Source organism: Cervus canadensis, chromosome 14, assembly GCF_019320065.1.
Source record: "Cervus canadensis isolate Bull #8, Minnesota chromosome 14, ASM1932006v1, whole genome shotgun sequence".
NCBI classification, from domain to species: domain Eukaryota; kingdom Metazoa; phylum Chordata; class Mammalia; order Artiodactyla; family Cervidae; genus Cervus; species Cervus canadensis.
In genome coordinates this window covers 8,687,017-8,831,195 of record NC_057399.1, presented here as the reverse complement: position 1 = coordinate 8,831,195, position 144,179 = coordinate 8,687,017, and the positions used below count along the sequence as shown (strand labels likewise).

The window sequence follows — 144,179 nt, the reverse complement described above, 5'->3', positions numbered from 1 at the left end:
CTTAACACAAAAAAATAGATAAATTGTGGGATAGTCATAAAATAGAATATTACCCAGGAATTTAAAGGAAACTTACTAATATAAACAATATGAGTGAATCTCAAAAATATTATGTTCAGCAAAACAATCTAGACCCAAAAGCTAATACTGGTTATTCCACTTATAAGAAGTTTAAGAAAGAGCAAAACCAAATCTAAACTAGCTCAAAATAGTAATTATCTGTGATGGGACATACAGATGGGGCTATGGACTGAAAAAGCACACGGGGAGTTCTCTGGGGTGTTAGAAACAGTCTTTATTTTGCTCACTGCTGTTACGGCATATAGGTAACTACTGATTTGGGTTTCATAGCAGTAAAATATACATACAATGAAATGCCTAACCTTAAGTGTACAACTTGATTAGTCTTGATAAATGTATATCCATGTAACTACACCAGTCAAGATACTGAGCATTTCTATCACTCCAGAAAGTTACCATATACCCTCCCAGGCAACTACTGTTCTTATTTCTATCACCGTAGATTTCCCCTCTATAACTTTATATAAAGAGAATAATTCAGTGTGTCATTTTGTGTCTGGCTCCTTTCACTCAGCATGGTCTCTGGGGGGACTTGCTCTTATTGCTGGATGTATCAGCAGTCCGTTCTTTTTACTCGCTGAGCAGTAATCTTTTACCTGAATTATACCATAATTTACCCTGGATGGATATTTGGGTTCTTTCCAGCTTGGGACTAGCATAAAGTTGTTGTGAACATCCTTTTGCATGCCCTTTTGTGGGCATACGTTTTCATTTCTTCTGGAGAAATACCTAGAAGTGGAATTTCTGGGCCACAGCACAGGTACATGGTTAATTTTTCAAGAAACTGCCAATTTTTTCCCAAAATGGTTGTGATTTTGTACTCTATCAGGAGTTTTCCTACATTCTCACCAACAGTTGCAGTTGTCTGTTTTAAAGTTAGCCATCATAATGAATATGAAACAGTATCTCACTGTAATTTTAATTAGCATTTTCTCAGATTAACGGTAATAAGCAATTTAATGTGCTTATTAGCTATTTGTACATATTCCTTTGTGAACTACCTACTCAAGTCCGTTGCCCATTTTATATCAGATCACTTGTCTATTGATTTGCAGGAAGTATGTTTAATATAAACATTTTCTCCTAGACTGTGTCCTCCCTCTTCATTTTTTATTGTGGTAACTTTTAATGAGCAAAAGTTTTGAGTTCCAATAGATCTATTTTTTTCCTTTCTGTTTAATGCTATTTATGCTCTCTCCAGGAAATCTTTGTCTAACCCAAGCATGTGTTTTCTTCTAGAAGCTTTATAGTTTTTGATTTTACATTTATGTTGATGATCTACTTAAGTATTTTGATTTTTGGTGTTATCTGATTAAGAATTTTATTCTTAATTGCACTTTCCAATTGCTTGCAACTGATCTATAAAAATATAATTGACTTTTTTCTGTGGTCTTTCTAAATTCATTTTTAAGTATCAGTAGTTGTTTTGCAGATCCCTTAAGATTTTCTATGTAGAATTACACCCTTTGCAGGCTTTATATCTTATACTTCTCTTTCTTGCCTCATTGCAATGGCTAGCAGCTCCAGTGAAGTATTATCAATAAAAAGAAGTGTAAAGAAGGACATCCATACTGTGTTCTCAATCATGGGGGAAGGCTTTCAATATTTCAGTGTTAAATGTGATGCTGCTACAGGAGTTTTATAGATGTTCTTTATCAAGTTAAAGAAATTTCCATTCCTGATTTGCTGAATTAAAAATTACTGAATCTTGTGAAATATCCTTTCTGTATTTATTGAAAGGGTTATATGGGTTTTCTTCCTTGTTATGTTAAAAGGTGATATACATTAATTTTGGGGTTAAGCAATTTTGTTTCCTGGGACTAAACCCCACTTGACCATGATACATTAACCTTTTTATCAGTCCTGGATTCAACCTGATGATATTCTTTTAAGGATTTTTATTTCTGTCTTAGTTCCAGCTGCTATAAAAGAATATCATATACTGGTGACTTTAAGCAACAAACATTTATTTTTCACAGTTCTGAAACCTGTGAAGTCCAAGATCAAGACACCGGCAGATTCAGTGTGTGCCCTCTTTCAGGTTGCAGACTACTGACCTCTCCATCATATTAAGGGTTAGGACTTCAACATATGAATTTTGGAGGGACGCAAACATTGCCTATTGCAGTGTCTATGATCTCAGGAATACTGATCAGCAATTTTCTTCTTTTGAAGTATTTTTCTCAGGTTTTGGTATCTGGGTAATGCTCGCCTCATAAAATGAGTTAGGAAATGTTCCCTCCTTCTCTATTCTCTGATTTGTTTAACATTCATATTACTGCTTACTGTTTGATAGTATTCAGCAGAGAGACCATCTGGAAAGCTATAGCTTTCTTCACGGGAAGGTTTTTTTATCACAAATTCAAAATTTTAAATATAGGGCTATTCAGATTTTCTATTCCATCCTGTATTAGCTTTAGTAAGTTGTGTTTTAAAGGAATTTGAAAACATCTCATTTCTTGAATTTATTGGCATAAAGCTTCCATAATATTTATTAATCTTTTAATGTCAGTATGATCTATTCCTCTTTCGTTCCTAATTGTGGTAATTTCTGTTTTCTCTCCTTATCAGTGATGGTAAGAGTTCCTCAATTTTATTTTACTTTCAAAGGACAATCTTTTGGCTTCATTAATTTTCTCTATTGTCTCTTTATTTTTCTATATCTGATTTCTGTTCTGTATTGACTTCTTTAGGGTTTAATTGGTCTTCTCTTTCTAATTTATTCTGGAGGTTTGGAAACAGAGCAGGCCGTGAACAAGATTTATGTATGAAGGTCACCAAATTCAAGCCTGGGTATCACTTTCTCTTGAAGTCTTGGAGATGACCTCCAGGTAGTAGACAGACACACACAACAGGTGGGCTCTAATAATGACATACGTTCTTCATCTTTGGACACAGGTTGGTGTTTCTGCATACTGCAGTACGTCATTTGTAATCAGGACTGATCAAAGTCCTGGAGGCCCAGGTTCACTGCTTTGAACATGTCCAGACAGTCTACTGGTACATCGTCACGGCCCTAAGATTAACATGAGTATGGACTTTCAGGCAAGCATAAAGTCCTAAACTTTAAGGTTCTTTTTCATGTTTCTAAAGGTTTTCCTAGGAACCCGGGGAAATGAGAGTTGCGTCAGCAACACAGTCTACATAAATTTTATTTCTTATAGGTACCAGAATTATGAAGGTTATCTATTCTGGACTGAGGCCCCAGATATCCATAGCTATAATTTTGCAGGTTTTGGCACCTTGATAAACAAGTGATGTCAACCAATTTGAACTAATTAAAAATTCTTAAAAGGTTGTCAGAGTTGGCGGGAGAAAAGTTATATGAGAGGGCTGAAGTTCAAAGAAAATAATGAGAGAAGATTACTACAATTTCAAATGTAACTGATTATTTATGCAAAAGGTTCAAAAACTGGAAACTATGAGAATTAGATCTGCTGCTCTCTGCGTTGGAAGTCTGTAGAAGCCAGTGAATTCCAAGGAGGCTTCAAACCTAAAAAATAAGTTAAAATAATGAACCTGGGCCTTCTGGATATCTTCTACTTTGCTCAGATTATTTGCTCCTAGCCCTTTCTAACAGTAAGTAATGTGTCTCCTATGATCTATTTATTTCCTTTATGAAACTTAAATCTGTGGAAACTTTTCCACTGTGAAGTCATGAAATTCCAAAGACCCTGGAAAAATAACCAATCCCATGAGATGGACCTGCCTTCAACCTGGAGATCTTCTCCCAAATTTGTGGGGCATCCTTTCAGCTCTTTTGCCACCACAGCTATATTCAGAATAACTGAATAAACCTGGAAGCTGTGGGAGCTCCAATGTGGCGGTGGAAGTGAAGATGGGGCCTGCTCGTGAAGAACAATCCACTCTCATAAAACAACTTAAAGCAAGGCAATATTTTTGCACATTCTTCTGTAATCGAGTATCATTAAGATACTGAAGATGCAATGCATCTTTCAAAACCTATTTACTGAATGCCTACTACACGCCAGACACTGTGCAAGAGACGGAGGGATACAACAGTGAGCAAAGACAGAGAAAAGAAAGCTCCCAGACAGTGGTGAGTGGAAAGAGCAGGAATGGAGAAGGCAGAGTGCTGGCGTGCCCCTTTATTACCACGGACCTTGTATATTCCTGGGTGCTTGAATCAGAGAAAAGTAGCTATGCTGGATCCCTCTCTCTTATGGGGGAGAGAGTTTATGTATGTGTGGTGGGTTTTGGAGAAAATGAGGAAGCATACGGAGAATACCTCAATTTCTGCCCAATGGAAGTGGGAGGATGGAATCACTGATGTTCCAGAAGCTAAGAAAGGAAAAATGTAAATTATTTTCTTTACGCATGTGGTTTGCACAACATCCTCCAACATAAGACTCCCACTTGGGTCCTAAAGTTGGAAAAATATAGGGAGCGTGGAGATTAACAGAGCAACAGGACTTGACACGGTATCCCAGGTGTCAGCACTAGTAGACCAACTCCTAGAGGGAGACATTTGTAAGATATTCTCCAGGTTCATTACTCATGTGCATTATAAATGTGGAATTCATGTCATTAACCTAAATCACAGAGATGCATTTCTCACGTTAAGTCCCTATATTCAGGCTAGGCAGCAAAGAAGAGTTCTTAAAGTGGGGGCAATGTGAAGAGCTCTTAAGAATTTCCTACCCTAAAAGGCATTTCCCGTGTTGACTGAAATTCTTCATTGGTTCCACTGCTTAGAACCTATCTTTAATCATCTCTCTGTAACCACAAAAGCAGTTACAATAAAGATTCTGAAATCAGATTGCCTTGTTTACCCTGGGCTTCACCACTAACTGCTCATGTGACTTTGGAGAATGCTTTTTCAGTTTATCTTATTTATTTGGCTGTGCCAGGTCTTAGTTATGGCATGTGGGATCTAATTCCCTGATTGGGGATTGAACCCAGGCCCCTACATTAGGAGCACAGAGTCTTAACTACTGGACCATCATGGAAGTCCCTGAGGTATGGTTTTTAATAACCAAGAATCACATTTATTGAGTACGCGGTCACTTAGCAACTACAGAGCTAAGCAATTTACATGTATTTGCATGCATGCATGCTTAGTCACCATGTCATGTAGCCCCAGGGACTGTAGCCCGCCAGGCTCCTCTGCCCATAGGACTTTCCAAGCAAGAATACTGGAGTGGATTGCCATTTCCTTCTCCTTCAACCCACGTCTCCTGCATTGCTGGCAGATTCTTTACCACTGAGCCCCAGGCGGTAGAGGTAAGTATCATTATTATCGTTATCAGATGAAGAAACTGAGGCAAATGTGTAACTTCCAGGTCCAAAAGTAGTAAACTGAAGAGATGAAATTCAAACCTAAACCATTTTAACTACTATTCTAGTCGCCTCACTTAAACACTCTAAGCCCCTATACCTACCTTGCTGCTAAGTCACTTCAGTCGTGTCCGACTCTGTGCGACCCCATAGACGGCAGCCCACCAGACTCCCCTGTACCTGGGATTCTCCAGGCAAGAATACTGGAGTGGGTTGCTTAGACAGTGTAAAGATTAGGTAAAGATAATGCATGCAGACTTGATGGAGTGCAAAAAGTGTTCAACTCTATTACTATTTCAGATAAATCAATCCTTTAAATAAAAATGGAGCAATGCCTAGCAAATCCCCACACAAAGCCCCATAACAGAGGCACAAAAGACCCATCAGGACTCTATTCCTTCTTGCCTCTCCAGTCTCATCTATCACTTTCCCCATCCACACTCCAGCCTAACCGAGTTACTTCTCATTCTTCAGAGGTGTAAGACATTTCGTTACCTCCATGACCTACAACGTGCTGTTCAACTCAAATCTGTCTGGAAGGAACCCCATCCCCTGCTAGGTTGGACGCTCCCTGTCTGGGCTCCCACAGAATCCTGCGCACACTGGCTGTTCTTCTTATGCTGAACTCAAAGACCTCTGTTTACCCGCCTCCTCCACTACGCGGTAAGCGTGAGGACAGTCTGCTGCAGCTCCCAGAACAACATACGCACAGCAGACACTCAATGAATGTATACAGAATGAACACATTAATGAATTCTAATTAGTGCTCTACTGGAGTTATAACAATTTACTGGTAGGATGAGTAAAGACTGACTTGGAGGGTCTGCAACAACTTCTCTGAAGAGGCAGCATCTGACTTGGCTCTTTATGGGAAGGTAATTCTGAAAGGGATAGGAATACCAGACCACCTGACCTGCCTCTTGAGAAACCTGTATGTAGGTCAGGAAGCAACAGTTAGAACTGGACATGGAACAACAGACTGGTTCCAAATAGGAAAAGGAGAACGTCAAGGCTGTATATTGTCACCCTGCTTATTTAACTTATATGCAGAGTACATCATGAGAAACGCTGGGCTGGAGGAAGCACAAGCTGGAATCAAGATTGCCGGGAGAAATATCAATAACTTCAGATATGCAGATGACACCACCCTTATGGCAAAAGGTGAAGAGGAACTAAAAAGCCTCTTGATGAAAGTGAAAGAGGAGAGTGAAAAAGTTGGCTTAAAGCTCAACATTCAGAAAACTAAGATCATGGCATCTGGTCCCATCACTTCATGGGAAACAGACGGGGAAACAGTGTCAGACTTTATTTTGGGGGGCTCTAAAATCACTGCAGATGGTGACTGCAGCCATGAAATTAAAAGACGCTTACTCCTTGGAAAGAAAGTTATGACCAACCTAGACAGCATATTAAAAAGCAGAGACATTACTTTGCTAACAAAGGTCCATCTAGTCAAGGCTATGGTTTTTCCTGTGGTCATGTATGGCTGTGAGAGTTGGACTGTGAAGAAAGCTGAGCGTGGAGGAATTGATGCTTTTGAACTGTGGTGTTGGAGAAGACTCTTGAGAGTCCCTTGGACTGCAAGGAGATCCAACCAGTTCATCCTAAAGGAGATCAGTCCTGGGTTTTCATCGGAAGGACTGATGCTGAAGCTGAAACTGCAATACTTTGGTTACCTCATGCAAAGAGTTGACTCATTGGAGAAGACCCGGATGCTGGGAGGGATTGGGGGCAGGAGGAGAAGGGGACGACAGAGGATGAGATGGCTGGATGGCATCACCGACTCAATGGACATGAGTTTGAGTAAACTCCAGGAGTTGGTGATGGACAGGGAAGCCTGGTGTGCTGCGATTCATGGGGTTGCGAAGAGTCAGACATGACTGAGCGACTGAACTGAACTGAATGTTTGGATCAGTGAATATACACAAGAGGACCTCCCAAGAAGAAAAGGTTTGAGGAAAGGCTCCAGAAGAAAACTCTGGAGTATAATAAGTAAACTTCTTTGACTAGAACATAGGAAACAGGGAGGATAATGTCACTGTGACAATAAAACTGGGAACTGCAAAAAATCAAGATCATCAAATCTATTTTCAAACAACTTTCCATTAAGAAAAAAAAAAAGGTCTGCTGCCCAAGTAATTATCTGCTCCCAATTCTTCTATTTGCATTTCTTTCCATTCACTCATAACCAACCCATGATGACCACATCAAATATACAGCAATGCGTACAAGGAGGGATTGTAGCAAAAGGATAGAAATGGGGAAAGTAAAAGAGTATGAAAAGTAGGATGAAACTGCTCTAAAATTAAAATACCAAGCAGATGGAAGAGTCTCACCTGTATCGTAGCAGGGCCCAGGCCATCAGCAGTTTGACTGCTCTCATATTTAACTTAGTCCTTTTTTAACTACATAAATTTCCATACCAAACTCACACTAATTTATGATGCAGAGACAGCGATCACTGAAGGCAATCACTATCATCTTAGAAAGGAAACCTTCTGACCTACATACTCTGCACTCCACCCAGTAAGCCACCGGCATTACTAAAGAGCCAGTGAATGATACAGTGTTAGATACAGGCTACAGCATGCAAGAACAAAATTTACAACCACTGTACTGATTGTGTCCCCTGCTTTACACGCCAACTCCATATTTAATGCACACCTGTTAGGGGAAAGACACTCTTCTTTGCATTGACAGGGATACTGGGATGAATTTGGTATGACCCAGACCCTTAAAGAATACATAGAAAAGATGAGCCAAACGTGTACATGATAGTGCAATTCACACACTGACAAATGTGTGAAAAATGTAGCATGAAAGCAAAAAAGAAGTACTCATTAATCTTAACAGGAAAAATGGAGGACGAGTTCATGGCAGGGTTAACTGGGACTCCTATAAGTTTTCATTGTGTTTATTTTAGTTTTACAAATTTTTTAAATTACAAAGGTAATACATGTTCACTATGAAAAAATACAGATAAGCAAAAAACTACAAATCACTACATTTTGGTATATGTCATTTAAATTTTATTTATTTATAAAAATAATAACATTTTACATTTTTTTCAATAAGCAGGCAACAATATATTACAACCATCTTTCCACATTATTTATTATACTTCTACAACTGACTTTTATATCTTAAAAGGAGCATATCACAAAGAGTACACAGCAAAAGCCTTCTTTCTCCCTTCTACCCCCCATTACCTTACACTTAAACAGAAGCGACCACTTTTACCAGCTTCTTGCAATCGTTCCACAAGCAGTCTATGACTACATGAGCACGTGTGCATATGTTTCTCTTTTTAAATCAATGGTAGGAGTGCACACAGTTTTGTGCCTTGCTTCTACCCCCCGGGCAGTGCACACATCATGGCCTTGCTCCTCTTTAGTGGCTGCAGAGTGTTCCACTGTCCTTACATACAATACCTTATTCACCCAGTACATTTTGATGGACATTCAGAATATTTCCAACCTCTTGCTAGTAGAGTAATACTAGATATGTCCTTAAAATGCAAATATGCACACATTCGCGACGATATCTGCAGAAGTGGAGTTTTAAGGTCAAAGGATATGTACATTTTTAGTTTCATAGACATTACCACAGTATTCTCCATTCAGATGGCACACACACACACACACACACACACACACCCCTTACACACACACGCAACCAGAAACATCCACACTGACTACTGCATGAGGGAGAAATAAATTTCTATTGTACTAAGCTGCTAAAATGTTAGTGTTTGCTATAGTAACTTGTAGGCTACCCAGTACACTAAGATACCCTTTTTTATATAAAACACTAGATCCATATTTCAGAGGGATACATTTGGGAAATGTTGCTTAAGTATTTAATGTTAAGTATGACAATGGTTATTGAGAAAGTATCCTTCATTTCCTGGATTACTTAGAGCTGTTTTTTGTTTCTCTTTTTAAAACCAAGAATGGGTACTGATTATCAAACACCTTTGCAATGTCTGTGGAAACGACCTTATGGTTTTCTCCTTTGATTTACCAATGTGATATATTACGTTACTATTTCCTCACACTGAAATAGCTTCACATTTCTAAAATAAATCAGGTTTGCGTGGTTACAGTTACTTTTATAAGATATTCAATGCAAAATATAAACAGAACAAAATACGATACTGGGAAATTCTTCAAACATGACTTAAATTTTAATTGAGGAAGTAAAAAGTAGAAGAGACATTTCTGAAGAACAAATCTGTTATCTGGAAAAGCAAGTGAAAGTTTAACACACTGTCCAGGGAAAAAATTAAAAGAAATGGAATTCCTGAATGAAAAAAATAAAGAACCAGAGGGCCGTTCTAGAAAGCCTAGTTGTAGATAAAAGAAGTTCCAGAGGCAGACCAAAGACCATACTGGAGAAAGCAATAACAAAAACACACTACAAGAAAACTGCCCTCAGGAGAAGACTAGAGCTGTCAGATCGGAAGCACTCATTGAGTGCCAAACGGAAAAGGTGCGCATTTAGACAAATCCTCAGGAAATGTCTGAAGTTTAAGAATAAGAAGGAAAAATATAAGCTCTCAGAAAGAACGAACAGGTTACTTACAAACCAATGAGCATGAGGCTGGCAGTGGGCACGGATAAGAACGTAGGCTCTGAAGCAAGACTACCTGGGCTCATATCTTGGTGTGACTTGGTCAAGTACTTAACTTCTTTGTGCTTCTGTAAAACAGGGATGACGATAGTTCTTAGCTTCTAAAAGGTTGGCCGGAAACGGTATTTTCGATAACACAAGGGAAGTCTGGCACATCATTTGAGTCACCCAACTTCTACCTGTTAACACTGAAAGCTATATCAGAGTCTGAACTCTGCACACTATTGGGAGGACAAAAGCCTGCCCTCTCCCCAGAGCTTTATGTGTGTAGCACCAATGACCTGAAGAGCTGGCTGGATTGGTCCACCAGAACGCCTCCAGGGGTACCTGAGCTCCATGCAAGTGAGACAGGAGCTGACAGGCGGAAGCAATCTCACTGATCATTCTTTAATGTGAACAAGGCACACTTCAGGCCCAGAGTAAAGATTAACAGAGAAGAGGAGGCCAAAGGCTCTGTCAAAAGTAAATGGACTCACAATGGGATCTCTTGCAGTCAGTGAAGACTCTCCTACAATCTTACTGTTATTCAGGGATCTCCACAAAGTGAAATGGTATGGGACTTGTGGCTGCCTGACTGGGTGTCATAAAAAGTTATTTCATTCATTTAGCAAATTCTGTGAGCACATTTATGTATCAGGAACAACAGTGGGGATCTAACTGTGAACAAGACACACCAAGTCCCTTTCCTTAAAGAATTTACATACATGAACCTTGATTTATACGACCCAAATGACCCATGTGATGTAAGAAATCTATCCCATTACCAAAGGAGATCTCTTTTATTCATTCACAGACACATATACACACATACCTTTTAGTCCAATTGAACATGAATCAAAAAGGCTGAATTTTAATATTGTTAATCATGAATAGTCAGATGTTACTTTAATTTAGTTCCTTTTTCATAGTTCTGCAAATGCAACCCTAGTGTAATGATCTGATAGAATTCTGGGGTTAATTAGTTCAATTCGAGTAACTAAGCATTTAGCACCAAACATATATATTTTAAATGTGCCTCTATACATGCTAGCTAAAAATTCCCTAGCCCATCTGCCTGCCTTCAGACAAGATTATTTCTTCAATCCAAAAGGAACACATAGAATTAAATGCCACACACTGATGCAGTGGGTTGAACTGGTGGCCCCTGAAAAAGGCAAACAAGTCCCACCCTTGTCATTTAGTCCCTATCTGCTCTTTAGTAAGTAGGTTCGCCTCTCTGAGCCTCCATGACCTTATCTGTAAAAATGGGATAATCAAATCTGTTCTACTATCCCCCAGTGTTCTGATAACAATCAGTGAGATCATACATGTGAAAATATTAAAATACTATAAAATCCTTTACAAATATGTATTATTCTTAAACTTTATCTGGAATTCCAAATGAGGTTTGAAGTTTGGGTTCTTTATTCAAGCCTACTTGCTGCAACCCTTTACACAAATCAGTACTGCCTAATTTTAGCAATGCCAACCTTGTATCAATTTTTAATATTAAACTTTATTTATAGAATTAAGCTATTACCAAAGTACAGAGAACTTCTTTAGTGCTAGGATTTAATGAAGAAGGTCTAATTACCACTAGCCTTATCAGCCATTTCTCTTCCCTCCAAATATCTTCTACTACTGTCATACTAATTTAGAAAAGAGACCATCTAATTGGTTTATTGCCCCATATACATTAACAAATCAGTTCTAACTGATTTGCCTTCAAAGATATCTGTGAACTCACTTAACATAATCATAATTCTTTCTCTAGCTGACCTTAATTATTCCATACTGAATTCTTCTGGCTAAGAATGAACCATTAATAACTTCTTCCTCCTATTTTCTGGTTTTCCCCAATAGGTGGATCCTGATCTACTGCCAGACCTAGTTCTTCTTTCCTGAAATCAAGTATATTTATGAAGTGTAACCATAAACTAAGAATATTAATTCTACCCATTGTGCACTAAAGTTTCATAACCCTATAATCTCACTTTATCTATGTGCGAGTTTATATTTTCTAGAGAATTCTTCCATTTTTATTTCACAAGAAATATCATCAAACATATTCTAAACTATTGAGAAGCTAGTTCTACTGCAAGCTTTAAATTTCTTTCCTTCAGAGCACAGTTTGACATTAAAAATAAAGAAATGGCACTCTGATGATGCAGTTTTTATTTTCTTGTGCCATAATCATTCTTTTCTATATCACAGTTGAATGATATTCAACTTTTCCTCAGATCTAACACAGAATACCATAAACATTTTATTCTCTGAAATTTTGCCTCTTCAGAGTAACTTAAAAGAATCCCTCCCACACAGAAGTTCAAAACAGTAAAAATTTGAATGGGCTCTTGAAATTTGTAGATGTAATAATAATCAATTGCAAGTATTATCATTAGTAACACATCCTTAAGGTGTCCTTACCAAGCCACTGAATTACAGGCAATAAGTTATCTTAATACATTCACTATCTTTCTATAAGCAAAAATCAAATCACTTCTGAGATATAAACACTTGGCTCTCCCAATGACCACTAAAAATTTCAAATCAAAAGTTACCCTTGGGAAATCCACAGTCATTATTTTGTATAAATACAGATGAATACTACTCTATGCCATTATCACAGGCTTTATCCGCCTACACATGGGTTTATAGAGGTACCTACTATATCATCTCAGATCAATAAGAAATGTAGTAACAGTTGTCTTCTAATTCTCTAAATGAACTACATAAAAGTACATAAAAACTGTGAATCTCCTCCAACAACAGGAGCCTCTGCATTTTTCAGACAATCGATCCCACGTGAGACTGCCAACATACTATTTATGTGTCAATCTACCTGATCAGTAAAACTGAAAGTTATGATCTTCATTAAGAATTTCAACTCTGGATCCCTTGAGGGTACTTCTTAAGAAACTAAAGATACCCTAAGAAGCTCCATTCCCCAATCCCCATCTTTGCAAACAAGTGTAGAACCTGGCTCCTCGCCACTAGAGGGGGGTGTTTCTTCTATTGGTTTCTCTTTCCCTTAATTTGGCTTACCAGAATTTCTGGTTGAACTAGAAATTAGCCTCAAGATCAACATCCTGACTTTCATTTCCCCTTCATACTGTGTGGCCATTTCTTTTTATTTCAGGCTGTAATCTACCACTAAAATATCAACTTCAACTCCTGATTACTTGTATAATTATGTCTCACGTCATACTTCATTGCTTTTTTATGAACAGACCAACAAGCTACACAGTTGATTCTAGAGACTTTGACATGAGCTCATCTGAAACAAACAAACAAAAAAAAAAAAACAGAAAATCCAACCAAGGCTGCATATTCTTTTTCAGGAAAAAATTCTTTTTTCATTTGCCATGTTCACATTATTTCATTTGAATCCCAATAAAACTACTGGGAAAAAACTGAATAAATAACAAATTCTAAAGAAGATACTCAGTCTCTGTAAGTGACTTGCCCAAGATTTCAGGTGGCAGATAATGAAGCCATAAGGAAGACTCACAAGCCCTGACCCCAGACCTTTCAGGGCTCACCTGTACTGTGCCATGAGTAAGAGGCACCAGATGAGAAAACGGACTGCGGACTGACCGAGCCTTACCATCGGCCACACTCGTCCAGAGCAAACAGCCAGGTGACCACTTCCGTCAGTTCAGTTCAGTCACTCAGTCGTGTCCCACTCTTTGCGGCCCCAGGGACTGCAGCACGCCAGGCCTCCCTGTCCATCACCAGCTCCTGGAGTTGACTCAAACTCGTGTCCATCGAGTCGGTGATGCCATCCAGCCATCTCATCCTCTGTCGTCCCCTTCTCCTCCTGCCCCCAATCCTTCCCAGCATCAGGGTCTTTTCCAATGACTCAACTTTTTGCATGAGGTGGCCAAAGTACTGGAGTTTTAGCTTCAGCATCAGTCCCTCCAATGAACACCCACGACTGATCTCCTTTAGGATGGACTGATTGGATCTCCTTGCAGTCCAAGGGACTCTCAAGAGTCTTCTCCAACACCACAGTTCAAAAGCATCAATTCTTCAGCGCTCAGCTTTCTTTATAGTCCAACTCTCGCATCCATACATAACTACTGGAAAAACCATAGCCTTGACTAGATGGACCTTTGTTGGCAAAGTAATGTCTCTGTTTTTTTACATGCTATCTAGGTTGGTCATAACTTTTCTTCCAAGAAGCGAGCATCTTTTAATTTCATGGCTGTAGTATCACTACCTGCAGTGATTTTGGAGCCCCTAAAAATAAAATCTCTCACTGTTTCCACTGTTTCCCCATCTATTTGCCATGAAGTGATGGGACCAGATGCAATGATCTTAAGTTAAGTGTGAGTACTTAATTCACTACTATTTCTGGCAAAGATTATATACATCTTAGACTAGCCCCTACCTTCCATGAAGTCACAAAATGAGACACGAATGGATGAGAGAGATAAAGGAAGAGAGGCTCAGGGGAGAAGGAAGAGAGGAAAATAAATCTATTAAACAATCTTGAGGTCAGGCATAACATGCAAAGTACTCAAGAACAGGGACTAAAACATATTGAGAAATCAGAATCAGGAAAAAGAACAAATGAATGACAAAAAAGCAGTCACATCACCGGACAGTCAAAGGATCCAAAAGGCTCCCAAAGAGATGACAGGTGTTGGCGGACTCCCTGACGCTTTCTGTGAAGAACCCTGGTCTAACACAGAGCCCCTTAGAGAAGAGTGAGGCAAGAACTGGCTGGTTAAAAGTTGCACCCACTTTCTGAAGCCATTAAGATGGGGAGGGCAGCACCCCAATAAGAGGAAATCTATCAAAATCAAATCAAAAAGAGCTGACGTGAATCTGCTTGGGACAAAGTGAGTATACCACTCAGAATGCTTTTGGCTGCAAGTGACAAAATCCCAGATCACGCTGGCTTACACAATAAGGAACTGTATTATCTCACAGAACTGGAAGTTCAGAGGTAAGGCAGACCAAGTACAATACAATCAGCAGTTCAGTAAGGTCATCAAGAGCTCAGGTTTCCTCTCTCTGCTCTGCCATCTTCTAGATCAGCTTCCTGCTAAGCTAGTTTCTTTCACTACCCTAAGATGTCTTGTGCAGTTCTAGCCATCATATTCAAACATAACAGCGTAAGAGGAAGAAAAGGCACTATCTCTTTATCTCTTTTTAGGGTCAAGAAACTACTTTCCAGATGCACCCTGACCCTCCTTCAGACTTCCTGTCACATCTCACTGAACAAAATAGGCTAGAGACCGACTCTAACTCTTCGTTAGCAGATGAAATGGGATTAACCATGACTGCTCAGACTAATCATCTAGAGTAGAATGAAAGCTGGGTAGCAAATCACCACGATCATAGTATGGGCAAGTTCTGATGATGAGTATTATCGTGACACCATTTTCACTCCATAACAAATCTATTCACTTATTGTGTTGCTTCCAAGATCTTAATGAGGCATGTGCTTTGCCCAAAATTCCAATAATTACTCTTTGATCACATTCCATACCTGCCATCATAAACTTTTTAAATCAGTTTTAAAACATTTTATTATGGTTTTCTTGGTCTATCTACTATTAAAAAAAAAAGAAAAAACTTCAGTCCCGAGCAATATCTGCAATCAAGGTGTCCTCCCGGAGAGGCAGCAGCCTGATAGCATGGCTCGAGCATTTCTGAACAGCAAGATCCAGCCTGGGAAGACGGTCATGTTCATCAAGCCCACCTGCGCCTACTGCAGAAGGACGCAGGAGTTCCTCAGCCAACTGCCCTTCAAACAAGGGCCAATGGGTAACATCAACAAAATTCAAGATTACTTGCAACAGCTCACAGGAGCCAGAACAGTACCTTGGGTCTTCACTGGTAAGGAGTACATAAGTGGATGCACTGATCTAGTAAATATGCATGAGACAGGGGAACTGTTGACAGACTAAAGCAAATTGGAGCTCTGCAATAATCACAGAGCAGACCCAGGCTGATAACCCCCTTGAGGGGTGGATGGCATTGCAGGTAACAGCAGTTCCTGGAGGATGGACCTGGGGTGACTTTAGCCAGCTACAGTGGACCTGGGGCAACTTTACCCAGCTACAGTGGACCTGGGCCGACTTTACCCAGCTACAGTGGACCTGGGGCGACTTTACCCAGCTACAGTGGACCTGGGCTGACTTTACCCAGCTACAGTGGACCTGGGCCGACTTTACCCAGCTACAGTGGACCTGGGGCGACTTTACCCAGCTACAGCAACGGTTTACTTAAAATTCTGAAATATGTTAACCTCAGTAAAGGGGGAAGGGCATTTTGGGAGGCAAAAAACAGCTTCTTTTGACTCAGTATTAAAAATGGACCAACTTGCCCAAAATAACAGCTCTGAGCAGTCTAATGGAGGTCTCGGGTTTCATGTCAGTTAGCCCTTTGGGTTCCAAAGGGACATGACAAGATACGCTTAGGATCCACTCACTGATCCAAATCTCTTTGGCACATGTTCTTAGCAAGTGTTCTCCTTGTACTGGGACGCCGCCGCCTCTAACTCGAGTGTTTCTCAACCAAATGTATCTCAGGTCCCTGAGGATGAAGCTAGACCTTGTTTTCCGCTACTGCCTAAAAATTATTTTGTTGAGTTTGACTTCCTAGAATTTGTATTACGAAATCAATAGGTATTTTGAATGTGCTTTTTCAAAAGGTGCCTCCCAGGCCACCGTCCCCACCCCACCCCACCTCACCCCCGCCCACTTTGACAGTCACTGCTGTGAACCACTGTCCTGAACCTTGACAACCCACAGATCCCATAGGAAATGTTCAACAGTTCTGCGAGGGGGCTGAGCACCCAGTCTGAGAGATGCCACGTGAAAAGTCTGACCCGCTGGTCCACACTCGGTGCTACAGGGATTAGAGATCTAAGTCTAGACGCAGTGATCATAGGGCAACACTGGTAGGTCAGACGGCGCTCAGAGAATCCTGAACAAGCATGCACTGTTTAGATTACAAACAAAAGAAAAACATAAAAATTTAAATGTTGCATGGAAAATCTGTACCCCCCTCCCCCAAAAATATGTCTGTGAAAATAGCCAAATTTGGAAAACACCGTTCTAAATGTTCTCTCTCTCCCCTTTCTCCCCCTCACTCTATGAGAACTTAAGAATTCCTTATTGTGAAGGATTCTAGAATTGCAAGATTAAGTAAATTTCCTTCTGTAGTCTCTCAAGTATGAATGGTTAATTGCTTCTCTATTAAAGAAGTACCCATGGATCACACAGTGATTTTTGCCAAATTCTTTTCTACATTCTCAAGACTTTAAGGAATGTCATCAATGCAAAATATACCAATTTCAAGCATTTTTTCACATTCATCCCTCTTTCCATTATAAATAAAGGCACATGCTATTGTCCTTCAAAAAAAAAACAAAAAACTTCAATGCAATATCTTATATCAAGAATGGTAAATAGGTCTGTCACAGGAACTCCAGTAGGTACATCTACCTAGAATCCCATTTCAAGAAAGATCCAAAGCTGAGTTTGGATCTAGTAAGTAACAGTACCATGACTGATCAGTGATGTCTACCATGTACGAGAGCTTGGGCACAACACACAACATGTATCTGCCAGCCTTGATTTAGAGAAAATCTATTTAAATAATTTCCCTTCAATGATAATGGATTTCTCTGCCTTATTTTTATTTTAGTCAGGACCCAATCTAATTCCTCTTCATAACTTCCATCTAATTTACATATATACACATAATATACATTAAGCATGAACACTGAAAATTATTTTGTAGATGATCAGAGTTCCACAGGGACCCTTTTGTAAATACACAGAAAGGATGGACAGAATCGCTTAATTTATAAACTGTGTCACTTAAAGAAAGCAGGGGGTCTTTGGGGCCCAGGCTAGTGATGGACCTCAGCAGGCTTCAGGGACTGAAGGAAAAAGAGAATGCCAGTCTATTTTCAATTAATGTGGACTGGCCCACAGTTGCAGGTCAAAAGGTAGAAAGGAACCAAAGTCTAAACCTGGACAAAGGTGATGAACCAATAGCTGCAGAATGCTTAAATAATGGCAGATTACAAGCAGCACTCAGAGTTTATGTGTATAAAACGCACATAAAAAGAGAGGAAAGGACAACAGCGGTTATTCTTCAGTAAATTATAATTTATGGCTTTTTTTTCCTTTTGTCCTTCTACTCCTTATCTACATTTTTCTCAGTGTCCTGTACTGCCTATGTACTGCCATTTTAATGAGGGGAAAAAAGCAATAAAGGAAACATGTTTTTATCTTATCGCTCAATGTTTTGGTTGTTCCAGTTAACCTCTTACTGACTTTTAGTTAAGATCAAGTTTGTCCAACTATGCTATTGTTGGGCAGCTAGGTTGTTTTAACCTTTTGGTATCACAAGCAATATAGTGCTCCTGTAGCTGAAAATTAATTTGAAATATAAAAGAAGAAAAATTAGAAAAATCTCTTGAAAAAGGACCAAAAGTGTTTAAACAACTCATAATATACTGAAGTGTCACTACTCAAAAATTTGTAACTTAGCATATTCACTTTCTACTAAATAATTGTTTTAACCAATTTTCCAGTTGACTAGTTTGCTTTCAACTAAGTTGTATTTGGAAAAAACTGATTTTGGCCAAAAAGATTTTAAGATAAATTGGTATTGGACAGAGTATACTACCAGCATTAGGGGGAAGTCTGAAGGCACAGATAAGAAACAGGCTCCCCAAAAGGTTCATCAATAAGAACAGGCAAGTCTGACACAAACATCACTAAGGGCAATGGTTCCAAGTAGGAGGAAATGTCTATCGAGGAGCTACAAAACGAGCCCAAATAACTTAGTGAGTGCTAGCATGCACATCAAGTACATTCAGTTTCAGCTGCCTGCTTGGACACTCTCCCCTAGGAACAATGCTGGATTTTCCCTAGGTTCCCTAGATGAAAAAAACTTTATAATCTGTTTGAGGTTCAAACTGAGGACAAATTATCCATCCACAGTCACCTTCCCAGTAAATGAGGTTCTGGAGCTGACTACTGCATGATGGGGAATCCAAACCACTTCCTGGGCATATCATTGTCCCCTCTCCCAAATTATAGACAGTAATATCCCAAATTGTCAGGGAAAGTAGAGGTGGCAAATGATGTGAATTTGCACAGAAAGAAGCAACCTGAACTGGAGTAAAATGCCTCAGGAGTAAAATACCCAAGTAGTGGGATTCAGCTTCTGGAACAGCTGATTAGCATGGCTAGAGCCCTCTCTGGTTTGAACAATCTTCAAAGGAACCTGATTATAGTTAAGATCTCTGTTTAGTCCATTACTGCTCAATGGAAAATCCTGGAGAGCTTTCTTAGAAGCCTGTATTCATTCAAGTATTAACTGGCTGCCAAGCTGCTGGTGTGGCTGAGCTAAGTGGAGAGGTAGCGGGGTGGAGGGCAGAGACATCTCTGCCATTAAAAGGAGGTGTTCTCCAGGAAGGAAAACCGAGAACTGCATTATATTCAGTCAGAGCAAGGCAGGTGTGAAAAAGCAAGGCATATGAATCAATCTGTTTCTAGTAAGAAGTAAAACTAACCCTAACCCAACGTAGAGCGGGACTAGTCACAAGTGGTATCCGGGCAAGTGAGTAGCCCCTTGGAAAAAAAATTAATTTGGACCTATGTTACACCATACACTAAGAAAAACACATCACAAAATGTATGTGTGGAGTAGAAGCCATAGCAGCAGCAGCAGAAGAAATCATAAAGAGACGCCGTTCCAACTGGGACAGAAAACCCAAGTCACAGAGGTGAGACCGGCAGAGTCAACTACGGCTTAGGAAAAACTCCACCCGGCAGACAGACACCACAAGCAAAGACAAAGGACCAGAGACAAACTGGGGGTAAACGGGGTACTGCAATTCACTTGGCAAACCTCCATATTATAAACAGCAACCACAAACTGATGTTCAAATGACTCCCCCCAAAAAAGGCAAAGAAGAAGAGATACTTCACAGAAAAGGAAATACAAATATATTTTAAACATATAAAAAAATATTCAAACTCACTCATAAAAAGAAATAAAAATTAAAAGTACACTAAGGTACTATGAGATTGGAAAAAAATCCGAAAGTTCAAGAACACATTTTGTTGGCAAGAAGACAGATAGCATGCTGCTCTTAGACTCAGGTGGGCATAGAAACTGCCTCTATGAAGGACAAATTGACAGTACCTATAAAACTACTATGAAATACAATCTTTGACCAGCAATTCCACTTTCAGTAATTTACCCTACAAAAATACTTGCACAAGTGTGAAATAATCTATGTAACACTGCAGCACCGTTTCTAATAGCAAAGACTGAAAATTTCCCAAATGCCCATCAACATGGTACTGATCTTATATCCACACAACAACATGCAAGAGATCTCTAAGACATATCGTTAAAGTGAAATATACCTCATATATTTCTCCACTGTTATGTAAAGAACACCAAAACACCCTGTTTTGTGAAAAGAGCAGAATAATATGCATAAGCTTCCACTGGTATAAAAAAAGGAAAGCGGAACAGAATTTATATTTGTATTGACTTGGATATAAATTTTAAAACTCTGAAAGGATAGGAATTGAGTAGATGGTGGACAGAAGTGGAAGAGAAACTTTTTATTTCTAAACATATTGTAGACTCATGTGAATGCATTTCCTTTGCAAAAGTTAAATCTTAAAATTTAATATAGTAAATGTTTAGCAAATACAGCTTGAGTTCCTAGACAATATTCTACATTTGCACCCCTCCGTTTACGGGTTACAGATGGTAGACAAGTGACTGAGGCCTTGAACTTCAAATTCAAAGCACAATGAATGTTACAGAAGGAAATCTGATATGGAGAAGAGAAGAACTTACCAACAAACAGGTTATATAAACCAAGGCAGAGACACTAAACAAAAGAGGGAAGGATACCATCGTGTGCAAGATCGGAGCAGGAGTGTCGCATCGAGATAAAGAGACGAGCCAGAGGTTGACTCCTGAGCCGGCTCAGGACCAACGGCGACACGGTTCCACAGGACACTGGAACCTGTGAGTTCGCAGGTGTCGCAGAGCGCTGAGACTCGGGGCGCTGCCCTCGGGAGGCGGCTGCAACGGAGGGCGGGGCATGCAGACGCAGCGCAGTGATGGACGGCAGGCCTTCTCTGCTGCTCACGTGCTGAACCCGAGTGAAACCCTCTGAGAAAAGTAAGCAAGGCCACAAGGCTGGTTTCAATAACGGAAACGGTATTTTGAACACAGTTTCTTGAAAACTGCTTTCATTCATTCATCAGATGTTTACAGAACACCTACTCTGTGCCAAGAACTTCTCCACGGGTTCAATAAATTCATCCCCCCAAATAAATATGTCCAAAATAATTTAAACAAAATGGCATTTTAAAAGATTTTTGAGATAAACAGAAGCTTAAAAGTTTAAATATGAAAAAGTCACTAAAAGTTAACTGACAACTATAAAGTGCTACGAAACTATGGTAAATAGATTTCAAAATGTACTCAGGTTATCCTACTGTTTTTTTAAAAAGTGAAATCAATGACAACATGTGAATTTAAATAAGACAATCACTTTCAGAAATTATAAATAATGAGGAATTTTACTAAACTTAAAATATGGCTTCATATTCTCATCACTACAATTGATAAAACAAGAAAACATAAAAAGGGAACTAATTCAGAACAGATGTGTCAGGGAAGAATTTTTCCAGTAGTGAACTATAAACATGAGGAGCAAATAATGAAATGTGTATTATGGTAAAAATTAGAATCAGTTACTAATTACATAATCCAAGCAGTAAATCAGATACCTAAATACATAGAAGAGGCATTTAAAATTAATGGACAAACCATGTTTTTACTATTCAAACCTAACTCAGATAATACATAAACCTGCAATGTGTTAAAATTTGGCTATTTCCCAATGCCTATAAAGTCAGCTCTTATTTATCCATAAGGGAGAAGGAAATGGCAACCCACTCCAGTATTCTTGCCTAGCGAATCCCACGGACAGAAGAGCCTGGTGGACTGCTGTCCATGGGGTCGCACAGAGTCGGACACGTGACTTAGCGTGCATGCGTGTATTTATCCATAAAAATGTATCCAACTGCAAATCTAACAAGCTTGCAAACAGAATTTATTGAATTCTTCCTGCCTGATTTGCTAACATTTTTCCAACTTGAAATTGATACGTGGTACTTTTGACCTGCTTTCTCAATATTTCACTTTATTTACACTCTAAAAGGAAATGTAAAGACTTACAAGCCCACCATCACCAGTCCTTCTCTAGGAAAAAGCAAAAAGGACAGTTTCACCTTAGCTGCTACATTTAAGAAGAAATGATTTATGCCTAGCATGCAGTAAGAATCGGAAAGGAACAGGAGGAGCAAACAACAGTGTCTATTCCAATGAAAGTTTATTAATTTGTATGAAGTCAGTTTGTGATTCATCCATATTCAAATGAATGAACAAAAACAAATTCCAAAGCTAAATATAGAATGACTTTGGGACTATCCAGGTGTCTGCTTGTTTTCACTTCAGAACAAAACGAGGCTATGAAGCTGGCAGTCCATTAGCTCCCAGGTCACTGAGATCTCACCCAGTGGCTACGGTTCTTTGCCACAGAGGCCAAAAACCTTAAGCATGATATTACTACTACCACTACTGCTGTTTGCATAGTATACAAGAGAGTTCTGAGCCGCCTGACTGCAGCGATCAGGTAGTGACAAGAGGCCAGGTCAGAGCTGACACAAGCATTCAACCTCAGAAACTGAAAGATCCTTAAAGGTCACATGGTAAGCCCAACATTATTATTTTACAGATGATGATACTTAGGTCCCCCAAAAGATGACTTAACTTACCCAAGGCTGGGCAGTTTCATGGCAGCAAAACCAATCCCAGGCCTCTGAGAAGCAATCTAGTGCTCTCTGTAAAATACAGCATCCCACTCTTGGAGAATATGCCAAAGGACTGACCTTGTACATGTGAGGCAATCTTTTTTTTTTTTCCCGGAGTTGGGGGATAGTAAAGGGCTATGTAGTTACATGTGGGGAGATACTTACTTCATCCATCAACCCAAGATAAAATGCAGATCTTATTTCAAAGCCCTAAATAATATCCTGAATTTATTTATCAGACATGAGTAGTAACTTTTCTTCCCCAAACTACTGTGGGCTTCCAGAGTTTACCAGCAACTGGTGAAAAACATGATTAAGAAATAAACTATCTTTTCAAACAGACTGCAAGCCTGTCCTAATATTTACTAATGGGGTTTCCTTGGTGGCTCAGATGGTAAAGAATCCACCAGCAAAGGGGGAGACCTGGGTTCAATCCCTGGGTTGGGAAGATCCTCTGGAGAAGGGAACGGCTACCCACTCCAGAATTCTCACCTGGAGAATTTCATGGACAGAGAAATGTGGCAGGCTACAGTTCATGGGATCACAAAGAGTCGGACATGACTGAGCAACTTATTTTCACTCACTGAGAAAAATATTATTTAATGAGATTAAAAAATAATATTGGCACTTATACTATTAAGTAATCATTCCATCTCTGGCTTTTACTCTTTTCTGAAATTTTCCGTAACAGGAAGTCTATGCTGATTTGCTATTTACCTTTTCCTTGTTAAATATTAATATTTGAATTCCCATGAGCCTCTTTCTAAAACTTCTAAGAAACCAAAATTCAAAAATCTCTTTGCCTAGCTTACTTCTACATATATGTAGTGTCATACAAATCTACTTACATGTATTTTAGAAACGATAAGAAATTCAAGAATTTTTATGTTTAACTGGCTATACATAGGTGCCACGGTTCTGTTTCCTGAACCTTTAAGAAATTTTTCCAAAAGAAGTTGATATTAACATTTCCTCGCCTAGAGCAGCCCTTTCCTCACTGAGAGGAAGCAGCACAAGAGGAAGTACAAATAGAGGGGAAAGGTAAAGGAGTCAAACCAAAAGTCTGTCAGGAAAAAAAATCATAGCAAACCTTCCTACACAGATATAACACATGTCAAGCTGCAATTTCCTTGTATCACCATGCAGCTGTCTGGCCTTGTGGTGGGCATCTTGACAACGTACATTCAATCAAAAGTGTTAAAAGTTAAGGTAAAGAAAAGAACTAATGTATGATATCATTTTGTCCATCCATTCCAAGAATATCCTAATCCATATAACTGGTTACTTATAGCTGTTCTCTATACATATTCAAATTTAGATGGGGGAATATTTTATGGGTATTTACTATCTCTTTCAGACTTAGGAGCCACAGGAATTTCAAAGATACATGAGGCATGCTTTTGAAGCTTACAGTTTGACAGGGGAATAAGCAATGTACACAAGAGTACAAAAAGAAATCAGTGAAATAAGAGCTTTATGAAAGACTAAAGCACTATCAGAATTCATTTCTTGAGCTAGTTTTAGAGGCAGGGTAAGATTTCAATAAGCAGAGAAGAGGAAGAAGAGAACTCCATAAAAAGGAAAACCATGAACAAACGCGGCAGGGTAAAAGGGTGTCTGAAGCACAGACAGGATGTCAGTTTGACCAGGACAGGAAAATTATCTGGAAATAAAGAAACCAAGATGTGCAGGCTTTGGGGCTTTATTTTGGAGACAAAACCCAGCTGCTGAAGACTTTTGAACCCAAGGGTGATATAACAAAGGCCTATATTTCATATGTTTGGAAGACAGTATTAAACCTATGGTGTTATTTAGCATAAGCTTAAAAAAAAAAAAGTGATGTAACAGAAGCCATACTCGAGGAAGAATAATTTGGCAATAATAGAAGTGACAGAGAAGGGACAGTATGCAGACAGGTCAGATAGAATATTACAACTGTCCCACATTCATAAGCCGAGTAATTTAAGTGGATAAGTCAATGTTATGCCAAGCTACCACATTTTGTATACATATCTTAAATGTAATATAGAACTTCTATAGTGATTCAGGAAAACATGGACTTACACACAAGTCTCCTAATTTTCCCTCCTATCTTCACCTAAATAACAATTTCTGGCTTGGAATTTTTATTTCACTTTACCTCACTCAAGTTTTGTATCAATAAGACTCCTTATCATCTTTACATATGAGCAAAATCAACAAGATGTACATATCAGTGCTTAATCAGGAGAACACTTAAAGCAATTTTTAAATCCTATTTTGTTAAAGAATTTGCTTTATATCATACACAATAAATTTCCCTCAAATTTCATATTTTATTTTCCAAGAGAAAGAGCACTTTCTTTCTTGAAGACTATAACCACATAATCAAAACAAACAAAACGTAATTACCCAGTGAATGTGTAATAGTTACTTCATAGAGTTTTTTTAACAGATTGGCTGCCACAGCATCATGAAAGCAGAAACTAACTGCTCTCTTTGCTTTGGGTGTAAACTGGGCCACACGTGAATGTCCCTCTTCTAGAAAAAGGACCAAACCAGGTTAAGTTTTCAACATTCCACAGATTAAGACAGTCCTATTCTATTGGGTTTCCCAAAAGAAGAGATTTAATTATAAAGTACCGTTTCATTTAATTTAAAAAAAGTCATCAAAAAGGTACACTGAAATGGTCAAGTTACATAAGCCTTACAGAAAATTATGCCTGATTTTTAGTAAATCAGACTTATGGAACAGATATTTGAAAAAGAAGACTGAAAAGATTCACTTGGTTTGAGGTCATCTGAAGAAGTGCATATGATTAGGGCCCTAGGTTTAAGCAGGGGGTGGTGTCCCAGTTTGTAAGAAAGCCTTGTCTCTGCTTCCATGACTTTCCATTTGAGTGCAAAAATGTTGCCACTTATCAGGGACCACTGGAACCTCTCCAACAGTCAGTTCAGCTTCCTACCCAGAGGAGCACTAAGACAGCTGATTGGTTCAGCGCAATCAGACAACAGCCCTCAGCCTCAAAGCAGTCAAGGAAAAAAGATTGGTGACCAGATACTCAGGGGAAAAAAGGATGTAACAGGCAGGAGGGGGAAGGAGAGAACATAATTAACCAACGTAAACGTCCAGAAAGTCACAGCCACTCAACATGTCAAAGAGAAAAATGCTTTACCTGGAGACATTCAGCTAGGGATGAATTTTTTTTTTTAATTTAAGATAAATAAGAATAATGAAACTGTCACGGAGGAAATCCAAGTCACATGAACAAACTTAACTAGCAACTTTTACATATTAACATTTAAGAAACGTAGTTTACTCACTCAACAAATTCACTGAAAGATGTCCTAGTTCCTAAAAACTGTACCTAATAGTTGTCCTTTTGAGTGATTCCAGTCCTGCACGCGATTTCAAATTGAAGGGCGATTGGGTGGGGTGAAGAATACATGAAGTTTTTACAGCATGGAAATAAAAGTATTTTTAAATCTTCCTGGGGTGAAAAGTCAGGCAAGAGGTAATACGTGGAAACCGTCAAGTGCCGCCCTACACACCCACCCACCAGATACCATCGCAGCCGGCTAGGGGAGTCTCCCTCTTTTTGCCTGACAGCTTCACTTTCTTTGAGGTCTGGAGCTGGTGATCACACTGGCCCGTCATGGTATTTTCAGCTAACAAAGCAGTTACTCAACAGGGGAAAAAGCCACAAAGGAGCCGAGCAGCTGCTGCTGCACCCGTGATGCAAGTGCAGGATGAGCCCCGGGCCGCCACCGCCGCCTCGGCTCCTCCGTGACGTCCGGGAGGGGTATCCCCGGCTCTCAGGAAGTGGTGGCCGCGGGCGGCTCCGCCCCCACGCGACTCGGGGCTGGCGCGGACGCCGGGCGGCGGGACGGCCCGGCCCGGGACGGCCGGGGATCACCGGCCGCCGGCCGAGCACGCGCCGCGGGCCGCGCGCCCTCCCGCGAGTCACCCCTCACGGCGGGCTCCGCGCCCTGACTCGCCCTCCGCTCCCGTCACAGCCCGCGCGCCCCGCTCTCTCCCACAGCTCACACCCACTCACCCCGACCCCCTGCGCCGAGCCTGGCCCAGCGTCGCCGGTCACCAGACGGGGTCGAGCCGAGTCCAAGATGGCGACTCCACCCCCGCCCCCTCCGCACTCCCCGCGGGGGTCAGGGCGCCCCCTCACGCGGCGCGCTCGCGCCCGAGGCCCGGCTAAAAATAGCCAGGCCCGACTATATTTGGTGCGGCCGGATCCCGGCGCGGCCGCGCGCACCCCGCCCCGCCCCGCCCCGCCCCGCGCGCACCCGGCCCCGCCCCGCCCCGCCCCTCCCCGCCCGGGCGCTGCGCTGAATGGAGAAGGGGCGGGGGTGACCGAGGGGAACCTACTCCGCTATCTGCGGCGCGCGCCGGCGGCGGGGCCGGGCCAACCGCCCAATTTAGTAACATCGCCTGCGTCAATCACGCGCCTCGCGTGCGTCAGTGCTGCGCGGCTCCAGGTCCTGCTCCCCCCCCCACCCGCCAGTCTTTGAATGGATGCAATGTAGCAGCGCCCTCCTTCCTTCCGAGGCTGGGTTGGAACCTGTGGCGGTGCAGAGACTCTGTTCCTGTCCTCCAGGTCAACTTTCGAGGCACCCTTCCAGGTCTTCTCCACACCACCCTGTCTGAAGTGGAAGTGGATCATACATATAACTTTAGTTTTGTTTTCAAGTTTCTTGTGCTAGCTCGAACCTTCGGTTCTGAATTGTGTGCTCCGCCCCACACCACCCCTCAACACACAAGCAAAGACTGTGACGGGTCAGAAACATAAATGTCATGTCTGATTCAAGCGGACCACATGGGGACCATGTCTGTCTGCATAATTTCACTCAAATATTTTCTCCTCCTCAAAAATTTCATTTATAAAAGTGGTTGCTTTTACCCAACTGCAACTTTTGGAGCTAGGAGACTTTAACTCTGATAAAATTTTGTTATTGTTTTCAGCAAGAAATTCACACTTAAAATTCATCACTTCCAGGAAGAAACTGCTCTCCGTAACAGAATCTCCCAGGCTTTCAGCTCACCATTTCATAACAAACACGTCTCAGGAGACTAGCACAAATCCCCTAACGAAGGACTGACTAATAAATCCTGTTGATTGATTTCGAAATGTTTAATTTGGGAGGTGGAGGGGAGGCCCATCTACAACCATCAAAAAGTGAAAGTGAGAGCTGAGAGTTCCATTTCTGACGGGAGGGGGTGATTTGCAACAGTCAGACTCGCTCAGCTGTTCAACACGTGTGTGTTTGTTTTACACACATTCAGTAGTTGCTACAGCGCGCGCGGATGGTGGATGTGCACTAAATTGGGTGATAAGGTCGTTAGAAAATTCACACCTTAAGTGTAAAGAAAGAAAACCTTATCTTCCCAGAGCCATCGATTCCCTGTGCAAAACACGCACCCAGCAAATGACCGGAGGCGGAGAGGGATTAAGCCTAGGCTCCGAGAGCCAGAGAGACGAGAGACGTAAACAGCTTTAGGCTGCTGCTTGGGGGAGGCGCAACTGCACCGCAGGGAGTCTTCGGACTGGTGCCTGACTCCTGCGCTGGCTGCCAGGTCGCTCAGAGAAGCTGTTTGGCGGAGCCTTCCCTTTCGGAAGAGCTGTCCTCTCTCTTACCCCCTCGCCCTGGCTCCCAGCCCCGGGGCAGCCTCGGAGGCGTGCCAGTAGCTCTCCTCCAACTCTACTCCACCCGAGCCTGACAGCTGGGCGGTCCCGCCTGACCTGCGGGCGGGCCGCTGCACCCTCTTACCGACTCGCGACCGGGCGAGCCGCGCGGTTGCAAAGGGGTTGGCAGCCCTAGTCCGAAAGGTCTCCGCGCCAGGACTGGCTGCGCCGCAGTTTCCATTGTCCTGCCCTGCGAATGGCCGGGGAACGCGCGCGCGTGCTCGCACATGCACACACACACACACACACACACACACACCCTCCCTCGCACACGCGGAACCGGCTGGGCCAGAGGAGGGAGGAGGAGGGTGACGTAGCGTCCCATGGCGTCACATTGACGTCTCGCATTCCAGGCACTCTATGGAGAGGGCGCTAGGGCTCCTGTGGCATAAATGACGTGCCGAGAGAGCGAGCGAACGCGCAGCCGGGAGAGCGGAGTCTCCTGCCTCCCGCCCCCCACCCCTCCAGCTCCTGCTCCTCCTCCGCTCCCCACACACAGACAAGCTCACACCCGCTCCCTCACTCGCACACACAGACACACGCGCGCACACACGCTCCTCACACACACTCTACTCTCTCCCGCGCGCTCACACCCCTCTCGCCCTGCGCCCTCGCGGGTGCAGCGCCGCGCCGCAGTCGGACTCCCCTCCTGGGCTCACTTTGCAACGCTGACGGCGCCGGCGGTGGCCGTGGAGGTGGGAACAGAAGCGGCATCCTATCCCCTGGTCGCGGCCGGAGACGGGACGCCAGCGGAACCCCTCGGCGGCGCTCTCCCATGAGTCGGGATCGCAGCATCCCCTGCCAGCAGCTCACTGCCTCTGGGAGCCGCTGGACTTGTACACCGCAGCCCTTCCGGGACAGCAACATTGACACCCCCTCCAGTGCAGATTTCGGGGCAGCTTTCTAGAAACTCGCACTAAAGACGGAACCGCCACAGCATTCAAGTACGTATGAGATTCGCTCAGTTAATAGGGGGACTTGTTAAAAGTTGGCGCGCTGGGAAGCTCAGCTTCTGAAATTGACAACTTTTTGAGTTGGGGTTTTCCCCTGCTAGCTCCTCGCTCCGGCTTTGCTCGCGGAGTCGCCGGTGGGTTCTGATCTGAAACTTTTCCCTCCCGGTAGCGGGCCTGCGGGGATCTCTGGAGCTTGTGGGATTCCTCTCCTTACCCGAAGAGGCGAAAAGCCTCTAACAAAGACGAGGACCGGGATTTGTGCAGTAGCAGCTCCAGCGATGTAATTCAGGGTATTTCGGCTCTAGTTGTCATGGTAATGATGCTCTAGGCGGCGGCGGCAGCGGCAGGGAGTTGCAGCTCCTGTGATGAACGGCAGTAATTTTCCTGCCTTTTAACTAGGATTGGAAATAGGGGCTCCGGTGGGTCCAAGTTAATCTACCTAATGGTGACTCCGAGATGGTTGACTGGGAGGAAGCTCGGGAAGGAAGGGGACCTGGCTGGAGTTTGCAGCCGGGTTCGGAGGACCTCAGGAAAGAGGGCGTAATTGTAGGAATGCGGCTTATTGTATTGAAATGAGCCTGGGGCTCCACCAGACACGTCTGCCTGGCGTCGCCGACTTGCCGGTGTACACTTTTACCTTCGTAGGTAATCGGGTGTAATTGCCGACCCCCGTGCCCCAACATGCGTGGGGACTGTGTCCCCCCTCCTCTGGGCCTTGACTCGGTCTGGGTAAGGCACGTTTCAACTGACAGAATTCGCGCTTTTGGAGAAGTTGCTCGGAGTGTCTTACTCTTGATAGAAATGAAAGTTCTCGGTGGTAAGAGGAGAACGGTCAAGCGAGTGCAGCCTGGGGAGACTGACTTCCAAGGGCACTTCTCAAACCCGTTGGAAGCTTGGGGCAATCGTGAGGGAGAAGGCATTTGTCCCTTGATTCTAAAGAACGTTCCTGGAGATTGTCATTTATCTGTTATGCCCACGGACTGTCTAAAGGGAAGAGCTGCAAGGAGTTTGGTTATCAGAAATCTCAGGCTATTATCCCAGAGCCCTAGAGTGCCGGGAGAGAGGTACAGAGCGCCGTTCAGTCATTTCATTGCGAACCCAATCCTGAATCTTCTTTTCCCACGACAGAGAGATGTTTTACAGAACTGAGTTGGGGAGAGGAAAAGCTGCCCGACGTGGCTTCTGAGCACAGTCAATGAAGTCTGAATTTATTAGAGTTCTCTTATCTTAACAAGATGCTCATAATGTGGACTGTCAAAAACCTCTTGGGCCGCAGCAGCCTTCACACCCGCTCCCCACCCCCGCACCCACCCCACCCTACCCCCTTCCCTCGGACCCTGCGCTCGCAGAAACTCTCCCCCGCGGTTTGCCTCCTCTCCCTCGGTCTTTCTGAGAATCTCAGTCTTTCCCTTTCTGTCGATCTCTCCTCCACTCCTCCTGCCCCCGCCCCACCTCCGCCCCCGCTCCCCAGGGTTGGAAACTCCGTGGAGGAGCCCGGGTCACAATGGTGCGTTTCACGGTTTCCTTCACACACTCCACCACGGGGAGGGGAACACGGGGGTGTTCCTTTCGCCTGCCCACGAGAAAGAAAGGGGCTTTGACAGAGGTAGTTATTTCTTCCTAATTTACAACCTCGAGGCTCCGTGTTCCCGGCCGCGGCGGCCGCGAGCGGGAGCGGAGCAACGTGTTTCCAGGCGCGGAGGCTTTGCCTAGGTAACCGGTCCTTTCGGGGCGGGGGGAGAGGGGGGCGCGGAGAGAGTCGAGGGGCACTACGCTCGGCTGTAGGAGGTGTGGTGTGGGTTGCCCACCCCACCCCAGCCCAGCCCACCCCCGCCAACGCTGGGCGCGCGAGGGAAGCCTCCGCTTCCTTGGGGAGACGCTTCCCTCACCCACCCTAGCCAGAGGTCGATCCTTGGAGAACGACTCCGCTTGAAAGACCCCAAAGAAGGGCGGGAACGTGGGCACCTGGAGGAGGTGGTGGGAGGTTGCCGGAGACTCCCATTGAAGATGCGGAGGGACGGGAAGCGCACGTTACAGCCGTGGGAAGATCCTGCGCTAGGGCGAGCGCAAGCTTTCTGTAGTATCAGCTGGGGCTGGCAGAGGAGGGGGGGGGGGCAAGGGAATCCCCTACTTCCTGGCCGTCAGGGGCTTCCCGGATCTGGGGGCTCCGATCCCCTCTCTCCTTTCAGGCAAGCCGCGGGTGCAGGGGCGGCGGGAGACGAAACTTACTCGACACCCGCGGTTCGGGCACGCCCGAGGTTTTTGGGATTTTGGCGGTTTTCTTTCGGGTGCCGGTTCCCATTCTAATAGCTGTGAGTGGGTCCGGGCAAAGGGGGCGCTGTAGGCCGGAGAGTCGGACACGACTGAGCGACTGAACTGAACTGAACTGGGGTCATGGGATCCTTTCCCGAGGCCCGCCGAAATGCGCTTCCAGGTACAAAGTTTCGCTAAGGCTTTGCGCAGAGACACTTGCCCCAGAGCCGCTCTCGGCGCCCTCCGGGTCGCCGTGTGGCCCGGAGCCTCGAAGTCGCCCACTCTCTGGGATACCGCCCGAGGGTGCAGGGGGGCCTCCCTCGGCTGGCACCAGCAGCGGCAAACGCCGACCGCCTTGTGCGGTGCTTCCAGCGCCGGCCTATTTCCACTGCGCTCTTTTGTTTGCTTGACCCCTGGACCCCGAAACTCGCCGCTAATAGAAGCGAAGCTCCATTAGCATTTAGAATGAAAAGCTCAGACTTTCTTAATTCCTCGGGGCATTCATGCATTCGTTCCGGACCCTGTGCATTTCCTACGCAACGTGTAAAATTTGTATTTGAGGGGTGGGGGCGGGTGAAATTGGAAAATATTTTCCGCTCCTGCACACTCACAGACTCCGATTCCGGCAGAACTCTTTCCTCAAGTGTTCCCATTCTTCGGTTTTCCTGACATCGCTAGCTTGGAACCAGTTGGGGGGTCAGGCAGATTAATTTCTGGGCAACAACTGGTTGCGCGTTTTCTAGCCTCGGTTCGGGAACCACACAACCGCCATGAGCGCGGACAACCTTTGCTCGGCTGCCCCACGGCGCTGTGATGCCTTTTGCCCAGGGACTCCGATCACCCTAAACACTGCTTTCTGAGCCTTTTAATTCTTTGTCATTTCTAGAGATCCCTACCACCCCCACCCCCGTATGCCCAGTCCAGGCCTCGGTGACCCAGCATAGTCTTACTGTGACCTTTATGCTTTCTCCTGGCGCCCGCCCCCCGTCCCCCCAGAGCCTACTGCGGAAGAGCGCAGCCCGGCAAGCCCCATCGCTGAGACTGGGCCCTCAGCGGAGCCGGGCGGCCCCGCAGCCACTTCACCCAGCCGGCCGTCCCCGCCTCCTCCACGCTCAGCCTCCGCTGGAGAGACCCCCAGCCCCACCATTCAGCGCGCAAGATATCCTCCAGGTAGGTCTGAAGGCACGACCCTTTATTCTTCCCGGGCTGGGAGGTGTGGGTGGGGAAGCCACACACCCACAAGCAGGCTGGTGGACTTGCCCGGCGCCAGGACAGTGCGTGACTGCCGGCCGCGAGGTTCACGGCGCAGGTGGCATCTTTGCACGAAGCTCCTCTGGATACCACACGCTGTTGCTACCTAGTGGAGCAGACAGATTAAATTAAGCGTTGCATTTCTCAAAGATATTTTTCCTAAGAAAAATGCAAATACACCAGTAGATTGGGATATTTTGATACCTTTTAATGTCTTCATTTTTGCTTTCCTTTTAATGCTAAGGCATTTAAGAGTTATGGGATCATTTCGAACAATACAAAGCATTTTTGTTTGTATAAAACCCAAATCATCTGAGTGCAGACATTTGGATTATTGCAGCTCAGAGGGAAAGAGGGAAAGCATGTGAGCTGAAAACCAAGGAGTAAATTTGAGTTGGGCAAAAGAAAGGATTGCAGGTTTAGCTTGTAGCACCTCTTTTTGCACTTGGTAAAGGACTCCCCTGGTGGTTCAGTGGTTAAGAAGCCACCTGCCAATGCAGTAGGCGTGGCTCCACCCCTGGATTGGGAGGACCCCTGGAAGAGGAAATGGCAACCCATTCCACTATTCTTGCCTGGGAAATGCCATGGACAGAGGTCACAAAAGCGTTGGACAGGACTTAGCGATTAAACAACCACCAAGGGATACCAGGTGCCTAGCCAAAGAGATGCAAATAAATAGAACTCAGTCCCAGTAAGCTCGTCTTCTATCTGGAAACCTCAGAAAATCACAAAGAACAACAATAGGTAGGGACTGGTGAAGGATGATAGAAAAGAGTCATAGAGAAATCCAAGGGAAGGGAACAAATGAAACATCAGGCAATGCTCTTTTTTTTTTTTTTTTTAATGACTAGCCTTTCATTTCACCCCAAAAGCTGGACAGCAGGGTAAGTGCTCCTTTAACTTGAAACTAATGATGATTTGTAGGGCCTTGCTTGGAAAACAGAGGCTTGAACTGGCCTCTCCTCATCACTGCTTCTTCCAACAGGCCCTCAACACCTTTTTTCAAGTCAAGATTTCATCCCATACATGTATGACTCAATCAGATTTGGAAATGTGGGTAAGAGAAAGATGTCAAAGGAAACGTGAAGTATTCGCTTTTCTATTAGTCACACCTTTTACACGATAGACTCCAAAGAGACGTTAAACACATGGTTTTCCTTTGGTTCAGAAAAACCAACCACCAGAAACTACCCAGTTTACTATTTATATTTAGCCATAAAGAAGAGGAAATAATTAGATACATTATCCACTGGATCAAATATGTCTCAGGGCTTTCTCATTAGTTCAACCTCTCTGAACAATAATAAGTACTCCAGATATCAGTGCTTTGGGGCTGAGGAAAACTAAATCTATTAAGAAAATGTTTTCTTTTCTAGAGGTGCTAACTTTTCTATCATAAGAAAATATGTAGATAACTCACTTATTATAACCAAACTGTAGTTATTAAGCAGCTATTGATATATTTATTACTTAGATGGGGGAATATATATATATTTACATATACATTTATACATATACATATGTACCGCTGGAGAAGGGAATGGCAACCCACTCCAGTATTCTTGCCTGGAAAACTCCATGGACAGAGGAGCCTGGAGGTCTATAGTCCCTGGGGTCACAAAGAGTCAGACACGACTGAGTGACTAACACTTGCTTACATACGTGTGCTAAGTCGCTTCAGTCATGTCTGACTGTGTGCAACCCTGTGGACTATAGCCTGCCAGGTTCCTCTGTCCATGGGAGTCTCTAGGCAAGGATACTGGAGTGGGTTGCCATGCCCTCCTTCAGGAGATCTTGCTGACCCAGGGATCGAACCCGCATCTCTTATGACTCCTGCACTGGCAGTTGAGTTCTTTACCGCTACCACTAGTGATTCCTGGGAACCTATATATGTATATGTGTATATATATATATAGGTGTATATGGCACAGAGCAGGTTTGGTGGGTGTTTTGTTGCAGCTGCCGATCCTTTTCTTTGCAGATGGCGCAAACTCCCTCAAGCCCATTTCCTGGGCCTGTGTTCCCACCTCACCACCTAGCTGGCTGAAATCATCAACAGGGGTCCAGTTTGAGCAGGCTGCCAGTCCTGTTTGGAGGAGTAGGGAGGGGGTGGGAGAAAGCAACCACAAAGTGTGTGGGTAGCCTCAGTTGGCACTCATAAAATGTTAGAATGTCACTGGGCCAGTAAGTCCCAAGTAGAACACCTTTTTTTCTTTCTTTTACTAATACTCAAGTTTACATATCAGAGAGTTGACTTGGGGAGTGGGGGAATAGTGGTCTCTTGCTCCCAAAATAAACCAACAGGGCATTCACTGGATTTCCTCTTGTCTTCCTAAATTGATAGCTGAGATCACTCCATTAAATTTCCAGGGCTCAAAATCACTTTTTAAAACACAATTGGACTTTTGAGGGAAGACATCAAACTTCCCAGATCTAATGGAGGACGGGGCAAGGGAAGGAAGGAGGACACAGAGGTCCCCAGGAGGCTAGGTTTTGACAGCCTGTGGCCCCATGGGCAGTTCCTGAGGGATTCGGCTTTCTGCCCATGGAGGAAGGGAGGAAAGTGGGGGAGACAGAGGGAGGGAGGGAAGAAGGAAGGAGAAAAGAAATAAAAAAGGAATGAAAGAAACAGAGAGCAAGCAGTGGAAGGGGGGAAGGAAGGAATCTATGCTGCTAGAAAGGTGGAAAGACCGTCACTTCCCAGTTCCCACATTAGAGAGCAACGAATCCATTGCCACCCATTAGCTAGGAAGACGCTTCTGAGTGGCCCTTTTTCCTCTCCGTGCAGATATGCCCTGCGTGCAAGCCCAGTATAGCCCTTCGCCGCCAGGTTCCAGCTATGCAGCACAAACATACGGCTCGGATTACACCACGGAGATCATGAACCCTGACTACGCCAAGCTGACCATGGACCTTGGCAGCACGGAGATCGCCGCCACAGCCACCACGTCCCTGCCCAGCTTCAGCACCTTCATGGAGGGCTACTCCAGCAGCTACGAACTCAAGCCCTCCTGCCTGTACCAGATGCAGCCGTCGGGGCCACGGCCGCTGATTAAGATGGAGCAGGGTCGCGCGCACGGTTACCACCATCATCACCATGAGCATCACCACCAGCAGCAGCAGCAGCAGCAGCAGCCCTCCATTCCGCCCCCCTCCGGGCCGGAGGACGAGGTGCTACCCAGCACCTCCATGTACTTTAAGCAGTCCCCGCCGTCCACCCCCACCACGCCGGGCTTCCCCTCGCAGGCGGGGGCGATGTGGGACGACGCAATGCCCTCGGCGCCCGGCTGCATCGCGCCCGGCCCGCTGCTCGACCCGCCGATGAAGGCGATGCCCACGGTGGCCGGCGCGCGCTTCCCACTCTTCCACTTCAAGCCCTCGCCGCCGCACCCGCCCGCGCCGGGCCCCGCCGGCGGCCACCACCTGGGCTACGACCCGACGGCCGCCGCCGCGCTCAGCCTTCCGCTGGGAGCCGCCGCCGCGGCAGCCGCCGCCGCCGCCGCCGCGGGCAGCCAGGCCGCCGCGCTCGAGGGCCACCCGTACGGGCTGCCGCTGGCCAAGAGGGCGTCCGCCCTGGCCTTCCCGCCGCTGGGCCTCACGGCCTCCCCCACCGCGTCCAGCCTCCTGGGCGAGAGCCCCAGTTTGCCGTCGCCGCCCAGCAGGAGCTCGGCCTCGGGCGAGGGCACGTGCGCCGTCTGCGGGGACAACGCCGCCTGCCAGCACTACGGCGTGCGCACCTGCGAGGGCTGCAAGGGCTTCTTCAAGGTGAGCCTCCTCTCGGGACCCTCCCCTCCGCGGCCGGCCTCCTCAGCCCCCGCTGAGAGCGGCTGAGCTGGTCCTTCAGCCCGAGCCACTAGAGGTGTGATGTTACACGTGCACTCCTGTAGCCTTTGCTAGCACCTTCACACCCACTTTCTCGGGGCCTTTTAACTTGATGTCCATCTCAGGAGGCTGCCTGCCCCAGGTGGGCTTGCGGAGACTGTGAACTTCCCGACGTGGCTTTACCGGCTGCAATTTTTTCTGGAGAGAGCTTTCGGAAGATTCGCAAAGGGATCTGTGACCTCAGAAATATACACACCTCTCTGTATTCCTCTTCTATCCATCCCAAATGTCTGAGGGAATAGAGTCTTGGCGTGCCAGGCCTTGGGTATTTGTATCTCATTTAATCCTCCTAGTGAGAGCTAGAACTCTAGATCAGACAGAACTGAGATTGAATTTTGGCCACCCACTAGCTAGCTTTATGAACAGCATCTTGAGGGTTTAAATTAGTTATCCTTGTTTTATAGAGGAGGAAATGGAGGCTCAAAGAAGTTATTCCACTGCCGCTGGACACACACTCAGAAAGTGAGATGGAGGCAGGATGCCAACTGGTGTTTGCATGACCCTAAAGTGCAGACTTTCTTCACAGCTCAGCAGCTGAAGAAGAGACAGGGGCATCTGGGGGATGCAGCTTAGGGCAGCTCCCCTTGCAGAAGAGAGAACTGGAGCCTCATCAATCTGCTCCACTTCTGTGCCACACACAAGGCCAGGTGTGGACACTCTTCATTAGCTCATAGACCCAAAGGAGAATTTTACAGCGGGAGGGGGTCTTCAGCCTCCCCCTTCTTTTACCCATGAGGGTATTGAAGGTTAGAGAGGTGATTTAGTGGCACATGGGGACAGTTACAGCTAGTTTCTGTTACTCTGGAGTTCAGTGCTCTCTGCGCCACTCAGAGAGAAGCGGCCTTGCTCTCTTGCTGCTCTGCTTTTGCTCTTGACCCCAGACACTTACTTCTGCGCCACCCTCCCTATTCTCAGTGCTTTGGTCATTGCATCAGGTGTTTGCAAACCCAAGAATGTTCTCCCACAATTCTCACTTCCTAACCTCCAGTGCTGGCCAGGGTGGAGAGAGAGGAGAAGCTGGATGCTGATTGGGTAATGAGGATTTGGGAGGCCAATAGGCTGGATCTTGGAACATGCTGGAATTAAGAGTCAGAACACCCAGAAAGGAATCCTTGATCTGTCACCTATCAATTTTATGATGTTGGGTAGGACACTTCCTTCCAGACCTCAGTTTCCCTATCAGGTGAATACAATTCAGAGAAGAAGTGTTAGTTTTAAATGAGATAAAACATTTATGAAAACACTTTATAATTTTTAAAGGGTCATAAAAGAATAGTACATTGTAAATGAAAACTACAAAGTATTTATGAAAAATGCACATGTGTACATTGGTATACATACCAACAAGCAACAGTTATTTTTGATCTGGAGATAGGAATCATGTGATTAATTAAATTCTGCAGACAAATGAGAAAATGTTTGTGGAAAGATTTTACAATATATTAAGCACCATACAAGAGGTATGCTAGATTATGATGTCTTAAATGTAGAACTGTCAGTTTAGCCGTTTTTTTTCTGTCAAGTAATTGCATTTCTTCAGCAGATTTGATTTTTACAGTGTTGCAGTGGAAATGCTGAAAGGCATTGAAACAGGCAGTCAGAAGGGGGAAAAGAAAGAAAAACAATTACGAGAACTATAAGTAATCCATAAATATAACCACCCCTGAATAATTGAGAGTTGACCTAAATGCAGGAGTGATAATACATTCCTGGTCTAGAAATGTCAATTGTGTTCCCCAACAAGCCTCCTTTTTCTACAGCAATACCTTGAAAACAAATCTATACTTGAAAGGGTGGGGGTAGGATCGGGGAGAACCACCCCACGGATCTGTTAATTAAGGGAGGACAGGAGCATGTTTTACCCAGTGGCTTTCTACCATTAAATTGAATTCTTTAAAAATGTGACATGAAGTGCAGTTAATGATGGGAATTCAGTGATTGAACCATAACGATCTCTGCAGGCACACAAATGTTAGGGAGGTTTCAGGTTATTGGGAAAGCATATACCTGACGCAAAATGCCACCAGCCCTCAAATTGGTATATCCTTGAGGATGATGACAAGAGATACAGTTTTCTAAAATTACTTTGAAAGAGAGCTTTTAATTACAATGAAAGAGAGCTTCATTCAGGAAACACAGGTTTCCTACCCTTACAGACTGCTGCAAATTTAAATGCTGGAAACATCAGAAGTATGTTGTATCTTGGAAATTTCTCATTTTGAACTAGAATCACCTGCTAAAGCAGGGAAAATGTATCTGACTTTAAATTTTAAGTAAGCAGTTTAGAAATGATCTCTTGAAATGAAATTAAAAGGTGATAGAGTAAAAACTGATACAAGAGGATTGAGAATTGCTGAAAATTAAAAAAGATAGAAAGTAAATCTAGAATTTTAGACACAAAATAGCTCCTATCCCAGATTACCTGGATTTTTTTTTTCATGTAGCCCAGGCTTACCAAATAAATTCACCTTTCTGCTCTATTTGGAGTTGAATAGATTCAGGTAATTTCTGAATGAATGGTGAATACACATCCATTTGCACAGATTATTTTTATTTTTTTAAATCAAGCATTCTCTTGTCTCTGGAGCATAAAATATCTTTTATTATTTCATGTTTCATTTTTAAATTGTATGTGATTCTGAAGAATACAACATTATTTTATATCCATACCCAAGTTTAATGTAGCATCTTTTACAGTATAGCTATTTTGTTCATGTCAATAGTCATTTATGACATAACCTATTAATGGGAATTTTCATTGAAAATATATGGCCCTCATATTCCTTCCTTTATCTCATTATTTTTTGTTTGTTTTTTCTTGGATGTGATAGTGGTTTTTAGTATCCAGTTTTAAATCTTTACTTTCAAAAGTCAGAAATCGACAGTTTACCATTCTTTTAAAAATAACATACACTGCAAAGGTTGATTAAGTGATTTGTTTTTGCATTAAAACTTTATTTCCTATGTTATAACTAGAGAAATCCTCATTTTTGCTATTTATGATTTCATCTCTATTGGCAGACAAAGCCAGTTTCTGTGATATTTGACTTACTATAGTGATAGGCAACAAAGTATATCCCAGATAATTTTGATTTTATTTTAATAAGGTCAGCAATAATCAGGGGAGTGGACCAAGTAGCAAATTGTTCCCAAGGGGATATTAAAAGTGAAGATAATCTAATCCTCCAAGGTATGATATGTTGACCTGGTAATTTCAGATATGATTTTATCATTCAGACTTGGATGTCTCCTGAGACTTGCTTCAGAACAATCCGAGATGATTTTCATTGTCAGCAGCTAACACTAATAAAATTGTTTTTCCTGCAGGCTAGCGTGTTAGGAAATTAAATTTATCTAATTATACGAATTGCACTGTCGCTTTTCACATTGTAATTAAAATACATCTTGTCAGGTCCTACCTCTTTCCAGAAACTATTAGTTGACTATCTGTGTATTGTATTTCCTCAGAGAACAGTGCAGAAAAATGCAAAATATGTTTGCCTGGCAAATAAAAACTGCCCCGTAGACAAGAGACGTCGAAACCGATGTCAGTACTGTCGATTTCAGAAGTGTCTCAGTGTCGGAATGGTTAAAGAAGGTATGAGTATAATGCTTTTTATCAAACTTGCTTATAAATATTCTCAGATATCCCTGGGAAAAGCTAATATTTGCATTAGGATGGTGAATTTTCCTAGTTTCCCTTTCCTTTCAGCATTTTATTTTTATGGTGTATTTACATTTAAAAATAGCAGAGGTCTGCTTATTCTAATTTCTCAAAATCAATAGAGAGCTTGTGTACATACATCTTCCTTCTATTTGAGAAGGAGACTTTTAGGGCTAATTCATTACCAAATGTACGTACGGGGTAGCTGTTATGCTGCCTGTTTCAACTCTCATTAAATCATTGTGGGGATATTACTCCAAACTTTTTCCACTTTTAAACTGTCGGTCTCATTTAACGATTTGCTCAGCTGTAAAGTGTTTTGTTTCCTTTCTGTGATTTATGGCTGTTTGTGGATATCTTTGGAGACATTTTTTCTTTTTTTCTCTTGGTGTCAGTTGTCCGTACAGACAGTCTGAAAGGGAGGAGAGGTCGGCTGCCTTCCAAACCAAAGAGCCCATTACAGCAGGAAGCCTCTCAGCCCTCTCCACCTTCTCCTCCGATCTGTATGATGAATGCCCTTGTCCGAGCTTTAACAGACTCAACGCCCAGAGATCTTGATTATTCCAGAGTAAGTTTTATGATATCCTGCTTTTGAGTGAATGATCAGTGTCTCTATTCATGATACTAGTAATAAGCCTGGATTGAATGACTTGTGTCTGGCACTGTGCTCAACCATTTTCATACCTTTTCTCTATTTCTTCACTTCACTTAGCAATTCCAGTGCATCCATTGCACCAAATAGTTTTTGCCTTCTTGAATCTCTCAATGCCTTAACGAATGACCCTGACAGTGCTGCACCTGTCATACCCATTGTTGCAGGATTCCCGATGGTTGTGCCGATGAAAATCTGCACAGGTGAATTACAATTTGTATATTGCTTTCATGCTTTAGACAACATGACTACTGTGTTTTTTCATATTGTGACCAAACCAGCTGGGTAAGCCTCAAGTTATCCTTAAACAGTTTACCCAGTTGCACTGGCATTGATTGACCTACTGCCTATGCAGAGGGATTAGACCACTGATGGAGAGGAGCAAGCTCTGGCCTTGACATCAGGAGGTGTCAGGAGAACTGGGATGGAGTGTCGCCTCTGATACTTCCTGCCTGGGTCACCTGGCTCCTGCTCTTGGCTTTCTCATCCTTACAGTGGAGATGATTACAAATTTAACCTCAGAGGGATGTTTTGAACATCAGTCACATGGGAACAATGGTTGAGAAAACATCTGAAACTGTAAATGACCACCAGTGTTGTCAGGTCAACCAAAATATATCAGCCCTTTTATTTCATATGCGACATAGAGAGTACCAGTTTGAAACCTGAAAATTCCCAGAAATTTGGATAACATGAAGAAGAACGATTTTCTGAACAAATGTATAAATATTACTGGAAGACAGTTTTAAAAGAGACTTAGAAAAGCAAACTTCTAGTAAGGCAGGGTCTCACCAGAGAAGAGAAGAAAGGAAAAGGTCATAATTATTGAGCCATTTCTACCTGCTAGACATTGTGGTACTTGGTCTCATCTAACAACCATTTAAAGAACCATAAACTGTAAGGATAGTTACTCCCACTCCAAGACAAGGAAACTTAGAAACACAGTTTGCACACAGAGAAGAGAGAAACCAGTCAAGGGATCCCCAGTTGGTTGATTTGGCTTGGCAGCAATTACCAGATTGCCTTCTCCAGGTCCAGTCAGTATCTTGAACTTCTGGTTGAAGGGTTGGCCAAGAGCGTGAGTGTGTCTGCTCTTGCCCTCTGTGTAGGTTGTAGTGTTGACAAAAATGAAAGGCTGATCTCGGTATACCTGCTGTGGTCTTCCTCCCTCCGTCCCCTCCCTCCTTCTAGGCTGTGAGTCCTCCATTGCTCTCTGGAGCACAAGACTTCCTATGAGAAGCATGGCAGGTCCTTGGCATCAAAGGTTGAGGACTCTTGTTCTGATTACAAGTAGCATCTCTTGACTGAAGTCAAGTCTCAAATAATAGTTTAACTGAATAATGCAATGGTTAAAGGGCTAAGGCTTTGGAACTGTGCAGGCCTCAAGTAAAATTCCAGTACCATCATGTATTGGAATGACCAATACATTCCAAGCTGGGTGACCTTGAGCAACTGATTAAATCTTTTAGCATCTCACCTTCCTCATCTGTGTTATGGAATAATAATAATAATATCTACTTCCCAGGATTGTTTTTATAAAATTTAAATAAGATACTTGTCAGAGCTTTAGCTCAGTACTCTGTATGTTATCTCCTTGGCCATACCTTCTTATTCTGTCATTTGTTGAATGCTTTAATGAGTATAAACACTACATATGGCAGGTGCTATGTAGAAAAACCACTAAGGTAAGTGTGATGATTGCTGTTTCATAGATGAGGAGATTAAAAGTGAGAAAGCCTAAAGAACTGACTTGCCCAAGGTCACATGAGTGAGTGAGTGAAGTTGCTCAGTCGTGTCCGACTCTTTGCAACCCCATGGACTGTAGCCTAGCAGGCTCCTCAGTCCATGGAATTTTGCAGGCAAGAGTACTGGAGTGGATTGCCATTTCCTTCTCCAAGGTCACATAGCTAATATGTATCTGAGATAGAATTAGAAGCCAATGGGTCCAATTTGCCCCGCAAAGTCTGTGCTCCTAAGGCCAAAATTCCCTGCCTCTCTGGTTTCAGTGAGAATGGGTGATGGAAAAGCATTTGGGAATACAGACTTTTTCATGAACCTTTCTGGCCTTCCCTCATGCAATCCATCTGAATTAGTGAAGCTTCTTGGCACTGCCTCCACCGAGGCCGCAGCACACAGTCTGACGTCGCTCTCGGGCCTTGGAAATGACTTTTTCTGGCCAGTCCAGAGAATTTTGTCCACAGAGTGATGATGATGGAGGGGGGGGTGCCAATCATCCAATTATTGGTCTACACGGCCTAATTAGTTATTCAGTGGTGAAGCTTGTCCTGGACTTTGCGTTGTCCCAGCTGGGAGCTGTCTCCACACGGAAACATCCGTCCGCTGTGTCTGCTTGCTTCTGCACCGTTCGGTGTGTTAGACTAGAGTCGTCCTCCTCATCAACAAACATTTATCCAATTTAATTGTTAGCTTTGTCCAAAATAGCAGATTGACCATGCCAGAGTCTGGGTCACGATGATACTACCTCTGGGGCCTGGCTCAATTTTGCAAAGCATATTTATTTTAATTGCATTGTTTTGGAATCAAATCGAACCTCATAGCTTGGATTCTCCTGCTTTTAGATAGCTTTACAAAATTATAAAAAATTGGACCCAAATCAATTAAATTAAAAGTCTTTTTTAAAAAATACAGTGAGTTTTCATCAAAAACTTGGATGAAGGCGTAGAAGGCATGCTGATCACATTTGCAGATGACAGAAAGCTGGGAGGGATCGCTAATATGATGGATGTCAGTATCAACATTCAGAGTGATTTCGACAGGTTGGAACAGGATGGATGAAACCATCATGGAGAAAGTTAACAAAAATAAATGTGAAGCTCAGCATTTAGAATTTTTTTAAATGGGAGAGACTTAGCTTGTCAGTGGTCCATGTTGAGAAGCTCTCAGGAGCTTATTCCCTGTGCTCAGTAAGAACCACCAATGTGTTTAGGTGGTGGCAAGAGGGATGCTCCTTTAGCTCCGGCCTCTGCAGAAGAAGGGTAGGACCAGGACCGACTTGGTGGCGCCCGTGGGCTCTGTGCTGTCGGCCCACACTTCAAGGATGGCGTTCAGTTCCAGGCTGGGATTTAAGAGGGCAATGGACACACTGTTTCTGAAAACTTGAAAGGGATAGTTGGAGGAAATGGAAGTATGTAGACAGAAAGGGAGTAGGTTTGGTGGGACTAGGCCACACTTCTGCCATGTGACCAAGAGGACTGTTCTCCCAAGGGCAGATCTAGAGGGTGAAGGAAGTGGCCTTTCCAGCCCATTCTGAGGACAAGAAAGAGTTCTACTGGCTCTAAGAACTGCTATGGAAGTGTGAAGAAACGTAAGGAGAGCTCTTTACAGGGTTCCTCACAAGGAGACAGGTTGTTTTGGCTGATATTAAGTTCCTTCCAGCTCTAAGATTTCATGATTCTAGGGTCTACCTTATTGTCCCTAAATGCAAGTGAATAGATATACATATACATATAAGAATGTGTGTTGTTAAGTAACTTGTTACTTCACAAGATTGAATTTGCTTCATTCTCTTTTAAAAAATTAACATAAAATGAATGAAGCAAAATGAATTTATTGAAAGTCCACTCTGAGCCAGGTACCATCACATATATTTAGTTTATGTGGTATAATTTATGATTTCAGTCATTTTAAAAATATCATTCATTGGAATTCAGTTTTCATATTACCTTCTCTTTAAAGTTTTTATTTAAGAATTCAGAGAACTGGATGTGATCTTGAGGTAATCTAATCCAACACTCATATTTTCAGAAGAGTAAATAAAAGTTTAAAAAGATTACGTGGCTTACCTAAAGTCAGTGGCAAAGGGTTAGACCCAAATCTCATCCCTCAAGAGAGTATGTTTCTCACCATATTGCCATTCCATTTAATGGAAATGTACTAGTTTGTTGTGTTTTTTTTTTCAAACAGAAGTCTTTATTAGATTTTTTAAATTACAATAAGAGTAACATATACTCGTGGTTTGAAAAAGGCAAACCATTTAGAAGTGAATCAAGTGAAAAATGAAAGTATCTTCTTCATTTATTCCTGCTTAAATCATACCATAGTGGTAGACATAATTTATTACATTTTAAATAAGAATATGCGCTGTCAGTTTCGAGTCAGACAGTTGAACATGACCAAAACAATTTATTAAAGATGCTACCTTCGCCCAATGAATCAGAGAAACGAGAAAACATTTTGCCAGACAGGTTCATTCTAATCTTCCTGTCCCCGTCTGTGTGCCTTTAAGGTAGTAAGGGAGTGTTTTCCTGGTCTGTGGGACAAGGCGGTGGAGGACTTGTTCCAAGTCACAGAGGGAAGGGTGTTTTCAAGGCCAGAAAGATTGCTCCTCACTCTGTGAAGCGTTCCTGGCGCTGAGACCTTCTCCTCTCCTTTGGGCCAAACTTCTCTCCTTCAAAAGTGAGCTCAGATCAGTATATATCAGTGCAGTCAAAACATGTCAGATTTGATTTGTTTCGCCTCAAAATGTTGCTGTTCTCTACCCCACAGTTGCTTTTAATTTAGCATCACAAGTATATATAGATACCGGACTTGACTTCAGAGCCTGTGTAATTACTAATGAGAAAGTGTACTTCACGTCCTCATTTGTTGGTCATTTTAAGTATTTGCCAGCAAACTAGGATGTTTTCTGGTGGGAGTATCACTTAGCACTGTAACAGACTCCAAAAACAAGACACAGTACAGATGCAACCAGGCACCAGCAAGTGGGGTTTAAATGTGTTAACAAGAGAGCCGGCACATGTTAGCCTACAAAGTGTGAACTGCATGAAGATTCCTCAGAGTCCTTCTTAAAGCTACTTCAAAGATCCTCTCAAATGGCCACTCACCCACTGGATGATTTCAGGCCAGTTCTGCCCCGCCGTGGGCCTCAGCTTTCTCATCTGAGTGATGAAGAGATTGGAATAAATGCAGAACCACAGTCCCTTCCAGCCTTCTCGTTCCCTGACCCTGTGACCATTGTACCTGCTGCAGTTCCCCTATCAGTACAAGTCTCCATTTCCCACAGTGTAGTACCCAGACTGCCTGTATCAGAAGGACCCATGGTGTTTGCTTAAAATGCAGATTCCGGGGGCCACACACAGGCCTGCTGACTCAGAATGGGGGACGGGGAACGCAGGCAGGAATCTATGTTTTTATAAAGGCCTCAGATGGTTCTTTGGCACACTAAGGTTTAAGAACCATCATTATAATTTATTAAGAACAATTTAGTTTTACCCCGAATCTCCTATTTCCCAACTTGCCTGGCGTTGAGAAGGAATGAGCAATAGACATGGATTTGACAGAAAGTAATTGACTCACTGAACCATTCTTCCAGAGCAGTGGACGCATTATTGAACAAGATGCAACTCTGTCTTCATGGAGCTTACAGGCCAGTGAGGGAGACAGAAAATAAACCCATATGTAACTGCAGTGATGCCATTTTGGGAAGAGAGGAGGGTTTGGGGGTTTTGTTTTTGTTTTTCAGAGAAGGGAGGCAATTGGATCAGAAAAGAAGAAATTTGGGGGAAATTATATTAATTGCCTGTTTTTAAAGTGTCAGCTTTTTAAAGTGTAAGATCCTAAGACTATGTATACATAGTTTGACTCATAGAATAGTAACATCTGAAATATAAGGACCCAGGGAAAAGTAACATTGTAAGGGAAAATAAAATGCTCTTAAGACATTTTACATATTTAGCCTCCACTGAGGACTGACGGTGAGATAGAGTGAGTATCGGATTCCAATCTGCTATGAAAACATCACATTGCTAAATTTTAGGGCTGGTGTTCACCAAAGGTCTTGCATAATTTATTTTAGGCCTAAGCTGTGTCTGAAATCTGACTTGTACATACATGGTATTACCGTTTGAAATGTGTCAACTCATTTAGTTTAAATAATATTTGTTGCTTGTGGTCCTAGATTCTCAGTCTAAGTCCTTCAGAGAAATCTGCATTAGACATTAGCTGTCAGTAAATGCAATCCTGTGTCTTTGACTAGTGGTAAAATCTGATTATTGATGGATCAGTTATCCATAAAGGCTGGAATACAACATTAGCATAAAGAGGAGAAAAGATTCACTTTTAAGGTCTTTCTCTGTTTGGCCTATATCTGATTAGAATGATCAATAAACAAATTATTCCAGATTTTCTTTGGTGAACCCCAAACGGCTTAGCCCAGAGACAGAGCAATATAGGAGAGTACAGAAGCAGGGCTTGGGGTCTGGTTCTTTCAACTCCATGCTCAGCATTTCACGGCGAGGTGTTTATAAACTGCTAGCCCAGGCAGAGAGAGACTCTAATATGTTTTGTTCTGTTTCTTTAAACCTTATATTCAATAGAGGGGACACTTGATTTCTTTCTCACCCCTAGAAGTTGATGCTGACCCTCCAGTCACCTCCTAGTTACTGGTGGCTCAGACTGAATCCAGTTTGGCTCCAGAATTCTGGAACGTGAACCGGAATCACTGCAGGTGAAGCCCAGAGAATCTGGCTGGAGCCTGGCACACGGGGCCTGCTGGCTCTCCTCCTTGCTGGACTCCATCAGAGAAAAGCTCATGCACAGGCAGCCGCTGCGTCTCCCTGTGTTTATGATGCATGAAATGTGAGCCCAGCAGGGGCAGGGGCCTGCAGAGGACCCTGGTGAAAGCTAAGTGCTCTGGAGGCTTCTGAGCAAATATTGGAAGCAGGGAGATTATTGAGTTGTGAGCCCTGCTTTCAGGGACAACAGTGTAGGAGGGAGCTGTTAGGTCCCATTCCTTGACGTTCTTTAGTCTTTTTCTCTCCATTTAACACCCTACTTTGAAACAATAAGGCTGAATTAGTATCAAATTCTAGGCAATACTGCCATCATACCTGATGTGATTAGCAATATTTTGAATCACTGAATGCAGAGCCATCATGTGGAACAGTCCACCAGGATAGATGCTGGTCGGGGCTGTAAAAGAATAGAAATCATACCGTGTCTGCCATCAAACCCACCCTGGAATTAAACTAGAAATCAATAACAGAAAGACAGCTGAATACAAGAGCCAAAGGAATCTTAGAGATTGGCCAGTCTCGTCACTTCCTACTTCAGAAGCAGAAACAGGCCCAGAGAAGTTCAGCGCCTCATCTAGGGCTTCATGGCAAGTCAGTGTCAAAGCCTGGGGGAGATGTGCTGTCTGATCCAACATTCTTTCCTCAACTCCCAGTTACCTGAGATTTCACATGTAGGGCTATCAGTTTTCTAAACGTGGTGCTGCCTTGAATTTCATGCTGCCTGTGGGGAACATTTGGAATTAGATTCACGTAAGAAGAGGAAGTTTAAAAATAAAACCTTCTTCTCCCCGCTCTCCTCCAGTTAATAGTACATGTGCTGAAAGGAGGCGGTGGGGAGTGTCTGTGACACCAGATCATGCAGCCATCCGTGAACATCCATGGAGAGGAGAGAGGACTGCTTCCTTCTACCATGCCTTCCTACCATTCCAACTCAGAACATCCAGGGCCTCATATTAATAGAATCCTGGCCCTGGGCAGATTACTGGGAACAGAGGAGCCAGGACTTTGAGCTGGACCTGATATTATGGGATCCTAGAAAGGCAGGCTGAAAATTAGGAACCTTCCAGTTCAACCTCATCCCTCATTTTATAATATGGGAGCTGAGGGACAGTGATAATTCTAAATATCAAAATCATTATCAGTGTCATTACTGTCTTCATGTGCTAAATATGTTTTATGTGCCAGGTTTTCCACATATGTATCACATTTAATCACTGCAACAAAATGTTGAGGAAGATAGTACCACCATTGTGCAGAAGAGAAAACTGAGGCTCAGAAAAGCTAAGCAATTTACCCTAGATAACTATAGCAGCAGAGCTACATTATGTCACAAACTAGGGGCCTAAACAAATCTAGGCTTGAAGCAACTGGGCTCCTTGTCTGATGTTTCTTTTGTTATTTCATGATGCCTCCTGGGAAAACACGGTGAGATGAGGGGAGACCCAATTCAGACAAGGGCCTTATTTCTTCAGATCTATGTAATGCTGCAGTGAGCACCTGTCTGCTCATTGGCTTTTTGTCCTCCATCCAGGTTAGAGCATTGTGGCAAACCCAGGTACTCCCGTGACTGTTCTTTCATTGAACAATATTCAACAACGGTTTGTTATTGTCATTGTTTAGTCACTGAGAGTCAGTTCTGTCCCAGTCACTGTGGTGACAGAATATGAGACCAAATGAATATATACATGGAGAGCAAAATACTTTTTTTTTGAAATGCCACCTGTATTACAGAGTAAATTCTCACATACACATATACTCTAGTCTCCCATTGATCAAAGCAAAATACTTTTAAAAGCTATCCTACAGGCCACCAGCACGTAATATCAGAACTGCTAATAGCCAGAAGGTGTAGGACTGGAAACCACAGAGGCGTGTTTAAGTCTTGGCTGTCCCACTGTTGCTTGTGGAACTTGGGAAAGTCTGTTAGCCTCTCTGAGCTTCTTTGAGTCTCAGTTTCCTCATCTGTAAAATAAGGATTAAAATCCGTGCCCCTGGAAGATAACTGAGAAAGGAGACACAGAAGCACCATCAGCGGTGTTTCTGTGAAGGCAGCGATGCACATTTACATGAAGGTTTTTGCATGTCTCTTCAGTCTCTGTTGTTGGTTGTCCCTGGATTATTACTTTTCTGTATCAGTCTTTCTGCCTGAAGCGGGAAAGATTTTCCTTCAATGATTCAAGCAAACTGCTGACGCCACCCGCATAGCTAAAAGCTGGTGGAGACTTTAACCCTGCCTGTACCTTCCTTCTCCTGGAGTCCTCTAGGTCAGTGCTGTCCAACAGAACATGCTCTACGCCACATGGTGGCTACCGAGCACTTGGAATATGGCTCGTGTGATTGAGGGTTTTCACTCGTTTAAGTAGCCACAAGTCCTGCGTCTGATGGCGCCGTCTGCCTGGGCCGTGCCAAGGACACATTCCTCCCCCACCCCCTCCTTTTTTGTCTTATCTCTCAGAAATCCATCAACAGTAAGCACTCATCTTCTCTTGGTTCATTCCAAGATTCTCAAACTTCACTGCACATGAGAATTCACCTGGAGATCTTGATAAAACAGTTTCTTGGGCTACTCCCCACAGAGATTCTGATTCTGTAGTCCTGGGGCAGAGCTGGAGATTTTTGCTTCTAACACATTCCCAGGTGTTGCTGATGCTGCTGGTCCAAGGACCACAGTTTGAGAACCAGGGGTTAATTAAACATCTTGTTTGGAGACAGCTTTGCCTTAGGGACTCTGTGGATCCTGGAGGCTCACAAAGACAACCCCCTAGGGTGATGACTCTCAACACCGGCAGCCCTTTGGAATCACCTGGGGAGCTTTTAAAAACTCCTGATGACCAGTCCCCATCCCAGACCAGTTAAATTAGAATCTCTGTGCCTATGACCCAGACATGAGTGTTTTTTAAAGCTCCCCAGATGATTGCAGTCAGGACTGAAAACCAGTGCACTCATGGGGCTTAAGCAAATTTCATTGCCTATTAAGTGGTAACAGAATCCACTCTGTTTATGTCACAGGGCTATCGTGAGAATCTGATGAGACTATGAGTGCAAAAAGGTTTTATAAACTGTAGGACGCAAGAGTAGCGATTTAGGCCTTGATGATCTTTTTTTTTTTTTTGAGTGCAAATTGTGTTCTTAGAAGGTGCTGGAAATTGGGGGGATGAGGACTAAAACTTGTAAGAGAAGCAAGCAATAAAATGTGCAGCATCACATAAAACACCGTGTGGGCGGCTGACACTTGGTCCCAAAGGAAGACTCTAGGAGACAGTGTAGAACCCGCAGTGAACTGTAGTTACCCCGCCCAGGGGGTACACAGCTTGGTTATTTATCCACCAACCCACTGACTGAGGTTCTCCAGGAAGGATGCTAATTTCTAGCACTTTCTGCTGTCTGTCACAGTGAGAGTGGGCTCTGGTGGCCAAAGAAAGCCCTCCTGAGAAGAGAAGGCATTGACAATCTTGCAAGAGCCGATGAGCAAATGCTGCTGTCAGGCCTGTTGGACTGAGATAACGCTGCTCTCTGGGGTTTGCCTTCCAGTACTGTCCCGCTGACCAGGCTGCCGCAGGCACGGACGCTGAGCATGTGCAGCAGTTCTACAACCTTCTAACAGCCTCCATTGATGTATCCAGAAGCTGGGCAGAGAAGATCCCCGGATTCACTGATCTCCCCAAAGAAGATCAGACATTACTTATAGAATCAGCCTTTTTGGAGCTGTTTGTTCTCAGACTTTCCATCAGGTAATTACTACTCTTTTATCTTCCTTTAGTCCACTCCTTCCTTTGAAGAAGTTTGAAACCTGCTGGATTTTTAACTAAGTCAGTGGGGAAAAGTTTGCTCAAGAAGGACATACGTAATATGACCAGGCGTTAAAAAACTGAGCAGTGGATCGAACGCTGGGCTGGTAGCCGGGTCTCCTGGATTCTAGTCTGTTTTAACAGACTTGTTGTAAGACCCTAAGCAGGTCACTTGCTTCATCAGAAATTTAGTTTCCTTCTTCATACAATGAGAAGGTTGGATTTGGCAACTGATGGGCTTCCCTGGTAGCTCAGCTGGTAAGGAATCCGCCTGCGCTGCAGGAGACCTGGGTTTGATCCCTGGGTTAGAAAGGTTTCCTCCAGGAGGGATAGCAACCCACTGCAATATTCTTGCCTTGAGAATCTGCATGGACAGAAGAGCTTGGCCGGCTAGCCTGTGGGGTCGCAAAGAGCCGGACACGACTGAGCGACCAAGCACCACACACAGCAAAGCCCCTTTTAGTGCCGTCATTCTGATTCCAGGAAGATTCTCGTGGTGCAGAAGGTATTTCCTGGGAGCCAGTGTTTTCAGCATTGCCTTTGCCTCCCAGGTTTCCATTTAGTGTTACTTTCTGATGCACCAGAGGGGGCGCTAAAGAGTTCCCACAGCTTTGCAGCCTCCAGTATTTACTCCAAGAGAAGAGCTCCTAGATCAATAGATTTGGTTCAGCTTACCGCACTCTGACATCAAAAACAAAGAGAAACTGATTTTTCAAAAAGCTAGAACCTGGAATCTAAGCTTCTGCCATAAAGTTCACATGTAGCATTTTAAATTCTACCTTCCTTGCTTCCTTTTAGTTATATGTTTATTCCTATAAATATACACCAACATTTTGCCAATATTATAGGAAAAACCGTCCCTTTTCCCCTCTTTCTCTTCCCTGCTACCCACGCCCCGGTTTCACACCATGTTACCAAAAACTCTCATTTACGATGCTAATTCCCATGCCTCATTCCCAGCTGTTTTGGTTTGGATCTACGTTGAAGCAAGTCTAGAAATCTGCATTTTTAAATGTACTTATTGATATTTTAAAATGAAAGATGAATATTTTTAATGATGAAATGTACAATTCACAAAGAAGATAGACATCATAAGCCATTAGACACCTAACAACAGAGAAACAAAGATACATAAAGCAAAAATCAGAAGAAATATGAGGGAAAAGAAAAAATATATATAATCATAGTGTGACATATTAACTTAGAAATCTGCATTTTTAAGTCATCTTCTAGCAATTCTGATGCCACTGGTCTGAGGTCGGGGTTTTAAACCCTGAGATTGAATCATTCTGTCCTGTGCATGCATGCCTCTGGGGAGGGATCTGTGGGAGAAACCCAAGTGGCGTTACAACCAGACTGCCAGTAATTAGCATAATTACAGCCAATCCTGCATGTGCAGGCGCTAAGCTGAATCAGCAATACGACTACGATCTATTAGGCGGGCAGCAAAGGATTAAGTCAGAGATCAGCTCCACGAGGGCGGACGCCATGTAGGCCCTATTCATCAGGTTTTCTCCAATGTCCAGCTAAGGAATGGCACTGGTTTTGTGCTCAAGAAGTACTTGCTGAGTGAATGAATGAATGAAGTTATTTCTCTAAAAAGCACAGCTAAAAAGACATTAACATGTTACTGCAGTGGGCCAAGAGAGAGAAAGATGTGGCAAGAGATTTGAAAATTAAAGGATAGTTAAGATTAAGTTAAGGTCCACCTAAAATTCAGAATTAGTTATACCTAACACTGGTTGGGCTCCTCTTGTATTCAGGCACTGTGCATAGACTTTCAAATTCTTTATTTTATTTAATTCCCACAACATTCTTTGGAGGTAGCAATTAGAATTCCTGTTTTATAGATAAGGATAAGGAAACGCAGAAAGATTAAACAAGTGCCCAAGGCTCCAGAGAGAAGTGGCGCTAACTAGAAGTGCCAGGGTGCCTTTCATGAGAAAAGAACGGGATCACTGCGGACGTCATATAAACTGTCAGGGTGGATTGAGAAATAGCCCTCGACAGCCCAGCTGCTAAAAGCAGAGAGTGTAGTACAAAACAAGGACTCTTTTTACTTTAGACCATTGTTCAGTTTATGATTGATTTCTGGCGCTTGAGAGGACTTGGTGTTTTTAGAGTCTGCACAATGGAATTGTAGTGTCTAACCTCAGGCCTTATCAGTTTTCGACATTTAAGAAAATGAAAGAGAAGGCCTGGCGGAGGAGCACTGAAGGGAACAGTCTGGTGTTCACGGCGCAGAGAGACAGGGCACTGGGCTTCACTTCCAGCATCCATGCCAGGGCAAGCCAGAAAGTGCATCTGCCCGTAAGGGAGCACACGCCCTACTCCGAGCACCTCCAGGGCTGAGGCTTAGCAGGGGAGTCAGCAGACCATTAGCAGTGGTTGTTTATCCCAGGGTTGTTCATGGAGGGCGTCTGGGTGGGTTTCACAGCACCATGCTGGGTTTTGAAGGCTGCCCAAACCTGTGTGTGTACCGGTGCCTTATGACGTTACCCCACTGGACAGATTGAAGGGGTCTATTTTTGTGTCGCTATCCTCACCCCCCGACGACTTTCTCTCGTAGGTCAAACACTGCTGAAGATAAGTTTGTGTTCTGCAACGGACTTGTCCTGCATCGACTTCAGTGCCTTCGTGGATTTGGGGAGTGGCTCGACTCCATTAAAGACTTTTCCTTAAGTTTGCAGAGCCTGAACCTTGATATCCAAGCCTTAGCCTGCCTGTCAGCACTGAGCATGGTCACAGGTAAGTGCCGCCCTGACGTGGCGTGGACGGACGGTGGCTCCCCGTCTCTCTTTTTCCGGCTTCTGTTTGGTTCTGGCTTTGGCTGTCACTCACACAGCCAAAATTAGGAAATTAGGAAAATGATTGCCCCACTTTGCTGAAATCCACTGAGTTTGTTGTTTGGACGCTAAGTCGTGTCTGACTCTTTGCAACTCCATGGACTGTAGCCCAGCGGGCTCCTCTGTTCATAGGCTTTCCCAGGCTGGAGTACTGGAGTGGATTGCCATCTCCCTCTCCAGGGCATCCTCCCAACCTAGGGATGGAACCCACGCCTCCTGTATTGGCAGTTGGATTCTTTACCACCGAACCACCAGGAAAGTCCCCCGCTAGGTTTATCCTAGTTTAAAACAGGAGACACACAGCTGCAACTTATTGTCATGAACTTCCAGGAAAGAGGATTCCCAGTGGGTTTGGTTATTGTCAGTAAACCCAGTTATATGAAAATCTAAATTTCCACAGGGTCACTGTGGGCAGTTGGACTCACTGCTTCAGGGTTATTTTTACAGGAGCTTTTGAAGGAAGATTACCTTAACCAGCCTAGTCTTGTGGGGCAGAGGGGTGGGTCTTCGCTTCTCCGCAGTCCTTGGCTAGTAACCCAAAGTAAAACCAAAGAACTACATACACATAAAACACACATTTATTTATTTACAGCTTTATTCAGCAGCTTTAATCGGCAGAGGACTGAGGAAAATGGGTATTCATATACAGCAAAAACGGTTCAACTCAACCACTTTAAGGGTTTAAACCAGAAGTCTGGAACATATTCAGCTTCTCTGCTATGCCTTTCTCCCCCTAGATGTCTCTTCCTGTCTATCTTTTGGGAGGTAAACGATTCCGAGGCAGAATGACAAAGAAGAACAAAACATAGTGGATAAGAAAGGGGCACCATCTCCCGGTAGCTGCTTGAGGCCCAGCTCCCCTCTGCTGCTTCACACTTTCAGAGTTTCCTGTTCGATCTCATCCTTCTTGTTCAAACTGGGGCTTGGTGAAGTCGTGACAGTAGATGGAGGCTCCAGAAGAGGCTAGCCAGAGAGGCTTTCACCTCCCATCCTTTTCATCAGACTCAAGTACAGGCTAGATCATTGGACTGAGGATTAAGTTTCAGATTCTTGACACGCTCCTGGCTGTGGAAAACATGTTTTTTAGGCTGGTGATGCGTTTCACAGAGGGCCAGAGGCATCCTGGGGCACATGGGCCCTTTTTTCTGATGCATCCGAAGTGTGCTTCGTTTACACACACCTCCTTGGGACATCGCCTGTTAGCTAAAGTGAGATGTGTCTGAGCACATTAAGAGACTAAGCTGGTTCATCATCTCATGGTTTTCATGAAGGCCAAGAAGAGGAAAGGTGTGTGCAATGGGAGGAATAGGACACCAGTGTGTTCCCTCAGGATTCCAAGTGGAAATAGGCTCCTCCTGGTCTTTGGTCCTGAATGAGAAGTCTCCCTGCCAGAGGCTTCCAAGGAAACCATTGACAAAACAAAAAGAAACAGTCTCCAAGAGTATGGATTTGATTAAGGGGTCTTTCAAAGGCACACAGAAGGGAACACCTGAAGAAAGTAAACACATTGAAAGCACAGATGTTTCACTCCAGCAGGACTGGAATGAACCGGGCTCAGAGGCTAGCTTTCAGCTGAGGCTCTCCAGCTCAGGTTTAAAATCATTCGGCTCTTCCTAGGACAGTTAAACCGTCAAAACTGGAAAGTATGAAATCTAGTTAATTTAGAAAAACAGACACAAAAACCAGAGCCAGCTAAACTTTGCTTTCAGTAAATAAAGCCAACACATTGCACATCGCTATGGAAATGGAATTTGAGTATAGTTCATTGACAAGTGCTCCCTGATCTAGGCACTCTGCTGCAGTTCGGTGGGTTTTCAGAGATGGTAACACGCACACCTGGAAGGGATAGAGCACGCAGAAGAGTCCATGTGATACCAGGCACTGAGTGCCACGGTGGGATGTGAGAGTGGGTCCCAGGCACTGAGTGCCCCGGTGGGGATGTGAGAGTGGGTCCCAGGCGCTGAGTGCCCCGGTGGGGATGTGAGAGTGGGTCCCAGGCGCTGAGTGCCCCGGTGGGGATGTGAGAGTGGGTCCCAGGCGCTGAGTGCCCCGGTGGGGATGTGAGAGTTGGGCCCAGGCGCTGAGTTGCCCAGTGGGGATGTGAGGTGCGGGTACCAGGCGCTGAGTGCCCCGGTGGGATGTGGTGTGAGGTACTAGGTCTGAGTTGGCCCCAGTGCCATGGGATGTCGAGAGTGGGTCCCAGGCGCTGAGTTGCCCTGGTGGGGATGTGAGAGTGGGTCCCGGCCTTGAGTTGCCCCGGTGGGGATGTGGAGTGGTCCAGGCGGTGGAGTGCCCCGGTGGGGATGTGAGAGTGGGTACTAGGTGCTGAGTGCCCCGGTGGGGATGTGAGAGTGGGTACCAGGCGCTGAGTGCCCCGGTGGGGATGTGAGTGTGGGTACTAGGTGCTGAGTGCCCCGGTGGGGATGTGAGAGTGGGTCCCAGGCGCTGAGTGCCCCGGTGGGGATGTGAGAGTGGGTCCCAGGCGGTGAGTGCCCCGGTGGGGATGTGAGAGTGGGTCCCAGGCGGTGAGTGCCCCGGTGGGGATGTGAGAGTGGGTCGCCAGGCGGTGAGTGCCACGGTGGGGATGTGAGAGTGGGTACTAGGTGCTGAGTGCCCCGGTGGGGATGTGAGTGTGGGTACTAGGTGCTGAGTGCCCCGGTGGGGATGTGAGAGTGGGTCCCAGGCACTGAGTGCCCCGGTGGGGATGTGAGAGTGGGTCCCAGGCACTGAGTGCCCCAGTGGGGGTGTGAGAGTGGGTCCCAGGCGGTGAGTGCCACGGTGGGGATGTGAGAGTGGTACCAGGCGCTGAGTGCCCCGGTGGGAATGTGAGCAGTGGGTCCAAGGCGCTGAGTGCCCCGGTGGCGATGTGAGAGTGGGTCCTCAGGCGGTGAGTGCCACGGTGGGGATGTGAGAGTGGGTACAGGCGCTGAGTGCCCCGGTGGGGGATGTGAGCGTGGTCCCAGGCGTGAGTGCCCCGGTGGGGATGGAGAGTGGGGTTACCCAGGGCGCTGAGCCCCGGTTGGGGGATGTGAGGTGGGTCCCAGGCGCTGAGTGCCCCGGTGGGGATGTGAGTGTGGGTACTAGGTGCTGAGTGCCCCGGTGGGGATGTGAGAGTGGGTCCCAGGCGCTGAGTGCCCCGGTGGGGATGTGAGAGTGGGTCCCAGGCACTGAGTGCCCCAGTGGGGGTGTGAGAGTGGGTCCCAGGCGGTGAGTGCCACGGTGGGGATGTGAGAGTGGGTACTAGGTGCTGAGTGCCCCGGTGGGGATGTGAGTGTGGGTACTAGGTGCTGAGTGCCCCAGTGGGGATGTGAGAGTGGGTCCCAGGCGGTGAGTGCCACGGTGGGGATGTGAGAGTGGGTACTAGGTGCTGAGTGCCCCGGTGGGGATGTGAGTGTGGGTACTAGGTGCTGAGTGCCACGGTGGGATGTGAGAGTGGGTACCAGGCGCTGAGTGCCCTGGTGGGGATGTGAGAGTGGATACAAGGTGATGAGAGACCCATGGTGGGAGATGGTCATCTCGGAAGAGGTAGTGTAAAAGAATCTAAAAAAGAATGAATACATGTATACGTATAACAGAGTCAACTTGCTGTGCACTTAAAACTAACATAACATTGTAAATCAATGATACTCCATTAAAAAAAATTTATTTTTAAGATGTAAATATATCCAAACCAGAAAAAAAAAAAAAAGAGGCAACATGAACTGGTCTTTGATAAAAACATAGGATTTTTCCAGGCTAAAATGGAAGGCGTGAGAATTCTAGGCATGAATATAAATTTGCTAAAGCCATTGAAAATGTGGCTGTCATACATTTCAGGTCTAAAAACCAGAGTGGTGGGAAGTGAGACAGGTGTGATAGGTTAGGGTGAGGCACGGCATGGAGAACCCTTCACACTTGGATGAGAAGGTTGGGGTTTATCTTGAGAGCAGTGGGGATCCGCAGAGAGGACCTTCATGGCCAGGCTTGCATTTTAGAGAGGTCTACCCTGACAGCTGGTTTTGAGCACAGATTTTAGCAGGAAAGAGACTAAGAGAGAAAAAGGCAGTCCAGGTATGAAAGTTTGGTTTAAGAAGAGGTCCTGAGGCTGACATCTTTTTTTGTTTTACTCTTTAAGTGAAAGTGAAGTCACTCAATCGTGTCTGACTCTTTGCGACTCTGTGGACTGTAGTCCACCAGATTCCTTGGTCCATGGATTTTCCAAGCATGAATACTGGAGTGGGTTGCCATTTCCTTCTCCAGCGGACCTTCCCAAGCCAGGGATCGAACCCAGGTCTCCCACATTGTAGGCAGACGCTTTACTGTCTGAGCCACCAGGGAAGCCCCGTTTTACCCTTTAAGCAGAAATTAATAGACAGCAATGAGGTCACGGCATGTGGATGCCCGCAGTCCCAGCCTGGAGAGACTGGCGGTTCAGTGCGGAGAATACGGCCTAGGAGTTAGGAGGAGGCGGCGCCGGTGGCGTCTCTGCCTGCAGCGTGCTGTGTGCGGCAGGCACACATGCTTCCCTGCTGCAGCTGTGTAGTCAGTAAGTCGTGTCCAACTCTTTGTGACCCCATGGACTGTAACCCGCCAGGCTTCTCTTTGCATGGGATTTCCCAGGCAAGAATACTGGAGTGGGTTGCAGTTTCCTTCTCCAGGGGATCTTCCCAACCCAGGGCTCGAACGTGCGTCTCCTGCGTTGCAGGCAGATCCTTTGCCGCTGAGCCACCTATAGCTGCTCAGCCTCTGCCCATTTATGTGGAGACTTGCTCAGCGAGGAACCAGGTTGCGTGGCAGAAATTGCAAGGATGTTGGAGACCACCACCCCAGGTTTGAATCTGGGATCACGTATTTAATAAGTGCATACTACTGAGAAATGCATTTCTCTGAACTCAGTTTCCCCATCTGTAAAATGGGGACAATAATATCTATTCCCTCTGGCAGCAGCAAGGATGACAGATAACTAGGTTTGTGATGTAGCCAAACTGGGTTCACAACAGGTGCTCGCTCCATTTATCTTCCGTCCTGGAGGGATGGTGACAGGGACTCTCTCAAATCAGGCACATGCCTGCCCTTTCCACAAACCCTAGCAGTCCAAAATCAAACTCGGCGGCATGAGGAAACAGGTGGTAGCCTTAGAAGGCAGTGTGTGTGGTGAATGTCTCCTAGGATGCTGGAGAGAGGCTTGAAGAAAGACAGTGATGCTAAAGAAATCCGGCTGCACTTACCAGGTGCTGACAGAGGGCCCAGTCCTTGAGGGGTGCCTCCAGATCCTGCTGCCAGTCCCACGGCCTCTGCAGAGCGGGTTGTTGTAGGTGCTCTAGTTAGAATACACAAGAAAAACAAGGCCTCTTCTCTCATTTCTGGATCTCGCAGAACTCTCTGTGATTTGCTGGTTGGGAGAGGGGTTGAGATGTGTGAAAACTTCAGGAAACGGCAGAAAAGGCAGTGCCTGAGCACCGGCCGCGCACGTTGTCCTGGATGTTAATTTTCATTCGAACGTGGGCTTCCCTGAAATCTTGACCTCTGAGAAACTCCATTGATCATAAAAGGTGATTGTGATCAGTTGGGCTATTGGCAGGAGAAAATTTGTCCCCAGATTGTCTGCTCCAAACCACACGGAACTCATCAAAAGGAAATGGGGTTTCAGACATTTAACCAGTCTTGCTTCCAGGAAAGTTATTAAGAATCTGTACCACATTGGTAGTCTGTACAAACATGACATTTTTTCCTAATTCTTTTTTTTTTCCTTCCTCTATTTCTGTCTCTCTGCCCTGATAAAAAAACTAGGTGGCAAGGTGGGGCAGGAAATGGTTTTTTTCAGATCACTCTCCTTTCGCGCAGTTAAAGGGAGTTCCCCACAGTTGTGGCTGTCGCATATTTTTAGGTCCTCACTTTATCTACCCTAGCCACTCCTATATTCCTGACATAGGAGTAATGGAAACACCTTACTTCTGATAGAATGCCAATGAGGTGATATCTAGTTGCAGTTAATTATGTGTAATAAATAAGAAGCACCCCCCCCAATCAAAAGTTAGTATGGAATTACTACATTTTGTAAGTATTGTTCACTAAATAACTATTGAGGCCCTACTTTATGTGGGGCACGGTGACAGTCTCCAGGGATGCCAAGATGAGCCATGTGTGAATTCTGCTGTCAGAATTCACAGCAGAAAAGTGTATGGTCTACTAGGAAGTCATATGTGTTGGTGTAGTGAACTCAGGGTATGGTAGTGAGTGCTCACGTCCTTAGAAGGGATGGATTCAGGGCAGGGGAAGTTCAGATTACTGCTAGAACTTTGGGGTTAAAGGAAAATGGAGGTACTGGTCATGCATGGCTTCCCAAGGAGATGGCGTGGAGAAATAAGGCCATTTAGAGGAAGGACATTCCGTTGTGCAGTAGAGGGAGCTGCTTAACGTAGGCGGCCGTGGAAGTCTTCACATTCTGGGGAGAAGCAAGGAGCTGGAGTTGCATCATGTATTTTTTTATTTTTCCCTTTTCTTGAAAGTGTTATGGGCGCATCGCTGATTTACAGGGTGTTAGTTTCAGGTGTAGAGCAAAGTGACTCAGCCGTGCATACGCATATATCCACTGTCTTTCAGATTCTCTTCCCATATAGGCCACTATGCTATACCGTAGGTCTGTTAAATCCTATGTGTAATCTCAGTAGAAAGAACAGAAAAACTAAGAGAGTACAGGCTACTACACTTGATGATGCTGTGTCTTAGAATGAGCGTGAGAAAGAAGCCATGAATCCACTGTGGGCCGAGGACTGCCTGCTTCTGATGGTGAGAGCTGAGAGCATGTCCTGTACTTTGGGAAAACTTAAAGAATTTTCAGGGAAAAACTTTGATTCTATGTAATATTTATCTTATGGCTTATGGTTATGACCTAACTGCAGAGTAAAATGCATTTCCCATAGAGTAAAAGGGGCTTCCCTGGTAGCTCAGCTGGTAAAGAATCCACCTGCAATGCAAGAGACCTGGGTTCAATTCCTGGATCAGGAAAATCCCCTGGAGAAGGAATAGGCTACCCACTCCAGGATTTGTGGGCTTTCCTGGTGGCTCAGATGGTAAAGAATCCACCTGCAATGCAAGAGACCTGGGTTCGATCCCTGGGTTGGGAAGATCCCCTGGAGGAGGGCATGGCAACCCACTCCAGTGTTCTTGCCTGGAGAGTCCCCATGGACAGAGGAGCTTGGAGGACTACAGTCCATGGGGTCGCAAAGAGTCGGACACGGCTGAGCGATTCAGCACAGCACATAGAGTAGAAAGGGAAGGAGATTGGAAAGGCAGCTTAGACCAGATAGTAGAGAGAATCTTGAGTGCCCAAGTGCCATTTTGCAAGACACTACATTAAATCAGTGTTCCCTGTGGCTTTCATTCCCTACTCGTGTCTTCCATCAGGCAGAAGACACTCTTTTCTTGTCTCTCTGTAGTCTTTCTCTTTTGCCTTGTGGGAATGTGAACTCTGAGACTGAGGAGGGGGCAGGAAGCAGTGAAAGTGACAGAACCCCGTAGGGGGCCGATCCCGCCACACCCTCCAGCAGCTGTTCTCGGAGCTCCCCTGTTCACTCAGAGTGGTTACCTGGTTACTCTGTTTTTCTGGCACATAGAGCCATCAGCTGCATTGCCAGGAAAACTAGATGTAAAACTTGCCAGGGCCATATTTTTTTTAAAAAACGGTAGTGGAGAAGGGATGTCATGGGAGTTGGAGACTGGAGGACTGGGTTCAAGTCTTCACCATGCTTACTTCCTAGCTGTGCAATTTTGGGCAAGTTCCTTACCCTCTCTGAATCTCAGTTTTCTCCTTTTTCATAGGGATAATGATGTCTACGTGTAGGTTTTCTGTAAAGATTGAATGACCTAATGTATACTTTACAGATATTGTTATTACCCTAAATGGCACAAGTTTTACTTCCAAGAAGAGCTGGCAGTTCTAAGAATCCATAAGTCACTTCAGTCGTGTTTGACTCTTTGTGACGCTGTGGCCTGTAGCCTGCCAGGCTCCTCTGTCCGTGGGTTTTTCCAGGCAAGAGTACTGGAGTGGGTTGCCATTTCCTACTCCAGGGGATCTTCCTGACCCAGCAATCGAACCCGCATCTCTCTTGTCTCCTGCGTTGGCAGGTGGATTCTTCACCACCGGCACCACCTTTGAAGCCCCCAAAATGTTGACGCTTCCCTACAGTTATTTGTGCACATAACATTAAGCAATTTCTTTGTGTCTTTCTTTTCCAGCTAGATTCACGATTTCTTAAGGGAAGGGAGAGGTTTATTCGCCTTTATAATTACTTTAGCATTGAGAAGTATCTGGCGTAAGGTAAATATTGCTTGAATGAGTGGGTTAATTGTGAATAGCAGAAAGTGTCCCAAATTAGGAAAACCTGTGTTATTTATTTTTAGCCCACCACTTTGCTATTAGAAGATAGTCAGAATTCCTGAGAACTACCTTATTTTAATTCAGAGTGACTCTATATTTATTGAACATCTGCTATGTGCCAGGCATAAAATCCCTTATCCTTGGAGAGTCTGGGGTCTCAATGGGGAGACAGACACCTGCTCTGATAAATCGGAGAGCCCGAGATGCACTGTTCAGCCCGAGCACAGGCTGCTGGCCGCCGTGTGGTCCCCTGGTCAGTGGGCTCAGCGCCGGTGGGGCTGCCCGTCAGGAAAGGACGCGATGACGTGAGCAGCAGCAGTGAGATGACTTCCCGGGGGAAGCAGCAGAGCTCCGAGCAGGAGGTCTTGTTTGTTAGTGTGTCTGAGTTACACACACGTCTCTCCCCGGGTGCGCTCTCCTCCTTCCCCTCTGGCTGGACCTGTGTTATTGTTGTTACTCAGTCGGCCTGTGCCAAGACCTGCTCAAGGTCAAAAGAAGTCCCTTCTCCTTCTGAGGCTGCTGATGGTACCATCACTCCTTCCTTGCCCCCGATCCTCGCCATGAGGAAGAGGATTTGGCATTTCTTGTGTGGGCCTAAGAGGCAGAACTGTAAACTGTAGGAAGGCAAAATTTAGCTCAGCATAAGGAAAGCTTCCTAAAAGACAGAACTATTTGAAATTGGAATAAGCAGCCATGGGGAGTGAGTTCCTGCCTTGAGGAGTGAGATTTACAGAGATCGAATGAACACTCGTTGCATACTGTATCAAACATCTTACAGGGCCCGGGATTGACCGTAGCAGCAGCTTCTCCAACTTTCACCTCCATGCAGATTATTGGACATCTTGTTAAACTGCAAATAAAAACCGTAGAATAGTGAGAAAGTGGGCAACAGTCCATGGAGTTTACATTCAATGGGAGAGGCGGGCACTGGTCACAAAAAATATCTGATTTCCACCTGTTATATCCTTCAAAGGGAAAAACATGGAGAAAATGCCATAGGAGAACAAGATCTAGGTTGGGAGTAAAAAGGGAGGCTTCCTTGAAGAAATACTTGGTCTGCAGTCTGCAGGGTGAATAGATGTTAACCTGGTGAGGAGCGGGGAGCAGGAGCACAGAGCTAAATAGCTTCATTTTTTCACTCAGTCAGGCTCTCCCCATCTCTCTCTGTTTCGTACCTTCTCCTTCCCTCCCTCGCGTCCCTTCTCCCCACTGCCTGCCTCCCTGCCTCCCTCTCTCTCCTAGCGGAGATGTCTGCTGCGTGGCTAGCTAGGATGCCCCGGAATCCAGCAGTGTCTGTGGACACTAACACGCGGCAGGTTAGGAGTGCGGGCTGTTGCTGCTCACTCTGCCCGCGGTTCTCACCCCCGCGCTCTGCTCACTCTTCTGACCCCGGTGCTCTGCTCACTGTTCTCACCCCGGTGCTCTGCTCACTGTTCTGACCCCAGTGCTGTGGTCACTGGTCACTGTTCTCACCCCTGTGCTCTGGTCACTGATCACTGTTCTGACCCCGGTGCTCTGCCCACTGTTCTGACCCCAGTGCTCTGGTCACTGTGCTCTGGTCACTGGTCACTGTTCTGACCCCAGTGCTGTGGTCACTGGTCACTGTTCTCACCCCAGTGGCTATAACACTGCTTGGCACGGAAAGTGAAAGTTGCTCAGTGGTGTCCAACTCTTTGTGACCCCATGGACTGTAGCCTGCCAGCCTCCTCTGTCTGTGAGGTTCTCCAGGCAAGAATACTGGAGTGGGTTGCCATTCCCTTCTCAAGGGGATTTTCCTGACTCGGGGATCAAACCCGGGTCTGCCGCATTGCAGGCAGATTCTTTACCGTCTGAGCCACCGGGGAAGCTGCTCTGCTTTGCACACCGTTCTAACCCCAGTGGCTATAACACTGCTTGGCACAGAACAGATACTCAAATATTTGTTGAAAGAAGCAATTAGTCAATTAGCTAATTAGATACACAGAAAGTAGGAGGGAGTTACAGGGAGGCTGAGTTCATCTCAGGAAGAAAAGGGACAGTCTAACAATGTTCAAGGCAACCAGGTATAATAGAAATATCTCTGGACTTGGCATGAAAGAAATTAGCCACTTGTTAATTTTGACAGTGGCAAATCGCTTAACTCTCTGTGCCTTAACCTTCTTATTCACTGAATAAAGATTATCTTTGTCCTGCCTAGTTCATAGAGTTATGGTGAGGGTGCAATAAAATAATCTAAGTTTTTAAAATGTAATGTAAAATACTACTAAATATATTTTTATTATCAGGGTGTAAAAGTGAACTCCCGGTCTGGCTGGTGTCTTTGTGGTATCTTGTAGTGGAGACTCTTGTCTTAGGAGAGAGTTTGAACTAAATGACTCAAATTCTTTCCAATTCATATATTCTATGGTTATGACACATAAATCCATATGTGTGGACATGCATGCTCATTCCTTTGCAACCCTAAGGACTGGAGCCTGCCACGCTCCTCTGTCCATGGAATTCTCCAGGCAAGAATACTGGAGGGGGTTGCCATTTCCTCCTCCAGGGGATCTTACCGACCTAGGGATCGAACCCACATCTCTGACATCTCCTGCTTTGGCAGGCAGATTCTTTACAGAATCTGTATTTTAAAGTTTTGAATACACGAAGCTGAGTTAAAATACATATTGGATGAAAATGATGTAGATCAAAATGCAAGAGATACTGAGAAGCTTGCTTTATTAAATGGTGGACAAAGATCTTAAACTGAAATCTGTATATACGAAAGGGGAAAATCCAAATGTCTGATCTGCCCTGGAATTTATGAACTCTGTGTACGTCAGCTCTGCAACCGTGCTTACCAAGCTGCAAGAAGAAACGGAGGTTCCCTGACGCTGAAATGTCGGCGACTGGGGTTTTCAGGAATTTCAGATTATTGGGAAGGTCTCAGACACTTAGTGACTCCCCAGTGATTTGAAAGTCTTGCTGACTGCTGGCAGTAGTTTGCCTGGAGACTGAATTTTATCTCAACCCTTTTGAAAGAGCAAAGAAGCCACAAATCCAGTAGCTGTTCAACACAACAAAGAAGGTGCCTTTGGCTTCTAACAGGAGTGTCTCTGAATTCCTCAAGGAATTCCAGGCCTAGGGTTGATCCAGCTGGCAGGAGGTATCGATCTCCACTTGAATTCACTGAATAAATAATGGTTGCCATAGTTATCGAGCAGTCACAACTGGTTGGAGAGCAGGGAAAACTCTGAGGCTCCTTCTGTGAGTTTGGCCACGAGAACGTCTGGTTACAGAGTTCCATAATCAACCCCCTCCTGAAATCCAGCCCACACATTGCTCAGTTTCTTTCTTCTGATAATGAATATAAGATCCTGAATATAGTGCAAGGCATGAGGCACGGAAGGGAAGGGAAAGCTTAAATCAATGGATTGGTATTTTATTCTGGGAAAAGCATCTCTCCCTGCATTATGAACCTAATTTGATATATCTCAGGATTTAATAGAATTTACTATCAGCAGGATGACCGTTTGATCATGTTACAGCAACGAAAAGGTTTCACAAGGAAGCAAATCCCAGTTTGTTCTATTTTAACATTGTTTCTTATACCAATACCATTAACCTGGATATTTTCAAAGAAAAGAGTGATCTGCCAGTCTCATGACTATTTTCATTTTTCTGTTTCCGTCCCCCTTCTCTGTGTGTGTTCACTTGCTCAGTCGTGTCTGACTCTTTGCAACCCCACGGACTGGAGCCCACCAGGCTCCTCTGTCCATGGAATTTTCCAGGCAAAAATACTGGAGTGGGTTGCCATTTCCTACTCCATTCGCCCTTCTCTAGATATCAGAATAGTTTTTGCATAGATATTAGCACAGCTTAGATACCATTTTGTATTCCATTCTTTATTTAATGTAACAGTATGTATTCTGCCATGTTGCTTCACAGCCTTCATGTCCTTTTTGATGTCTACAGAATCTTCCATTATGAGGACATACTATTTTTTACTCAACACTTTCCCTATTTTCCTTCACTTTATCCTTTTCTGTTTTTTTTTAATTGGAGTATAATGCTTTACAATGTTGTACTAGTTTCTGCCATACAAGAAAGTGAATCAGGCATATGAATATATAAATCCCTTCCGTCTTGGACCCCACTTCCCACCCCTCTACTTCATCACAGAGCTCTGGGCTGAACTCCCCACGCTCTGTAGGAGCTTCCTGCTAGCTATCCGTTTTATACATGGTAATGTATTTATGTCAAACCTAATCTCCCAGTGCATCCCACCCTCCCCTTCCCCACCCTGCCCGCCCACACGCCAGTTCTCTACATCTGCATGTCTACTCTTGCCCTGCATATAAGTTCATCTGTGCAATTTTTCTAGATTCTAGGTGATGCCACCCCAAGGGTCTTCATGCATACAGTCTTATTCTTTTGTTCAACGTTTTCTTCAGATAAATTCCCAAGAGTGGGATTGCTTGGTCAGAGACGATGAACATTTTATAGCTTTTGAAATCTGCTGCCAAGTTTGCAGCCAGAATCTTTGCTCTTGAGTAGACAGTAGGCAGCACTAGTGGTAAAGAATCTGCCCGCAATGCAGGAGACCTGGGTTTGATCCCTGGCTTAGGAAGATTCAGGAAGATCCTCTGGAAAATGGGATGGCTACCCACTTCAGTATTCTTGCCTGGAGAATTCCATGGACAGAGGGGCCTGGCGAACTACAGTCCATGGGGTCTCAAAGAGTCAGACCCGACTGAAGCGACTTAGCATGCAGATACTGAGAGATGAAAACTTTGACTGAGATAACAGGGGCCAATGTCTTCTTTCAGGAAAGAGGCTCTGAAATCTACACGCTGAGGGAGAGCAAACTGATTGGCCTGAGTGTCAGGCTCCTTTTTGTTCACAGGAGATGCAACATTGCTCTGGAGCCAGAGGACAGAGGCTGCCTCAGAAGACTGGGTTCAAATCCCAGTTCTTAGCAGTTGTGTGACTTTGGGAAAACCATTTAACCATCTATACAAAATAAGAGATCATACTATTTAACATAGGGATAATTTTATATATTATTTCATGAAATATAAGATTACTGGTGTTCATGTCTTGCCACATTACGAAATGATTGCATCACCTCCTCGGGTCCTCCTCTTCTTCTCTTTGACTTTTCCATCTCCACAGATGAGAAACATGTGCCAGGTATAGGTCAATAGGAGTATGGGAGTGGGGAGTGAGGGGATAAAGAAAAGAAAATCCAGATTCTTCTCAATGCATCAAAACACAAGAATGCACTTTGTATCGGGGCCGCTTTTGCATTTGCAAATGGAAAATTACAGCCCCCACTACCAAGTGAGTGTCAGGATGGCAACATTTTTTCATTTACCTGGATGTGTGTCTGCATCACTCTGAAAAGAGTTGCTTCTTCACGGGGCTTTTGTAAGACCTCAGTCAGATAATGTGTGCAAAATAGTAACCACCCTGTTATTCTTTCACTGTGGCTCTGTGCTGGGAACTGTGTGCTTCATCTGTGTTATTCACCCAAGCTGGTCCTCCTAGAAACTCTGAATTGGGTATGATTATTATCTTCATTGTGTAAGGAAATCGTGGCTCAGAAGTTAAGGGACTCTAGGGGACACTGGGTAAGTGACAGGACTGAGATTCAGTCCCTAGTGCTGTTTGCTACTGTGTGCGTGCGTGCTAAGTCACTTCAGTGGTGTCCGACTCTGCAACCCCATGGACTGTAACCCGCCAGGTTCTTCTGTCCATGGGGATTCTCTAGGCGAGAATACTGCAGTGGGTTGCCATGCCCTCCTCCAGAGCAACTTCCCAGCCCAGGGATCGAACCTGTGTCTCTCATGTCTCCTGCGTTGGCAGGCGGGTTCTCTACCACTCACACCACCTGGGAAGCTGCATTTGATACTGAAGGCCACGAACTCCCTCTAAGAGGGAGGGCACTGTGACGGTAAAATGCCATCCCAACTGGCAGAACAGGACACAGGCCTCCATGAGGCATTCGGGGTTTTTTACGATATAGCTGCCTCCTCAATTTTCCCATCCTTTTCTATCCCTCTGCAGAACGACATGGGTTAAAAGAACCAAAGAGAGTGGAGGAGCTCCGCAACAAGATCACAAGCAGCTTGAAGGAGCACCAGAGCAAGGGACAGGCTTTGGAGCCCGCGGAGCCCAAGGTCCTGCGTGCCCTGGTGGAGCTGCGGAAGATCTGCACCCTGGGCCTCCAGCGCATCTTCTACCTGAAGCTGGAAGACTTGGTGTCCCCACCTTCCATCATCGACAAGCTCTTCCTGGACACCCTGCCTTTCTGAGCGGGAGCAGCCAGAGCAGGGAGCTGCCTCGTCTGCCAGCAGCCGCTTGCTGAGTAGCAGAGGGAGGGGGTCTGGACACCTACCATTTTCTGTCCTTCCTTAAGAGAGAAAGCAAGCAAGCTCCTGTCGAAATGAAAGACTTTTTTTTTTTTTTTTTCTGGCACTTTTCCTTACATCTGAAAGCCAGAAAACTTGCAGAGTATTGTGTTGGGGTTGTGTTTTATATTTAGGTTTTGGGCTTGGGGTGGGAGGAGGGTATAGTTCATGAGGGTTTTCTAAGAAATTGCTAACAAAGCACTTTTGGACAATGCTATCCCAGCAGGAAAAAAAAAAAAAAGGATAATATAACTGTTTTAAAACTCTTTTGGGGGAATACAATTATAGTTGGTTTGTATTTAAAAACAAGAACAGCCGAGGGTTGTTCGCCAGGGTAGGAGGTGTCTTGAGACTGATCCCTTTAGAGTACACTTCTTGTATCAAGGGTACGTATGTGGTGCAAACAAGGCAGAAATTTTCTCCTCTTAGTTTCTTCTTCCTTTATTTTATTTTAAGAAATGGTGAAAGATGGAGGGTTACCTATACATCAGACATAGCAAACGATAATGGCTGTTCACTCCCATATGCAAGTGCAATTTTTAAAGTGCTGTCTTACTGAGTCTTGTTTATTAGCTCTCCTTTATTTTGTATAGAAATAAAAAGGAGGCGGTCATGTTAGCAAATGACACATGCTAATTTCCCCAGCAGAGGCTCTGTCCACCTGCCCTGTGGAACCCTTCTGAGGTATGGTCCATCCAAGATTTTAGGCCGTTCCTGATGGAGCCAGACCCCTGCCCTAACTGTCCGACTGTCCTAAAGAGGGCTCAGATTATGAGACGGATTGCCACACAGCTTCTTTTTTGTCATGTTTTGTAAATCCTGCCAGAGTTCCCTAAACTTGCTTCAACTGTAGAAACTGACTCGCATTCATTCAGAAGCCCCAGGAGCATTCAATAAGTTTCAAGTATTTGAACCCTAGATGAGAACATGCAAATAAGTAGAAATGGATCATACAGGGTAAGCACCAGGGATAATAAAGTTTTTTAAAGTATATATAATTTAATTTTTGTTATTGGTTAATGAGACAATTTTGGAGAACAGGCAAGTCTTATTATAAAAAAAATAGTGTGAATGTAAGTACTAGAAAGAATTAGCGGCTGCGTTTCAACATTCCGTGTTCCTACTCCCTTTTGTATGTTTATACTGTTAATGCCGTATTATTAAGAGATAATTTGTTGCATAGTGTCCTTATTTGTATAAACATTTGTATGCACGTTATATTGTAATAGCTTTGCCTGTATTTATTGCAAGACCACCAGCTCCTGGAAGCTGAATTACAGAGTACTTAAATGGGGTGTTCACAGTGAACTTGGATACACCACTTAGAAATTAAATAAGCAAATATATATATAAATATAGCAGGTTACATATATATTTATAATGTGTCTTTTTATTAACCATTTGTAAAATAAATGTTACTTTCCATGTGGTTATTTTATGGTTCATTTGCAGTGACTTTTAAGGCAGTACTGTTTAGCACTTTGATATTAAAATTTTGCTTATGTTTTGCTAAATTCAAATAATGTTTGAAGATTTTTAGGTCTAAAAGTAACTTTATATTATATATATACTCTGTATCAAGTCAAAATATCTTTGGCCATTTTGCTAAGAAACAAACTCTGAATGTCAAACTGATGTCATAGTAGTTTTTGTTAGCTTTAAACCATTTTTGCTTTAGTCTTTTTAAAGGAAACATGACAAAACTATGCTGTTTATATTGTCATTAAATTATACAATCAAACAAATGCCAAATGATTGCCTAATTGCTGCAAAGGAGAGCCCAGATGGCAAATCATATATGTTTTTTTCCAAGTGTCATTCTGATATTTGATCTTGTATTATGTTTGTGTGAGCTTTTGTGAGAGATTATTTTTCTATTAATATCGAGATGATAGGATCTGGAATGTTAGGATCTTGGAATGTTAGAAGGGGCCTGACTTGTCAACTAGTCCACCCCTCCCTGAAATTCATAGAGAAGAGAACTGGGGCCCAGCAAAAGGCAGAGCTACGCAAGATCAAACAGCTGGTAACAAAATCAAGACTAGGGCCTAATTCTTCTTTCCATGGTCTTCTTACTTAATTTACTGCATCTGCAGGAAAACAGGCTTTTAAAAATAACCACTAATACTTACATTTTACCATGAGTAAAGTCGTACTTTTGCAGTAATTGTTTGAGTTTATATGCAGACATAATAGACATTACTAAATATCAGGAAAGCTGACATTTCATACAAGGTAGCTTCAGACCAAATTCAAGTTGAATTTGAATAAATTAGAAATGCTGTGCATACATACAACCCTTTTGTGCACCGTTCGTCTTAGAATGTTAATCCTTGTTTTCTGTCATGTCTCTAAAGGAGAAACAAAACAGAAAACCAGAGCCCTGGAGAAATGCTGTCACTTGTTATTGTTACACCCATTAGATTTAAGGAAAAGACTTTTTAGTCGATACTGGTCGGTTGGAAGGAATGAAGAAGGTTTTTAGTTAGCATAGGTCCAGACACTAGTGCTGAAAATAAAGAGCATAGCCAGTGTTCCTCTGTCTTCCATAGTTACTACGACTATGAGAGCCCCCCAGACCCCCAGCAAGTCGTCTGTCAGTTCAGCGCTCTTTTTTTTTGGTCTCAGTGTTGACACACAAGTTTATACAGAGTGGATGACCGAACTAGCTCAGAAGAGGACAGCAAAGAAGTAAAGCAGGTGATCTTCCCTTGTGGGAGAGCTCTCTCAGTGCTAATATGCCTTCTGTGGGCAGAAATCAGGAATCCACCAGCTGTTAATGGAGAGTGCCTTGCTTCCATTTCAGACGGCAGAGTTTTCCAAAGTTTCTCTGCTCCTCTATCAGCATTGCTCTTTACTGGGTGTTAACCTTGTGTTTGAAAGAAATGCTCTTGTACATTAACAATGTAAATTTAAATAATTAAATTAAATTACATTTTATCAATGGCTACTGGTCTGTTGAATAAGCATGCTTCATTTAACGGTATTTTCTCAATCATTTATATAGTGGTATTTGCTGTGAACTCTTAAAGTGAAGAAAGTGAAAGTGTTAGTAACTCGGTCATGTCCGACTCTTTGCAACCCCGTGTGAACTCTTAAACATATCTCAAATGGATTGTTTTTAAAGGCTTACTAGTGCTGAAAAATTAATAGGCGTTCTGAAATAGAAATATATTAAACTTCACTGATTGGGAAGAGGTACATTCTAAATTCAATAACCATCTATTGATTACTTCCTGCAAGCAAAGCACAACTGGGTGCTTTGAGGAGATACAAACATGCAGTGCATGAAGCTTTTGCTTTCAACTGTATATAGTGGAGTTAACAATTTGTTGCCTAAAAGTATCATTTAGGCATGTAAAAGATTTCTTTCTGTTTCAGATTAATGGGATATCAGTCATTTGTGAACCAGAATTTATAAGAGTCGGGGTTAGAGTTCTCAGAGATTGATTGGTACTCTGCCTTTCTGCTGAAGCCATTACTACTACATTGCTTAGAAACGCCCCTGTGGGCAATGCAAATACAACTTTCATTCAACACTGGCCCAAACATATGGGCTTTCCCAGATGGCACTAGTGGTAAAGATCCCGACTGCCAATGCAGGAGACTTAAGAGACACGGGTTCGATCCCTGAGTGGGGAAGATCCCCTGGAGGAGGGCATGGCAACCCACTCCATATCCTTGCCTGGAGAATCTGATGGACAGAGGAGCCTGGCAGGCTACAGGGTTGCAAAGAGTCGGACATGACTGAAATGACTTGGCATATCCCAAATGTATATTCCAAGTGAGTACAAACATTTTTTTAATTGGCATATAATTGCTTTACAGTGTCGTGTTTCTGCTGTACAAAGACGTGAATCCGCCATATGTATTCGTGTATCCCGTCCCTCCCAGCTTCCCCTCCCCTCCCCACCCTACCCCCCGAGGTCATCCCAGAGCACCAAGCTGGGCTCCCTGTGTGCCCCTTGCAGGAGGTTCCCATTATAGTTTTCTATTTTACACACGGAAGTGTATTTATGTCAAACCTAATCTCACAGTTCCAAATGTGGGGTTTTTTCATGCACTGATAGCTCAAAAACAGAAATGTGGGCGTTCTCATGATTTTCTTTATTAGTTCATATGTAAAGTATTTTCTGTGACATCTAGGGGCTGTGTGTGGTCTAGGAGCCAAACACGTCTCTCTGCTTCTTGCCAGTACCTTCATTCCTCAACTATAAAATATTGTAAGAAGAGAATGAGAGATATGGTAAAGCACCATCTTGCATACAAAGTCAAACGTCAATGCCTGGACCAAAGGGATAAAAGAGAAGGGGAGTGGAGAAGCTCTTTCTCTGGGGACTCTAGGGCCAAAAGTCTGAGTTTGAGTGGGGAAGGAGGCAAGAAAGATCAGTTTTAGATAAGGGGCATATGCTTATGGATGAATTTCCATAGGTTAAATGCACAGAGATAACACAAGAATTGTTATTATTGTGCACAATTTTAATTGACGTTTTAAAAAATGTGGTAAAACACACATAAAAGGTACCATTTTAACCATTTTTAAATGTACAGTGATGTTAAGACCACATATTGTTGTTTAAACAATCTCTGGAACTCTTCTTACAGAACTGAAGCTCAGTTTCCATTAAACAATAACTCTCTATTCCTCCCTCCCACAGCCCTGGTAACCAATGTTCTTCTTCCTGTTTCTATGAATTTGACTACCGAGGGGCCTCATGTGAGTGGGCTTATTCGGTGTTTGTCCTCTTTCTGGCTTATTTCACCTAGCATGATGTTCTCAAGATTCGGCATGTTATAGCGTGTGTCAGAGTTTCCTTCCTTCTTAAGGCTAAATAATATTCCATAACAAATAATATATCACACCTTGTCAAGTGTCAGTGGACACTTGATTTGCTTCCTCCTTTTGACTATTGTGAGTAATACTGGTGTGAACGTGCATGCACAAATATTATCTTTTCAACACTTTGCTTTCAATTCTTTTGACTAAATGTTGACTTTTTGAGCTTATAAAAGGCATAATGCAAATTATTTTCAAAGATAATCTTGATTATATGTGATTTTTTTGCCTTAGGCACTGATTTCAGACTCTCCCCATTTTTTTTCTATCAGGTAGCTTCATGACCAAGCTACTTATAAACTTTTGCTCTAAGACTAGGAGAAAAATGGAAAAGAACACAATCAAAAAAGAGAGAACACTAAAATCTGAGAGTATTAAATAGTCCATCATCTTGTCCAAATATTTGAAAAAGCCTGTACTTTGCCCAATCAGTTGAAAATCTCATCATGCTTCGAAGAGGGTGGTTTTTGTACCATCTATTATCTGACACTCCTCACCATGAACAAAATTCTTCAAAAGATACGTCAGAAAATTCTTCAGTGTCATCCTGAACTGCATGTGACACTAACATAAACAATACTTTTGTGTGTTCTATTCAGTTAGTTTTGCAAGCACACTGTCATTTCTGTTTTGTTTTTTTAAATCTCAGCCCAATTCATGGCTCTAGTAGTGAACCCAGGGATCACTGGCCCCTTACCTGATCACCAGCCGTGATGCTGGTCATCCTCCAGGTTGGGGTTCTAAGGGTATTTGATTTGAGGAGGAGACTCAACACTTATTAGGCATCTATTATGTGTGCCAGCTATCCTGATAGAAATACTCACCCATGACATCACTTAATGCTCACTGCTTCGGAGAAGGTGTCATTATCCTCTGTCTGAAAATGGGGAAGGGAGCTAGGAGAGGCTGAGTACCTTGCCGGACATCCCGTGAGACCTCTGGCAGCCTACCTGGAGGTTAGTCTTTAGGCCCCTGCCTCCTCTTTGAGCACAGAGATCATTTACCCCGAGTTCCTCACTCATCAGCAAGTGGTAAGAAACTCTACCCAAGCACCAGAGCTACCAGCTTATACTCTGTCCCAACCTCATTTTCTCTTTCTGTCAAACTTACCACCTGTCCTGCTAATCCTTCAGCCTCCTTGACTCAAGGTATCCACCATCTGTCTCCAGGAACTTCGTCCCTCCTTAGCCTTAGACTGCAGAATCTCACAGTAAGGAAGCTCTGCTCCGCTGTCGGAGCGCCTTTCTTGTGCTTCCCCCTCTAAATACAAGTGTTCTCTGTCCTCAGAGTGGACTTCAATCACTCAGCGCCTCACAGCTCTTTCCTGCCCCCAGCCAACTTCCCAATTTCCAGTTGATTTAAAACTTACACTCAGGCTGTGTCGTCAACAGCCTCAGAGCTGTCCTCCTTCGGGTTCTAGGGTCAGCTCTCTGTCCCCTTCTGACCATGTTCCCTAAACGCACCAAGGGCAGCATCTTCACCCCAGAACCTACTCTCTTTGTCCCTGAAGAGGGGCGCTACAGCAAGCGGAGGGCCAGGCAGCCCTTGACAGGCTCCGAGCTGCTCTCTTCCCAGGCGCCAGGCCTTCACTGTGCACATCGAATGCACGTGTTCCTGACACTATTTCCACCTTTCGCTCCTAAAATCCTAATTTCTTCACCCTGATTATTCCACCCTTGCCCATTTTTTTCCTGCCAGTTTCTAATCAATTGTTCAGAATTATACAAAGGTGTTTTTAAGTATATATTAAAAAAGACATGTAAGTATACTATCCTAACACAACTGCTTTCATATGTTTCACTGTCCATATGTACATATTTAGGGTTTTTTTTCTTATTTAAAAAAATAAAGAGTACATCCCTATATATTTGCATTTTTGCTTCTTACATTGCCAAAAGAGCCTACATGAAACTGAAGTAATATAAAACTGGAAAAACAAAACTGATTAAAAAAGTAAAATATTTCATATATACAAAAAATAAGACTAATTTAAAAGAAAAAATAATTGTAAAATGAATTGTACATACAAAACAATAACATAACAAATATCTATTAACTTATCATCCAATTCTAGAACTGTTGGAATCTCTATGATTTTCTAATAATATTCCTCACTTCTCCCCAACAGCCTGAATTTTGGTTTATCATTGCATATATATATATTCCTAAACAACTTATTGTTTAGAGTTACACTTTCAAAATTATATATTTGTTGTATCATGATGTATATGTTCTTTTCCAACTTGTTTCCTCTTTGCTCAAATTGTATTTTTCCATCTGTCAACAGATGAATAGATGGAATATTATTCAGTCATAGAAAAGAAAGAAACAATGCCATTTGCAACAATATATATAGACTAAGAAATCGTCATACTGAGTAAAGGAAGTCAAATAGAGAAAGACAAATATCATATGATATAACTTATATGTGGATTCTAAAAAAATGATAAAAATGAACTTATTTACAAAACAAAAACAGACTCAGAGACATAGAAAAAAGGCTTCTGGTCACCAGAGGGGAAAGCACTGTCTTGCTGTACTGTTGGTATTGAAGAAGAACATGCATTGACCCTTCAGAAAGTATCGTGACTTGAATAGTTTAAATCTGAAGGAGCTGTAAATACAGCGGCCCTGTAACACCACGTTCAGTACGGCAGGAAGCCCGACCTGGCTCATGAAGCCATCGTGGAGGGTGGTTGTGGTGGAATATTCCTGAGTATCTAGCACGACGCCCGGCTCAGCACAAACCCTTAGAAATGCTTACTGAGTGAATTCAAGCTAGATATTCACTGATGGAGGTGGGAGATAGAAACCATATCAAATTCCCAAGAGATAGATTATGTCATGATTTTCAAAGTTGGTATCTACAGCGCAAGTGTCTAGTTTCATATTTTTCTGAATTTCAATGCCCGAGAGAGAGAGAAAGAAAAGCAAAAATTCAAACACAACCCTAAGGAAGGTTTGTTTTTTTTTCCCTTTCCCTGTAGAAAGCAGCTGTCAGTTTAACTTATCCCAAAATACTGTCAGTGATGAGCATGACTGAAAATGCGTTTTATCTGTAATTAGAGAGATTACATTAAACACTATTATTTGCAGACACACATTGAATTAACCCTAATCGAGGCTAGCAAATAGTAGAGCCTGCCTATTTTTCGTCTCCAAATTTTTAGAAAATTGTGACAGTTGACACACAAGGGACAATGCTGACAAGATTTCTTTCCATCAAATGCCAGGCAGTAATTGTAATTGCCTTTAAAAATGTTTAAAGCAGTTTCGTTAGTAAATCAGAAGTTGTCACAAATCATGCTGATAGTTTCTAAACATGGAGGTTGTTGACTGTGCATTCCAATGTGAGTTTAATGAATTGATTTTCTAAGGAATTTAACTTTGCATCTGTTTTCAGGTGTAATTAATTCACTCTGATTAATGTGATTAGCATAGATATCAGTGGATTACACATGATGCCCTCTATTTATTCACTTATTTTTAATCTGCCACACTGTCCATTGGGAAATTATATGTGTTTTTTTGGGGAAACATCTTGCTCGTGGCTCTGATCACATTGGATTTCTGCAAAGCAGAATCCTGGTAGGAATTCATTGATTATTCACAGGCTGTGCAGCGATGTACTTTTGTTTGAGGGGCCTATTAAAGTTTACACAGTCCCAGGCTTTAAAGAGCTTATAATCCAGAGGGGAAGATGAGACAAACATTCCAATGCAAGTCACTCACAAAGAAGAACGACTGCCCTCAGTCTTCCTTTTCTGAGCATCCCTTCCCTGTTCTCCTTAAGGAACACTAATTACTTGTGTGTGAGCTCGGTGCTCCGTTGCGTTCAGCTCTTCATGACCCCATGGACTGTAGCCCGCCAGGCTCCTCAGGCCCATGGGATTCTCCCAGCAAGAATACTGGAGCGGGTTGCCATTTCCTCCTCCAGGGGGTCTTCCTGACCCAGGGATCACACCAAGTCTCCTGAGTCTCCTGCACTGGTAAGCAGACTCTTAACCACTGACCCACCTGGGGAGCAATGCTACTACTTACGTCAGTGGTCCTTCTCTTCTCCAGGGCTGCCCACTCTCCTGGGCACTCTTATTTGTGGCTTCAACCACACCTCCCAAATCTATATCTCTACTCTGTCCTTGCAGATGCCTCCAGATATCTTCACCTGGATAACCCATGGGTAATCCAAATTTAACATACGAAACCCAAGTCTGCATCCAAATGTTTCCCTCCTGTCTTCCCAATTTCCGTAAATGGCTCCTCCATCCACCCAATCAGCCAAGCTATACTATTATTGCAAGTCTCTGGACAGAAAAAATTCATTTATTTCCCATCGTTCTCCAAATTTAACATTCATTGGAATCATCTGGAAAGCTAATTAAAGCACAGTTTCCTGAGACTCATGCCCAGAAATTCTAATTCAACGGTCTGGAATGGGATCTATGAATTTGCAATTCTAACAAGCTCACAGGTGACAGCAAGGCTGTTGGGCCAGGGGCCACAGTTTGGGAACCATTGCCCTAGATGATGAAAAAAGCATAGACACATTTCTGTGAGCCGTCAAATCCCTACTCGGCTAGCACTCGTTGCCAAAGAATGAAGGCCCAGGAAGTAAATCTCCTGTGGAGAAAGAATCTCTGCATCAACCAGAGACAGGATGAATTAATGAAATGGCATGGGATTTAATTGTTCCTTCATTCATCAACCTCGTTTGGAGTGCCTACTCTCTGCTCAGCACAGTACCAGGCACTGGGCCATACAATGCAGGATAAAAACCTGACACAATCCGAGTTTTAACAAGTGAACTCAGGCCCTCTATCGAGACTTAATCTGTAAAATGGGAATCATAATGCCATCGTGTAGGCTTTATGAGAGATATCAGATAGAGGACTTATAGTGAGTGCCTAGTTCAGTGCCTGGAGCATTGATTCTCAGTGAGGATAATGGATAACTGGTGACTAATTCTTTTATTGTAATGTGAAAATTAGCCACTCTAAAGTGCTATGCAAATACTAGTTGTAATTATTTTTAGCATTGTTTCATAGACTCTGCAATGAGTTTACCTAGGCAGCTGGCTAGATTTCAACAATATAAGAAAACATCCCAAACAACTGAAGACATGGTGGAACTTTGAGGGTTGTAGAGCCCAGCGTCTCTTCCATTCTTTAAGACTATTGAAATTTGGGTGTTAGTAATAGTTTCCAAACATCCCTCCAAAAAGACATTTTTTTACATCAGCATGCTGTTTGATTAACTGTAATTCTTCCAGGTAAATTGGAGTTGGTGTGGAAGCCAAGAGAAACAACAAAATCTGATAATTCTTAACAGGTTCTAGGATTTCAAGTGTCACATTGTCTGAAAGGAGGTGGATGTGGAGATAAAAAGAAAACACCTACTTCTCATCAAAGACTTGTTGTTAATGACTTATTCATCATTAAAGACTAAATGTGTGTTTGCATGCTCTGTCAGGTCCGGCTCTTTGCTGCCCCATGGACTGCAGCCCACCAGGCTCCTCTGTCCATGGGATTCTCCAGGCAAGAATACTGGAGTGGGTTCCATTTCCTCCTCCCAACCCAAGGATAGAACCCGCCTCTCTTATGTCTCCTGCATTGGCAGGCAGATTCTTTACTGTTAGCGCCTCCTGGGAAGCCCTGAAAGACTAAATGAGGTACAGCTAAATGCTATAAAGGCTTTGAAAATAGTATTGATTTTAATCTATTGATATGGACAATGGCAAAGATGGCTATATATGTATACATATATATGTATATATGCATAATTCTGATTATAAAAGAGTACTGGTGTATTAATTATGTGTATATACATAAATGGAGGAGGGCATGGCAACCCACTCCAGTATTCTTGCCTGGAGAATATCATGGACAGAGGAACGGGGCAGGCTACAGTCCATAAGGTCACAACTGAACCAACTGAGCAATCACACACACACACACATAAACAGAGACGTTCTGGGAAGATATATAACAAACTGTTAACAGTATTTATTTCTCTGTGGAATGATTATGATTACTCTCCAAAGATTAATCTGTATCTTCTAGATTTTTTTTTTTACTTCTTTTGCTTTTTCTTGCTTTTTTAAAACTGAAGTATAGTTGACTTACAATATCACATTAGTTTAGATGTACGACATAGTGATTCAATATTTTTATAGATTATACTCCACATAAAGTTATTATAAAACATTGGCTCTATTCTTTGTTCTGTGCCTTACGTCTGGTGCCTTATTTGTTTTTTACCTGGTAGTTTATACAGCTTAGTTCCCTTCCCTCCACACCTCTCACTGCTGGTAACCACCAGTTTGTTCTCTATGAGTTGTTATTCCTTCATTTGTTCTAATTTTTAGAGTCCACATACAAGTGAAAACATACAGTATTATTTGCTTCCTCTTTCTAATTTATTTCACTAAGCATAACACACTCAGGATCATCCATGTTTCTGTAAATGGCAAACTTTCTTTCCTTTTCACGGCTGATATTCCATTATATATACTGTGGTGGAGCTGGTGGTTTCGTTGCTAAGTCGTGTCTGACTCTTGTGAACCTCATGGACTGTAGCCCACCAGGCTCCTCTGTCCATGGGATTTCCCAGGCTAGAATACTGGAGAGGGTTGCCGTTCCCCTCACCAGGGACTCTCCCTGACCCAGGGATCAAAACCCATGTCTCCTGCACTGGCAGGCAGATTCTTTACCCTGCGCCACCTGGGAAGCCCTACACATACTGCACACATATTCCGTTATATATATATGTGTGTGTATCCATATATGTCATATCTTCTTTGTCTATTCATTGTTGATGAAAACTTAACTATTGGAAATAAAGCTGCAGGGTGTGTATATCATTTTGAATTTACACTTTTGTTTTCTTCAGATCCATACCCAGGAATGGAATTGCTGGGTCATATAATAGTTCTATTTTTAGTTTATTGAGGAACTTCTATACTGTTTTCCATAGTGGCTATGATGATTTATAGTCCCACCAACAGTGTACTAGGGTTCATTTTTCTCCACATTCTCACCAACACTTTTTATTTGTTTTATTTTTTATATTAGCCATTCTGACATGTGAGGTGGTAGCTTTGGTGATTTTGATTTGCATTCTGTGATGATTAGTGATGTTGAAAATATTTTCATGTACCTGTTAGCCATCTGTACATCTTCTTTGGAAAAATGCCTATTCAGGCCCTCTGCCCATTTTTTATCAGGTTTTTTTTTTTTTTTATATTGAACTGTACAAGCTTGTTATATATTTTAGATATTAACCCCTTATCAGACACATCATTTGAGAACATCTCCCATTCAGTATGTTGTTTTTTATTTTGCCAATGTTTTTCTTTGCTGTGAAACAGCTTTTAAGTTTAATTAAGTCCAATTTGTTTAATTTTGCTTTTTTTTCCCTTGCCTGAGGAGACAAATCCAAAAAGATATTGCTAAGACTGATGTCAGACTACAACCTATGTTTTCTTCTAAAGGTTTTATGGTTTCCAGTCTTACATTTGCGTCTTTAGTGCATTTTGAATTTATTTTTGTAGATAGTATGAGAAAATATTCTAACTTCATTCTTTCCCATGTAGTTGTCCAGTGTTCCCAATACCGCTTATTGAAGAGACTGTTTTCCCCTTTGCACAGCCTTGCCTCATTGTTGTGGATTAATTGACCATAGGTACATGGGTTTATTTCTAGGCTTTCTCTTCTGTTCCAAGGATCCTTGTCTCTGTTTTTGCGCCAGCACTATGCTGTTTTGAATGTTAATGTTAGTACACTTGATGTCCCAGAGGGACTCATTTTCTAAAATTTGTTTTCCTTTTCGCCGTTATGATTGGGCGATTTCCACTAGTCTATCCTCCAGATGAGGATTCCCAGGTGGCCCTAGTGGTGAAGAACTCGCCCGCCAACACAGGAGACATCAGAGATGTGGGTTTGATCCCTAGGTCAGGAAGATCCCCTGGAGGAGGACATGGCAACCCATTCCAGTGTTCTTGCCTGGAGAATCCCATGGACAGGGGAGCCTGGTGGGCAACAGTCCAAAGGGTCGCAAAGAGTCAGGCACAACTAAAGCAACTTAGCACGCAGGCATCCTCCAGGTACTTAGGCATTCTTTTGTATCACCTAATCTGCTTTTAATCCCTTCTAGTATGTTTTCTTTTCAGTTATTATATTCAGCCTCTGACTGGTTCTTGTTTATATTTTCTAGTACTTTGCTGAATTCCTCACTGTGTCCATCTACAATTTTCCTAAGTTCAGTTAGTATTCCTATTACTATTGCTTCTAAGTCTTTATCAGTATTTGTCTCTCTTCCGTTAGGGATTTTTTCAAGGACTTTATCTTGGTCTTTGTTTGAAACATACGCCTCTGTTTCCTCATTTTGCTTACCTTTCCTTGTCTCTATGAAATCAGGTGAAACAGGTACCGATCCTGGACCTGAAGGCACGACCTTTTGTGGGAGGTGTCCCCAGGTGATGTGCGGGTCCCCAGTGGCTTTAGCGGGAGAGCTGGATCTGCGGTGAGCGGGCGGCCGTGTCTCCCCGCAGGCTGCACCAGCGGTCACCACCTGGGTGGGAGGGGGTGGAGTCGGGGGGCCGCAGCCAGAGCCAGGCGTCAGGAGGAGCTCCTCCAGTCCCTGCCCGGGGGCCCTATTATGGACAGGGCCAAGGCCGAGGGGCGGGAGCGGCAGCCGGAAGCACATCTCCACCTTGGTTGGGAGCCTGGTCGGGGCCGAGGGCTTCGGGCGGCACTTCTGAGGCGGTGGCTCAGACGGTTAAGAATCTGCCTGCAGTGGGAGAAGCATGGGTTCGATCCCTGGGTTAGGAAGATCCCCTGGAGAAGGGAACGGCTACCCACTCCAGTATTCTTCCCTGGAGAATTCCATGGACAGAGGAGCCTGGCGGGCTACAGCCCGTGGAGTCACAAAGAGTCGGACGTGACTGAGTGACCAACAGTTCTGAGCTGGTTCCGCTTTGTCCCGTGTTTGGGCATGGTGAGAGGCTGGGCTGAGGTCGGAGGGTTTGGCGCCAACGTGCTGGGAGCCACGCCGCGGAGCTGGTTTTGCTCTCCGGTGTGAGCGCAGGCCAGCAGTGGCGGTCTCCAGCCCGGGCAGGGGCCGGGCCGGGCTGAGCTGGCTCATCTCCCTCCAAGTGCAGGCGCTCACCGGCTGCGGTGGCCTCGGCCTCAGCGGGGAGCTGCCGAGGAGCGGGAAATGCTGGAGCAGGAGCCTCGGGCGGGGTGAGCGGCAGGCCTGGGGGCCTTCGGCAGGCCCTCAGAGGGCCGGGCAGGCTTCAGCTTGCTGCCGCCACACTGGGCCGTTGCTCCCGGACTTGGGAGCAAGTCTGCGCACATGATCTCTGAGTGGCGTCCCGGTTTCTCACAGCCCTCAGGCAGCCCCACTGGTTTCCAAACCGGCTCATCCTCCCAGTGTTGAGCCCCAGGGTTGGGGTGCCTAACACGGGGCTCCAACCCCTCACGCCCCAGGGGGGATCCCCAAGCCCGTGATACCCCGTCCCGGTCTGCATCACCAGGTAGGGGTGTGAGTCCCAACTAGACCACGCCTCCTTCCCTCCCAGCAGACTCTGAGGCTCCTTCAGAGCCTTGGCCGCAGAAGCGTCATTCTGCCGGTTTTCCTGTCACTTTCCGTAATAGTTGCTCTACACGTAGCTGTAGTTTTCATGAGTTCATCAAGGAAAGGTGAGTCCACGGTCTTCCTACTCCTCCATCTTGATCCTATCCATTGTAGGTTCTAGATTTTATTCAACAGCCATAGAAGATTGGTGTAATATGCATTTAGAGAAGAGAGAGAGAGAATGCGGCCACAGGTCCTGCGAGGAACAGGTAAGCCCGTGAAGACTTATGGCAATGCCTCCAATCTTGGCTGCATATTAGCATCACCTAGGAATCTTTGAAACATCTCATGGCCTGACTGTCCACAAGACCAGTTAAATATAAATCTCTGGGGCTAGAACCTAGGCTTCAGTAATGTTTAAATATCCCCACGTGTGTTTAATGTATAGCCAAAACATAGAACCACTGCCTCAGGAGAACTCCTGTATTTTTTTGTTCTCAGTAGGTCCTGGGAGTCCTGGCTTATGAGGGGCTTCCTGGTCCTCACAACTGGTCTGCAGGAAAGACATCAGTGTTCATTGGCTCCCAGTATGAACACAGCTGTATTCAGATTTTAAAATACTTTTGAAATGGATCAGGACTAGAAATGAGTTTGGCCCCTGGATGAATACAGGGAGAAATAGTTGAAAGAAGACACGAGTTAGAATATCTGGGTTCTTGGTGAGGTCTGTCATCCAACAGCTGTGTGATCTTAGGTTACTCTTCTCTGAGCCTCAGGTTCCGCGTGGCTCTGCCCCTCTGTGATGCTCTTGGGATTAAATGAACTAAAATGGAAAGAGCTTTGTGAAATGTAAGGTACTATATAAATATCACCATTTTTTGTGACTAATAATATGAAGAATGTGCTCAGAGAAAGATGATATCTGAGGAAGACTTAAGAAAAGGTTGAGCTACCTTCTCATAGGAGACCCAGGCCTCTGGATGGACAGGGAGAACTAAATATTCAACACGGGGCAAATTCATGGACTGAAAGGAAAAGCAAGTTGACATGCTAAACATGAAACACTTCTTTCTCAGAAATCCAGAGAAGAGACTCTGAGGAAGATCTTCCATTTGCTTTTCTGACGGCTTCCAGGAATTTATCCTGAAGTGGTGATGTCCCAGAATAAATAGGTTTTCTTCTCATAATTATGCCAAAGGTTCTGAGAACGGGCTGAGTACAAGGCTGAATTCATTACTGAGATTGCTTGCAGTTTAACTTAGGTCCCAAGGAGGTGGTCTCTATGTTATCAAAAAAAGAATCCTTGCAGACAGCTTTTTGGGCTTCTCTGGTAGCTCAGCTGGTAAAGAATCCTCTTGCACTGCAGGAGACCTTGGTTCGATTCTGGGCCGGGAAGATCCCTGGAGAAGGGACGGGCTGCCCACTGCCGTGTTCTCAGACTCCCCTGGTGGGTCAGATGGTAAGGAATCCGCCCACAGTGCGGGAGACCTGGGCTCAGTCCCTGCGTTGGCAAGATCCCCTGGAGGAGGGCATGGCAACCCACTCCAGTATTCTTGCCTGGAGAATCCCCATGGACAGAGGAGCTTGGTGGGCTATAGTCCATGGGGTCGCAGAGAGTCAGACATGACTTAGCGACTAAGCACACACATATAGCTTTTTAAATCGCAGTGGTCTTCCAGAATCCTTGCATCTGGACAACAGCTTACTTATGTCTCTAGATTGACTTTATTTTCCTCTGAAATTAATTTATTCTTTGAAAATAATAGGCCCTGGAAGGAATTTTACTGCAGTACTGTCTGTGGGAGGAGCTCAGCATTAGATAGGGCCATCTGAGGTATCATTTGATGGAGAGAGGTCATGGATGGAGAGAGCTGAGAGCCCTTTAAGCATAGAGATGATGACTTTTTAATCTCTTTGTATGCCCTGCATATGCAGGACCCAGAAAAAGTACACAGTGACTCAATTCCCTGGAAGCATCTCTTATAAGCACAGTTCCTATTCATGGTAGGAAATTAATAAATATTTGTGGAAAGAATAAAATTGTCATCAGGTCTGACACCCTGACAATGTCCACTATTGTGCAAATGTGCTTCTCCTCTGTCCCTCTCAGCCCATCATCAGCTGCAACTTCTCCCATAACACGGAGATCTATTGCCCATATTCTCAGGGTTAATACAGATCTACATCAAAGATTAACCATAGACTTTTGTGGTATGTTATAGATGCACTATTGAGCTGGATCTTTGGAACTTTAGGAAGAATGAATGCTGTCATAATCCAGGCAAAAGACACAGGAAACCTGAGTAGCAGGTTTCTAGCTCGGTTTCTGAGTTGATGATGGTGCTATTCACTGATATATGAAGGAGATATAATTTTGAGGGGAAATAAAGCATATTGGGGCTTCCCAGATGGCGCTAGTGGTGAAGAACCCACCTGCCAAAGCAGGAAACATGAGACGACACAGGTTCGACCCCTGGGTCAGGAAGATCCTCTGGAGAAGGAATGGCTACCCACCCCACTGTTCTTTCCTGGACAATTCCATGAATAGAGGAGGCTGGTGGGCTGCAGTCCGCACGGTCACAAAGAGTCAGACACAAATGAACCAACTTAGCACACACACGCAAGACATACCTAGTTATGGACGTGGTGAGAAACAGTGAGAGACTTTATTTTCTGGGCTCCAAAATCACTGCAGAGGTGACTGCAGCCATGAAATTAAAAGATGCTTGCTCCTTTGAAGGAAGGTTATGACCGACCTAGAGAGCATATTAAGAAGCAGAGACATTACTTTACCAACAAAGGTCCATCTAGTCAAGGCTATGGTTTTTCCAGTGGTCATGTATGGATGTGAGAGCTGGACTATAAAGAAAGCTGAGCACCGAAGAATTGATGCTTTTGAACTGTGGTGTTGGAGGGGACTCTTGAGAGTCCCTTGGACTGCAAGGAGATCCAACCAGTCCATCCTAAAGGAGATCAGTCCTGAATATTCATTGGAAGGAGTGATGCTGAAGCTGAAACTCCAACACTTTGGCCACCTGATGTGAAGAATCAAGTCACTGGAAAAGACCCTGATGCTGGGAATGATTGAAGGCCGGAGGAGAAGGGGACGACAGAGGATGAGATGATTGGATGGCATCACCGACTCAATGAACAGGAGTTTGAGTAAGCCCCAGGAGTTGGTGGTGGACAGGGAGGCCTGGCCTGCTGCAGTTCATGGGGTCGCAAAGAGTAGGACACAACTGACCGGCTGAACAGAACTTAACTGAACTGAACGCTGAGTTGTAGCTGCCTTTCTATCATCCAGGTGGCGGTGTTGAGTAGATCATTGGATATGCAGGTATGAACCTCAGGAGACATCTGAATATATTCTTGAGCACTATCAGCATACAATAGTAATAGAAATCCAGGAGAGGGAAATGAGTTTAGGGAGAAGAACAATGGGAGAAGTTTTAAGGGGAAGAATGTGACAGGCCTGTGGCAGAGGATTGAGAAGAAAGATAAAAATGGACATGGCTTTAAAGAGGAGAGGATCATGTGGAAAGGGACTTGAGGTCAAGGGAGAGATTTTTAAAGATCAGAAAAACATGTTTAAATGCTAATGGAAAGGACAAGATGGGCCTGCCAGGCACCTCTGTATCTGTTCATCATCACATCTGATCAAAATAACCTCAGAAAGGGTTGACTTAAGCCTTTCAAATCTAGCACAAATTCCTCTCTTGGCCAACTCTAACTCATACAAAGAAAAAGGAATTCTAGGAAATGAAGTTCTCAGTTTATCCAAATTGACATATCACAATCCAGTATAGTACATCTCTTGTCAACTTCATGTCTATGCACATTTCTTAAACTATATGTAATTTTCAAATAAAATCATCAAGACCAAGCTTCTGTAAAACATTATTATTCTTCACACAACTGAAAACATGCTAACCATCTCCTAACGAAAAGATACAGGAAGTTGACTTCATCTAGCCTGAAGAGCAAAATTTTGCTATTCATTGGGCACTAAACTGAATCTTCAAAAGGCTATTACATAATTCAATCAGGTGAGCAGTTTCCAGGTGATGGGAAAATGAGTTGTTCTCTGTAAAATGAGTTCCTTGGTCAGAAATAAGGTTCTGTGGGATATTATGATGGTGCAGAGGGCGTTCTGCAAGTCCATATAGAGATGGGTGTTTTTGGAAGAATCATTGAGGAGGGGGAAGCAAATCCATACCCAAAATAAGGATCTATTCTAGTAAGAACAATGCACTTCCCTGTCTATGGTGGAAATGGCTCAGTATAATCAGTCTGATGCCAGGTGACCTGAGAAATAGTACCATATCTTTGATTGGTGTTGGTCTTTGGTATTGGCAATCAGAGACCCAGTAGTGGAGGTAACCATACCAGCAGCATGGGCAACCTTTGTCCCTGCAGTCAATGGCCCCTTTATGTATGAGTGCCTCGGGCAAGGATAGGAGTGACTGGGGAAAGAGATGGACTGACATCCACAGAACAGATCTTGCTGTTGGGTGAGCATTCATCTGGGACACAAATGTTATATTCTGCGCTCTTTCAAAGAGGTCTATCCTCATACTTCTCCAGAACTTACTGCCTCCAATTCTCCAGTCATCTTCCTTCCAAGTCCAAACTCTTAGGGATTTGCTCATGAGTTGATGTAGAGAAATACCTTTGTTCATCCCTTCTTCCAGGCAAACTAACTAACCAGGTGTACTGCTTGGAGCTTTGCCCACTGAGAAGATTTCTCAACACTGTCCTCATGGTCTTACCTGAGTGGAGCTAGAGTGCTGCAGGCCTCCCACTGCAACTTCTGCCAGTCCTTTTGGGTGATGATTTGCAGTGAGAGGCTCAAGAGCTGTGTGGGCTTAGAGACTATCCCTGGAGGGAGGGGGACAATTTTTGAAGAGAAAAGAAAGCTGCTGTCCACAGTGGAACATTGGGGAAAGAGCAGAGATATTTAACAGATTTTATCAAGGTTTAAAATACACTTTTGCAATATATATAGAACCTGCTCCCCTAGTCCCATGGGATTTTCAGTAAAATACCTATTTCTCATCCATGCTGGAAGAGGTGGACCCACAGTGGGGATACATCAAAATGCTGAGTGCCATCTCAATAGTAGGCCTGGAGCTCGAGCGGCAGGTGCTCCCGGGAAGCCTGCCATACTCCTGTCATACTGGCAAAAACCAATGCAAAGCACTGTTATTAAGTTGCTCTGAGTAGTTTCTACCCTGCAAGAATGTACTTAAGGCAGACTGCCCTTCGTTTCAGGAGGCTAAAGTCCTGGACTGGCCCTTTAGTTACCCAAATATAAAACAAGTTTCCCCCTGTTCTTGAGAAGAGCTGTGATGTAACGGGAATACAGATATTTTAGCCTGAAAACTGACTGTGGTCTGATATACATTGTCCTGGCTAGGTTTTAGCAGCCAAAATTGTGCATCTACATATTTTGTTGCGTATTCTGGGAGAAATGCTTATTCTCTCTGTAGAAAGTTAAACTGGATGTTCTTCACCTGGAAGTGGTAGAGATGCGTGTGCCCTTATGTGAAGAAATAGGAAGCTGTGAGGAAGAGAAGAGAAGAGGGACGTGTAAGTAAGATCTTCTCTCGCCCTGGAAGAGTCTTTAAAAGCTGGGCTTGCTCTGATGCCTGCCAGCTATTTAGTGTCCTGTACTTGGGGCGTGTGGTTAAGAGCATGGGCTCTGGGCTGAGGTCGCCTTCATCTGAATCCCTCTTTACAGCCTGTCTTGCCTTGAGCAAATTACCTAACTTCTCTGTTACTCACTTTCCTTATTTTAAAATTGGAGGGACGATCGTTACTCTATAAAGTTGTTGAGAGGATTGAAATGAGTATGTGGTGCGTTTAGCATAATGTTTGGCAAATAGTAATATCTCAACACATTTTAGAATAAGAAAGGAAATACTGATATTAGACTATCAACGCGATAAATCTTTTTGTAGGAACCAGTAGGTGAGGCCACACTCCTTCAGGGAGGTTGGGCTTCCTCATTGCTCAGTGGCTGGGTTCTAAAAGTGAGCTTCATTAGGCAGCCAGGCAGAAACTTCCTTCCTTATTATAATTTAACCTGGGAAGTCACGTAGTGTCGCTTCTTTCAACCACAATTCACCTGTTTCTAGGGCAGGGGACAGAGATTCCACTTCTCTATGGGAGGATGGTCAAAGTCACATTTAAGTAAGAGCATGTAGAGTGGGAGTTATTCTTTTGGTCGTGTGCTGAAAACATAATCTGCCACAGGTGGTGGCCCTGCCAAGCTGCCCTCTTGCCTGGGTTTGGGGAATTCTTTTAACATCCCTCCACACCTGGACTCAAAAGCTGAACGAGCAACGTTCTATTTGGGAGTCCAATAGGGTAGTATTCCTTTAAAAGGTAGAATTGGAAAAGTTGATGGTACAAAATGTTATCAGCTGGAAGGAAAAAAATCTCTTGCAACACAGTGAGTGGAAGAATAGGGACAAACAATTGTGGAAAAGTAGGCTCAATAGAGGGCTTCCCAGGGGGCACTAGTGATGAAGAACCTGCCCGCAAATGCAGGAGGGATAAGAGATGCCGGTTCCATCCCTGGGCCGGGCAGATCCCCTGGAGGAGGGCAAGGCTGTCCACTCCAGTATTCTTGCCTGGAGAACCCCATGGACAGAGGAACCTGGTGGGCTACAGTCCATGGGGTCACAGACAGCTGGACATGACTGAAGTGACTTAGCACGCACGCAGGAGCAATAGAGTAATAGCAGCAAATCCTGCCTGGAGAAGCGATGGACAGCAGCAGCAGGATGGAAAATGGGGAGAGACAGCAGATGGATGAAGGTCATAAGAGGAAAGAATAGTTTCTGTGGAACATAAATAAATCTTTGAAAAATTTAGCCAATCTTTTTTTCTTTACTTTTAAAAATATTGTATTAAGGTTCATTCCCATTTAAAAATTTTTAGGCAATACAAGAAGGTTAAGATGAGAACATATATCACCTACAATCTTACAACTTCAAAATAATAATCATCAAATTAGGTGAACACCATGCCATATCTTGCTCTCTCACATTCCACATACATACATACACATACACGTACACAAAGGACAGCTAGCCAAGTAGTTAAAGAGAAAGGCAAAATATAAAGTAAAATTTTATAAATTCAGGATCAAATTATACATGTTTTTTAATAAAGACTTACATTTTATATTATCTTAATAATTTATATCCCCCTAAATTAAGCCTTGTTAAAAATGCAGGGTATCAAACAATGAAGCAGAAACATCTGTAGTTTTTTACATTATGGATTTAGATACAGGCTGCTTTCTTCTTAATTTTCTAGAGTGATTTGTTTTATTTATTTATTTTTGGCCACACTGGGTCTTTGTTTGCCGCGCATGGGCTTTCTCTCATTGCAGTGAGCAGGGGCTACTCTTCACTGCAATACCTAGGCTCCTTGTGGTGGCTTCTCTTGTCGCGGTGCACAGGTCTGGTGTGTGGGCTTCAGCATTTGCAGTTCGCAAGCTCAGTAGTTGCGACACACAGGCTTCGTTGCTCCTTGGTACGTGGAATCTTCTTGGACCAGGGATTGAACCCGTGCCCCCTGCATTGGCAGATGGATTCTTATCCATTGTACCTCCAGGGAAATCCTGGACAATTTTTACATTCACTTACCAGCTAGTGAGCTAGATATTTCTTACCAAACACATCGAACTTCTCATGAAACTTTTCTGGAATAAAAGGATGAAAAAAGAACAAAATCTGAGACTCTTCAAAATTTAGCTGACCTTGACTTACAAAGAGTAAGTTAAGTGCCCCCCTCCCATTTTAATTAAGGGGGGCATTAACTGAAATGATTTGTTGTTAATGTGATAATACCAAGTATTCTGTCATATTCAGGAGTGACAGCTCAAATGGGGAACATACTTTTCTTTTTTTTTTTCATTTATTTTTATTAGTTGGAGGCTATTTACTTCACAACATTTCAGTGGGTTTTGTCATACATTGACATGAATCAGCCATGGAGTTACATGTATTCCCCATCCCGATCCCCCCTCCCACCTCCCTCTCCACCCGATTCCTCTGGGTCTTCCCAGTGCACCAGGCCCGAGCACTTGTCTCATCATCCCACCTGGGCTGGTGATTCTGTTTCACTATAGATAATATACCATGCTGTTGCTCTTGAAACATCCACCCTCAAACCTTCTCCCGCACAGAGTCAAAAGTCTGTTCTGTACATCTGTGTCTCTTCTCTGTTTTGGCGATATGGGTTATCAATTACCATCTTTCTGAAATTCCAGTATATATTGTTAGTATGCTGGTAATGTTGTTTATCTTTTTCTGGCTTACTTCACTCTGTAATAATGTGTTAGTATGCTGTAATATTTTTATCTTCTGGCTACTTCCTCTGTATAATGGGCTCCAGTTTCATCCATCTCATTAGAATGATTCAAATGAATTCTTTTTAATGGCTGAGTAATATTCCATGGTGTATATGTACCATAGCTTCCTTATCCATTCATCTGCTGATGGGCATCTAGGTTGCTTCCATGTCCTGGCTATTATAAACAGTGCTGCGATGAACATTGGGGTGCATGTGTCTCTTTCAGATCTGGTTTCCTCGGTGTGTATGCCCAGAAGTGGGATTGCTGGGTCATATGGCGTTCTATTTCAGTTTTTTTAAGAAATCTCCACACTGTTCTCCATAGTGGCTGTACTAGTTTGCATTCCCACCAACAGTGTAAGAGGGTTCCCTTTTCTCCACACCCTCTCCAGCATTTATTGCTTGTAGACTTTTGGATAGCAGCCATCCTGACTGGCGTGTAATGGTACCTCATTGTGGTTTTGATTTGCATTTCTCTAATAATGAGTGATGTTGAGCATCTTTTCATGTGTTTGTTAGCCATCTGTATGTCTTCTTTGGAGAAATGTCTGTTTAGTTCTTTGGCCCATTTTTTGATTGGGTCATTTATTTTTCTGGAATTGAGCTGCAGGAGTTGCTTGTATATTTTTGAGATTAATCCTTTGTCTGTTGCTTCATTTGCTATTATTTTCTCCCAATCTGAGGGCTGTCTTTTCACCTTACTTATAGTTTCCTTTGTAGTGCAAAAGCTTTTAAGTTTCATTAGGTCCCATTTGTTTATTTTTGCTTTTGTTTCCAATATTCTGGGAGGTGGGTCATAGAGGATCCTGCTGTGATTCATGTCAGAGAGTGTTTTGCCTATGTTCTCCTCTAGGAGTTTTATAGTTTCTGGTCTTACATTTAGATCTTTAATCCATTTTGAGTTTATTTTTGTGTATGGTGTTAGAAAGTGTTCTAGTTTCATTCTTTTACAAGTGGTTGACCAGTTTTCCCCAGCACCACTTGTTAAAGAGGTTGTCTTTTTTCCATTGTATATCCTTGCCTCCTTTGTCGAACATAAGGTGTCCATAGGTTCGTGGGTTTATCTCTGGGCTTTCTATTCTGTTCCATTGATCTATATTTCTGTCTTTGTGCCAGTACCATACTGTCTTGATGACTGTGGCTTTGTAGTAGAGTCTGAAGTCAGGCAGGTTGATTCCTCCAGTTCCATTCTTCTTTCTCAAGATTACTTTGGCTATTCGAGGTTTTTTGTATTTCCATACAAATTGTGAAATTATTTGGTCTAGTTCTGTGAAAAATACCGTTAGTAGCTTGATAGGGATTGCATTGAATCTATAGATTGCTTTGGGTAGATAGCCATTTTGACAATATTGATTCTTCCAATCCATGAACACGGTATGTTTCTCCATCTGTTTGTGTCCTCTTTGATTTCTTTCATCAGTGTTTTATAGTTTTCTATGTATAGGTCTTTTGTTTCTTTAGGTAGATATACTCCTAAGTATTTTATTCTTTTTGTTGCAATGGTGAATGGTATTGTTTCCTTAATTTCTCCTTCTGTTTTCTCATTGTTAGTGTATAGGAATGCAAGGGATTTCTGTGTGTTAATTTTATATCCTGCAACTTTACTATATTCATTGATTAGCTCTAATAATTTTCTGGTAGAGTCTTTAGGGTTTTCTATGTAGAGGATCATGTCATCTGCAAACAGCGAGATTTTTACTTCCTCTTTTCCTATCTGGATTCCTTTTACTTTTTTTTCTGCTCCGATTGCTGTGGCCAAAACTTCCAAAACTATGTTGAATAGTAGTGGTGAGAGTGGGCACCCTTGTCTTGTTCCTGATTTCAGGGGAAGTGCTTTCAATTTTTCACCGTTGAGGGTAATGCTTGCTGTGAGTTTGTCATATATAGCTTTTATTATGTTGAGGTATGTTCCTTCTATTCCTGCTTTCTGGAGAGTTTTAATCATAAATGAGTGTTGAATTTTGTCAAAGGCTTTCTCTGCATCTATTGAGATAATCCTATGGTTTTTCTCTTTCAATTTGTTAATGTGGTGTATTACATTGATTGATTTGCAGATATTAAAGAATCCTTGCATTCCTGGGATAAAGCCCACTTGGTCGTGGTGTACGATTTTTTTAATATGTTGTTGGATTCTGTTTGCTAGAATTTTGTTAAGGATTTTTGCATCTGTGTTCATCAGTGATATTGGCCTGTAGTTTTCTTTTTTTGTGGCATCTTTGTCTGGTTTTGGAGTTAGAGTGATGGTGGCCTCATAGAATGAGTTTGGAAGTTTACCTTCTTCTGCAATTTTCTGGAAGAGTTTGAGTAAGATAGGTGTTAGCTCTTCTCTAAATTTTTGGTAGAATTCAGCTGTGAAGCCATCTGGTCCTGGGCTTTTGTTTGCTGGAAGATTTCTGATTCCAGTTTTGATTTCCTTGCTTGTGATGGCTCTATTAAGATCTTCTATTTCTTCCTGGTTCAGTTTTGGAAGGTTATACTTTTCTCAGAATTTGTCCATTTCTTCCAAGTTGTCCATTTTATTGGCATAGAGCTGCTGGTAGTAGTCTCTTATGATCCTTTGTATTTCAGTGTTGTCTGTTGTGATCTCTCCATTTTCATTTCTAATTTTGTTAATTTGGTTCTTCTCTCTTTGTTTCTTAATGAGTCTTGCTAATGGTTTGTCAATTTTGTTTATTTTTTCAAAAAAACCAGCTTTTAGCTTTGTTGATTTTTGCTATGGTCTCTTTAGTTTCTTTTGCATTTATTTCTGCCCTGATTTTTAAGATTTCTTTCCTTCTGCTAACCCTGGGGTTCTTCATTTCTTCCTTCTCTAATTGCTTTAGGTGTAGAGTTAGGTTATTTATTTGGTTTTTTTCTTGTTTCTTGATGTAAGCCTGTAATGCTATGAACCTTCCTCTTAGCACTGCTTTTACAGTGTCCCATAGGTTTTGGGTTGTTGTGTTTTCATTTTCATTCATTTCTATGCATATTTTGATTTCTTTTTTGATTTCTTCTATGATTTGTTGGTTATTTGTTGGTTATTTGCATGTTATTTAGCCTCCATTTGTTTGAATTTTTAACAATTTTTTTTCCTGTAATTGAGATCTAATCTTACTGCACTGTGGTCAGAAAAGATGACTGGAATGATTTCAATTTTTTTGAATTTTCCAAGACCAGATTTACGGCCCAGGATGTGATCTATTCTGGAGAAGGTTCCACATGCACTTGAGAAAAAGGTGAAGTTGATTGTTTTGGGGTGAAATGTCCTATAGATATCAATTAGGTCTAGCTGGTCCATTGTGTCATTTAAGGTTTGTGTTTCCTTGTTAATTTTCTGTTTAGTTGATCTATCCATAGTTGTGAGTGGGGGGTATTAAAGTCTCCCATATATTGTGTTACTATAATTTCCTCTTTCAATTTCGTTAGCGTTTGCCGTACATATTGCGGTGCTCCTATGTTGGGTGCATATATATTTATAATTGTTATATCTTCTTCTTGGATTGATCCTTTGATCATTATGTAGTGTCCTTCTTTGTCTCTTTTCACATCCTTTTATTTGAAAGTCTATTTTATCTGATATGGGTATTGCGACTCCTGCTTTCTTTTGGTCTCCGTTTGCATGAAATATTTTTTTCCAGCCCTTCACTTTTAGTCTGTATGTGTCTCTTGTTTTGAGGTGGGTCTCTTGTAGACAGCATATATAGGGGTCTTGTTTTTGTATCCATTCAGCCAATCTTTGTCTTTTGGTTGGGGCATTCAACCCATTTACATTTAAGGTAATTATTGATAGGTGTGGTCCCGTTGCCATTTACTTTGTTGTTTTGGGTTCACGTTTATACAACCTTTCTGCGTTTCCTGTCTAGAGAAGATCCTTTAGCATTTGTTGAAGAGCTGGTTTGGTGGTGCTGAATTCTCTCAGCTTTTGCTTGTCTGTAAAGCTTTTGAATTCTCCTTCATATCTGAATGAGATCCTTGCTGGGTACAGTAATCTAGATTGTAGGTTATTCTCTTTCATTACTTTCAGTATGTCCTGCCATTCCCTTCTGGCCTGGAGGGTTTCTATTGATAGATCAGCTGTTATCCTTATGGGAATCCCTTTGTGTGTTATTTGTTGTTTTTCCCTTGCTGCTTTTAATATTTGTTCTTTGTGTTTGATCTTTGTTAATTTGATTAATATGTGTCTTGGGGTGTTTCGCCTTAGGTTTATCCTGTTTGGGACTCTCTGGGTTTCTTGGACTTGGGTGGCTATTTCCTTCCCCATTTTAGGGAAGTTTTCAGCTATTATCTCCTCAAGTATTTTCTCATGGCCTTTCTTTTTGTCTTCTTCTTCTGGGACTCCTGTGATTTGAATGTTGGGGCGTTTCACATTGTCCCAGAGGTCCCTGAGGTTGTCCTCATTTCTTTTGATCCTTTTTTCTTTTTTTCCTCTCTGCTTCATTTATTTTCCACCATTTTATCTTCTACCTGACTTATCCTATCTTCTGTCTCCGTTATTCTACTCTTGGTTCCCTCCAGAGTGTTTTTGATCTCATTTATTGCATTATTCATTTTTAATTGACTTTTTTATTTCTTCTAGGTCTTTATTAAACATTTCTTGCATCTTCTCAATCTTTGTCTCCAGGCTATTTATCTGTAACTCCATTTTGTTTTCAAGATTTTGGATTATTTTTATTATCATTATTCTAAATTCTTTTTCAGGTAGATTCCCTATCTCCTCCTCTTTTGTTTGACTTGGTGGGCATTTTTCATGTTCCTTTACCTGTTGGGTATTTCTTTGCCTTTCCATCTTGTTTAGATTGCTGTGTCTGGAGTGGGCTTTCTGTATTCTGGAGGTCTGTGGTTCCTTTTTATTGTGGAGGTTTTACCCAGTGGGTGGGGTTAGACGATTGGCTTGTCAAGGTTTCCTGGTTAGGGAAGCTTGCGTCAGTGTTCTGGTGCATGGAACTAGATTTCTTCTCTTTGGAGTGCAATGGAGTGCCCAGTAATGAGTTTTGAGATGGGTCTATGTGTTAGGTGTGACCTTGGGCAGCCTGTATGTTGACGTTCAGGGCTATGTTCCTGCGTTGCTGGAGAATTTGCGTGGTATGTCTTGCTCTAAAACTTATTGACTCTTGGGTGGTGGTTGGTTTCAGTGTAGGTATGGAGGCTTTTGGACAGTCACTTATTACTTAAAGTTCCATGTAGTCAGGAGTTTTCTGGTGTTCTCAGGTTTTGGGCTTAAGTCTCCTGCCTCTGGATTTCAGTTTTATTCTTCCAGTAGTCTCAAGGCTTCTCGTACTATACAGCACTGATAATAAAACTTCTAGGTTAATGGCAAAAAGATTGTCCCCTGTGAGGGACACCCAGAGAGGTTCACAGAGTTACATGAAGAAGAGGAGAGGGAGGAGGGAGATAGAGATGAGCAGGAGGAGAAAAAGGGGGACTCAAGAGGAGAGAGACAGATCTACGCAGTTGTCTGTTCCCAGAGTGTTCTCCGTAGCCCAGACACCCACAGAGATTCACAGAATTGGATTGGGAAGAGAAGGGGAAAGAAGGAAATAGAGGTGTTCTGAGGTAGAAAACGGAGAGTCAAGATTGGGAGAGAGTAATCAACACACTCCTGAATAAAAATGGGAACTGAATATTGGATTCTTAAATGTCCACAATTTATATCATATACTGAAAAACAAAAATTAAAAATCTAGAGTAGAGGTTAGACTCTTAAAAATACAGTATTAAAAACAAAAACACAAAAAAAATTTTTAGAAATATATATGAAGTTCGGTTTAAAAATAGGGCTTGTCTTTTTTTTTGTAAGGTTATAATGCAATGAAAATGAAAATTAAGGAGTAGTAGAGTAGTAATAGAGGACTTTAAAAGGAAATAGGAGAAAAAGGAAAATAGAAGAGAAAAAGGAAAAAAAAACAAGAAAAAAATTTTCCTAATTAAAGAAATCGTAAAAATCTATGAAAATGAACGTTAAGGAGTAATGCAGGAATAGGGAATTTTAAAAGAAAATAAAAGAGAAAAAAGAAAAAAGAAAAAAAATTTTTTTTTTTTTACTTAAAATAAAAAAAGTAACAATATATCTAGGAATTTCTATGGCGCTGTTGCGGTCAGTGTGGGTTCGGCTCAGTTTCAGATAGCTCCTCCGTCCAGCTTACACTTCTCGATATCTACAGGCCCCTTCCGGTGAAGTCGGTGTTTTCTACAGGGATTTTAATCTGTTGCACCGGTCCCTTCTGAAGCGGTTCCCTTTGTTTATTTGGCTTCTGTTTGCCGGGCTCTTCAGTGCCTAATTTCCGCCCTGACACAGGTGGGCGGAGGTGGTCTCTCATTCAGGTAGCTAGTTCCATCGCGCTGCGGGGAGGGACGGGCGCTGCTTTCCCGTCTGCGCTGCTCAGTCTCCCGGCTGCTCTATGTGGAGCGCGCCCCGCGCTGCGTGCGGTTCCAGCCCTCAGGTGTTCCACAAAAGCGCGGAACACAAAGCTGCGCCTGCGTTTTGTGCCTTCCCCGTCAGAGCGGCTCAGGCAGCCAGGGGCTTGACGGGCGCGCTCTCCCCGGGTGCGGCGCGCCTTCTGCCCTCCGCGGTCCCAGTCTCAGTTTCCGCCGGCACCAGTCGGGTGCGCGCACCTTCTGCCCTCCGTGTCCCCAGCCCCAGTCCCCGCCCGCGCCGGGTGCCTGTGCCCTGTGTCTCCCCCCACCCTCCCGCTGATGTCGACCATCCAGAATCTCAGGAGGTCTTTGGTTAGAAACTGGGGGCCTGTTTGCAGTGCGGCAGGGGATGCGGTCCTTGGGGCCGAGCCTGCCCCTTTCCCCTCCCTCCTGCCTCCGGTGGGGCTGGGCCGGTCCGCAGCCTGCGAGCTCTTCTCTGGACTTGCTCAGTCCCTTTGTTCTGCGAACGGCCGGCAGTGTGTTCGGGCAGGTTAATTTTCTCTCTCTCTCTTGCTATCTCACAGTTTAAGTTGGTAACTTACAAAAGCTCCCTCCGATTGTCCTCAGGGCACTCAGGCCGGGTCCTTACCCTAAGCAATGCCGCCCGCTCCTCTCCGTTCTGCCCCCACTTGCTGGTGGCGGATGCGGGCGTCTGGGGTACTTTTCTGCTGCGAGTTGCTTTTAGGCATGTAATCGGTGGGTTTTATTTATTCTTCCCCTCCCAGTCATGTTGCCCTCCAAGATTCAAAAACTTCCCCCAGACCCGCCAGTGCGAGGGTTTCCTGGTGTTTGGAAACTTTCTCTATTAAGACTCCCTTCCCGGGACAGATCTCCATCCTTAGCTCTTTTGTCTCTCTTTTTATCTTTTATATTTTGTCCTACCTCCTTTCGAAGACAATGGGTTGCTTTTCTGGGCACCTGATGACCTCAGCTAGCGATCAGAAGTTGTTTTGTGAAGTTTGCTCTGTGTTCAATTGCTCTTTTGATGAATTTGTAGGAGAGAACTAGTGGTCTCCCCGTCCTATTCCTCCGACATCTTGGCTCCTCCCCGGGGACCATACTTTAAAGAGGTGGTGACATCTCAGAACTACATAGTAATTTACTATCATTGATTCTTATCAATTTGCTTTAACAGGTATACTACTATATTCATTTCTTAAATGATCGTATGATAGTAAATTAGGGATTTTTCAATGTCATATCTTTTATGTGTTTTGTTAAGCATCCTGTATCCTAACACGTGTTATCTCTGAATGTAGGTTATATTTCTGGAGTTTGTCAAACTATCTCAGTACCACTACCTAGAACATTGTAGCACCAGGTGGCAGCAAAATCTGAGAGCTGAGATAAAAGTAAACAAGAATTTGCCTCAAACCTCAGGATAGTTAATAAAGTGTAACAAATGCATTACTTCCCCCACTTCCCTAGTTTGTGTTTAGATCTCTCTCTCTCATTTTACTGAGTGATTATCCAAAATGTGCACATACCGACCCACTGCCCTCCATACACTCACATGCACTCTTGAAGCCACAGAGAAAACAGCCAGTAACCCCGCCAAGTGGACTGTGCCGGAAACTAGGTTCAGAAATGCAAGAACTAGGATGGCCCAGAGCCTAGAAAGCCAGCAGAATAAATCAAACTGGAATCTGTTAGGAAAATCCAGGGTCTAAGGGACCAGAGACCAAGCGCAGATATTAATTCCAAAAAACTAGACGCAGAACCAAAGTCAGGTAGCTGAATAAAACAAAGAGGAGGTGTAAGGCAGAGCAGGTGAGAAAGTTAACAGCAACTCACCTTTAGCAGTCAGCAAGGGCAAGTGCTTGGTTGTCTTGAGCTCACCCAAAGAGACAGAGAAGAAACTAGAGTCGTGCTCTCTTCTTAACTGTATCTAAGTGTTAATGACATCATCTCTACCAAATTCTCCAGTCTTTATGGACTGACCAAAGAGCAGGATTCTGGAATCTCTTTTTGGTTTTACCCTGTACTTGCTGGATGATTCACACCGGCTATTTCCAAGCTTAGGTGACTCCTTCATCAGATGAGAGTTAGTGCTAACCTAGTCTTGCCAGAAGAGATGGCAGTGATTTGGGATGGCAGCTCCAATTTGTTCTTATTTAAGAAGCACTGCCTTCGTCACTTCAGATTTTATCTGACTGGGGTCTGGTACTTACGCTGTCAAACCGGATAGAAATGCATACTTTTTTTTTTTTAATGCAAACTTCTTAAACACAAACACAAAATCATTTTAAAGTCCATTAAACAGATTTTTTTTAGTTGGAGAGTAACCCAAAATTGTCAAGCAACTTTCCTTTCAGATGCTTCCTTAATCACGATAAAGTTCCAAATAGCATTTTTCAATAATTATATTTTGTGGGTTGTTTTTTTTTAATGGGTGTTAGAGCTTTTAGGCATCTTTGATCCTTTTTTCCTACTTGTTGAAAAGGCTCACAGTTCAGTCCTTGGGACATGCATCAAACTCATCATCATCTGAAGAATCTCTAAAAGGTTTGCAAGGGACTCTGTTGTCATCTTTCTTTATTTCTGAAGCTTCCCACACAACTGTATGGCTGTAACAATGGATTTTCACATCATATGTCTAAAGAAAAACAAATGTCTTTGTTCCATGGCGCATTTCAGAAGATTAACAGGTGTTAACAGATGGGAGGCGTTTGCTCTTAAGAATAAAAGATCTATCATGGTTAGAAATTGTCTCTTAAGAAGTAGCTGTGTTCATTTCTGAACTTGCAAACCAAGAGGTGGACTGTCTTTACAGAGCAGGTGTTTGTGACAGCTAGCAACAAGAAGGAATCAAAGTGCCCCCTGGTAGAGAGTTGCTAGGTATCCGGGGAGGCCTCAAAGCGCCAGTACCTCCATGTTCCACGGTCACATGTTGGAACCTGATTTTACAGCACGGTGAGAGTGGATTTCTCTATGTCTCTCTCTCTCTCAGATGAACACTTACTATTAAATTCTGAGATATAAACCAAGAAACTTATTTATTAACTTATAATTAGGAACTTGGTTCCTCTGATTTCTATCTGTCCTCTATAAACAGATCTACAAAGAAAGTCAAATTATTATAAAAAATCTGTTGAACATTAGCATAGATTCAGAGTAAGGGGAATTGGCACATGATTCAAATGTTTACTAGCATTAACTTTCATAAAGCCCAGAGCACTCGCCTCCACAAGGAACAAGACAGATCAAATCCCTCACTTGTTTCTTTACCTGAATTTGATCAAATAGATTTTCTAGTTCTGACATTTTATATTCGATTTCAATATGATTTCCATTCTCTTCTGGTGCAAATGGAAGCATAATAGAAAATCAAGAGTCAAGACAAACCACAGTAGTAGAGAACCTTGGCACAAGATATATGAGGAGTAAGAAAGAGCTCTTGAAATAGTCTGCATGACTTCAACTCCCTAGATAAATTCTATTCCATAATGTACAAGAAACACAGACACTGTTTATTATCCTCTGAGCCATTTTGAGACATCCTAGAAATGAGAAGAGGAGCTTGAACACTTAAAATAAGTGTATGTTCTGACTTTTTGAAAAGGGAAATTATTTGATCCTACAAAGACAGGAAAAGTAAGTTCAATGCAAACCTTTGGAAAAATTCAGGCAGATTATTGAGTGTAGAAAAGAATGCAGGGATGACCACGAAGCAACATGAGTTTACTACAGATGCATCAGCCATTCAACAAGTTCATCATTTACATTCTAGGCTGCATAATTAGTAGACACATTTATTTATTGGTTTATCAGATTTAAGATAAACCTAAATTTAAATCATAAAATCAGCTGGATGGTATTTAATTTTCTTTCTATGTCCCAAGTCAGTTCATGTACCAGCAATTATTTGTTCCTCGGAAGTCCGGGTAAAACTCAGCAGTGAGTCCATCCTGACCAAGTGCCCACTCTAGTCCTGCTGTCACCCCGAAGGCAATGTTTTCATTCTAACAATATCGCCTTCATATTAGAACACCTCTAATTCTACCTTCAGAAGTTTCTTCTGAAGTTTACTTTCTGTCTTTACAAGTAGAGAGTTATTGCCCTAAGGAGAATGGATTTTTAACTTTTTCATAAATAGTCAAGTCTGTGCTGTGCTAATTCACTTGGGTTGTCTCTGACTCTCTGCAGCCCTACGGACTGTAGCCACCAGGCTCCTCTGTCTGTGGGATTCTCCAGGCAAGAGTACTGGGTGGGTTGCCGTGCCCTCTTCCAAGGGATCTTCCCGACGCACAGATCAAACCTGTGTGTCTCTGCATTGGCAGGCGGGTTCTTTACCGCTAGTGCCATCCGGGAAGCCCTACAGTCACGTCTACTAGAAACAAAACACATGAACTTTAATTACCTAGTCAATTGAATTAAGTGAGAAAGCCAAGGACACTGATTTAGTTGAGGGTCTTATAAATTGGCTCTGAAAGCAATCTCTAAACAGGGATTTATTTTTAATGGAAGAAAATATCCCTAATACTTTCAAATTCTTAAAAATTGTCTTGCTTTCAAATATTTTAAAATGTAACTTTAAAATGATAAGGGATATTGAATACAGGAAGACATACAGACTTTTCTATGTCTTCCTTTCTTCTGATCTAGCAATGTAATTTTAGCATTATAAAAATCTTTTAGTAACAGAACAGGTTACATTCCATTTCAAATGCAGTTTTATATGTATGATTTAAAAAAAAAACACACAGGATAACAGATTTTATCTCCTAATGCTCTGATAGGCTGTAAATCAGCTGTTTTATTTAAACTTAAATAGAATTTTTTAAACATACAGGAGCATAGAGTTAGGTAGTCTTAAGTTTGTATCTTTTCTTAAAGTCTTTTGAAAACAAAATTCAAATTTTAAATGCAAAAATATTCAGTTACCAGTAGATTCACATTATGTTCAAGTGCTATGTTATACAGGACTTTAACCAAATTTTTAAAAGTTAGGAGATCAGCAGTATAACCAGAGAGTAACGTCTGTAAAGTTATTTTCCCAATCTGCCTCATCCATGCAAATTTCCCCTGGGGACATTTTAAATACTCTTCACAAGAAGTTGATTAAGTAAGAAATTAAAAATAAGAAATGATCTTCAACAATTTTTTTTCTTACCCTTATTCCAAAAAGGATTAAAGATGATTTACAAAACTATATATAATTCAACAAAATTTTCTTTTATTTTTTAAATTTATTTTTTATTGAAGTATGGTTGATTTTCAACATTGTGCCAATTTCTGCTAGATAGCAAAGTGACTCCGTTTTACACATATATACATTCTTTTCTGATACTCTTTTTCATTGTGGTTTATCCCAGGACTGGATATAGTCCCCTGTGCTATAGAGCAGGACTCTGTTGCTTATACATTCTAAATTCAGCAAAAAAAATTAAAAGCCAGGGAAGGATTAAACAGAAAATGAATGTGGGAAAAGTAAGAAGGGCTGAAGCGCATATTCACAATTCATGATTCGAAGTCTAATTTATTTGCTAAATTTGACTTGGGCTTTTTAAAAGCCATTGCAAACAAGGAAACAGTCCCATGATTCACAAAGTTTGGGGAGTAACAAGGTCTGTTTAGAGGGGACGCTAATCTAGATTCTGAATACTGAGGGTGGAGGAGCTCAAACATCTGCTAACTTGAAGTATTTCATGGTGATTGAAAATTGAGTATTTTGTCAGGGGTGCCTGGAAAGCAGTTCAGATCACATCACGCCTCTGCTCTAAAAAGTTCAGGAGCTCTCATTGCCTATAAATTCACTATAAATGTCTTCATCTAATATTTGAGCCCAAATATCAAAACCAAATCAAAGTGACCTGTCTGAAGGCAGACATCATCTCTTATTCAATATTGTGTTAACCAACACTGTCACAGGATTTTGTGGCTGAGTAGGTGTCAACAGACTGTCAAAGATGTGACACAGAGGAATTCTCAATCAGCCAAAAAAGCTGGCAGAAACCTCTCAAACCTTCATTTGTGTACTTGTAAGACCTTCTGACACCTCTTCCTGTTGAATGCTGACCAATAGCTTCAAAGTCAATAACAGTGATAACATCTCCATCACAAGTAGCAGCTGTAATAACACTTTGCATTTGAATAGTGCTCTAGAGTTAACAAAGTGTATATACAAAAACTTCTAAAGTATCCTTACAACCAGCTTGTAAGCCTTTTGGTCTGAGTAGGGATCATGGACCTTCCTACAATGCAGAAACGAAGTCTCATAGAAGATAAGTCTTTATTAAGTGGTGGATGCCATTTTCTCCTGATTTCCACAACAGAGTGTGGTCTCCTCCTCTCCCTCAGGCCCTCAGTGGCATTTGGTTTACATATCCCTTATGACAGTAATCACTCCATATATTTTATATAGGGTCTTACCGTTGGCAAAACAGTTTCTCATGCTGAATACCTGTTTGTTTGTTTTTAATTCTCACAACAGCTTCATTTAAAGAAAAAAATAACCCTCTTTACCTTGAGTACCCTGCTGGTCTCTGCACACTCTCTAAAAACATAAAAAGTGAGATCAGTAGATTAACACAGCCCGTTATCACCACCACACTTATGTTATCATCCTCCAATGGAAACTAACATTTTTTCAGCTCCCTACTCTCTGCCAGATGCTGGGATAATTTTTTATAGCTAATACAGTTTGCCTTCCATATCCTCAGGCTTTGCAGCCACAGATTCAACCAACCACAGATTGAAAATAATTGAAAAAAATTCCAGAAAATTCCAAAAAACAAAAGTCAAATTTGCTGCACACTGGCAACTATGTACATAGCATTTACATTATATTTTAAACTATTTGCATAGCATTTGCATATATGCCATTTTATATAAGGGAGTTGAGCATCCTTGGATTTGGGTATCCGTGGGGGTCCTGGAATCAGTACCCCTTGGACTCCAAGGGAGGACTGTACAGCTTCAATGGCTATCCTCTTTGTTCAATTTGATTCTCTACCATCTCCCCACCCCCAAACAAAAAACCCAGCCAAAATCTAGAAATAAAATATGTTCTGTCCTTCTCTGTGGATATCCTGTTAAGGAAAGAAAGGGGCTGGTGATGCTAGGAAGGAACCAACACCCTTTATGAAAACTCTGCTGCAGAGACTGATTTAGGGACCAATTCTGGGTAGATTTCAGCAGGACGGCATAGCACACTGAGTGGATCAAAGCTGTTCTTACAAGAGCTGGCACTTAGGGAAATTTCCAGTGAAGACATCATCAGGTGGGAAAAGACTCCAGCAGAGGTATTTTGGTGAGGAAGCTCTTCCTGCCTCATCTTGGTTCAGAGTGACAGTTCCAAGCCTGAAGAAGGCTGGGGAGAAAAATCAAGGTGGAGAACACCATCGGAAATCCCCTAGGAGGAAGGGAAAGTTCCTGCGTCCAGATGTGGCATTACCCAATTCCAGGGGGCGCTCTTCATATGAAATACAAAGTGCGTGGTGCCTGGGGAGTTGTGTAACGTGGAGTCCTCCCCACAGACTGTGGTTTGTCCTCCCATCCCACTCACTGAGGGGTATAGAGGGTACCCCTGTTGGGGACAGTCAAGAGAACTGGGGACTCTCAAGATTTCTAACTCATTTGATGGTTTGGTGCCTGGCATTTTGATTTCGTTTTATGGCTTTCTCTAACTTTGTATTAAAGATGTCTGTGAGGGGGCACAATGAGATTCTGTGGACAAGCTGATCAGCGTTGTGAAGGCCAGGTGTCGTGTCCAGTGTGAGATTCATCCTACAGAAACTCAGGCACCTTGTGGCAAAGAATTCTCTGGAAAAAAAGCCAATTTCACCCAAACTGTGCGGCTCCGTTCCTTGGGTTTTGTTTTTTTTTTTAAATTTCTGGGAAAAGCATCAGCATATGTGAATTAGAAATTATTCTGGTTCACATATAGGGACTGGTAACTATTTCTCACATGTCCTTTAAGTCTCTAATCCTCAAAAATCAACCACACTTAAGAATTATCCAGAGAACTTTAAAAAACACATAGACGCCTGGTTCCCACTTCAGCCCAATTAAATCAGAATCTCCGAAGGTGAGGCCCAGGCAATTGTATTTTTTAAAGATCCCCAAGTGACTTTGTTGTGTGCCTCAGGCGGAACGCTTTTTCTTCCTCTGCGCTCACCCTCAGTTACAAACTGAGCTATAAGAAAATGTGCCCAGCTGGGCAAACTCAGTTGTGAAACTGGAGGAGACCAATGATATCACAAAGGCGATGAGACGAACATGTTGTGTTTAAAACAAACAGTCGTCAAGCGCCACATTCCAGGGCGTGTGCTGGGAACACACGATGCGTGGCGCAAGGGGCCTGCCTTCCGTGAGTTTCTGCTCTAGATGGAAAGACAGAGACGTGACGGGCTCTCCTGCAGAGTGAAGTCAAACCAAGGGACTGTGGGCACAAGAGTGGGCAATAAGAGAAGGTTTCTGGGGCAAGAAGAGGTTTGACGTGGGTCTTCAGGGAGAAGTCAGTTTTTGATAAATGGGAAGGAAGCAGAGGGACTTCCCTGGTAGAATGGTGATAGTTAGTGAGTCTTGGATCAACATGTACACACCGCTGTATTTAGAATGGATAACTAACAAGGACTTGTTGTAAAGCACCTGGAATTCTGCTCAATGCTTTGTGGCAGTCTCGATGGCAGGGGAATTTAGGGGAGAATGGATGCCATATGTATGGCTGAGTTCCTTTGCTGTCCACCAACATTGTTAATCAGCTATACTCCAATATAAAATTAAAAGTTAGAAAAAAAAAAACAAATAAAAAAAGACTTTGTCTTCCAATGCAGGGGGTGTAGTTTTGACCCCTGGTCAGGGAGCTAGAATTGCACATGTCTTACTGCCAAAAAACCGAAACAGAAAGCAGAAACAATGTTGCAACAAATTCAATAAAGACTGTAAAAACGGTCCACATTAAAAAAAAAAAAATCTAAGAAAAAAGGAAGGAAGCAGAAAACATTTCAAAGAAATGAAGAGCTTGAGCAAAGGCATAGAAGCAAGAAAGTGGATGGGATTTTAGGAAATTATAGGAACTTCATGGAACTTCAGAACATGCTGGGCTATGAAGCTGGAAATTTAAATGAAAACTTGGAGGGCCACAGAAGCTTCCCTAAGAAATCAGCAAGTGTTGTGTGAGTCTATATGATGTATGTCTCAGAAGGAGGGGCCACAGCAAAGGTTTAAAACTAACTGGTCCCATGAGCAGATCTGAAACAAATAGGGACATGATCCACATGAACTTTGGTAAATATATCTGGGTGGTTACTCATCCTGCCCTCTGGCAGCCTTCTCCCGGCTTCTCTGCCCCGGCGCTCTGGGGAACTGAACACACCTCTGTTCCTGTGTACCTTTGACATGAGTTCTCTCTGTACAGAATGCCCTGTCTACCTTTCTTCTTTTTGAAGTTCTAACTGGATTTTTCCAATGATGGATGAATTTGAGCAGCATCACATCCAGTGAACAGAAGGGCTCTCCTAGGGGTTTTACAAAATGGAAGGCTTTTCTAGACAGAAGGAGAATGGGACAAGTATTTTATTAGCTTGAAAAAAAATCATTCCAGGCCAGGTCTTTTTTTTCTTTTTTTTCTTTTTTGGCACTTCAAGATGAATTTTTGTTTTAATTGGAGTATAATGGTTTTACAATGTTACGTTAGTTTCTACTGTACAATAAGATGAATCAGCTATGTGTACAAATATATCCCATCCTTCTTATCCTCCTTTCTTTAAAATTTCTATGTATCAACCAAACACTGAAGTCGCCTTCTCTGTGCTTCTTTCTGTAGCACTTGTGTAGGGATAGCTAATAACAGTGCTTGTTAATTGCATCGTATTTATTGACATGCCTGTCTTTCCCTGTGGACTGTGAGCCCCCAGAAGACAGCAATGAGATCTTTTTAAACTTTCAGTCACCAGGACTCAGTACAGTGGCTGGCATATTGGCTGTGCAGACTAACTGACTGAATGAATGGGAAAGCACTTACCAGATGTTAGATTCAAACTTAGCAATTATGTCTTGTAATGTTTAAGTACAGGGATTCGGGACATTTTTTCCATATTTAAAACTATTTGCTCAGGCCTGAAACATTTATCTTCTTGAAACATTTATATATTCACTTATATAAGCAAAGTGACAGTTTCTGAACCTATCAATTTATTTCCATGGAGCAAGCAACATTTCTTTCTTCAGTAGTAATCTGCCAAAGAAATATTACAGCCAATGTGTCTTTGGCTAGAGGAAATATAAATACCATTCAAAAAACTCCTGTAATCCACTGAGGCCTACAGAAGGGAAAAAAAATCCCCTAAAGAGTGTGACAATGAGATTTGGGTGCTTGCCCCGCTGAGAAGACGGAGGGTGGCCTCTCTTTGTGAATTTTGTGGATTTCCAGTCCCTTAAATGTATTTCACTAGTTGGAGGATTAAAAGGTTTACTGGTGAGAGTGTCAGTTGTCAAAGGATTGAGGATAGATTCTACAATCCTGTAAAAGAGAGCCTCAGCAGCTTCTCCAACAGGAATCTACATGAAATATTTGGTGTCTTGGAAATCCTTTCTCCCTGTTGTTATATTCTCTTAGTTCTTCTGTGACAATCATGCTGCCCCTGAAAGAAATGGCAACTTTCACGAACTTAATTTTTGCATTGTTGCTCTCGTGTGCTACTTACAAGACGTTGTATTTTCCCCTGCCTTTCTGGCAGGTTTTTGTCTCCTGTGTTGGTGCTCCGTTGCCAGGTGCATACACGTTAAGGACTGTAGGGGAGAACTAACCCCTTTACCATTAGCTAAAGGCCCCTTTTTATTCCCGATAATTTTCCTTGTGCTGAGGTCTGCTTTATCTGAAATTAATATCGCTTCTCTTTGTTAGCATTAGTGTGGTGTATCTTTCTCCATTCCCTTGCTTTTAACCTTTCTGTTTTTTTATATTTAAAGCAGGTTTCTTGCAGAAAACATATAGGTGGGTCATGTTTTCTTGTTTACTCGGACAATTTAGCTGACAAAAAAGTGGATGTATTGACAGCATTCATAGTCAGGATGGTTACTGGGACTTCACAGGTGGTCCAGTGGTTAAGACTCTAAACTCCTTAGTTAGGGAACTAGATCCTGCATGCCACGGCTAAGACCTGGTGCAGCCAAAAACAAAACAAACAAACAAACAGAAAGAGTTGATTTAAAAAGGAACGTGGTTGATAAAATAGCTGGTTGACCCTTCACCATGTTTGTGACTGTTTTCTCTTTGTCCTTGTTCTTTGTTTCTCTACTGCTTCCTTTTCACCCTCTCTGGTATATCAGTTACATTTCCTTTTAAGCCTGTGTAGTAATTTTTCTAGAGTTTAAAATATATTTTCACCACTATATATTTCCTAAAGGAAATCAACCTTCAATATTCTTTGGAAGGACTGATACTGAAGCTCCAGTACTTCGGCCCCCTGATGCAAAGAGCTGACTCATTGGGAAAGACCCTGATGCTGGGGAAGATGAAGGGTAGGAGGAGAAGGGGGCCACAGAGGATGAGGTGGTTGCTTGGATGGCATCACCAACTCAACGGACAAGGGTCTGAACAGGCTCCAGGAGATGGTGAGGGACAGGGAAGCGCGGGGCACTGAGCCCACGGTGTCTCAAAGAGTTGGATCCCACTTGGTGACTAACATGTTGCATCAGGTCTTGTGAACTGAGACGAACAGGCTTCTGGTGTGAGATTTTACATTAATCTGGCTAGGAGCTGGGCTGTGTCTAACCCTAACCCTAACCCTAACCCTAACCCTAATTTTGCTGTACTGGTGGGTGTAAGACTTCAATTTCCTCCAGAGTCCTTGTTGTCTGAATTTCACTAAAAATTCCTTTAGAAATTGCACTTGCAGTTCTTTCAACTCTAATCTGCTGTTATTATTCTGGAGAACTATGGATGTGGTAGTAAGGTTGGGGGAGTGGAAGCGTTCTATAATTATGATTTACCTATAATTTTCAGCCTTTTAGTTGTCTCGTGTCCTTGGACTTTGACCCGCACAAGTTTTTCTCAGCCCCTTCCCCAATTTAGGAGAGACAGGAAGGCTAGAAGACTTGGGAGTTGGGTAATGCAAACGGACCCCGTGCCCCGCCCACCACCACCTTAAGCCTCTGGCTATGGAGAAGGCTCCGTGTGTTTCAGAATACTTTATTTTCCTCTCCTCTACGAGAAACATGAGGATTTTATCTCAGCTTTTCACCATGAGAACCCGATGAGTTTCCTGGAGGTAAAACTCATGAATATACGCGGCTCCCCCTTGAGACTGCCAGCCCCAGCAGTTTCTAACTCTCACACTCCACCCCCAGGGGTTTGCCAAAGTTACCACTTAAAGACTTCCAGCAGCTTAAGGCTCCAGGGGCTTCTGTTTCAGATGAGCGAATCTTAGTTGTGATTCTCTGTGTTTTCCTGTCTCTCCAGATTTGGTGGGGGAGGGGGCAGTTTGCGCTGAACCTCAATTCTCTTATGAGTCCAAGAAGGTAATTTACTAAGTTTATTCCCCTTTTTTTCTTGTTGTAAGGATGGAAGTAAGGACCTTTAAGTTCTTTACATGTCAGAGCTGAAACTGGAAGCCCTCAGAACTCGGTAACAGAAAATTTACTTCTATTCAATTACTCGTTTATTACAGGTAGGAGGCATTGAACTGGAATCTGTAGGTGGAGACTGAGATAAGGGACCTTATGTTCGAACATGGGGCAGTTCAAGACAGCCTCTCAATCCCTGTGCTTGAATATGTCATAGGTGTACAGAAGTATTAAAATTTCCAGCTCCCAGTGCAACGGAGCCAGTGGCAGTGGCTGAGAGTAGCTTTCTCTCTCTGTTTTTCTTTATAAATATCATTTTCTATTTGTGTCATGACAGTGAAAAGGGTGAAAAACACTGGAGGTGGCAACAAGATACCAGATTACTATAATAAAATGAAGACAGTGATGTGTCAAAAAAGGATCAGATTATAAGCTGGGTGTTTAGTGGATGGAGGCCTTAAATCTAGAAATTCTAGAAAAATTAGGAGAGGTCACATTTAGAGGGACTATAGGAAGATGAGTGGGTTTTGGCTGTGCAGAGAGGGAAGGGAAATTAGTATCGAATATTTCAGGTGGAAAGCGCAGAGTAGGACTGGGGAAAAGACTGGGATGAAGCATTCTAAGGAGTTCATTTTGGTTAGGACAGAGTATGCTTGAAGAGGAATAATGAGACATAAAGTCAGAAAGCAAGGTTGGGTTCATGTGGAATATCTATCAAGTAATAACTATAAGTACTGCAAAATCCAAGGTGCCTTGTAAAATGCCAAACGTTAAGGAGTCTGCCTGTAACGCGGGAACCCTGGTTCAATCCCTGGGTCGGGAAGATCCCCTGGAGAAGGAAATGGCAACCCACTCCAGTATTCTTACCTGGAAAATCCAATGGATGGAGGAGACTGGCAGGCTAGAGACCATGGGGTCACAAAGAGTTGGACATGACTGAGTGACTTCACTTCTTCACTTCTAATAGGATTTTAATGCTAAGTAAGTTTACTGTGACTTAGTTGTGAGCATAAATTTGCATCTTGAAGTTGAGTTGGATGGTAAGGGGTGTGAGTATAAGGAATTAAAGTCACTGATAAAGCAAGAATGATGATGTTAAAACCACCCTTGAACTTTGTTTAAATTGCCCCTGAAGTTCTTTGAGCGTGGTTTTATGAATACCAACTTGTGCAGCAGTCGTTGGAGGCACTAAGTTCGGAGAATAATTAAGATAGCTAAAAGAACAAAAAAGGAGGGAAGGCGTCTTTAGACAGGTGTCTGGGCATTTAAGCTATTCTACATGTTAAATAATTATCAAAGTCCCAAGCAGTGAAGAGCTGATACCTGGAGAATTCTAATGTTGCTCCTTGCCTGCAGAGTTCACTCCTTTTGGTTTGCTGCAAGGCGTCTATTGGGCTTCCCTGGCAGCTCAGTGGTAAAGAATCCGCCTGCCAAGCAGGAGACATGGGTTCGATCCCTGGGTCAGAAAGATCCCCTGGAGAAGGAAATGAGAAGCCACTCCAATATTGTTGCCTGGGAAATCCCACGGACAGAGGAGCCTGGTTACAGTCTATGGTGTTGCATAAGAGTTGGACACGACTTAGCGACTTATAACAACAAAAACAAGGTCCCTATAGTCTTAATATTTATGAACAGATTGTTGGGTGACAGTGTGTGTGTGGGGGGCAGGGGGAGATGCTAAAGCAGAAAGTGAGAAGATTTAAGTACTAAAGCTGGTGAACACCGTCTATAAGTTTAAGATGATATTATAAGATAATAGAAACAAATGGAATTCTGTGTTTACAACAGAGTTTACAAGAGAGTTTTACAAGAGAGTTACAACATAACTCTCTTGTTTGAAAGTAGTTCACTTGAGCTAGCTTAAGCAATTAAAAGAAAAAAAAAAACATGAAAGGCATGAACGCTGCAGTGGGGCAGGGGATTAGGAGGCTTGGGGTGTAACCAGACCCAAGTGGGGTTAAACTAAGCCTCAGGGTTGAGCTGTAACTAGAAGTTTGAATGTGCTGCAAACTGTCTCTTTTTTTGTGTACCTTATCATTGTCACTCACCTCTCTTTCAATCTCCAGGCCAGAATCCTCTGGCCAGAATTCTCCAGGCCAGAATATTGGAGCGGGTAGCCTTTCCCTTCTCCAGGATATTTTCCTGACCCAGGGATCGAACCCAGGTCTCCCACATTGCAGGCGGATTCTTTGCCAGCTGAGCCACAAGGGAAGCCCAAGAATACTGGAGTGGGTAGCCTATCCCTTCTCCAGGGGATCTTCCTGACCCAGGAATCGAACCAGGGTCTCCTGCATTGCAGGCGGATTCTTTACCAACTGAGCTGTGAGGGAATCCCCAATCTAACACTAAACGTAGCCACTATTATCACTTTATTTTTAACCTTTTTTCATCTCAGTTCACAAGACGGTTGGAATGTTAGACTGTACCAGGAAGTAGAATGCATTTAGAACTGCACTAGATATTTCCGTCGTTCACGGCTAGAGAAAAAACTTGGTGAAGGTAATGACTTCAAATGTTTTTTTGCACATGATCTACTGTTAAAAAAATATTTTTAAACAACATGGCCTAGGGTATGCATACAATCATCTCTCCACAATTTTAAATGGACTCTATGAGCAGCATGGCTTCCTCTGACTCAGCAGCCTGTGGAGTCAAAAACACAGCCTCCAGGAGCTCCTCTGTGGGCATTTTCTCCATTCAGGAAACAAACCATAGTGAAGCTAGAATCCCAGTCCCAATTCCAGATTCTTATTGTTCCAGTTTGGGTCGGGGGTCTGCCCCTGGAGCAGTCTGCTATGGTCGGGAGCATATGGTTACCCGTATAAAGTCACTGCCAGCTCTGTACTGATGGCCTGCAGATCTGGGCTGGGGGAGAAGCAGTGCCCAGAAGAGGAGTGGGCTAGGAAGACAACCTAGGAGGTCTCTGTGACTGTGCCAGTCTGAATCCGATTCTCAGTTTCTCCACGTACTTGCTTTATGACACTGGAAAAATTATGTGGTGGTGGTTTAGACGCTAAGTCGTGTTCGACTCTTTGTGACCCCATGGACTGTAGCCCCCCAGGCTCCTCTGTCCATGGGATTCTCCAGGCAGGAATACTGGAGTGGGTAGCCATGCCCTCCTCCAGGGGATCTTACTTCACATAGCGCGTATACATTGTTTCCTTACTCTGTTCCAAGAAAGGTGCTAGGCTCTAAGTAAATGAAAATACACACCTTGCCTCAAGAAATAGCCTTATTCAGGTATAGCTGACAAGCCGTAAACACACATATAAAGTGGGCAATATGGTAAGTTTCAGCACATGTATACACCCATGCAACCAGTACCACAAGCAAGATAATGAACATATCCATTACCCCCAGAGTTTCCTCAGGCCTTTCGGAAATCCTTCCCTTCACTCTTACCCCATTTAGCTGTTATTAATTCTTCAAATAGCTCCTGTAATTCCTTACAAATACAAACTAAATTCTGCTATTTGATCTTTTCTCTCGTTACATCTTTTAATAGGTGATTGTTATATAGGAAAGCTATTTTTCTAGCCACTTTACCTGTTTCAATTAATTCCTTGGGTTCTCCAAGTAAGCAATCATAATACCTAAAAAGAATATTTTTCTTATTTTCCATTTATTTATTGCTATTTTGTTTTGTTTGTCCTTCCTGGTCTATAAGACCTCAGGAAAATGTTGGCTAGTAGCAGCAGGGCCTGCTCCTAACAACTTCAGGGCCCAGGCAAGAGTACAAAAAGAGGTCCACACACCATATGTCTGAATATTTAAAGATCATAAATCAAGCTAACAAACTGTTAGATTAAAAAGTTCTACCCAAGAAAAACAAATATTGTATATTAACACATATATATGGAATCTGGAGAAGACTCCTGAGAGTCCCTTGGACAGCAAGGGGATCAAACCAGTCAATCTTGAGGGAAATCAGCCCTGAATACTTGTTGGAAGGACTGATGCTGAAACTCCAGTATTTTGGTCATTTGATGTGAACAGCTGACTCATTGGAAAAGTCCCTGATGCTGGGAAAGGTTGAGGGCAGAAGGAGAAGAGGGCATCAGAGGATGAGATGGCTGGGGGGCATCACCAATGCAATCGACATGAACTTGGGCAAACTTCAGGAGATGGTGAGGGACAGAGAGGCCTGGCGTGCTTCAGTCCATGGGGTTGCAAAGAGCTGGACACGACTGGGCGACTGAACAACACGGAATCTAGAAAGATGTGCTGATGAGCCTATTTGCAGGGCAGCAATGGAGACAACACAGAGACAGACTGACAGACACGGGGCGGGGCAGAGGAAGGAGAAGGTGGAATGTGTGGAGAGTAAAATGGAATCATGTACATTACCGTATGTAAAACAGCCCACGGGAATTTACTGTGCGGCTCAGGGAGTTCAAACCTGGCTCTGAAACAGCCCGGAGGGGGGGGTGAGAGGGAGGTGGGCGGGAGCTTCCAGAGAGGGGGCACAGGTGTCTGCATGGCTGATTCATGTCGATGCTCAGCAGAAACTCACACATTATTATAGAGCAATTATCCTTCAACTAAAAATAAATAAATGTAATTATAAAAAAAGTTCTATCCAGCTACCCTGACACACCTGACTATAGCAAACATACACATAAAAACCTAGACGGCCAGGCTCAAGTTTATAATCCTTGGGTCACACCTCCCTAGTGTGCTTGGGGTAGCTGTTGGAGAACATAACTCAAATGACCTTCATTCAGTAGCTCTTGTTTAACTGACCCTTGCATGAAAAACAAATGAAAACACTTTCCCATGGCATTGCCTAATACTTTAATTTTTCTCTTTAGAATTAAAATCTTATAAGCACCTCATTCCTAGAGTAAAAATAACAATAACAAAAATCAGCATTCATGATACCCACAAAGAAAACCTGAAATGCTTAGCAGATTTTTTGCTTTATTTTGGAAATGCCTTTCAAGGCAATTCTTACAGAGCCCTAATAGTCCTTGGGCCCCAATTTCGACCTTTCTCTTCACTCCACTGGAATATCCTAAAAGCTGTTTCCTAAGCTATGGCTTCTGAGGACAATATAATCAGCATTCTGAGCAACTCAATTGAATATTCAAATACATATCGAAAAGGCTCCATGGGGAAGTCAGGCCATCCAGGGAGGAGGACCTGTGAACTGGACAGGGCTTTAAAGCCGACCATCTGCTTGTTCATTGGTAGCAGCTGGTATAACTGGAAGAACTTCAGAAGGAAATTAGGAAACCCAGTTGAAGTTCCAACTCGGCCACTAACTGGCTGAACTGGAGTGAGTCACTGGAGACTCTTTGTTGCGCCTCAGTCTCATTATCTATAAAACTGGAACAAGGACGTTGGCATTAAGGGCCTAACCTATTTGGGAGGAAAAACACGACTAGTCTGAATTTCAGTTTCTGTCCCTTTTACATTTAAACTTGTGCCCTATCCACCTCTGAGGATTTGGGGCTTGGGGGGTTGGGGGAAGAGCGACAGGGAGAAGGTACAACCTCTCTGAGCTTCAGTTTCTGTATGTGTAAAGAGGTAACAACATCCGGCCAGCCCACCGGTAAAATTCCTAGAAGAGCCGAAAATGAGACAGAAAAAGATTGCAAAATGTAAAAGGCTATACATATGTGCCTTGTCTCACACTTAAAACACAACAGACTTAAAAAACAATTGTGCGTCTCCTTCCTCCTAGCTCCAGTGTTCCTGCCCCACCACAAATAAAGACCAGCTTGTAAGACAGCCCAGGGTGGCGACCGCATTTGTACCCCCGGGAGTGCCCGCCACACCCCGCAAGGCAGGACCTGGGCGGGAAGGGGCGTGGCGGAGCGCCGTCCGCCTATCACGACGCCCCGCCCCCTACAGCGACGCCCCGCCCCCGTCGCCCCTGCGCCTGCGCCCTGCGCCTATCAGCCTCCAGCGCCCCGGCGGGAGGTAAGGGGCTCGCGAGAGGCCGCTTCGCGGGTGTCAGGCCGTGACCGAAGTGGTGGGCAGGGTGCCAGCTCCGGGCGCGGGAGGGACTCCCCGCAGGAAGCAGGGCATCAGGTCGGAAGTGCGAGCGCTGTGGGGTCTCTATTCGACTTCTAGAAGTGGCGTTTTCGGTTGTGGAGGCGCTGTTCGAAGCGGGTAGAAGGAGGCGGCCGACCGGGCGAGCTTGACGGCCTCCCCGGTCGCGGTGTGGAAAAGTTCCCGTCTTCTGCCCAGCCCGTTGGCGCACTGTGGGTCCCAGATCGTCAGGAGTCTCGGTCCAGAGGCTGGCCCGGGCACCCGTTCCTGGGCGGGGGTGAGGGCAGGCGGCGTTTGGTTTCTGTGGCCCAGGTGCGCGCTGGGGGACGCTGCGAGGGACGGCACGAGGCTCGAGGGAAGTGAGGGGAGGTCCTGGGGCGCGAGGTGGGCGCAGCCTCCTGTCAGCCAGACCGACGAGAGGGCGGTGGGTCGCAGAAAGCCCCACGTCTAAGTCCCCCCCGACCCTTTATAAAATTCGGAATCGGAGGCTCAGGAAACAGACCGTATGGGAGGTCGGTCCAAGGGCCTCGACTTTTCCTTCCAAAGTCAGTCCCCCTTCCCCCAGTCAGAAACACTAGGCGACGTGCTTGAGGGAATTTGGTGCCACCGGTGTGGGCAAATGTGGGAAGGTGTTCATCACTTTTTTTGGAAGGGGGCATTGCCTGCAATTTTGGACTTTTCCTGAGAAACGGGACTTTTCGCTTATAAATAACCTTAAGTAGTTTGGTTAATATCCCAGTACTTTTTCCTTATTGAGTAGTATGATACTCAGCTGGTAATAGTTGTAAGCACTCAAGGTTAAGTTTGTAAAGCACCTGGCACCCCACCTCACCAAGTGTTAAGTGCCCTGAATACGGTTGCAGTTCTTTGACTTCTGAATGTTTGACCTGTCTTATGTGAAACAGTTCACATATTATTTTAAAAGACTTTTTACTTTAAAATAATTTTACAATTACAGAAAAGTTACTAAAGTATCTGAGTTGTCTACAGTTTCCTTTAATGTTAACATCTTATGTAACTATAATACAGTTAGTTACCAAAAGGAAGAAATTAATTTCAGTACAACACTGTTAACTAAACCACCAACTTTCTTCAGACTTCATCACTTTTTATACTAACGGCCTTTTTCTGTTTCAGGATCCAATCTAAGATCCTTCGTTGCATTTAGTTGGCATGCCTCCTTAGTCGTCTCCAATCTGTGACAACTTTGAAGTCTTTTCCTGTCTTTCATGACCATTGCACTTTTGAGGAGTCCTGGTCAGTTATTTGTAGTGTGTCCTTCAGTTGGGCTTTGTCTGATGTTTTCTCAGAATAGATTAAAGTTGTATATTTTTGTTGTTAGCACAGAAGTATATTTGCCCTTCTCAATAGTTTATAATAATGGAGTGCATGAAATGACGCTACTGTTGATCACTTGGTTAAGGTGGTATCTGCTGGGATTCTCTAATGTAGAATAACTATTTTCCCCTGTGTATTGAATTAGTATCTTGGGGTAGAACTTTTAAACCATTCAGATATCCTGTTTCCTCTCAAATTTTAATTTGCTGATTTTAGCATCCATTAATGGATCTTGCCTTCAGTAATTATTACTGTGATGTTTTGTTTCCCCCATTCCTTCTTAATTTATTAATTGGAGTTTTTCAGTAAGGAAGAGCTGCCCCTTTATCCTATTTATTTATTAATTTTTTGTATCAGTATGGACTCATTTATTTTTCTATTGGTTATTTTCCTACACTTTTGTTATTTATCTTGTCTCAAGTTGTTCCACTTTCGTCCATTGGAAGTTTTTTTCAGATTGCTTCCTGTGCCCTTTTAATAGACTCTCATCCCCCACTCCTTTTCTTTTAAAAACTGCCTTGCTTTTTGGCATTATAAGATGCTCCAGGCTTCACTTAACGTTTTCCCTATCCCGGAATCCACCAGTTCTCCAAAGACCCCTGGTTTCTTTTTTGGAGAGTACTATTTAAACACCAAAGGATCTGGGCTCTAGGTGTGCTCATTGCTACTGGCGTATCATTGCTTCTAGTACCTGGCAGAAGACATCTAGGAAGCTGTGTGTGTGTCTCTGTGTGTGTGTATTTTATGTATATGCACGCTGAGTCCCTCAGTCATGTCCAACATCTTGCAACCCTATAGACTGTGGCCCACCAGACTCCTCTGTCCATGGGATTCTCCAAGCAAGAATACTGGGGTGGGTTGCCATTTCCTCCTCTAGGGGATCTTCCTGACCCAGCTATCAAACCAGCATTTCCTGTGTCTCTTGCATTGGTAGACATATTTTTTTTTTTTACCACTAGTGCCACCTAAGGAAGCCCATTTTATATGTATAAATATGTATATTTCTAGCTAGCTATACAGTCATCCCTTAGTATCCAAGAGAATGGTTCCAGGACCTGCAGCAGAAATCTGCTGTCACCAAAATCTGAAGTCACTCAGGTTGCATAGTTGACTTTTTGTATCTGCAGTTCTATATCTGCAGATTCAAGTAGCTGTAGATCATGTAGTATTTATTGAAAAAATTCCACTGTGGGTAGACCCTTGCAGTTCAAATCCATATTGTTCAAAGGTCAAATGTATATCTGTATATGTCATGGAGATACATGCATATATATATATACACACACACAAACATATACACCCATGCATCTACAAAGATTTGTATTTTATTTTTGTATTTATATGTGTGTGTGTATATATATATATACACACATGTAATATATATATACATATATATATGTCTGTATATATGTATTTTTTATATGTATGTTTTTAAACTGGGGTTTATTCTGATATTATATATCTAGCAAAATACCACATTGTTCATTATAGTCTTGCCCCTCATTTGTAACTTCTCTCTTCAACACTGAGAAATCTGGCTTTTGTGTTCTACAAAATATTTTTTTTATTTGTTCAATCCTAGTAATACACATAATGCATTGTTAGTTCAGAATTCCTAACCCATAGTCCTATGAGAAACAAATTTACTAACTAGAGAACGGTAGAGTTGTGTGTAGTTTTTTTTTTTGTCTTTAACCTTGTGTTAGCCAGTTTGTGCTGTGCTAAGTCACTTCACTCGTGTCCGACTCTTTGTGACCCCCTGGACTGTAGCCCACCAGGCTCCTCTGTCCATGGGATTCTACAGGCAAAAATACCAGAGTGGGTTGCCATGCCCTCCTCCAGGGATCTTCTTGACCCAGGTACTGAACCTGCGTCTCTGACAACTTCTGCATTGGCAGGCAGATTCTTTACTACTAGTGCCACCTAGGAAGCCCAGTATCTCGTATCTAGACACTAGTGTCCAGCATCTGTTTTCCCAAGTTACCTATATTAGTTATTTTCTTCCACCACTTCTTTCAGTGTGGTTATGTTCATTTGTAATACAGTTTATTTTTTATAGTTTGTATTTCATTGTGGGTTCCCCCACATTTTGTTTTTTAATATACAAAATTTCACCTTTTGTGGTATACAGTTCTGTAAGTTTTGATAAATGTATTTTAATTGTGTATCCACCATCATTGTCATAATACAATTCTGTTGCCCCACATATTCCATTACACTTGAAAAAAAAAGTCAAAAGTAATACAACTCTGCAGAAGTTTGGGAAATTAGTCACTTTTGTGTTCCCACTAGCTTTTTCCTAGGCATATTTTAGATATTTGTGATGTTAATATAAATATATTTTGTATTCTGTGTTTGAATTATACCAGAAATATTTCCCAGTTTTTTGACTGAAAAATCAAGAAATGCTGAAAATATTTTCAACTCGTTATTTAGTCACACTCTTAAACCACATTTGGTATTGAATTAAGACCTTTCCTTAATAGTTTATAAATGTTATTTGAGCTACTTTGTGATCAGGTCACTGCTGGACAGTTTTGTTGCTGTAACACCATACCTTGTGCAGTTGTTTGGATGTTATGTCCTCTTCTCAGTTTTATATAGACATTTTATTATACTTTTATAGAAGTGGAAGTGGTGGAGAGAAGAAGAAAATACTCTCTAGAAGGAAACCAGGAGATGGAAAAATCTCTTGGGGAGCTTTGGGCCAGAACGTCTGCCCTGAAAGATGGCCCTTATGAGGCAGCAGGTTTTTCCTTCAGCACAAAATGCTAAGGGGCAAAGTCATGTACTCTGATCTGGAAATAGCACTTTTTGAATTCAAAAAAGAAAGCTGTCATCATAGCATAGGGGAACAGTGAAGATAAGCCAAATAGTCAATAGTTGGGGTTTGTCAAGTACACCGAAAACTGATTAATGGAAGAGAAAGCAGAATCATTTGAGTTGTATTTCAAATGCTACATACAGTTGAGAGGCAGATGGGCTATAAAAGAGTGACTAGACAGAGGGAGTACCTTCCAAAGCCAAAAGTAGAGATTGGGTGATATTTCAGTAGCGTGGGTGGGTTACTTTTGAACATTGTATTTTCTTGCTCAGGTAACAGGGAACTCTTGGAAGTGTTTGTCCAAAGGAGGAGCATGTTGCCTTTGGTGTTTTAGATGTATTAATTGGTGGCAATCTATTGGGAAAATTGGAGAGGGGAAAGAGACTAAAGGAAGGCCAAATAAGACACTTGTAATATGCTATGCTATGTAATATGTTTGACTAGAGTGATAGGATTAGAAGTAGTGTAGAAGAGACATGTGAAGACATGTTTTAGTTCTGTTAGCATTGGAATACCAGTTTGAACACCAGGTACTTTCAAAACCATTTTGATAGGAGTAATAGTATATATAAAGATAGCTTCTTAAATAATCTGCATAGTGGAAGAAAATACAAGAGGCAATGAGATAAACTAGGAAACGATATTAGACAAGTAATAGATAATTTATGAGACTATTATGTGTTATATATAATAAGAGAAAGACATTCCCTATAGCACAAGCAGGCAGTTGATGAAAGAAGACATGCAAATAATCAATCTTATTAGTAATTTAAAGAATGCAAAGTAAAACAATAAGGAGATACCATTTTTGTCACCAGTTGAATGTCTAAGAAGAATGATAATATGAGGTATTGGTTGGGGTATGGATAAATGGACATTTAAAAATTTTTTTAATTGAAGTATAGTTGTCATAAAATACTGTATTTGTTTCTGGTATACAACATAATGATTTGACAGTTGTATCCATTATGAATTTAACATCATGATAAGTCTAGTAACCATCTGTCATCCTGCAAGGTCATTACAGTATTATTGACCAATTTCTCTGTGCTGTACCTTCATCCCTATGAATTTATAACTGGAAATTTCACCCATTTCACCCACCACACTGCCTACTTTCTGGTGACCACCAGTTTGTTCTCTGTATCTATGGATCTGTTTCTGTTCTGTTTTGTTTTTAAAATTCGAGGTATTTGTGAAGTCATATGATATTTGTCTTTCTCTGACTTATTTCACTTAACAGAATACCCTCTAGGTTCATCCATGTTGTTGTGAGCGGCAAGATTTCATTCTTTTTTGTGGCTGAGTAATAGTCCATTGTGTGTGTGTGTGTATCACATCTTCTTTAGCCATTCATCTATCTTCAAACAATGGTTGCTTCCATATCTTGCTAATGTGAATAATGCTCTATGAACATAGGGGTGCATATATATCTTTTCAATGACTGTTTTCATTTTCTTCAGATAAATACCCAGAATTATTGTTTTTTTTTTTAAATACCCAGAATTAGAATTGCTAAATCATATGACAGTTCTATTTTTAATTTTTTGAGTAACTTCCATGCTGTTTTCTGTAGTGGTTGCACCAATTTATATTCCCACCACAGTGCATAAGGGTTCCCTTTTTCCCACATCCTTGCCAACAACCAGCATTCATTATTTCTTGTCTTTTTTGATGATAGCCATTTTGACAGGTGTGAGGTGGTTTTGACTAACTTTTCCCTGATGATTAGTGATACTGACAATCTTGTCATGTGTCTATTTCCCATCTGCATGTCTTTCCTAGGAAAAAATGTCTATTTAGATCCTCTACCAATTTTTTAATTGGATTATTTTTTGATATTGAGTTGTGTGAATTAAAATTCCATGGACAGAGGAGCCTGGTAGGCTACAGTCCATGGGGTTGCAAAGAGTCGGACACTACTGAGCAATTTCTCTTTCACTTTTTATATTTTGGATATTAATGCCTTATCAGATACATTATTTGCAAATACCTTTTCTCATTTAGTAGGTTACCTTTTTGTTTTGTTGATGGGCTCCTTCACTGAGAAAGCTTTTTAGTTTGCTGTACTCCTGTTTGTTCGTTTGCTTTTGTTGCCCTTTCCTGAGGAGAAAGATCTAAAAACATTGCTAAGACCAGTGTCAAAGGGTGTATTGTCTGTGTTTTCTTCTGGGACCTTTATGGCTTCAGGTCTTTAAGTCTTTAATCCAGATAAATGGACACTTTGATATGTCCTTCTCCAGATACGTTGCTAGTGGGATTGCAAATAGGCACAACCTTTTTTGGGACTTTTAATATTAAAAGCCTTAAAAAATGTGTCTACCTGTTAATTCTACTTCCAGGTATTTATTTTAAAGAAATAATCATAGATGGTTGTATGGACTTACATGTAAGGAGGGTAATTACACTGTGGTATAGTTTATAATAGGGGAAAATTGGAAACATCCTAAATAGCCAACATTAGATGATTAAATCATTGAACATCTATATAATGTGATACTATGCTGCTATAAAAAACATTATAGAAAAATAATTACATGGAAACATTTTTATTATATTTAATCAGGTTGTTCAAAATAAATCTTTTTTTTGTTCTTTGATTCATACCTTCCTTTGTTCACCCAGTAACAGTATATTTTTTTGCTCCTTGCCATTCCTTTCCTTTGGGTTTATTTTGTTTATTATTAAATCATGCCTTTTAGTAGTTCTTTTAATAAAGGGCTTTGTAATAAACTCGGTCTTCGTAGGCCTGAAAATGATTATTTTACTCTCACTCCTAAATAATAATTAATCTGGATATATATCAAATCACCACTTTGAGGATATTTCTGTCTTTTGCTGTGTTGCTGTGGTGAAGTTTGCTGCTTTTGTTGTTTTAGTTTGTCTTTTATATCTGCTTTGCTTTTTAAAGTAGTTTTCCTTTTTCCATAATGTTCTGAAATTTCCCATCTGTGTATTTTGATAAATTTGTTTTTTTAATGCTGCTTGGTGCTTATATGCATTTTCAATTTGAAATTTTACATCTTAATTCTTAGCATATTCTCTTTGACTAGTGCCTTTTCAGTTCAGTTCAGTCGCTCAGTCGTGTCTGACTCTTTGTGACCCCGTGGACTGCAGTACGCCAGGCTTCCCTGTCCATCACCAACTCCTGGAGCCTACTCAGACTCATATCCATCGAGTCATTGATGCCATCCAACCATCTCATTCTCTGTCATCCCCTTCTCCTCCAGCCTTCACTCTTTCCCAGCATCAGGGTCTTTCCCAGTGAGTTGGTTCTTCACATCAAGTGGTCAAAGTACTGGAGTTTCAGTTTCAGCATCAGTCCTTCCAATGAATATTCAGGACTCGTTTCCTTTAGGATGGGCTGGTTGGATCTCCTTGCAGTCCAAGGGACTCTCAAGAGTCTTCTCCAACACCACAGTTCAAAAGCATCAATTCTTTGGTGCTCGGCTTTCTTTATAGTCCAACTCTCACATGCATACATGACTACTGGAATGTGACTCCTTGTTATTGAGCTTCTCATTTTACCCTTTATGTTGCTTATCTTCTTTTTCCTTTGTTCTGACTGATAGCTTACAGCCAATAGTTCTCTTTTCAGCTACAAAATTTACTGTTTAACCCACCTTTGGAGGTTTTTATTTGTAGAATTTTTACTTGGTTTATTTTTGGAATGGTCTGTTAGTGTTTCATAATATTATCTAATTTTTTAAAAAATTCTGTTTCTTTCTTTATATTTTTATTTTAAAATGTACCAATTTTAATTTCATTTTTAGATTACTTTATTATCTCTAGACCCTGAGCTATGAATTTTCCCATTTTGTTGGGTCTGTTGACCAACTCTTTTGGCAGTGAACTTTCCTGTGCACTCTGATGTCCACTCACATTCTTTATTTGTGGTGGCTGGAGATTTTCCTTTTCTGCTTTCAAGCTTAGATCAAATGTAAAGACCAAGTTTCTGGTGGATAAGATAATTTGTATAACCAACACTTCAAAGAGAGAAACATTATTTAATAGTTTTTAATGTTTGTGGAGTGATAGAGTGTTTTGATAATTTCATGAAAGCAATTGACTGTATCTTCTGAAATAATTAAAAAGTAGTCCTAGTTTTTTTGTAAAGATTCATTGACTCCTCAAAGTCCTGAACCCTTATCTCTATGCACCCCAGTCTAAGATACCATAACACAATGGGATTAACATAGTCAACTTATTTATTTTTAATATGGGAGAGGTTGTGGCTAATTAGATAGCGTGAAAACATGATGTACAGGAGTGGTTTTCAAGCTTGCTTAGGCAGTGGAGACCTTTATTTACATAAAATTGAATAAGTTCAAATTTATGAAATTAATGAAACAAAATTTTCTGAAGCTGAAGCAGGTGTGGGGTCCTGGAGCCTGCCCACTTGACAGCTTTTATCATCACCTACCCTGACCCCAAAGACATAACCCTAGACTCTCTGCAACACTGGTAGAAAAACTGCTGGTGAATTAGAAGGAGCTTTTGATTGTACTCTCAGGAATACTGGGTTCTTACTCCATCTCTGTCAGTGGTTACTTGTATTGATTATAGACAATGCTAATTACTCTGTAAGAAAGGGGAAATGCTAATTACTCTGTAAGAAAGGGAAGAGGCAATTTAAAGAACATCAATGAGAAGAGTTGCATTGTATATTTCAAGTGTATAATTAGATATATAAATTGGAAATAGAGTTTGATACAGCAGAAATGTTAAGAATAAAATTTTTTCTTCCAATTTTGCAAGTTGACACCTGTTTAGAAAACATTATTCACTGTCAAAGATACATTGGGTGATGAAGACTCGAACAGTATGCTTCTGGTTTTCTGAAAAAAGTTATTTAAATATATGCATATGTTATAGTAAAAAGACTTGGAGAGACATACATCAAAATGGAAAGCATAGGGGGATGGGAGAGAGGAAAAATGGAAAGAGTAGCTAACTCTGAGTGAGATGATCACTGATTTTGTTTTATTCTCTATTTCCTAGTTTCTAAACATTCTGAAGTGAATATACCTGACTTGTAGGAGGGATGGGGTGGGAAGGGGGTTCAGGAGGGAGGGGACACATGTATGCCTATGGCTGAGTCATGTTGATGTATGGCAGAGGCCATCACAATATTGTAAAGTAATTATCCTCTAATTAATATAAATAAATATAAAAAATTTTAAAGTTTGTTAACAAGTCACTCAGGTTCAGCATCAAGTTGAGTATGTGTTCAGAACATATTATAAAATTACCTAATGGTTTTTAAAAATAATGGAAATTAATTTTTTAAATTCTTAAATATTTCCCTTTTAGGTTTTTCTACATGAGTGGAGAAGATAATTGTTGCAAGTAGGAGAGACACAGCATTTTTTTAGGATGTCTGAAGATGAAGAAAAAGTGAAATTACGGCGTCTTGAACCAGCTATCCAGAAATTTACTAAGATAGTAATTCCAACAGATCTGGAGAGGTTAAGAAAGCATCAGATAAATATTGAGAAGGTGAGTTTTTTCACTTTATTTCTTTTTTTCCAGTTTTTTCTTTTTCTACTAAAGAAACAGTTACATATTCTGATTTATATTTGTTGTGCATTTCACCTACATTGAAAATACCAGATAAGAGACTTTGCTAAAACGTCTAGCTCCTGTTGATTTAACAACATTGTTCATTTTTTCTGTTCTACAAATATTCCTCTCATATTATTCCTTTTTTAATGAAAAGATATAAGAATAGGATCTATGCCTTTTTAGTTGTACATAGTGATGAATTAAGCAGTTAATAATTAGAATTTGTTTGATAGTTGACTATAATGTGAAGGTGATGGATTTCCGCTAAAGGGCTTGCCTTAATTTCATTCACCCAGTGGCAAGTTTTTTGAACTGTGAGGGTGTGTTCATCAGTAACACCTATCCTCTTCAAGTGCTATTGGATTAAAGAGGTAAATCATTGTTTGATATGAGAGAATTTCCCAGCTTCATGGCTTTCCTTTGAGGAAACCCCAAAGCCCAAATATTAGCTAGAGGTCAGCTTAGGAGGTAGGTAGGGGGAAGAACTAACGCCGGGGACTATGGTGGAGGTTGCATAGAATCAGGCCTGGCTAGGGTCTGATGAAGTGGTTGTGGCATTTATGGGAACATGAAGTTTACTGTGTACTGAGCATGGATTTGGCAGGTTATGTTGTCTTATTTGCTGTGGGACAAATCAGTGGTATTTGATCTCTCAGGAGAACCTCCCCCAGTACAAATTTTAAGTTGTGAGGTCCTCCATTAAATGTTTTTTGGTTGGGAGTGGGTGGGAGGTGGAAGTGGTCATTAAGCCTTTCAGTATAAACAGTATTTATCACCCTCAACTGTGTACCTTATACAAGTAAGAAGAGTACCAGCTTTTTCTCCCATGGATACCAACTGTCTTTCTAAGTCTTTTGTAAAAGTTTAGAAAATAAGTGCCGAGAAAAATAAGGTGAAAATTTCAATGCAAATACAAATAGAATTCAAGATTAACATTTCATAATCTTTTAGTTTCTTTTTTCTTTCTCCATGATAAGTACTATGACTTTTAAGGATGAAGGGGTTGTCTGGTAAACTGGTTATTCTTGTCATGAGCAGAAATAAAGGTTCCATGCTTTGATTAATAAGGAAGGCTTGTTCTTTTAGCACTGTAACAATATGGAAATGGAGTTGTTTACTTTTGATCAATCATATCTGGGTGGGAGGTTTGATAAGGTGTGTTCAAAGTCCTGGGCTTATGTTGAAGTGTTCAGTTAACAAGATGATAAGAATTTGGCAAATGAATTGATTCTGAAAGGAAGAAATAAGTGGACTATGGTCTTTTTAAGATTCTTTCTTTCTTTCATTGCCCTATTTTGCCTTTGACATTTGTCCCTTTGGTAAATTGCCCCTTTCTTGTATGTATTCTACACAAACATGCCTGCTGTCATTACCCTCAGATCCTAGCCACGTATACCACCCAGTGATCGATGGAAAGGCCAGAACCCTGGGAGGAAGGTGGGTGGGGATAGAAACAGGTCTGTTACCGATTTAATTAGCTGTGCCAGACTTCAGAAAAAAATTATTCTAGAGTTATATAGATCTTTTTCTGGCAGAACATTTTTCTTCTAGTATTTTCTGAAAATTTTACTTTTTGAGAAACTTTTAGATGATATCAGAATAATTATAATTTACTGTATAGGTGATGTCTGAAGCTAAGCAGTTTGACTTACACTGAGCTATGTTTTAGTCCATAATCTTGATCATTCTATCTCTAGGACTTCTAGTTTAGTTTTAATGGTGATTTTTTAATCTATATAAGTTTGAATAGCATATTTTAGTGAATACTTTATGGCAGTGTAAAAACATTAAAAAGCCACTGCCTTTACTGTGGACAATAGAGTTAAGAACTAAATTTAGAGTCCAGGTGTTTAACAGTGCCTCATTTTCAAAAAGAGATAGTCTTCTTGAGGGAAGGGTGTAGAAAGATAAAATATTTATTATGTTAGCCATCAGTCATCAGTATGAATTTAAAAGAAGAAAGTCAGACTGAAGGGAAATTGAAGGTAAGCCGTAGTAGAATGATTGTGCAACATCTGAAAACAATGAGAGTAGTGTGCTGTGGACACCTGGGACTATATTCCATAGGTCCTTCAGCATTATGTTTTATTACACATGATAGACTTGATTAGAATGTAATGCTGAAATTTGAAGTGTTAGCATTTTGGCTTTCTTATCTAATATAGAATAGACTTAAGCATAGTTAATAGGAACAACAACATAATAAGCTTTGAACATAATTTTCTTTGTTTCATTTTATAGAATTTTGGGGGAAAACTTGAACTGTGTAACGTGCCCCGCCGTACACATCCTCCTGATGACCTGCTTGTGGTACCTCTAGTTACTGAGTCTTTCTGGAATAGTGCTTTTCCTTTGGCTTACTTCTCACTGCCTTTCTCTCCCACTTTCCACCCCTTCTGCAACCCTGGGTTTCAACTGTCTCTGCTCTACTAAGTCAACTGCAACATGTCCATTCTCTTTCCAGCTTCCAAAATGTCGTTCAGATTTCTCGTCAGTTAATACCTCCTGTTGTATTCTCATTATTCTTCTGGGCTGATCCCTTTTAAAGTTCTTTACTGTCATTTTGGTTAAATTTTGAAAAAGGGCAGAGACGAATATTTGTTCTATCTGCCAGGTTTAAAGAGAAGGGAAATTATTACAGGATATAAATATATGTTAGCTTTTCATAAGTGTTGGTGTTTGCTGTTTCTTATATTTTTAGCATTGAAAGTTATATAAAAAATTAGGTCTCTAATCTATAAGAAGTTTACCCTCCAGTTAAAGAAATAAGATAGGAAATATTCAGATACGATGAAGCTACATATAATTAGGTGTGAAAATGAGTGCTATGGACTATTTAGGCAGTATGAAGCCTGAACTACGTGGTACAAAATCAGATATAATCAGTCTTGTTGATTTGTCACTTTTGGTTTCACTTATTTGTTTTTTTTAACTTGTGGTTACAACAAAAACTGTTCCCATTTCCCTTTTTATTATGAGAATGTTTGTTTCAATCTTACAATCACATTTCCCCCCTCATTGTTTTCTTCTGCTAGACCCCTGATTCAGTTTGCTTTCTCCTGTGTTACAGGATAGGAAAGCCTCAGCACAGGTGGTGATGATAATGGGTCTAATGGTGATAATTTCATGCTTGTCAGTGTTTGGTTAGCAATGAAAAATAGACATATTCTGACATATCTGACTAATGAGACTTGAGGGAAAAACCTGTTTGGGATATGGAACTTCTGGAAAAGACTTTTCTACTGTATAAAGATGTACACGGGAGGAAGCAGTTCTGCTGGTCTTATATCTCCCTGTTGTATATGTAACTATAGCCAGGAGGGGTAAGTATGAGAATGAAAACTCTCTGTTGAAGGTAATAAAGCAGACAGAACTTGGGTGCCTGACAAGCTTGAAAGCTTCTGAACTAAACTACCCTTGAATTTATCATCCCACTTTTAGGGTGCTGTTTATGTGAGGTAATAAATATCTTTATTAGTAAAGCCATTTCTTTAAACTTTGAGCTTTCTGTTATTTGCAATGAAAAACATCCTAATTGCATCAAGTTATAGCATAACTTTAACTTATCTGTCTAGCGTCACTGTGCAAATAGACAATACAAAAAAATGACATTTTGTAAAAACAGTGCATTTTAGAAATGTTTGTCAGTGGTCCCAACTTAACTAATTTTTTAGGGGGTTATTTCTTGTAATTTCCCCTCCAATACACATTAAATCATTTAAAGCTTTTTCTCCTCTGCAGGTATTTGGAATGACAGCCTTTAATAATGTAACCTAATTTAGGTTTAACATTGTATAGCAAACATAGAGTCTGAGCTATTTTCTTTTTCTTAGAATTTTGTTGTGAGACATAAGGTTTCATCTATTCAGTCTTCATCCAGGATACTAATCTCTTCTACAACTTACTTGACACGTGAGCAAATAATAATAATAATAGTAAAGACAGTAGCTGTTGTGTTTATCTGTTGAATGCTGTATTAAGTTTTTGTATTTATCATATTTAATCTCACAACATCCTGATAGGTTAGCCTTCTTATTGTCTTCCTTTTTTAAGTGGGGAAGCAGACTTGGAGTGGTTAAATTACTTTCTTGAAATCACCATGCTGCTAAATATATTAATCTTCCAATATTGTGCCTGAAATATAGCATGATTTTAGTTTGTTCTCACTCTTTTTTGGTTTTTGTTTTACTCTTAGTCTTGTCTATTGCGGACTGTTCTATTTTTATGCTCATTTTCCAATGAAGAAGGAAAATGGAAAAAATAGAATTGAATACTCTGGCTTTCCTACATTTATTAGCAGTATCCACTCTGTTTGCTCATCTTTCAAACTTTGTTTTTTTGTTCAAATCCCAACTTAGTTACATCCTGTGGAACATTACCTGGTTGACTCCATCCTGGGTCAGATACAAACACACCATCCCCACACAGCACTGTGCAGTAGACCTTCAGGTTCACCACCATTTTAACCATTCATGGGGAACCTGCAGATGCCCATGCTTGATCTCTAGAGAGTTGTAAAGGTCACATTAAAATCTTTCTCATGGTGTTATTCTGAGGATTGAGATATTATATAAAGAATCCCTAAATGCAAAGTCAGTACTTGGAAATGAGTTAGTTAACAAGTGAGTTATTGTTTTCAGGTACTCATCGTTGGTACTCAGTTAATAATCATTAGGAGAGTCACAACCTTCCTGAGATCCTTTGTGTTTGTTTATCTTCGTTACATGAGTAATCCTAATTTTATGGCTTATGTTCATTGAACTATGTTAATATTATGTAGCTTTACTTTTTGAGTCTTTGATTTTTTTCTTTTTTATTGAGTTTCAGTTCTGTTCAGTTGCTCAGTCGTGTCTGACTCTTTGTGACCCCATGAACTGCAGCACACCAGACCTCCCTGCCCATCACCAACTCCCGGAGTCCACCCAAACCCATGTCCATTGAGTCAGTGATGCCATCCAACCACCTCATCCTCTGTCATCCCCTTCTCTGCCTGCCCTCAATCTTTCCCAGCATCAGGGTCTTTTCCAATGAGTCAGCTCTTCGCATCAGGTGGCTAAAGTATTGGAGTTTCAGCTTCAGCATCAGTCCTTCCAATGAACATCCAGGACTGATCTCCTTTAGGATGGACTGGTTGGATCTCCTCGCACTCCAAGGGACTCTCAAGAGTCTTCTCCAACACACAGTTCAAAAGCACCAATAAATAATTTATTTGAATTGAATACTTAAACTTTTCATCATCTACAGTACTCTTATCCTACCTGGTTAATCCTCCATAAAGCCATCATCTTCCATACAAGGGGTTCTGATCATTCAGATCGTTGAGATATCCTCAGATATCTGGCAAAATAAGCTTTCATCTATGTTCTCTGCTTCTTTCTCATCACTCTTCCCATCATGCATTATACCACAAACACATTGATCTTATGGCAGTCCTTTGGATACCACATATAATTTTACAGCTCCATAGTATTTCTGGGTCTTTTTCTCTCCAACTGAAGCATCTTTTTTTCCTACTATGCCCATAAATTTAAATAAATCTTTTAAGTGTCAGCATAAGGTTTAAATTAAAGTGCTTTTATACCCTAAACTCCTAAATCCTGAACATTCTCTGTGTTATATCATCATAAAATTTCCCGAACCTATAATCAATAACTTGGGCTTCCCTGGTGGCTCAGATGGTAAAGAATCCTTCTGCAATGTGGGAGACCTGGGTTCGATCCCTGGGTTGGGAAGATCGCCTGGAGGAGGGAACGGCTACCCACTCCAGTATTCTTACCTGGAGAATCCCCATGGACAGAGGAGCTTGGCAGGCCACAGTCCATGGGGTCGCAAAGAGTCAGATATGACTGAGTGACTGAGCACATAGTGAAAACATTATATAATTTTATATAAACATTATATAATTAAAATCATTTTTAATAATTATGATTAGCTTTCATATTTTTATACTCTATGCAATATGAGGCAGAATTATTATCATTGTTTTTCAATTTTGAATCAAAATGTTCTGGAAGATGAAATGACATAAAATGTGAGCGTACAAATACATCAAGTTGTTAAGTAAATGGTAAGGCGTTCTGGAGAGAGCTCAGCCCGGCACTGCCCTTAGAATCTTCGTTCTCCTTGCCCAGCAGGCAAAGCGAAGCTGAGAGACCTGGTGTCGCTGCCAGAGAGCACAGAGGGGTCATGTCGGGAAGCCCGAAACCACCTGTGCAGAGGCGTTCATCACACGGTGGGGTGGGTTCACAGTCAGGGTTATCCGAAATGATAAATTGGAAGAGAGGGTGAAAGGAGACAAGGTGTTCACCAGGGTGAGAATGGTGGACACGGCTTCTGTCTCCCCAGGATGAGTGTGCTTTGGTCTCTTTCGGGAACGTCTGGGGAAAGGCTGTTTCTGTGAATGTTGGACCCTCTGCTCGTGCCTGTCCCACGGGTATACCATGAGGCCGTAAGACGTATGAAGAACAACTTGAATGCCTGTGGTGAGACAAAACATCTTCCTGAAGTGACTGAAAAACAGTATCTATGATTTTTTTCTGTAGTTGTTTTTCCTCTTTCTTGGTCCACTTTATTCATAGCAGTTAAAGGTATTTATTAGAAGTTGCAGTATCCAGCAGAGGAAAAGAGCAGAATCTGAATCACATTGGGGATGTCATTCTGAGTTCCACCCATGTTGAAATATTGGGGCAAAGCTTAGTGGCCTGGAAGCCACATAAGAGCAAATAGTGCTGAGACAAATCCTTCTGCCCACTCTGTGAAAAGTGTATATCCAATAGCATCTAGAAAATATTTCCTTCCAAAGTTGCTATGTTTAAAAACCTTTTAGAGAGAAGCCCTTGGCAAAGGCAAACTGTTTTATCAAATCTCTTGACAGGTAATCTGCCCATCATTCCTTTTCCATCTCTTTGAATTGTTGAGTCTTTGATATTTTCTTTGTAGACAGTCATGACGACGGACTGTTTTATTTTCTCCTTTCTAACCTTTGCCTGCCTGCTTCCTTCCTTCTTTTCTCTCTTGTTTCCTCCCTTTCCCCCTCCTCCTTCCTCCCTCCCTTCTCTCCTGTGCTTTCTTCTCTGACTTCCTTTCTTACCTTACTGTCCTGGCTGTGGCCTCCAGTGCAAGATCAGAACGCCTTACCTTGTTCCCAATGTTAGGAAATGATCTTTTACCACCAAGCATGATGTTAACCGTAGAGTTTTTACAGATGCTTCTATGAGGTTGAGGATGTTAATTTCTTTTTTAAGTTTCTGATAAGTTTTATAATGAATAGATGTTTATCAAATGGTTGTCTTTAAATCTACTAACTTGCTCTTTTTGTCTATTTGTTCCATCTATTCTTTCTCCCCTTTTTTTCATGTTTTACTCCCTTTTGGATTAATTGCATATTTTTAAGATTCCATTTTTTTCTCTTTTATTGGCTTATTATACCTCTGTGTTTTTATTTTTAAATGGTTGCTTTACAGTTCAGAGTATTCATCTTTAACTTATGATAGTCTACCTTCAAGTAATATGTTTTATATATATCACTTCACATATAAAAACTTTATGACAATACACTTCAATTTCTTCTCTCAGAGTCTATGTAGTATTATTGTAATATAATTTACATCTGTCTAGACAAGGCTATGGTTTTTCCAGTGGTCATGTATGGATGTAAGAGTTGGACTATTAAGAAAGCTGAGTGTGGAAGAATTGATGCTTTTGATCTGTGGTGTTGGAGAAGGCTCTTGAGAGTCCCTTGGACTGCAAGGAGATCCAACCAGTCCATCCTAAAGGAGATCAGTCCTGGGTGTTCATTGGTAGGACTGATGCTGAAGCTGAAACTCCAATACTTTGGCCACCTCATGTGAAGAGCTGACTCATCTGAAAAGACCCTGATGCTGGGAAAGATTGAGGGCAGGAGGAGAAGGGGATGACAGAGGATGAGGTGGTTGGATGGCATCATTGACTCGATGGACATGGGTTTGGATGGACTCCGGGAGTCGGTGATGGACAGGGAGGCCTGGCGTGCTGCTGTTCATGGGATTGCAAAGAGTCGGACATGACTGAGCGACTGACCTGAGCTGAGCTGGACTGGACTGGACTGGACTGAACTGGACTGAACTGGACTGAGCTGACCATTTTCAGTGTGCTCACTTTTTTGTAGAGCCAGGCTTCTGTCTGGTATCGTTTTTCTCATCAACCTGAAGGACTTCCTTTCACATTTCTTGTAGTGCAGTTTTGCTGGTGATAATGAATTCTGCTTGCTTTTTTGTGTTTGGAAAAAAATCTTATTTTGCCTTCACTTGAAAAAAATATTTTCTCTGAGCACAGAATCCTAGGCTGACTTGCAGGTGGGTTTAGTGCTTCAAGGTGTCGCTTCAGTGTTTTCTGCTTTGCACTGTTTCTCACAAGAAGTCTTCTGTCGTTCTTACCTGCGTTCCTCTGTACTTCACATCTTTTTTCCTCTTACACTTTAGATTTTACTGTCACTTATTGTAAGTAATTTTGTTATGATATGCATTCATATAATTTTCTTCATTTTCTTGTTTATGGTATTCCTTGAGTTTCTTGAATCTGTGGGTTTATAGTTTTTATCAAATTTGGGAAAGCTTTGGTCATTCATTTTTCTTTTTTCCTTCTTTGTTGAGATATAACTGACATGCAGAACTGTATAAGTTTAAGGTGTACAACATAATGATTTGACTTACATACATCATGAAATGATTATCACAAAGAAATAGTGACTGTCCATCATCTCATACAGATTCAAAATAAAAGGAAAAAAAAATAGATTAGGATCTACTCTCTGTTTAACAATTTGTGTATGTAACATACAGCAGTGGTAATTATCTTAATCATGTTATACATTATCTCCCTAGTACTTATATATCTTATGGCTGAAAGTTTGTATCTTTTGTTCATAAACTATATGGTTCCTTCTTTATATCTTTAGTTGTGGAAAATCTCTTCTGGTAGTCTTTAAGTTGTTCTCATCCATACTTGCTCTGAAAATAGTTGTAATTTTGGTGCACTTGTGGGAGGAGGTGAGCTCAGGGTCTTCTCACTCCACCATCTCAGCCACTGTCTCATTAATTTTTCATATATTTTTTCTCTCCTTCAGGGAGTCCAACTGCATACATACAATGTTTCTTTCAAGTGGCCTTTGATTATTGATACTATATTCATTTATTGACCATCTTTTTTTTCTATTTCATTTTGGATGGTTTCTGTTTTACATCTTTAAATTTACTAATCTTTTCTTTGCATGTCTTAACCTTCTGTTCATCCATTGCATTTTTCATTTCAGCTGCCCTTTTAATTTTAGGAATTGAATTTTAAAAAATATCTTTCATATCTTCATATCTTCAGTTTTCTTCAGCTGTCTTAAACATGGAATACATCATAACTTTTAATATCCTTGTCTATTAATTCCATTATCTCTATCATATCTAAATCTGTTTCTCTTGATTGGCTTTTCTTATTACAGATCATATTTTCCTGCTTTTTTTTGCATGCATGGTAATTGTTTATTGGATGCCAGACATTCTGAATTGATTGGATACTGAATATTCCAAAATTTCTTTGAGTACTTTTGAAGTTTATTTATTCTGAGACACATTTAAATTATTTAGGAACAGTTTGATCCTTTTGAGGCTCTTTTAAGCTTGCAGAGGATCAGAACAGCCTTTGTTCTAGGCCTACCTTTCCCTCGCACAGTATAGTACTTTGGAGTGCTCTGCCCGATTCCAGTGTGTTGAGAGATTTTCCTGCTCTGCCTGGTGGTCACATGAACAGTTTCCGGGCTTGTGTGATTTGGGGGGATGAGCCTGCCTGGTCTTTTTCAGTGATTTCCTTTCCTGACTTCAGGTGGTTTCCTTATGTGCTTGTGCTGCTCTGTACTCAGCTGGAGACTCTAAAGCAAGACCCTGTGGATCCTGGAGCTCTCTGTATGGCCCTCTCCTGTTAATGCAGTTACAGCCTCACAGGCAGCTTTTTCTTCTCTGATGCTCTGCTCCATGAATTCTTGCAGCCCTGACTTCTCTGGATTCTCTGTTTCCTTACCATTAATTTTTATTAAAAGTATCATGACAGATTAGTATTAAGTAATAAATTTTAAAGTAACTTGTTTTCAGATATGTATTTTTTGTTTCCATTCCCTTCTTTTTATTAATATAACACTGTCTAAAAGAGCATTGATATTGAATCTGCTGGCATCATTCAATTTTTATTAGAAGTGAAAGTAGTAAATTTTGAATTTATTTGATTGGGTAGTGGTTTTAAGTTTATGTTTGGCAAATACATTTTCAATATAGTCTAGTTATTTTTAAGCTTAATGGCTATTGTTTAGTTCTTAGATGATGTTAAAAAAAAGTCAGGAGTTATCAAAAGTTTTATTTTGCTGCATTGTGAACAATAGAGAATATAAAAATACCCTGGAAAAAATTTTAGTGCTCTGCTTTTTTAATCTACTAGGCCTTCTATGTGTATATGGGACATTTTCATCTTTATGTGCTTTCAGAATATTTCTAGGCTGATTTTGTGTGTGTGTGTGTGTGGGTGGTATACCACAAATATGTTTAATGTCATTATTCACATCTACTGACAATTGTTTGGATTTTTTTTATTTCAACCAAAAATAATATGTGATGGTTGACATTGTTTATATTTTGTGCAAATATTGTCATGATGTTACCACATTTTGCTGTGGTTCTTGTCAAATGAAAAATTTTGCATTATGCTCATTAAGTTTCTTAGATGAAACTCTGAAAACTAAACATTATCTAGGTAAAAAGCTAAAAATATAAAATGTTCACTCTCATTTTTACATACTTTCTAGTCTGTGATAGCAATGCTCCTTTTTCTCAGATGAGATTTTAGTTTTCAGTAGTTGACTCTATCATTAACAGACGTTTCAAAATCTTCATGTATAGTAAAATATCTGATGAATGCTGTTAATCTTTTCATTTTTCAAATTCTTTTACATTCTCAATCTTTATTTTTGTCACCTCCAAGGAGTATGCATTATAGACAAAATACATACTGTTTTTCAGTAAAAGAAAGTAAATAGTATTTAGTGGTTTTTATTTGTTTTACTGTTTGCCAGAATTTTGTGTGTAATGTTTTTGAAAACTTCCTACCTGTATGGTCTTTGGACAGTTAATTTCCACTACTAAGTCAGTAACTTTTTTAGCTGGCATGTTTAAATTTGGGTGGGTGAGTGGGGATTGTTGTGGTAAACTGGGAATAATCACTTAGTGATAAAAAAAAATTCAGTACCTTTCCTTTTCTTTCCTACAGTATCAGAGGTGCAGAATATGGGACAAGTTGCATGAAGAGCATATCAATGCAGGACGTACAGTTCAGGTAAGGCTGTTTTATTGTTTCAGGTAAATCAATATGAAAAAGACAGTCTTAAGGAAATTTTGCTAAAATAAATACCCTTGTAGCTGAATCTCTTTATTGTATTTGTAACTATTTCCTTAAAGATGCATTTTTAGCAGGAATTATTGAATCAGATGTCAGTCATATTTTTAAGGTTTTGATTAATATTACCAAAATTTTCTCCAGAAATGATATATTAACTTACACTTTCACTGTGAATCCATTTTACAACTTTAATACTACTCATTCCTCAGATTTTTGCTAATTAGTAGGTAAAAATAATGCTGCTTTGTTGTTTTAATCTGGACTTTTTCTTTCATTGCTTTGAAAGGTGAAACTTTTTATATGTACCTTGGATAGTAAATTTTTTTTTAATGAATTGTCTGTTCCTGTCTCTTTCATATATTATGTTGTTGTCTTCTGTGAGAGTTCCTTATAATTTTAAATAATTGATCTTCTTTTTATAAGACTGATGCAGTAATATAGTGTTGCAAATATTATTTACCAGTTATTGGCTTTTTGATAAATGTTAATTATTTTAAATTAATTTTTGAAATTCTTATAATTACATCGTTAAAAGCCAAGTAAAAAGACATAGCACCTACCCTTCTACATCTCCAGGTCCTTCTTTTAAGAAACTACTCTTAATCCTTTTGGTCATGTTCCCTGGTATTTAGCTCTTTGTTCCTAAATATCATGTGTAGACTGTTATTTCTTAATCAGGTTTAGACATAGTCTCTTCACTTCTTGCTATACGAGGTGCAGATCTAGCTTTCCACCCTACTCTCCATTTCCTTCCTCCATAATTATATTATAATTTTTGGTTAAATTAATGATTAATATCTCATTGTTTTGATTATAAAGACATTGTTTCTTGCTAAGCCAGATAGTGATAAACAGTACAGACTTTTGCTTTGTTTTCTTTAAAATGTCGGTTTTACTCTAATGACTTTTAGAATGTGTTTTAGTGTTTATTTTTAATTGAGATATAGTTTATATACAGTATTATATAAGTTATATGTATTTAACAGTGATTCACAATTTTTAAAGGTTATAGTCCATTTATAGTTATTATAAAATATTGGTTATATTCCCTGTATTGTACAAGAATATATTTATCCTTGTAGCTTATCTATTTTCTACATAATAGTTTGTATCTCTTAGTTGCCTAACTCTATCTTGCCCCACCTCCTTTCCCTGTCCTTAATGGTAATCATCAATTTGTTCTCTATATCTGTGAGTCTGCTTAGGTCTTCTGCACATTTTTTAGTTGGGTTTTTTGGTGTTTTTGCTGTTGAGTTATATGAGTTGTTTATATATTTTGGGTATAAACCCCTTATTGGTCGCATTATTAGCATATATTTTCTCCCATCCAGTAGGTTGTCTTTGTTTTGCCAGTGGTTTCTTTTGCTGTGCAAAAGTTTTTAAGTTCAATTAGGTCCCATTTGTTTATTTTTGCTTCTATTTCCTTTTCTTTAGGAGACAGATCCAAAAGAAATATTGCTGAGATTTATGTCAGAGTGTTCTGCCTGTGTTTTCTTCTAGAAGCTTTATGGTTTCTGGTCTTACATTTAGGTTTTTAATCCGTTTTGAGTTTATTTTTGTATATGGTTTTAGAGAATTTTCTGATTGCATTCTTTTCCATGGAACTGTCCCAGCACTACTTGCTGAAGAGACTGCTGTTTTCTGTCGTATGTTCTAGCCCCTTTTGCTGTGGATTTACTGACCGTGAGTAGGTGGCTTTAATCTCTCGGCGCTCTGTTCTGTCCCGCCTGTCTGTGTGTCCGTTTGTGTGCCAGTACAGTGCTGTTTTGATGCCTGTAGCTTGTAGCATGCTCAGAAGTCGGGGGCATGGTTTCTCCAGCTCTGTTCTTTCTCAAGATTGTTCTGGCTACTCAGGGTCTTTTTTGTTTCCATACAAATTTTAAAATTATTTGTTCTAGTACTGTGAAAAATGCCCTTGGCATATTGGTAGGGTTTGCATTGAATCTGTAGATTGCTTTGGGGAGTATGGTCATTTTAAGAATATTAACTCTTCCAATCCATGTATATGGCATATCTTTCCGTTTGTTTGTGTCATCTTCATTTTTTCATCAGTGTTTTATAGTTTTCCAGGTACAGGTCTTTTACCTCCGTCAGTTCAGTTCAGTTCAGTTGCTCAGTCATGTCCAACTCTTTGTGACCCCATGAACCACAGCACGCCAGGCCTCCCTGTCCATCACCAGTTCCCAGAGTCTACCCAAACCCATGTCCATTGAGTCGATGATGCCATCCAACCATCTCATTCTCTATCGTCCCCTTCTCTTCCTGCCCTCAGTCTTTCCCAGCATCAGGGTCTTTTCCAGTGAGTCAACTCTTCGCATGAGCTGGCCAAAGTATTGGAGTTTCAGCTTCAACATCAGTCCTTCCAATGAACACCCAGCACTGATCTCCTTTAGGATGGACTGGTTGGATGTCCTTGCAGTCCAAGGGACTCTCAAGAGTCTTCTCCAACACCACAGTTCAAAAGCATCAGTTCTTCGGTGCTCAGCTTTCTTAATAGTCCAACTCTCAAATCCATACATGACCACTGGAAAAACCATAGCCTTGACTAGACGGACCTTTGTTGGCAAAGTAATGTCTCTGCTTTTTAATATGCTGTCTAAGTTGGTCATAACTTTCCTTCCAAGGAGTAAGTGTCTTTTAATTTCATGGCTACAATCACCATCTGCAGTGATTTTGGAGCCCAGAAAAATAAAGTCAGCCACTGTTTCCACAGTTTCCCCATCTATTTGCCATGAAGTGATGGGACCGGATGCCATGATCCTAGTTTTCTGAATGTTGAGGTAGGTTTATTCCTAGATATTTTATTCTTTTTGATGTAGTGGTGAATGGATTATTTAATTAATTTCTCTTTCTGATTACTTGGTTGTTAGTATATAGAAATGCAACAGAGTTCTGTATATTAATTTTGCATTCTGCAAATTTACCAAATTCATTGAGCTGTAGTAGTTTGCTGGTGATATGTTTAGGGTTTTCTAAGTATCATGTCACCTGCAAACAGTGACAGTTTTACTCTTTCTCTTCAGATTGGATTCCTTTTATTTCTTTTTCTCATCTGATTGCTGTGGCTAGGACTTCCAATACTATGTTAAATAAAAGTGCAAAGAGTAGACATTCTTATCTTGTTCCTGACCTTAGAGGAAATACTTTCTCCTTTTTACTGTTAAGTGTGATGTTAACTGTCTTTTTACTTCTTTTGGAGTTAATAATCTTTTCATTTAAAAAAATTTCCTATTTTTTGGTACAGTTTTAGTTAATTTTTAAAAAGTGCCCCACCTCTCTGCCACAGCGCTGTCAGTATTTTTTATATGCTCAAGTATGTCCCTTCCATTCTCTATCCTGAAGGCTCTCTCCTGAAACCGTTCTTCTGCCATTTCCAGCCTGAGCTTATTTTCTAGGTTTGTTGCACAGCTCTTGTTCACTGGGACTTCCCTCAGTTGTTCCTGTGTTAGGTTCCTGTTTTTTCTGGATATCATGTCTTCCTCATTTTTGGCTTATTCCATTGTTCTGCTGGAATATATCTTTCAATAGCTCTCAAATAAGGGTACCTTAGAGGTAAAATTTTAATTTATTATGTGTCTGATAAATACCTTTATTCTCCCCTCACGTGTGATTGCTAATTTCAGTAGGTGTAGAATTCTCTTTCAATTTTGAAGGCTTTCTAATTTAGTGTTGCTCTTAAAAAGTAACTATCACCTAGTTTCCCATTCTCTGTATAGGACCAGGTTTTTTTCCTCTCTGGGAACCTTTGTGATCTGTCTGCCCTGGTGTTCTGAAATTTGATAATGTGATGTGCTTTGTGTTGGACCCTTTCAATTTAAAAACTCATGATTTTAGTTCTGTGAATTTTTCTTTCCTTTTTGTAAAATACGTTTTTAAAAATTATTTCCTTGTTTCTGGCTGCCCTGGGTCGTCATTGCTGCTCTGGGACTTTCCCTGGCCGTGGTAAGCCGGGCTCCTCGAGTTGCCCTGAGTCGGCCGCTCGTGGCAGTGGCGTCTCTGCCTTGGAGCGCGGGCTCTCGGGCGTGCGGGCTGCAGTCGTTGCGGCCTGTGGGCTCTGGAGTGCAGGTTCGGTGTTTGTGGTGCTGGGCTTCGTTGTCCCACCGCATGTGTGGTCTTCCTGGATCAGGGGTTCAACCTGTGTTCCCTGTGTTGGCAGATGGATTCTTAAACGCTGACCACCAAGGAAACCGCTGGGAATTTTTCTTACTTATTGATTATTTATTCCTCTGTGTTTTCTCTTGTCCTCTCTTTTTAAAATATCCTTTTACTGCAAGGGTCAGCAGACCATAGCTCACAGGCCGCACCTTGCCTGCCCTGGGCCCCGTTTGTTTCTGTGCCGTCTTTGGCTGCTTTCATACTACAACACCAGAATTGAATGGTTGCATCAAGACACCATACGCCCGGCAAAGCCTCAACTATTTACTGTCCGATCCTTTGCAGAAAAAATTTGCTGATCTCTATTCGGCTGAATGGAAGACTCTTGGATTGCTTTTCTAATTTTCTATTCTGTTTTCTGAGAGATTTCCTCAGCTTTATTTTCAATTCTTTCTACTGAATTCTTCGTTTCTACTATTATGACATTTATTTCCCAAGAACTTTTTCTTATTATTTTTTATAGCATCTTACCTTTGGACATAACAATTCTTTCTGCTTTTGTGAGACACTGATTGCTTGTCTCCTGGTGGACTTCACTTAAATATTCTTTGATAGGCTGGCATTTTCCTTGGAGCAACCTCCAAGTATCAGTGTCTGGAGGTTGTTGTGGTTTAGTTTTCTGAGAAGAATCCTTGTTTTCCTCCTAGGTAGGTAGGTATTTATTTCCTAATTACAGAAGCAGCAGCGTGGGTCAATTCTGCTGTGCTTCCGTTGTTCAGTCGTGTGAGCCCTGTCCAGTCTCTCTTTATGTTTCTGAATTTGAAGTCTCACCAAAAAAGACATCTTTAGTCCTCTTACATTTCAAAAAAGGTTAGTATGGTTGCAGTATAGTCAGTAGGTTGGGATAGAATATAATCAATGCAAGAGATTATTTAGGCGTGGTTACACAAATGGTGAAGGTGTAGGAAAAAAATTGATTTGAGACTTAGGTAGAAATTTGACTTGCCTCTCATATATGTCTTTTATCAGTATTTCTTGCTGCCTAGATTACAGCCCTGATATCAGTGACTATGTCTCCACTAATTGTGTATCTCAGAGCACCAGCTGCTCAGCAAGATTCAGTTTATGGAATGGTACTGTGCATGTTAATGTCAATGAGATTGTTATGACTTTCGTTTCTTACCATCTTTACTGTTTAACATGTCATTAAAAATCACTTATGACTTTCTTGAGACAGTGGTAGGGTCAAAGTGTTTGTTTACCGATTTTTTAAAGTATACATATATATTTACATTATCGATCTCCATCTGGCAGAGAAGTTTTCTGTACCATTAAAATAATGAGATTGAAACTGTTTTTAGATGTAGGTATTGGCTTAGTTTTATTCGTGTATGCCCTGAATTTTTTGTACAGGCTTCTTCTTTGCTAGTTTGTGTAAAACACTTTTAGATAAACAATTTCATGAACAGTTACTATAAATTTTCAAGATTTATCATTATTAGATTTGTACAGTAAGAACTATCTTTTTACTTTTGTTATAGTGTCTTTGTTGAAAAGGAGCTCTTAATTTAAATGTGTTAGTCTTTATTTATCAATCTTTTCCCTTGTGGTTCATGCTTTTGGTATCTTCTTCAGGGAATGTTCTGTGTCCTAAGACCAAGAAGATATTTCCCTATATTTTCTGTTGAATATTTTAAATATTTTGCTTTTACCATTTAAGTTGTTAATCCACCTGGTATGAGGAAGGTATAAGTAAAATATTATCCCATTTGGAAAACCAGTTGTCTTTCATTATTAACAGATTTCTGCAGTGTTACTTACATACTGCAGTTCCATATATGCATGAGTCTGTCTCTCGTCTTTCTCTTCTATTTGTCTATTTCTCCATCAAGGTCTACACTATGTTAAGACAGCCTTGTTTAAGGCTTGATATCTAGTAGGACAATACTGTTACCTTATTTTTCCTTCCCAGGAGTGTTTTGGCTATACTTGGCCATTTGGTAATCCATATAAAATTTGGAATCTGCTTTTCAAAGTTTATACACAATCTTGTTGGAAATATGGGAATTACATTAGATTTGTTCATCTATTTAGAGAAAATTGACGTATTTACAATGTCCAGTTTTCCTACCAATGAATATGATATTCTTGCACTTGTTTACAC

General features: G+C 42.1%; 3 protein-coding genes across 8 annotated transcripts in view; all 3 read left to right on the top strand.

Annotated features, from left to right (window-relative positions):
* The first annotated feature begins 15,638 nt into the window (after positions 1-15,638).
* LOC122453047 (glutaredoxin-1-like) lies at positions 15,639-15,911 on the top strand. The gene has a single exon (XM_043486897.1). It carries the CDS (start codon positions 15,639-15,641, stop codon positions 15,909-15,911), a length of 273 nt encoding a protein of 90 aa, XP_043342832.1.
* Positions 15,912-28,946: 13,035 nt separating this feature from the next.
* On the top strand, positions 28,947-72,057 carry NR4A3 (nuclear receptor subfamily 4 group A member 3). 2 transcript variants are annotated; one of them, XM_043486893.1, is made up of 9 exons: positions 28,947-29,499; positions 32,758-32,931; positions 33,998-34,069; positions 35,801-36,777; positions 40,363-40,492; positions 40,954-41,126; positions 51,275-51,474; positions 54,101-54,279; positions 68,764-72,057. In XM_043486893.1, the coding sequence occupies exons 3-9, from the start codon at positions 34,039-34,041 to the stop codon at positions 69,009-69,011; spliced, it is 1,938 nt and encodes a 645-aa protein (XP_043342828.1). In that variant the 5' UTR covers positions 28,947-29,499; positions 32,758-32,931; positions 33,998-34,038; the 3' UTR covers positions 69,012-72,057. The 2 variants fall into 2 exon arrangements, with proteins under 2 accessions (XP_043342828.1, XP_043342829.1); XM_043486894.1 differs by lacking the exon at positions 33,998-34,069 and having other exon boundaries at positions 28,948-29,499.
* Positions 72,058-116,658: 44,601 nt separating this feature from the next.
* Positions 116,659-144,179, top strand: part of STX17 (syntaxin 17) — a 57,868-nt gene continuing 30,347 nt past the window's right edge. Inside the window, exons 1-4 of one of the 5 annotated variants that reach the window (XM_043486643.1) lie at positions 116,807-116,823; positions 117,922-118,041; positions 126,260-126,445; positions 137,792-137,857. In XM_043486643.1, the coding sequence (XP_043342578.1) occupies positions 126,323-126,445; positions 137,792-137,857 (189 nt within the window). In that variant the 5' untranslated portion in view covers positions 116,807-116,823; positions 117,922-118,041; positions 126,260-126,322. The other 4 variants (XM_043486640.1, XM_043486641.1, XM_043486645.1 and 1 more) reach the window with 4 other exon arrangements.

Excerpts from the sequence above, each read along its gene's own strand:
- LOC122453047 (XM_043486897.1), top strand. The coding sequence starts at position 15,639 with ATGGCTCGAGCATTTCTGAACAGCAAGATCCAGCCTGGGAAGACGGTC.
- NR4A3 (XM_043486893.1), top strand. The coding sequence starts at position 34,039 with ATGTATGACTCAATCAGATTTGGAAATGTGG. Across the intron at positions 34,070-35,800 it reads AATCAGATTTGGAAATGTGG|ATATGCCCTGCGTGCAAGCC; the intron begins GTAAGAGAAAGA and ends CTCTCCGTGCAG. Across the intron at positions 41,127-51,274 it reads GAGATCTTGATTATTCCAGA|TACTGTCCCGCTGACCAGGC; the intron begins GTAAGTTTTATG and ends TTTGCCTTCCAG.